At 43.0% G+C, this 144,179-nt stretch overlaps 1 protein-coding gene across 1 annotated transcript; it reads left to right on the top strand.

The window, feature by feature from the left end:
• The first annotated feature begins 35,974 nt into the window (after positions 1-35,974).
• On the top strand, positions 35,975-131,079 carry map3k9 (mitogen-activated protein kinase kinase kinase 9). Its single transcript, XM_055640826.1, has 11 exons — positions 35,975-36,320; positions 42,477-43,029; positions 94,826-95,006; positions 98,795-98,943; positions 105,574-105,749; positions 107,628-107,868; positions 108,164-108,286; positions 110,386-110,539; positions 120,014-120,126; positions 124,651-125,436; positions 129,087-131,079. The coding sequence occupies exons 1-11, from the start codon at positions 36,054-36,056 to the stop codon at positions 129,563-129,565; spliced, it is 3,222 nt and encodes a 1,073-aa protein (XP_055496801.1). The 5' UTR covers positions 35,975-36,053; the 3' UTR covers positions 129,566-131,079.
• Positions 131,080-144,179: the final 13,100 nt, after the last annotated feature.

The following is a 144,179-nucleotide window of genomic DNA, read 5'->3' as shown; positions in this document are numbered from 1 at the left end:
AACGGAAACCTGGCTTATGGAATGACCGGTAAGAAGCCTAATAATACAGGGGAAAAAGCTGTTCCCGAGTCTGGTGTGTGTGTGCGCTTTCAAGCTTCTGTACCTTCTTCTGCATGGGTACAGGAAGAAGAAGGAATGACTGGGGTAGGATAAGTCTTTGATTATGTTCCGTGCTTTTCTAAGGCAGGGTGAAGTGTAGATGGAGTCAATGGCGGGAGGTTTGGTCCATGTGATGGACTGGGCTCCATCTACAACTCTCAGTTCTTGGGCAGAGCTGTGATGCAACCCAGAAGTATGCTTTTCTTTGGTGCACCTTGTAGAAGTTTGCAAACGATTCACTGGAGACGTGCCAAATTTCCCCAGTCTCGCCATGAAATAGAGACATTGGTGATGGGATAGCCGCCAACATAATCAAGGACCCTTCTCACCCTGGTCATTCTTTCTACCCCTTGCTCCTATTGGGCAGAAAGCTCGTACCTTCAGACTCAGGAACAGCTTCTTGTCTTCTGTATTTATACTCTGCATGGTCCTTCAATCAGCTCGGGTACAGTTCCAATTCTCCAAGTTATCTCGTTGCGGACATTGCACGCTCTCTCTGGAAATGTTTTACTACAATGCTGAGAACTATATTCTGCACTCTGGTATCTTTCTCTTTGCTCTACCTTTAGCACGTATTTGGCTTGATTGCATCTGATTTGATTTTGATAGCAGGCAAACAAAACCTTTTCACGGTACCTTTAGTACACGCAACAATAATAAACCTAAACGTCATTGAAAATTCTATGTTTCTTTGAAACACGTTGTGAGTTCTCCTGACCAAAATAGAAACTTTTTCCAATTATATATCGGTGTGACAGCAATTGATCTGAGAAAGCTCTTCGGTCCAACATTGTACCACAGGTAGTATCATAGAGTGTATAGGAAAATACAAAGCTACCATCATTTATAACTAAAATAGCATGAACACCAAAAGATTACAACTAATAAAGTGCTTGGTTATTTCAAAGCATTATAATGTAAATGTTATGCGCACTGCTACCGACAAAGCCCAGTCATGCTCCCCGATGCTGTGTTGGCATAAAACAAGTGTGTTCTCACAAATTTTAAACATACTGATAACGTCCGAGTTGATCTTTGTGAAAACAAAAATTATGATTTGATAGTATCTTCACTTTGATAAAATATGGCAATTTGCTTCAATGAGGAATTATTTTAAATAATCCCTTTCAGAATGGCAGGCAGTGACTAGTAGGGTACCGCAAGGCTTCAATATACATCAATGATTTGGATGAAGGGATTCAAAGTAACATTAGCAAATTTGCAGACGACACAAAGCTGGGGGGGCAGTGTGAACTGTGAGGTGGATGCTATGAGAATGCAGGGTGACTTGGACAGGTTGGGAGAGTGGGCAGATATATGGCAGATGAAGTTTAATGTGGATAAATGTGAGGTCCACTTTGGTAGCAAAAACAGGAAGGCAGATTACTATCTAAATGGCCTCAACTTGGGAAAATGGGGAAGTACAACGGGATCTGGGGGTCCTTGTACAGTCTATGAAAGTAAGCATGCAGGTACAACAGGCAGTGAAGAAAGTGAATGGCATGTTGGCCTTTATAAGAAGAGGAATCGAATATAGGAGCAAAGAGGTCCTTCTGCAGTTGTACAGACCCCTAGTGAGACCACACCTGGAGTATTGTGTGCAGTTTTGGTCCCCTAATTTGAGGAAGGACATTCTTGCTATTGAGGGAGTGCAGCATAGGTTTACAAGGTTAATTCCCGGGATGGCGGGACTGTCATATGCTGAGAGTATGGAGCAGCTGGGGCTTATACCCTCTGGCGTTTAGAAGGATGAGAGGAGATCTCATTGAAGCATATAAGAGTGTTAAGGGCTTTGACACGCTAGAGGCAGGAAACATGTTGCCGATGTTGGGGGAGTCCAGAACCAGGCGCCACAGTTTAAGAATAAGGAGTAAGCCATTTAGAACGGAGACGAGGAAACACTTTTTCTCACACAGAGAGTGGTGAGTCTGCGGAATTCTCTGCCTCAGAGGGCAGTGGAGGCAGGTTCTCTGGATGATTTCAAGAGAGAGCTAGATAGGGCTCTTAAAAATAGCGGAGTCAGGGGATATGGGGAGAAGGCAAGAACGGGGTACTGATTGGGGATGATCAGCCATGATCACATTGAATGGCGGTGCTGGCTCGAAGGGCCGAATGGCCTACTCCTGCACCTATTGTCTATTGTCTATTTGAAGCCAAAAATGATGTTTTGGATGGGGTGGCTGTAAACATAGTCAGAATCACTGAAGTAATGCATTTAAAGAAGGAAAGGGGGAATCAGGGCTTTAAAGGAGGAACTCATGATATCCAATAAATTAGGCATATAGTATTCAGCCCACCCTGCCTGGTCTACATGTATTCAATTAGTACTGCATCCCTGCTTCTTCCCCATGGCTCTTCGCGTGTTTCTTAAGCAATTAATCACGAATGACAATTTTTATCCAGATAAGTACGAATACTTTGCATTTATATTATGATCCAAAAACAGGTATTCTATTCCTAGCTTTGTCATTTGAAAAAAAAAATACCTGGCAGAGAAAGGAAAGGAAAATATCCAAGAATGTCATTAATACTTACTTGAAAAAACCTCAGCTTCCCCATTGTCTGAAGAGAATTCCTGGCCATTGACTGGTCAAATTGGAGAAGGAATCTTGAGAATGTTATTAAGAACTTTCAAGTTTATGTATCGGGGCACACAAATGTCCTGTGTAACTGCAGAAGAAACATGCCACCCCCCCCCCAATCTAACTGATCAAGCACATCCCATTCCATCTGTGGGAGAGTCTGTGGTTCACTCATTGGCCTCATCAATCAGCTCAGACCTTTCAAACCAGTTCAAGCAGTATATCCTCAAACCTATGGGGCTGTGCTGGCTAAGAATTCAGAAAACATCACAGGGCATACTTCATCACGCACTGGAATCGAACCTTTGAAGAAGTGTACAAAGAGATGAGCAATACTTGATCAAAGAGGAAGACGTTTTGATGCAAAGAAAGCGAGAGGCAGAACATGAGGGATTAAAAGTAAGGAGTAAAAAGTGAGGGCACATTGCTAAGGTTAGAAAATGAGAGGTGAGAGTGAGGGTTGGAAAGTGAGGACCAGAAAATAGGGGATAGAAGGAAAGGTCAACCAACAGAGCGCAGAAAGTGTGAGGTAGAATGTGGCAGGTGGTAAGTGCGGAATAGACAGTGAGGGGCAGAAAATGAAGGGTGTAATATGTATGGTAGAAAAGGAGGTTTAGAATGTAAAATGTGTCAAAAGTGAGCAGCAGAAAGTGCAGTAGAAGTGCAGGTTAAAATGTGTGGGATGGAAATTAATGGACAGAAAGTGAGAGTCAGAAAGTATGGGGAGAAGGTGAGGGGTACAAATTGAGTTAAAGAAAGTGAGGGCATCAGGCTAAACAGTGATATTGAATAGCATTCTCTGAATGCATTGATTTACTCAGCATTCCTTAATATTTGATCTACAAAATCTTCTTTTGTTTTTGCTTCAGTCTTTTCATTTTTCAGGACGTTAATATCTTTGGCAAGATTAGCATTTATTGCCTAGAATGTTCATTGGTTCAATGGGGCTTTATTTGTCACATAAGCATCTGCACGATTAAATTCATTTTTGAATTTAAATGTCATGTTTTGGCGCTATTTCCAAGGTCCAGTCAGCCCGCACGCTCAATGTACTGGAGTAGTTCCCGCAAACCAACGTCCCTCTCCTCGTCCGACCATCTTTGTGTCCTAGGGGCTTCTCCTGCAGCCGAGCAGCTGGAGGCATTACCCTGGTTCACCTTGCTCCTTGCTTCCGATGTCTCCATCACCCTCCCGCTTCCGCTGTTCATCACGCCTTCGGGCAGAGTCTCGCTGACTGACAAGCCTTTGGACAGGGTCCCACCAACTGACTAGTCTTTGGGCGGGTCCGTTGTTTGGCTAATGTTTGGTTGGGTCTTCAATGAGTCCGATGATCCTTCGGGCGGGCTCCCCGAAGTACCACATGCACCACATAGAAAAATTAGTTCTCCCCAAATCTAGGCAGACCATTGAGTCACACAAAATACTGTTGCTATTTGCTTCTTTTGGTAAAATCTCTGTACAAAAGAAGCAAGTTTCAACGAATACATTGTCTTTTATTCTGATTAAATGCACCAATAGCCATATACGGCAGCATGAGCAGATGTGTGCAGCAGTCACTGTTCATTTAGGAGCAGATCTACAACAAAAGCCAATCATCATGGTCTTGTTCTTGTTCTTTGCATGCACCTCCAGCATTTACTGCCTCTACTCCATTCGTAAGCTTAGGAAGTTTGGCATGTCCCCTACAATTCTCACCAACTTTTACACATGCACCATAGAAAGCATTTGACAGGATGCATCACAGTTTGGTTTGGGAACAGCTCCATCCAAGACTGCAAGAAATTGTAGCGAATTGTAGACGCAGTCCAGACCATCACAGAAACCAACCTCCCTTCTATTGACTCCATTTATACCTCACACTGCCTCGGCAAGGCAAGCAGCATAATCAAGGACGAGTCACACCCTGGCCACTCCCTCTTCTCCCCGCTCCCATCAGCCAAAATATATGAAAACACACACCATCAGTTTCGGGGACAGTTCCTTCCCAGTTGTTTTCAGGCAACTGAATCATCCTACCACAATCAGAGAGCAGTGCTGAACTACTATCTACCTCTTTGATGACCCTCGGACGATCCTTGATCGGACTTTGCTGGCTTTACCTTGCATTAAAGGTTATTCCCTTCACATGTATCTGTACACTACAAATGGATCGATAGTAATCATGTATTGTCTTTCTGCTGACTGGTTAGATTGCAACAAAAGCTTTTCACTGTACCTTGGTACACGAGACAATAAAGTAAACTGAGCATTTGGTGAGTAAAGAAATAGAGCTGACTTTACAGGGACAAACATGGATCGATCTGTAATGTTGAGTCTGTCCAGCATTTTCTGTTTTTATTACCACTGTTAATCTTAAATTGTTGACTCTAAATTTGGATGAAAAGCATGGATCCTGAGCTTGCTTGAAGCTCATCACATGCAGAAAATCAGCAATCAATCCTCTAATTAAAGTTCCCTATCACTTATGTGAACATTTAAATTAATCCACACATCGCAAGTGCTTGGGCTTTTTGAAAAAGTAAGGTACCAAAATGCCAATGAAGTCAACACGAGTGCTTTCAATATCAGCACTTATATGCCCCAATTAACACTGTTGAGCTTTATACACTGGTAAGGTTCTTCCCTGGAGTAACATCGAGTGTCACCAGGGTAAACACAGGGTGCAAGGGCCAAGCCTACAAAGCTTTGAGCATTTCTGTCCTGCAAGATATAATCTGCCTCGGGTATCCTTTCCTTGTTAGAGTGTTCGTAAAGATGAAAGAATAAATTGTTATTCGGAGTATACTATACTAACATGCAGGCTAAATCGAAAGTGTGCACATTTATATTTGCAAAATGGTTTGTTTTAGCTCAGAGTTGCTACTCTTAAATTTATTCTAATGTGGCATCAGGTTGATGAGCGAGAGGAATAAATGACAGTACTGCTTGGCTGAACTGTGGAAGTCTGAATTTATGAGTCCAGAAAGGGCCCACCTACCAACTTTAACATCACCTCAAGCACAAGGGTTGCTTGGTCTTGTATCTTAATCCCCATGTGAACAAGCTTTTACAGTCTTCAAGCCTCTCATCTGACAAGTCACTGTGTTAGATTACATGGTTATTTTTTTCACACAATGAGGATTGAGTGAAGCCTTTGACTAATGGTAGCATTGCTAAATTGAATGAGAGAGGTTTTTTAAAAACATATGCCATCACAAATCATGCCACGTTTATTAACTGGATATCAATTTGGAAAGACAGGCAATATTAAAAGGAAGAATAGGAAACAAATTACTTTCATTTGTAAATGCTATTTTATTATCAGACCTGGTTGTGAACCATTACCTATCTTGACATCTTGCTGAGCAGTGCAGGGTCTATCCAGAGTGATTTACACAATGTCAGATTTTCTGAAGACCTGTGAGTTTCCTGAGTTTGCAACTCACAACGCTTTGGAAGTATTGTTTCTTCCAATTTGTTCCTGGCCACAAACTAGTGACATGTGACAAGCCCTCTGATGAGTCTTTTCAAGTGCGAGTGGTCATTGTACGCTGCAGAAAAAACTGCTGGAGGAACTCAGCAATATCTGTGGAGACAAAAGGGATGTGTTGATATTCAATTTGAGCCCTTAATCAGGACTTTGTATGGCAGTGCTTAGCTCGAATAGACGTATTACCTAATTTGGGAACAACTCATGCAACAGGAGGTGGAATCTTGATGATCATACAGGAAAGTTTAGTTTAGTTCAGTTTAGAGATACAGCACGGAAACAGGCCCTTTGGCCCACCGAGTCCGCACCGACCAGCAATCCCTGCACATTAACACGACCCCACACACACTAGTGATAATTTACAATTTTTACCTGGCCTATTAGCCTACAAATCTTTATGTCTTTGGAGTGTGGGAGGAAACTCCTGTAGAAAACACACACAGGTCACGGAGAGAATGTACAACCACCTGGAGTCAGGATCGAACCCGGCTCTCTGGCGCTGCAAGGCAGCAACTCTACCACTGCACCACCATGCCACCCTCCTATCCGACACACTAAGGACATTTTACTTCGGAGTCACGTGAGTGACTACGTGAAGAAGGCCCGTTCAGCCGCACGTGCGTCATTACATCAGACGCATTGGTGTAGGCGGCCGGTTGGGGCAGCAGCTCCCCAGCCCGGTAAGTTTAAACTTCAGGTCAGCTGATTTTCTTACCTGTTTTATTCCCTGCAGGAACCTCTTGTTCCAGAGGCTTCCTGCCGGAGGATTCGCGAAGCCCGACGAGGGAACCAGCTATGGGCTGTGGAGAAACCCCAGTCTTGCCGCAGGTGCGGGTAGCTGGAGAATGTCGCAAAGTGGGTCGCTGACGGGTGGTCAGTGGCTTCCAGGTGCTCCGGGTGCCGGGAGGGCTTTTCCCTCCGATAGGCACAGAGACGCTGGGGTTCCCAGGGAGGGGGTTAAACGGACCGGAACGGTCAGCCCTGGTGCCGGTAGGGGTTTCCCTCCGGAAATATATAAGGGTGCTGGGATTCCCAGGGGAGGGGAAATCTACCAGCTATGCGGTGCCCAGACCGCAGAGGTCCCCAAGATATGGGGTAAATCGACCCAAGTGGTCAGTCCTGGTGCCGGGAGGGTTCCCTTCCGGTAAAATTAATAATGTGGAAGTTGGTCAGGATGGAGCCTTATTGAGAGGAGGCTCAAGATAGATACACCCTAACATCAGGAGATATGGCAGTGTTGGGCAGATGGGAGAGCTCTTGCCAGCAGCGCCTTGTAACAGGGCTGCATAATGGGGATGCCGAATCTATGGCAGTGCCGGCCTATTGCTCTAGGCCGTGTCAGCAGCGCCTGGTATAGGGCTGCTTAAATGTACGGCAGCAGCACCTGTAGAAGGGCTGCAATGATGTCTCCCTCATGGAGGAGGTGAGCTTACCGGGACATTTTCTGACCCTGAAGGGTGGGCCTGTTGGAGAGGCCATGCCAGCAGCGCCTTGTAGTAGGGCTGCTTAATGTCTCCCTTATGGAAGAGGAGAATATGCTGGGTCAGTGTAAATCTGATGCCGAGGCTGAGGGTATAGCGTGGAGCATACATCAAGGGATGAAGGGCACATGTCAGAGGTACGATTCCTGTCAGCAAGTTTGCCATCCCAATACAATGCAGTGAACTCCACTATCAGGGGACATTAGAGCCACCCGCCGAATCTTCTATTCGGGTAAGACCTATTCAACAGGCAAAACCTGAAGGACGAAGCATAAACTGTTGGACCAATTAGGCCAACGAAGAGTAAGGATTTATAGTTTAGGGGAAAACGCACCCACGGCTTCATCGGCAGGAAGCGGTTCACTGAAGCTGGTAGCAGCATTAAAGCTGACCAGAGTTACTCTAGAACTAAGTGACCACGAACAAGTTGGTAAAATTTACAATTGGTTGTGCAATATACAAATGATTGAGACATTGTCTACTCAGAGGCATTTTAACCAGGTAAACTGGACAATACTAGTATTACAAAAAGGTTGGAATTTGGCCAGAAGAGTGTTGAGTCAGGTCCAGTATTTTAGCTAGGTTGCCTTCGAGACAGGCTCGGAGATATGGGGAATTGTCTTTCATGGCAAGGTCAGAATTATGGCAAGAGTTGTCTTAGGACATGTGAGAATTATCGGAACCGGGCCAGTGTTGCTGTTCAGGGCAGACTCGAAATGATGGCAGGTGTGGCCTGTTCATTATGAAGAAGGGTGATCAAACTGATTTCATAGGGGTTCCAAGCACAATGATCATCAGAGATATTTGAAGGCATTGCTATGATGAGGCAATTTTAACAGTATGATAATAATTAAGCATTCAAAGGACTACTCAGAGTTCAAAAACACTTGTGATGTATTGTCTGGATTATATTTTGATGCTGTGTTTGGCTAAAATCCACTCAGTCTCAAGCTACTTGAGAAATTGTTCTCTCCTATCCATTAAATTAGGTTGTTATCAAATGGATGGTTGGCCTTTGACTCCGCCCTGGGCAACAGATTGGAATCAATAGAAACCTGGAACAGTGTTGTGGTTATAAAGCAGTTTCTATTCTTTAGACTAACTGGCAATGTAATAGATGTGATGCAGCTGTGCAAGATTGAGAACTGACAGCATGCTTAATGACAAACAATAAGGGTCATGAAGGTCATTGATAATACAACTTGCTATTACCAGCTGAAGCTAATAAAGCCACTATGATGGACAAACAGTATTCAGCATTGCTCTAGTAGTTGATCAATAAATATGTCATTATATTGCAAAAAAAGATGCTATGGCTTAAGGTGAGAACATGCGAATGTCATCTCTAGTGGAGGTGCAGGAGATTTACATGAGTTATTAACTCTTCAGTATTGGTATCAACTATCTATAGACCATTAGTGCATTTATGGGTTAAAGAGTGATTGAGTGAATATGCATTGGTGCATGCTCAACTTCATGTTGATACACGAAGATGTGGCATATGATAAGCACAAGGGTGCAATCAGGGAAAGATCCTGTAAAAGGTACATAATCTCATTTGCCACTGGAATATCATTAAGTACAGATCAATGACAATACAGAATGAGTGTTGGACCACGCAGTATAAATGAAATTCTGATTCGATGCAAAACCGAATATAGATATGTTGTTTTCACGCTAATTTAAAGGTTGCAAAGATGTGTGGATAACAGTGGCGAAAGATACATTCTCGCTACAAGCATGAGGAATGGTCTTTTATGTCTTCCTCCAATTTGCTTTATCAGTCAGGTCTTGAAATAGAGTCATCAAGAGTCGCTTTAGGTTCCAGCTGTGGAATTCGCCTATGCAGTTTGATTCCTGATTAGTCGGGAATAATAATAATAATGCAACATTATATGGTTATTTAAACGTAACTTGCTGGTCCAGCCTGCGGCTTGAGAGATCAGCCGTTGCATGATGAAATCAATATGTTCTACAGATTCTCAGTAGACTGCTTACGGCTTGGGTTGTCATGCCTATTTTTGTATGTATTCACAGTGCTGGAATGGTACCAAAAAGCGGTACTTTGCTGCTTCAGGAGATGGGAAGCTTTTGTTTAATGCTCATGTTATATTTAAAATGGTACAGATTCTGAGTTATTGCAGTTCATTTAAATGGTCTTTGACAATATTGAATTATAGGGTCATTAACTGTGCCAAGGGGCTTTCCATCAGACTTACTGCAGCTAACGATGTCCAAGTTGTTGGGTTCACCTCGGATATCGAGTTAGTAACGGATATCTGTTACACAGGTTTCCCAGGACAAGTACAATGCAGTATGGGAGATTGACAATATGTAACACTATTTTAACCAGGGGATTCCAGCTACATTCTTAGCTTTGATCGGACCTCATTAGGTAGTTATCCTCCTGGCGTTGGTTAGCGCAACAGGTCACTCGCTACATTATTGTGACAGGAGAAGATGATTACATCTGCAAATATATGCATAGTATTTTATGCTATAATTAATTTAAGCAGAGCAGTAGGGGTGTCGGGTCTCAAAATAGCTCAAGACATGCCCAGGGACCTTTCGTTATGTGGGGACACACACATACAACAATACGTCATGGTCACCAAGAGCCTTTGAGACTCTGAGCTAACTACGATTGTTAGTTACAAAAGATGTTATAAGAACCTATCTGCTCAGATCTTGCCAGGTGTTAAAACTAAGTTGAGTTATGCAGGAGTAGATAGTGATCCGGATCTCACTCCACCAGGGCTGCTATACAGCAACAGCAAGGGTTAATTGCGTTCCGCTGGACCGCATCCTAACGGCTGTAGTGTGGTCAAACGAACAAAATTGCAAAAATTGCCCCACCCTCATCTGCAAGTGCCGGCACCTCCCTAGCTGATGACCTGAACATATTTTACGCTCGTTTCGAGATGGGCAACACCACCTCAGGTCTGCCGACTATCGACAATACCGCCAGCGGGCTGGCTACTGAAGCTGAAGGGAGGAATGTGCACACATTCTCACTGTCCGAGCACGACGTGAGGAGGGCTCTGACACGGGTGAACACGAGGAAAGCTGCTGGCCCCGATGGCATCTCGGGGCAAGTACTCAAGTCCTGTGCTACGCAGCTAGCTCCGGTGCTCACTACAATATTCAATCTCTCCCTGGACAAGTCCGTGGTCCCTGCCTGCTTCAAAAAATCCATCATTGTACCGGTACCAAAAAATGCCTCCCCAGCCTGTCTGAATGACTACCGCCCTCACCTCGGTAGTCATGAAATGCTTTGAGAGGCTGGTGAAGAAACACATCTGCGCCTTCCTCCCTCGCAACATGGACCCGTTGCAGTTCGCATACCGTCCGAACAGATCCACGGACGATGCGGTCTCCCAGGTTTTGCACACCGCTCTCTCTCATCTTGACAGCCAGAAGGGGGGCTACGTGAGGATGCTGTTCATAGACTTCAGTTCAGCCTTCAACACGATAGTCCCCACCAGACTGGCCGGGAAGCTACTGGAATTAGGGCTCAACACCCCCCTGTGTGCCTGGGCCCTGGACTTTCTCACCGCCAGGCCCCAGGTAGTCAAGATGGGAGGGAATACATCAAAGTCCCTCACCCTGAGCACAGGATCGCCCCAGGGTTGTGTCCTCAGCCCCCTATTGTACTCCCTGTACACACATGACTGTGTGGCTAGGTTCAGCTCCAACTCAATAATTAAGTTTGCTGATGACACTGTGGTGGTGGGCCTGATCTCAGACAACGATGAGAAGGCCTACCGGGAGGAGGTGGCTGATCTAGCACTCTGGTGCCAGGATAACAGCCTCCTCTTGAACATCAAAAAAACTAAGGAGCTGATCATGGACTTTAGGAGGGCACATCATCCGAGGACGTACACACCATTGAGGATAAATGGGGATACTGTGGATAGGGTGAGCTGTTTTAAATATCTGGGAGTCCACATCTCTGAGGATATGACATGGACATCACACGCCGCAGCACTCGTGAGTAAGGCAAGGCAGCGCCTTTACCACCTCAGGCAATTGAGGAAATTCAGAGTGTCTCCAAGGATCCTCGAGTGCTTCTACTCAGCGGCTGTGGAAAGCATCTTGTCCGGAAATATTACCATCTGGTTTGAGAATTGCTCTGCCCAGGACAAGAAGGCTCTGCAGAGAGTATGGTTCGGCCGAACGCACTATCTTCACTCGCCCCCCCTGCAGGAACTATACAACAGGAGGTGCAACTCCAGAGCAAATAAAATCATGGGAGACCCCTTCCACCCATGCAACGGACTGTTCCAGCTGCTACGGTCAGGCAAACGCCTCCGTTGCCATGCAGTGAGAACGGAGAGGTTGAGAATGAGTTTCTTCCCAGAGGCCATTTGGACTGTAAACTCCCATCTCACCAGGGACTAACTTTACTGAACGTTTTTCCTTCCAATATTTAATATGTAAAAGAATATGTGTATGTGTTTATGATTGTGTTTATAGTTTGTTTGTTTTTGTTTGTTTGTCCTTTTGCACAAAGTCCGCGAGCATTGCCACTTTCATTTCACTGCACATCTCGTATGTGATAAATAAACTTGAATTGACTTGATGTTATAATAACCGTTGCCAGACCAGAGGTATTTCTCAATTTATTTTATGTTCTGTTATAGGTTCCATCCGGATGAGAGATATAACTATTACATCAGTTATATAACATCAGCATGTTTAAATCTATGTCATGACTATGCATTATGAATGTTTTCCCTCATTTGTCAATGAGGCAGTTGTGGTTGTGTAGACTTGTTTCTCACGGCATGAAATCACAGAGCTTTGAAATCTTCACGTAGTCACTCACGTGACTCCGAAGTAAAATAGTAAGATTAAACGAGAACTTACCAGTTTGAAGTTTGATCTTTATTTTATGAGGAGTTACGATGAGGGATTACGTGCCCTCCACTCCCAGCCCTCATTAAGATCATCTGGTAGTTTTAGTCTTTTTTCATCTTACTATGATACTTCAGTTACTATTATTATCTGTGATTTCACACCGCTGCTTTGAAGATTGACGCACGTGTGGCTGAACAGGCCTTCTTCACGTAATCCCTCATCGTAACTCCTCATAAAATAGAGATCAAACTTCTTTTTTTTAACTTTTTTTATTTTTATTTTTTATTTATTTATTTTTTATTAGAAGTACAATAAGTTACAGTAATACACACCACATATATCTTATTACATTTGTTGTACCCCTTCATTTTTTGAACTTAAGAAAGATAGAAATAAAAGAAGTAAGGAAAGTGAGAAAGAGTCGTGATAGTGCAAGAAAGTGTTGGGGAAAGAAAGCCCATTAGAAAGAGAGTCAGAGAAGAAATAGACCCTAGAAAAGAAAGAAAGAAAGAGAAACAGTCCCTCTATTATAAAATAACTATGCAAAAAGGGATATACCAACCATATTTTTCATTTCCCGTTATCAGATCCTGGCACCATTTATTTTTTAAATTACTGTTGCACCTTATGCTTGTAGTTAGTCCATAAATGTAGACCACGTCTTTTGGAAGTGATCTGCTTTGCCTGTGAGGAGGAGTCTCATATCTTCCAGGTGTAATGTTTCGAACATGTTTTAAATCCACATTTTTATTGTTGGTGTTGGAGCGTTTTTCCAGAATTTGAGTATAAGCTTTTTTCCCGTTATTAGCCCTTAACTAAATAAATTATTTTGGAACACGTTTAGTTCAGGGCTACCTTCCATTATTCCAAAGATAATCCATTCTGCTTTTGGTATCGGTTTTATTTTAAATAATTTTGTGAAGATTTCAAATATTTCATTCCAGAATTTTTGGATTTTTATACAAAAAACAAAAGTACGCTATGGTAGCTTCTTGAGACTGACATTTATCGCAAATGGGTGAGACGTTAGGGAAAAGTGTATTTATTTTGGTTTTTGAATAGTACAGTCTATGTAATGTTTTGAATTGAATTAGAGTGTGTCTTACGTTAATCGATTTCTTGTTCCCAGTCTCTTCTAATACCGTCAGTTGTAGGTATTTCTAGATTTAAAATAGTGGTGTATGAGTATTGTAAAGATGTTAAGTCTGACACACTTGTAGCTTTACTTAACATTTAATGATCACACAGGTTAGACACATTCCAGTACTGACTGCATACAGTCTATCACCGTGCTGGAACCAGGGGAGAGAGAGAGAGAGAGAGTTATTATACTTGATAACTAAGGTGTGGTTAGTGGTACTGAGGTAGCTATATTATTGGTTGCATGCATGAACCATCTACATCCTTCCCCTAAGAAATCAAAACAGAATTGGAGCCGTGGCAGTGTGATTACACAAAGCATGCGAGTTTAAACAAAGTCGCCGTAGCGAACAGGCGGCTTAACAATGCGACCTGAACGCGTGCGTACAGCGCTTTACCCCCCTCCCCCCATCGGAAAGAAGAGAAGGCGTAGCGGAAGCAGGCGAGAATGTTAAAGCAGGAGGAGATGCAGTCGGAGCGGGAGAGGCAGGAGGAGAAGGCAAACGTGCAGGAGTGGAAGCAACCCGGCCAAAATCTGGCGGCAGCGGAGGAGGAGAACGCAATAGGCGAGGAGTCTGGGGCACGCAGGGAACAGCAGGGCAATCGGCAGTAGCAGGCTGGAGCAGCAACGGAGGAGCATAAGGACCCGCAGGTGCAGGCTTCGGCTCGTTCACAGCCAGCAGGTGTTGACGGCTCCGACGATAGACAGTCCCATCGTAGTCAACCAGGTAAGATCTGGGAGAGTCAGCCACACCAACCACGGTCGCGAGGTGGGAATAGCCGGTGATAGTCTGCATCCGAACGACCTGCCCGGGCAGTAGAGGCGACAGCAGTCGGAAGGACTTGTCGTGGGTACATCGTTGAACCTCATGCTTCTGTTTAATCCGCTGTTGGACAGTGGCAGGCTCGAGCACTTTGTGTAGCAGAGCCTGTTGGGCAATTGGCATAGGTGGTCTTGTCATCCTCGACATCAGACGCTGGGCAGGGGAACCCATGGTCGGGTCCCGGGAGATGTTACGTAGGTTAAGTAAGCCCAGGTAGAAATCGCAGTTGGACAGGCGGGACTGCTCCAGCAGACCCTTAGCACTCCGCACAGACCGCTCGGCCAGGCCGTTACTTTGTGGGTACTCAGGGCTGCTGGTGTAGTGATGGAAGTTCCACCTGGCAGCAAAAGCCTTGAATTCTGCGCTTGTGAATTGCCGGCCATTGTTGGTCTGCAAGCGGACAGGGCCACCGAAGGTGGCGAAGTGCCTGCGCAGTCTGCTGATGACCATCTCGGAGGTGATGGAAGGAAGTAGGTCCACCTCGAACCAGTTGGAGTACGAGTCAACCAGGACGAGAAACTGCTTGCCCCACCATTCGAATATGTCGACAGCCAGCGATGTCCAGGGCATGGTAGGCGCTGGCTGCTGCAAAAGGGGCTGACGCTGCTGGTGTGGGGCGAGGTTGTTGCAGGAGGAACAGGAGGGCACTCTGTGTGGTGCATGGACCACAGGCACCACCTTCGGGTTGGTGGCGATCTTGTAAACGAAAGGCAGCTTGCCCAGCTCATTATCAAACAGGTCCAGGTACTCAGATATCGGATCCAGCAGCACCTGCACTTCATGGACTGTACGGTCGAAGGACACTAGTCCCAGGTCCTGGCATGCCTGGTTGCCCAACAGTCACACAGTCATAGTCGAGAACATGAGAGAGCCCGCTATGATTTCTTCAGCACCCAATTAAAAGTGGCCTTTCCCACTGGTTTCAGCACCTCGCCCCCATAAGCATGTAAAGTCGAACGGTCTGCAGTCAATAGCTCATTATGTCTAATCTTTCTGAATAGGCTTGTTGACATAACATTGACCTTTGCCCCCATGTCGAGCTTAGCTGAGAAAGAATAATTGTTGACGGTAACGAGGACCGATGGATCAGGGAGTCGGGCAGGTGCATGTAGGAGTGTAAATACACTAGCATCTCCTTGAGAACTAATTGGCTCAGAGACGTGGGCAGTGTCGAGAGAGGACTGGGAACCAAACTCTTTATCGACTTGTACCAGGTTGTTTAATACTTGTCTAGAAGCTGGGGGGAAATTCCCACGGGAGCGGCAGACCGCCGAGAAATGATTCAATTTCTTGCAGAAATTGCAGGATTTTCCGTTACCCCATTACAATCCAGTCCACCTGCTGTGCAGAGTTGTCCAGCAGATTAATCATATTTTTAATATTTACTGCCCAATTATAGTACATAAAGTTAGGCAGTGCTAGACCACCCAGCTCTTTGGGTTTGCTCAGATGTGTTCTTTGTATTCTGTGGGATTTATAGTCCCATATAAAATTTGTGATGTCTGAGTCCAGTTTTTTGAAAAACATTTTTGGAAGGTATATAAGGATTGATTGAAATAGATATAGGATTTGTGGTAGAAAGATCATTTTTATAGCATTTATTCGACCTATTAAAGACATCGGGAGTGTTTTCCAGAATTTGATTAGAGTATTTAGTTTCTTAAGTAAGGGACTATAATTGGCAGTAAACATTGCTTGATAATTTCTAGTAATTTCAATTCCCAAATATTTAAATTTTTCTGTGGCTATTTTAAAAGGGAATTTTAAGAGATGTGTTGAGTCTTTCGGTTTTATCGACATAATTTCACTTTTGTTCCAATTTATTCTGTATCCTGAGAAAGATCCAAAGTCCTCAATTAGATTTAGTATGTTTGGTATACTAATTTGGGGTTTTGTGATGTACAGTAGTACATCGTCTGCGTATAAAGATATGTTATTTGAATATTTTGTATTATAACCGTAAATATCCGGGTGTGTTCTGATTCTTTCAGCTAGAGGTTCAATTACCAGAGCAAATAACAGCAGTGATAATGAACATCCTTGTCTATTGCCCCTTGATAATTGGAATTTCGTAGATAGTATATTATTAGTTAATATTCTAGCCGTAGGTTTGTTATATAATAATTTAATCCATGTGATGAAGTTCTCTCCCATTTGAAATTTTTGCAATACTTTAATCATGTAATCCCATTCTGCCAACCCTCACGGTCCCTCAGATCCACATCAGCCGGTCTCCTCTCCATCCACAAGTCCAACCTCCGCAGTTTTTGGGACAGAGCCTTCTCCAGGGCAGCTCCCAGGCTCTCTGATCCGCCATTCCGTGCCCCTCACCATCTTCCAGTCCCGCCTCACGACCCATCTCTTCACCTCTGCCTATCCTTAGCCCCACGTCCCCCTCCCTTTTCATCTGTGTTTGAATTGCCTCATATTGTGTTTTGAATTGAATTCTGTCTTTAATTTGTGTACTAGTCATGTCTCTACTATTTATTTCATTCCCCTTACATGTTTTTCCTCTACTTGCTAAATTTTTGTAAGGTGTCCTTGAGACTCTTGAAAGGTGCCCATAAATAAAATTTATTATTATTATTATTATTACTTGATCAAATGCTTTTTCTGCGTCCAATGAAATGATTGATAACTCTTGTTCTTCAGGTTTGTGTGAATGCATTATGTTAGGCAGACGTCTCAGGTTATTAAATGAGTGTCTCTTGGGTATGAATCCCGTTTGATCCGCGTTTATTAATTTACTAACATATTTACTTAGTCTTCTTAGTGTTTTCGCTAATATTTTTTGATCCATATTTAACAATGCAATAGCTCTGTATGATCCTGGTTCTTCTATGTCTTTATCTTTTTTAAGTATTAATGTAATTGTTGATTCTGCTAGTGTTTCAGGTAGGATTTGTTCTTTAAAAGCATATGTATACATTTTCTGTAAACGTGGTGTAACTATGTCGTAAAAACTTTTATAAAATTCATTACTAAATCCATCTGGTCCTGGTGTTTTTCCATTCTTTAATGTGTTTATTGTGTCTTCTATTTCCTCAAACTTCAAACTGGGCAAGTTCTCGTTTAATCTTAGTAATTTACAGAACAACCTACAAACCCGCACATCTTTGGAACGTGGGATGTAACTGGGGCACCCAGTCACAGGGAAAACGTACAAACTCTGTACAGACAGCACACACAGTCAGGATGAAACCCGGGTCTCATGACGCTGTAAGGCAGTAACTCCGCTGTTGTGCCACCATGCTGCCCGAAGGGCCCTGAGAGGCCCCCAGGTTCCCATGACATGATACATATGGATATCACACAATACCACATTCTCCCTCGTATCTGAATCTTGAAGAAGCAATGTTGATAGAGATGGACAATCTACTCATTTTGAAAATGTTCTCACAATGTTGTTTTGCTAATCTAAGATACCAAAACTAGATTTTTGTTGTTCCATTCATGTTCTGCAGTTGTCAATGCAGATACTGTGGTATCCTGAGGAGAGATAGAGGCATTCGTAGGTTTAATTGATATAGGAGACATGATTTGATAATTTTTTTTTTTTTCAGGCTTCAGGTTACAAGCCTCTCAGGAAGAAATTTAGAAATGGGTCTCCTGGCCAGAATCTGACAAAGATACAGAATGAGGGAAGATCGGAATCAACAAAGAATATAAGTAAAATTAAAAGGTAGTATACCCTCGGTAAAATATCAGATTACCGAGGGTATACATTGAGTACATTGACAAAATTAATCAAAGTTCTTCAACGGAATCATCTTTGAAACACATGCAGGAATTACTATGAGAGAATTCAAGACAGATTCAACAATGCAACCTTCAATTTGGCCATAAGATGGCAGACTTGGTACTACTGGTGCCCACATTTGTCTGACTTCGACCCTAAGGAATTCATTGTTGGGAATAGAGTGGGAAATGCAGACCTTGGAACAAAACCAAATGTTATTAGAAGGTTTTTCTCATCTCGGAGTATCAGCGTCTGGCAACTTGTGTTGAAATCATTAAGAAGGGCGAGGATTGGAAGCCACAATGGCATTGAAAGCTGTGTGTACAGAATACCTTAATATTGCTCCATCAACAAAAGATAAAAAGTGGTAGATAGACATAAAACGCTGGAGTCACTCAGCAGGACAGGCAGCATCTCTGGAGAGAAGGAATGGGTGAGGTTTTGGGTTGAGAGAAGAAGGGTCTCGACCTGAAACGTCACCCATTCCTAATCTCCAGAGATGCTGTCTGTCCCGCTGAGTTACTCCAGCTTTTTGTGTCTTTCTTCGGTTTAAACCAGCTTTCAACCTGCAGTTCCTTCTTACACGTAAAAAGTGGGAGGTTATTGCCAGCAGATCTGATCGTGATTTTAGTGAATCTAGATTCAAATCAAATGCTTTATTTAGAGGATTGGAGGGAAGCTTACATATTTTATAGAACAGAGATATTGAAATGCTGAGGTGGCAGTTGTTTAATTTTAGTAGCTGTAATTTTGACCTTAGCTATCAATTAAAGAAGTCCTAGATGTAATTTCAGACACTGACTTTGGCAGCATTAGAATGGGCATGTTCATTACCAGTCTGTGCCTTGCAAGTGATAGAGGGCTATGCAGTATAGAACTATTGTAAGGGAACTGAAGTGTGGTTTGGAAGACTTGACCAGGTGGAGCAATATTTTTTTTTATTGCGAAATGCACAAGTGTTGATACTAATGTTATTGTGAATACCATTCTTTAAATAGGAACATCCCATTCACGTTGATGATTTAGGGTCACAACTGGAGATTTGATATTCGGACAAGATACATTTGTTAGGATGTGTATTGGCGTGGGGTGAATCAACAGACTCAGGAGAAATTGGAAAATAGGTGGGAAGAATTGGTTTATATTTGAAGAATTAAAATAGAAATTGGAAAACCTTTTGGATGTTTTACTGGCATGTAAAAGAGAATGGTGCGTTCCTGACTTTTGCTCTTTGGTAGGATCTCCCTTCTTTCCCTTCCTTCTCTCAGATGATGGTGAACATAAAAAACATACAAAATGGGAGCAAGAATAGGATATCTGCCTCTTCTGGCAGGCTCTGCCTTTCAAAAGATGATGCCAAATCTTTTACCTCAACATCGTTCTTCTACTCTATTCCCATATCCCTTCACTCAATTAATATCCAGAAATCTATCACTCAGTTCTTAATGAACTTAGTGCCAGAACTTCCAAACATTCACCACTATTTAAGTAACGAAATGTCTCCCTATTACACTCCTAAATAGCCTACCCTATATTGTGACACTGTTACGCCTCAGATCTAGACTTCTCAATGATGAAACTCATACTCCCCACAACAATCCCGCTAAGCCTGCTACTGACTTTCATTGAGGTGTATCTAATTCTTTTAATCTCTGTAAGGCCCAGACACTAAACTAGTTCTCATATATGGTAGACATGCCATCCCAGAAACAGTCTAATGATTTTGTGCTCCATCTTCTCTGCAATAAGTACATCCTTTTTTATTGTAAGGGGCCCAAAATTGCAAACAGTACTCCAGCTATAGTCTCACCAAGCCCCTGTCCTTCTGCATTAAACTCCAAAATAGCATTTGCCTTGTCAACTACTTGCTGCACATGCACTTTATATTTCTATGGGGGGTTTTTAAAGAATACCCAGTCCTTTTGAACATTTCCATTTCCCAATCTCATGCCATTTCAAAAATACTCAGTATTTCTGTATTTCTACCAAAGTAGATTTCAATTCTTTGCACAATGTACAAAATCTGCCATGCAGCTTGTACCTCAGCTTTTTCATATTTTCATGAAACCTTACTACATCCTCATTATTATTCATATTTCCACTTAGATTTGTGCTAATAAACTTGGAAATATATTTGGTTCCCTCGGTAAAACTTGTTGATGTAGATTGTAAATAATTGTGGTTCAAGAACTAAACTAAGATATCCTCATTTATTCCTAAACTTTGATTTTCACCAATTAACCAACTATTAAAGTATGCTCTGAAAATCAGCTTATCTTCATAGTCACCTCAGTTTTACCCAATCATAGACATCATACTCTCTGCATCTTAACAAGTTCCTTTCCGGTTGTGACAAAGAGTCTTCAACCTGAAAGGTTAGTTCTATTTTTATTCTTACAGATGTTACCTGATTATCTAAGTTTTTTTTGTTTTACTTTACTGCCTTACCCTCCCCCCAATTCCAATGTACACTAATCTTGAAACCCTCTGTGAAACCCTCCGTGACTCCGTGGGTTTCCACCAGATGCTCCAGTTTCTTCCCACAGATGTGCAAGTTTGTTGGTTAATTGGCCTCTGCAAAAATTGTCCCTCATGTTTATGGAGTGGATGAGAAAGCGAGTTAAAGTAGAACTAGTGTGAATGTGAGATCGATAGCCAGCATGGACTTGGTGGGCCAAAGGGCCTGTTTCCACGCTGCATCTCAAAACTAAAATGAGACTGGTTTCCCTCATTTACTCTACCAAACAGATCCTCCAGTAAATTATGCAAACATGATTTCCTGTCCGAAATCCACCTTGACTGTTTAATCATTATTATTTCTTAAGTGTCTGGATATCATATTCTTTATTTTAGACTGCAGCATATTTCCAACAGCGAGTGGCTAACATGTTGTGGGTTTCTTTCTAGCGTCACTTTTGTTTCTTCGACCACTTCAGAATCTAAGGTATTGTGGAAAATTATAACCAGATAATCTACTTTATCCTCAGCCATCACTTTCAAATTACTGGAATATGATCATCCGATATTTGGGATTTATCAGTTTCACTGGAGCTTAATACGTATTATTTGGATTTGCAGGCAGCTTTTGACAAGGTCCAACACAGACTGGTAAACAAGATTAGAGCACATGGAATTGGGGTAATGCACTAGCATGGATTAAGATTTGGTGAACAGATAGAAAACAAAGCTTATTAACATAGTTCTCCAGTGTTTCTGGGAGGTGTAGAGTGTCTTCTTTGATGGTTAATTCCTCTGCCATTCCTTTATTCTGCATTATATACTTTTTTAATTCTGGCTGAAAGGCAGACGATTTGCCAATACATTTTCCTTTATATATGTACAGAATCTCTTATTTTTGTGTTTCTCACTAGTTCAGTTTCATATTCTGTTTTTCTATTCTTTAATAATTTGCTGATATACCTTAGTGCTTCCAACCCCCCCACCTCAGGTTTACTGCTTCTTTGGCAGCTGCTTCTTTCGATTTAATACCATCTGAAATTATCTATGTTCAAACCACTTTCCTGTTGTGGCTTTGTGTCACTATGGAATGTTTTTTTTTTTTGCAAATCATGTTTTATTTCATTTAAGCAAGCAGGAGATAGATGAACAGATATGTAGACAGAATACCAAAAGATGCCAAATCAACAGGAGATAGACACACAAAAAGGTGGAGTAGTTCAGCGGGTTAGGCAACATCTCTGGAGAAAAGGATTAGGTAACGTTTCGGGTTGAGATCCTTCGTCAAATCACCAGGGTTGGCTTAGGGGGTGACTTTAACTTTCCCAACATTGACTGGGACTTGCTCAGTGCCAAAGGCTTAGATGGGGCAGAATTTGTTATGTGTATCTAAAAGGATTTCTTGAAACAGTATCTGGATAATTCAACCTGAGAAACGAACATTGTGTTGGGAGAAGAGCCTGGCCAGGTGACTGGTTTCAATGGAAGAGCACTTTGGGAATAGATACAACTCCATATATATTAGGATTGTTTTGAATCAGGATAAATATGGACCTTGTGGGAAAGTACTAAATTGGAGCAAGGAAAATTACGACATTATTAGGGAGGAGCTTTGGAGGGTACAATGAGCGCAGTTGTTACTGTATAGGTCCACATGTGGGAGTCATTTAAAGGCCAGTTGTTCAAAGTTCAGGTCTGACATACATCGGAAAGGAGGAGGGATCAGGATGGCAAAGTTTGGGAACCTTGGATGACCAAAGAGGTTATAATTCAGTCAAAAAGAAAAAGGAAGTGAATGCAAGGTTTCAGAGGATGAAGTCAGACAGGGCCTTTGAGGTCCACTCCGCTCTGGACCACTTGGACAACAAAAACTCATGTGTCAGGCTATTATTCATTGATTACAGCTCGGCATTTAATACAATCTTCCCCTCCAAGCTGGTTACCAAACTCGCAGAACTGGGTCTCTGCGCATCTCTCTGCAATTGGATCCTCGACTTCCTCATTCACAGACCACAGACTGTTCGAATTGGTGGAAAGGTGTCAGCCTCGATAACAATCAGCACGGGAGCACCTCAAGCACCTCAAGGCTGCGTGCTCAGCCCCCTGCTGTACTCTGTATACTCATGACTGCGTAGCTGGTCATAGTGCGAACTCCATTATCAAGTTCGCTGACGACAATACTGTTGTGGGACATATCACTGATGGGGACGAGTCAGAGTATAGAAGAGAGATCGACCGACTGACCAAATGGTGCCAGCACAATAACCTGGCCCTCAACGCCAGCAAAACCAAGGAACTGAATGTGGACTTTGGAAGAGGTAGAATGGCGACCCACAGTCCCTATATCAATGGGTCGATGGTGGAAAGGGTCAAGAGCTTCAAATTCCTGGGTGTGCAGATCTCTGAAGATCTCACCTGGTCCGAGAACACTGATGCAATTATAAAGAAAGCACATCAGCGCCTCTACTTCCTGAGAAGATTACAGAGAGTCAGTATGTCAAGGAGGACTATCTCTAACTTCTACAGGTGCACAGTAGAGAGCATGCTGACCGGTTGCATCGTGGCTTGGTTCAGCAACTTGAGCGCCCAGGAGCGGAAAAGACTACAAAAAGTAGTAAACACTGCCCAGTCCATCATCGGCTCTGACCTCCCTACCATCGAGGGGATCTATCGCAGTCGCTACCTCAAAAAGGCTGGCAGCATCATCAAGGACCCACACCATCCTGGCCACACACTCATCTCCCCGCTACCTTCAGGTAGAAGGTACAGGAGCTTGAAGACTGTAACATCCACGTTCAGAAACAGCTTCTTCCCCACAGCCATCAGGCTATTAAACTCGGCTCAAACAAAACTCTGAACATTAATAGCCCATTATCTGTTTATTTGCACTTTATCTGTTTTATTTATTCATGTGTGTGTATATATTTATATAATGGTATATGGACACACTGATCTGTTCTGTATTCATGCCTTCTATATTCTGTTGTGCTGAAGCAAAGCAAGAATTTCATTGTCCTATCTGGGACACATGACAATAAACTCTCTTGAATCTTGAATTTAACGCAAGGAGGAAAGAACTCTAGGCAATTACAAAGGCCTAAAGGGGCCATGAAGTGGTTTTTGTGAATCAGATTAAAGAAAAGGCTTTTTATACCTACATTTAAAACAAAAGGGTAGCTAGGGAAAAGGTAAGGTCACTCAAGAAAAAAAAAAAAAGAAGTACTTTGTGCAGAGTCAGGGATTATTGGTGAGGTACTAAACAAGCACTCTGAATCTGTTTTTATCGAGGAGAAAGACATGGAGGATTTGATCTTTCTTCCAAGGACTCTGAGATGTCAATTGCTGGTCCACAGTATTTGCTTATATGTCCGCTGCCCATGGTGTTTCAATGGGAACTTCTAGTTGGTGCTTTTCATTGACTGTGATGTGACAACTCACCACATGAAGACATGGACCTGTTGGCCATTTTTACAATTCTCTTTCATTTTAAAATAGGTTTACTTTTCTCAATTTAATGGAGAAAAGTGATTTTTTAAAATAATTTTTGTTTCCGTCCGCTCAGCAGACTAGCCGACCAGATTATTACAAAAACAATATTTTTAAACAATCACTCTTCTGAGACATTCCATGCAAAGAGCTGGCCCACTCTGCCCGCCTGCACAGACATGCATGACTCATCAGATTCCCTTCAGTCCAATGAAATCCTTGAGCTTATCATTTCACAGTTGAACTTTATCGTATTTAAGGAGACAATCTGAAATTTTTGCAAACCCTATGTTGACCACAGAAGCCTTGCTTAGCCTCAGACTTTATCATTGTTCATATTCCTTCCTCCGTTATCTATTCATTATTATGTTAATTCCACTTAAGGCTCATTCATTTTATAATTTAACTCTGTTATGTCACAGAGTTATGCAGCTTGTAACCAAGCCCTTCAACCCAACTTGCCTACATCAAGAGTCAAGAGTCAATTTAATTGTCATTTGGACCCCTATTTTACAAACAAATAGACCCCAGACACAACACAATTTACATTTTACATAAACATCCATCACATTGCTGTGATGGAAGGCCAAAAAAAACTTATCTCTCCACTGCACTCTTCCCCCCCCCCTGATGTCAGAGTCAAAGTCAAAGCCCCCGGCTGGCGATGGCGATTGTCCCGCGGCCATTAAAGCCACGCCGGGTGGTGCGAGATCGCACACCGGGTCTTGATGTTGGAGCCCCCGGCGTGCGCTCGCAGAGTCCCGCGGCCATTCCAAGCCGCGCGGGGCGGTGATGTCAGGCCCCGCTCCAGGAGCTCTTCGACCCCGCAACTCGGGCGGGAGAAGTCGCCGTTGCAGGAGCCCTGAAAAGCGGTCTCCCTCCAGGGACCCGCGGGCTCCCGGTGCCGCCGTCCGCAGACCCGCAGTTGCAGCCTCCGAATCAGCAGCAGCAGCAGCAGCAGCAGCAGCAGCGCTCCACCACCGCTCCACCCGCTCCGGACTCGGCCAGCTCCGCGACGGTGAGGTGAGTCGGCACCAGAGTCCCCGGCTTCTTCTGTTGGAGGCCGCTCCTCATTGCAGCCCCAACGACAACGGAGACCCGCCAAGAAAAGGTCGGGTCTCCCGTGCAGGGAGAGATTTAAAAAGTTGCCCCCTCCCTCCCACCCCACCCCCACCCCCCCCCCCCCCCACCCCCCACACAAAATAACAAAAAACTACATATAAACATAGACAAAAAATAATAAAAACGCGGACGGGCTGCAGAGGCCGCTGCTGATGAGAGTCGCGCCGCCTACCGGAAACTGTGCAAATTTCTTATTTTTGTCAGGCCAGAGATTAAAATGTGGCCATAAAATCGAATAAAGCTTAGAGCACCAGTGGAGAGTGTGTCATGGAACAAAACAGCAGCAGCTTGCTCCCTTTTTTCTGCATAAATACGTATTCTTACTGCCACAGAAGGCTGTGGAGGCCAAGTTAATGGATATTTTTAAGGCAGAGATAGATAGATTCTTGATTAATACCAGTGTCAGAGGTTAATGGGAGAAGACAGGAGAATAAGGTTCCGAGGGACAGATGGATCAGCCATGATTGATTGGTGGAGTAGACGATGGGCCGAATGGCCTAATTCTCCTCCTATCACATGACCTTAAAGAAATACGGAGTGCTTAGGCTTAAACTTATCAAATGTTGTGTTGGACCTCCATTTGTTTCAGCCACCTTTTTGAAGGAAAATACAATGGATATGATTGGGAGAGTGATAAGCTCCTGTGCATACAGGGCTGGACATTGACCTCCTCTGCAAAGAGTCTCTACTGCATTGGCACAGTTGGGATACCATTCATTGAGTGGGTTGAAAACATGTAGAAAGGTGAATGTTGGCCCACAATTGGATCCAGGCTGAGGATACAACTTGGACAGCTGAATAAAAATGTATTTTGTCAAATGTTCAACCCTTTAGCCATCTTTACAGAGTGAATATGAAAATCATGGCCAGAATTCTATGGAAGAGGATGAACAATGCTGGACTTCAATCCCACCTTTTCAATGGCTATTTTAGGTTCTGGCAATATAGAATGGATGGATGGATGTTCATTGCGGCATATAAACTTGACTATCCTATATTGAAGGGTGGCTTTGTATGCAACTCATATGCTTAATTAGATCACACACCATCAACATTTAATCCTCATCATACATTTGTGTAGGATCTGAGATCCTGTCTGGACCTTCAATGCTCTCAAACACATTCTATTCCGTACCTATAATAATTAGATTTAAGACATTTCATACTTCACAAGTTACTCAACTTCATTGGCAATTATAAGAATGTACTGCACAAGGGAAATCATAACTGTCCTTCTGGTGTGCCCAAAATATAACCCCTAAGATAACCTCAGTCAATTTACCTGTCAAATTCATATCTAATTCTGACATGTATTCCCCCAAATTATAGGGTACATATTGTCTGATAACATAAAACAGCTGAGAGCAAAGTGGCAGTGGATTTTGTGTCTCCTAAATTGCATTTCTACTGTAATCAGAGAGAGATGCAAGGCGGGCAACCAAATTACTCGCATGTTTTAGTTTTAGTTTTCGAGATACAACGCGGAAACAGACCCTTCAGCCCAGAATCCACAGACTAGCGATTCCCACACACTAACAATATGCTACACACACAAGGGACAATTTCCAATTTTACCAGGCCAATTAACCTCCAAACCTGCACGTGTTTGGAGTGTGGGAGGAAACCGGCACTCCCAGAGAAAATCCACGCAGGTCACAGGGAGATTGTCCAAACTCCATACAGACAGCACCCGTAGTCAGGATTGAACCTGGTTCTCTGGCGCTGTAAGGCAGCAACTCTACTGCTGCGCCATAGAGCCATCCTCAACATATTATTTTAAATTGCATTATAATGGAATGCCACGATTTAGACCTGCATTTCTACAGATGCTTAAGTAGTCTGATCTAAATAATTTACAAATTTATTGCCCTCTTATCTTTAGAGGCTGAGATTGTAATCCTTGATTGGTGTGATTATGAGCACAAAACATATTTTAACAGTTCAGAATCGTGGTATCCAGTTAAAGAGTCTTCGCTGGGCTTGTAGGGGAGGCTTATGAAATACCTCAAGTGAGATCAAATCTTTTGTAATTTAACCTACACTCTATAGATCCATAGGTTTAATGAGGAGTGAATACCCCATTACCTGCCATCACAGCCTTCTGTAATGTCTGTGGAGCAACGCATTGCCAAAGACATTACAAGTGTTCCACAAGCATGGATGAACCGTTGGATCCAATCCCGGATGAAGTCCAAGTCTGCAGCATTCGTGTCAAACAGTCTCGAGCAGTGCATGAAATCTACATGTGACCTTTGCAAAGTTATCAAGGATGCCAAGAGAGAATTCTAGACCATGCTAGAATAAGAGTGTTTGAAGAAGAGAGGAGTGTTTAATGTACTGTATGCACTGACAACGGAACAATGAAATGTTTATGTAGCAGCACAACCGGCCTGTAAACACAATACACAAAGATAATATATAATAAACCAAAAAAATCAATCACTCAATAATGCTAATACAAAAAATAACCTAAACCTACATAGGTGGTCAGTGTTGTGTGGTGTTGGGGTTGTTGGGAAGAGGCTATTCCTGAACCTTGCAGTCATGGTTTTCAGACTCCTATATCTTCTTCCCAATGGTTGGAGCAAAAAGAGAGCCTGGCCAATGTGGTGTGGATCTTTGATGATGCTGAATAGCTTTTTTTGAGGCAGAACCTTCTGTTAGATCCCTTCAATAGTGAAGAGATGAATACCTGCGATGGACTGGGCAGTGTTTACCACTCTCAGGAAAATTCAGTTGCATTATCAAACATGGACCCCGCTCTCCATGTTTGATAACAAGTTTGGAGGGGATGATTGTGATGAACTCCAAGCTGTAGTCTATGAACAACAGCCTGACATATTTGTTCAAGAAGGAACTGCAGATGCTGGAAAATCGAAGGTACACAAAAATGCTGGAGAAACTCAGCGGGTGCAGCAGCATCTATGGAGCGAAGGAAATAAGTAACGTTTCGGCCGAAACCCTTCTTTAGACTCAGACTTCAGCCTAGCCTGACATATATGTTCATATTGTCCCGTGTAGAGTGGAGAGACAGCAAGATTGCATCCCCAATTATTCTATCGTGGTGGTGGGCAAATTGTAGAGGGCCCAGGTCCTTGCTAAGATTGGAGTTGATACGCTTCATAACCAAATAACTCTCAAAGCACTGCAGCATCATGGACATTCAGTTGTCATTGACGGATCGGAACACTCAGCGACATGGATCTCCCGAGTCGGCCGCTTCTTACCGGAGACCGCTGCATCACAGTGTTAGAGTCCACAGGCCCCTCGGAGCTCAGACACTGGTGATCCTCAGCAAAAGATCCCACGCTCTGCGATGGTAAGTCCGTGCTATACCTTCTCTGCCTTGAAGCTCCCGCGGCTAGAAGCTCCAGGCCGGTCTCCAGGAAAGGGCGCACCACTCCACGTTGTAGGCCGCAAAGGGGGGACAGAGATGCGACACGTAGAAAAATTGCATCTCCGTCGAGGTAAGTGGCTGAAATTATTGAACAATGTCATCCAATATCAGATCAATGGTTTCATTATTGTCATATGTGCCAGGTACAGTGAAATCCATTTCTTGTATACAGGTCAGCAAAACTATCCCCGTACATAAGCACAATTGCCCCGGTCAGTACAGTCGGCACTGAACAACCCATTGAGTCCATATGCAAGAGGCATAATTTTGGCGCCATTTTACAGTCCCAGCTGGTGCTGGCCACTAAGCCCATTGCAACCGTTGCCTCCATTTCTGTCGTCCCACAATCCGATGTCCCTCTGCATGCCTGGGCCTCTTCAGCCCTCGTTCCCCAGGGGGCGCCTCCCGCAGCCGACCTCAAGGGCGCGGAAGATATCACCCCCCGGTACTTCTCACCAGGCTCTTTGTCCAGCGTCCACCGCTGTCTCCTACCACCATCTTCCGATTCCCGATCCACGGGACGAGCAATCGACCTTCCTCAGGTTAACAGGTTGTAACCAGTGGAGTACGACAGGTGTTTGGGCCCCTGCATTTCAGATTAACAATTTGTTTGAGGAAACCAGATGTCATCTTTTCAAGAAAAGACATAAAGTGCTGGAGTAACTCAGCGGGTCAGGCAGTATCTCTGGAGAACATGGACAGGTCACGTTTCAAGTCGGGATCTCCATCGGGTGGCGCCACCGCAGTGGTTACCTCGCCAGCATCTTGTTAGTCCTTTCACCCTTTTTGTTATTTTTAGTGTGTCTAAATGTATGTTTTAATGTTTCTTAGTATGTCTTATGTGGGGGGTGGTGGGGGGGGGGAAATAGGGGGAAACCATTTATCAGTCACTTACCTGGAAGGAGATGCATCTTTTCTCCTTGTTGCATCTTCCCCCCCACCGGCCCATCAACTGGATTGGCGCGGCTTTTCCTACCGGAGATCGTCCCAGCGCTTCAGCAGCAGGCACAGCGCGGAATTACCATCGGAGAGCGGGGCGATCCCTTGCTGGTGATCGCCAGGGTTGGAGTTCCGGAGTGTAGAATCTGCTGACTTTAACACCGTGGAGCTGTGGACTGTGGAACTTCTACCCGCGGACGCGGTGCTGACTTTAACATCGTGGTGTGTGGCGATCCCTTGCCAAGTTCCGTCCAGCAGGGCCTGTGGTCTCGGAAGCCGCGGTCTCCGGTAAGAAGCAGCCGATTCGTAAACTCCAAGCTGTAGAGTGTGTTCCGATCCATTCCGACACCGGAGTTTCGATCATCCCGGCGAGAGGGCCTGTATATGGGGCCATCAGTAGCGGCAACTACGGAGGGTTCTAGGCCCCAACCACGGATGAACACAGAAGAAAATGACTGAACTTTATTGTCTTTCATCTATTGTGTATTGTGTTCTTTTTATTCGTATGGCTGTATGGTAACTCAAATTTCACTATTCCAATTGGTGCATGACAATAAATGTGAATTTGAAGTTGAACATTGCTCCAAGATGCAGACAACTAACCATTCATCTTGTCAAAAAGAGTTCAATCAAAAACATTGAGAGAACTGGTTAAACTAAGCAAACATTTTAATTGTGTGGTTAGGTTATGTCATTATTTTTGGATAATATTTTATTTATTTCACAATCACATTCCATTAAGCAAAGTTGCAGATAGACATTATCTAAAGTCAAAATGAATAATGCGTTCTACTTAAATTTACAAATTATTACAGAACCTCTCAAGCAGTTTTCCTAATTAGATAAAAGTATCGTTCAATATGGTGTAAATCTAGTGATTGATTAGCTTTCCACTGGCTGTATGGCTGGAAATATCAGCTTCTATTTCCAAACACATCGCTAATTTTTTTCTTCCAGTAGTTTTGTTCAGATATTTAATAATTTAGAACTTTTTACTGCACATACTGTAATTCTGCCATTAGGAATATGAATATTCTGCCATTAGGAATATTCTGATACAACACAATCATCTCTCCACAAGTACTGACCAAACTGTGGAGGTGTGCTGGGCATTAAGTAATCCAAACTCGTGACCACCTCTATTCTCATTTAGTGATCAAGAAAATAGGACAATTTGTACAACAATTTGCAAATCCTTCACCTCCTCATTGAGAAGGATAAGAGCTGCAGGCCGATAAGAAAAACGCAGGCAGATAAGAACTTCCTCTCCAAGTTACCCACTATCAGTCTTTAAAATATGTAGCCATTCTGTTGTCATTGGGTCCAAAATCCTGGCATTCCCAACGCAACAACTTTGTGAGAGTACCTTTGCCAAAAGGACTCCAGATGTTCAAGAAGGTGGCTCACCACCATCTTCTCAAAGCCAATTGAGGATGGGTAATAAACACTGTACTTTCCAGCTACACTCTCAATCTGTTAATCAACAAATCAAACTCGGACACTTACAGCAATGCAGTAACTATCTGGAAATAGACTTTCAGCCAACAGAGTTCTTACATATTTTCAAATATCATTTACTTCCATTCCCTTTCAAGTACCATCAATCAAATCATTTGGACATGTTAAGTTCAATAGAAATGCTTTATTTCAAGTACAATGGTGGCGTGAATGGAATTTACAAAATTCCCTCTCTGTAACTGTACAATCTTGATATGTTTCACATTATCCTGAGATTGTTGAATCATCTTATGGCTTTCCAGACACTGCATTTTTAGAATTTCAGAAAAGGTCTCAGAATTGTCTCGCAGTGGCATGAGTCATGGCACAACTATCTACTAAGCCTGTACTGACCTGGCAAAAACAAGCTAAAGCCATCCTGATCTGAATTAGTACACAAGAATTGCGGGACTTGCAGATGGGGATGAAGGCTGCCAAAGGATCCAGCAGGATATAGATTAGGTACAGATATGGGCGGAAAAGTGGCAAGTGAAGTGTAATCCATGCATGTATAAGGTTTGGGGAGAGTATACGCTTCATAGCAATATGCTTAACACAGATCTTGCGGTCCAAGTCCAGAGCTCCTTTAAAGTACCAACAAATGTGGATAGAGTGTATACATACCTTAATCAGTTGCTGCACTGAATATATGATTCAGGATGTCAAGATTTATAAAAAATTTGGTTAGACTGTGGTGCCACCCGGTGGTTAGGCCACTTACTATGTGAACCATCGGCAGTCGGGGGTAGGATCACGTGACTGGGAAATGGCGGGAAGGAGTTGTCACGAGGTTTAGGAGTGTTCCCTAGTATAAGTATTGAACCCCGGGGCAACCTTCCCCCATTCGCATGTGTGTTCTCTTTGCTTCAACAATAAATATCTCTTTGATTCACCACGCGTGTCTTGCTTATTCGCCCGCCATGTTGGTGACCCCGACGATCCAAAACGGTAATTTTGGATTTAAACGATGTTTGCAGCCAACAATCAACCTCAACAGCCCAAGGTCGCTGATAATCCAGCCCAGCAGAAAGCGGTCTCTCTAAAGCTGCCCGTGTTCTAGACATCGCAGCCCCAGGTGTGGTTCCAACAAGCCAAGGCCCAGTTTCATGTTCAACGCATCATGGCTGATGACACCAGGCACTATGTGGTCGACGTGTTGGATCAGGAGACGGCCGGTCGCCTGGTCCCTTACGAACGCGCGCCGCCTGATCAGGGCAAATACGAGGGCGTTAAAGCGCTGCTCTTGAGGATCTTTGGGCTCAGCCGCCAGGACCACATAGCATGGCTCATGCACATGGGCGGCCTCGCCGATGGTCCATGAGCGAGATACTCTCCCTCATGGACGGTCATCAGCCCTGCCTGCTCTTCGAACATGGCTTCTTGGAGCAGATGCCGGACGACATCCGCCTGCTGCTCTCCGGTGAAGATTTTGCAGACCCCCTGTGGCTCGCGGAGCGTGCGATCGAGCAGTGGCAAGCCAAGCAGCAGGGTGGTGGCTCGATCAATCGTGTATTGGCGGTGCCCAGAAACCAGGCCCTGCGTCCACCGGGAGGTCAGCTGCGCCGCCTGTCTCGAACGGCCCCGGTAAGGGGAAGTTGTGTTTCTACCACCAGTGCTGGGGTCCTGCAGCCCGTCAGTGCCACCTGCCCTGCTCGTATCTGGGAAATGCCTGGGCCGGCCGCCAGTAGTCGCTGCGGCGGTCGGCCTGAAACATCGCCTCTACGCTTGGGATCGACCCTCGGGACGACGGTTCCTGGTTGATACCGGCACGGATGTTGCCGTTTTACGCCCGTCGGTGGTCGACGCTCGTTCTGGCAAGTGGGGGCCTTCTCTGACTGCAGTCAAAAGCTGCCCCATACAGATGTATGGGGTTCACATGATCCCGCTCATCTTTGGCTCCTGCCATTTTACGTGGACCTTTACGGTGGTCGACGTTTCCCAGCCGTTGCTGGGAACAGATTTCCTCCGGGCCCAATCTCTGTTGGCGGATATGCGGGGGGCAATGCCTCGTTCGTCTACCCTTTTGGTTTTGTGCCTCCGGTTCTGGGGGGGGGGGGGGGGGGGGGGGGGGGGGGGGGGGGGGGGGTTCTGTGCCACTACTCGGTGGATAAGCCACTTACTATAAAAACCCTCGGCAGTCAGGGGTAGGGTCACGTGACTGGATAATGGCGGGAAGGAGTTGTCATGAGGTTTAGGGGTGTGCTCTAGTATAGGTATTGAGGTCAACCTTCCCCCATTCGCGTGTGTGTTCTCTGTGCTTCAACAACAAAGATCTCTTTGATTCACCATAAGACCACATTTAGAGAATTGTGTATAACCCTGGTCAGACATTACAGAAAGGCTTTAGAAAGGGTACAGAGAAATTTAGCAGGATACTGCCTGTATTAAGAGAGTATTAACTATAAGGAGATGTTGGACACTTGGATTATTTTCTCTGAAGCATTGGAGGTTGAAATAATGAAAGGCATAGATAGCATAGACTATTTGAAAGTGAGAGGAGGAAAGTTTAAAGATGATGTACGGGGCAATTATTTTTCACAGTGGCAGGTGTCTGGAGTGCACTGCCAATGATGGGAGTGGAAGTAGATATGACAGTGGTGTTTTTAGTTGGTAAAAGTAGACATCAATCAATGTGTAGGAAGGAACAGCAGATGCTGGTTTGAGTCTGAAGAAGGATCTTGACCTGAAACCTCACCCATTCCTTCTCTCCAGAGATGCTGCCTGTCCTGTTGAATTACTTCATCTTTTTGATATCTTTGATATCAATCAATGTCAGTGTCAATCAAACTGTCACATGGAAGATTGGTTAAAAGAGAAATGTCTGGCATCGTAACTGTGAATAATGTGAGGACAGGAAAGGGAAAATTACCCTCTCCTGAAAGTCACTTTCCCTCATGCAAAACATATAGAATTTCTGCAGATGTGTCAAGTCCAACACTGAATTACTGAGTTACCCCTCAGATGCTATCAGGGATCATTTTTAAATTAAGGCATTGTTACTGCTGCCACTGACTAACTTATATATTCAAGGGAATATCACTATGCCGTGCTTACGTTTTCAGTGTTTTACCTTTTGTCCTCAGTATCAGTGCAGCAGATCAAACCAGGCAAATCCAGCTGTGGTGCATAGAACATAATTTAATATACCAGATGGTGTCTGACTATCATCCTCTCCAACTGCAGCCCTTTGTCTTCCATCTATTTGAGATAAAAGCTAAAGTGCCATTTGTCTTTTTGATTCACATATTGACCTCTATATATGGATAGTTAAATCCCTTTGTTCTTCCACAGTTCCCAGTGCCCTTCCTATTAGAAAATAATCTGATTCAGCTTTGTTAAATACAGATCTTATATTTTCCCCACATTGAACTCCATCTGTCACATTTCAACCCCTTAACTTGATATTTATGTGTCATCTTGGAGTGTCCTATTCTGTCTTCCCCACACAAAAAAAATCATTTTAAAAAAAAAGCTTGTCAATACAGTACATGTTTATCCATTTGCCTGCCTAATTCTGGTATATCCATCACCGGTTTCTCTCAATTTCTAGCACTCATGTCAGTATAAAATCGCTTTCTCATTGTACGTCTAAACTCAAAGATATTTAGTATCAAAATTAAATTTCGACAGGGCAAACGTGACTAATTACTCATCAAAGCATGTGAGCTATAAACCAATCTGTAACAAACGTGTCATGTGGCTTTTTTCCATGAACTTTTCGCCTTCTTAGTTTATTTAAAATCTGCAAAATGACACGTTAAATATAGATTGATAATGCAGTCTTCTGCACTGCTTTTGGCCTTGGAGGTTTGTTCACTGAAATGCCATGGATAAAATCATTCCATTTACCACTTTCTCTTCGTACTAAAATAGTTAAATACTCTCAACAGCATTAAACGCACTGTGATATCCAAACCGTGCAGGAATGTAATCTAAGTTGATCTTTCAGCAAAAAAAGAGAAATTAACTTGTGTCAGCTATTATACTTTTTCTGTCGGGTGCAAGGCGTCTCTGCGCATTATTTACATTCTTTATTTCGAAAACCAGGCATGCAATCTTAATTTTACCTCAATTGACCTCAGATTGCCGGCTTTGTTGGGGCTTCGATCCGCTCCAACCACGGCCCAGGATGACATTCATTAGAGCACCTGACCGTCTGAACAATTTTCTAACGGGACGCACATGCCTTTGTTTACGATGTATCCACATATTTATTCATTTGCGTTATTTAATTCCACAAACGGGCGGAAGCACCAAACGCCAGTAAACTCAGATCCCTTGCCAAAAGCACGAACATTGACCAGGCTGCTCATTCTGATTTAACTGCACTGCACAAGTTGCTAAGCGTATTTTGAAGTCGTCCGGACAGGGTAAATGAAAGGACAGCACATCCGTTCGCTGCAATCATATGACACTCTGATCCAGTATCGGATCCCGAGCTCCCACACTTCATTCCCAAGGTACTCCGAGGTCCATTTGCGTTTCAGATCGAGATGACAGGAAGAATTGCCTGAGCATCGTTTATTTTAGAGCACAGCTAGTGGAACAATGGATAGGGGCGTGGGGGAATTTCCAGCTATTTGTCGAATTCAGTGCGGTTTCCAGTGAACTGCTAGAGCGCCAGGTTAGTCGGGTTACATCGCGAATCGATTGGCAACCTTTGCCGTGCCCAAATGCCCGGGACCCGGGACGTCCCGCCAGCTCCTGCCTGATCGACAGCAAAAGGCGGCCTATCTAACTGGGGACCGCTTTGGAGCGGCAGGGGAGGTGACGCCAATCGGCGGGCTGGCTGCAGGGAGGAGTGGGCGGGACAGCGGGATTTTGCCCTCCCTGCCACCCCCCCCCCCCCCCCCCCCCGCCCCCAATCCTCAGGTTGAGCCGAACCGCAGGTGGAAGTGGATGCGAGCAGAGGAGCGGCGCTGCCGCCGCCGCCGCTTCCTTTTTGCCCTTCCCTCCTCCCCATGGAGCAACTCAGATCCGTGTTCATCAGGTCACCCTCCTCTGCCGCAGCCCACTGTTCCTCCTCCTGCACAGCGGCGGGGAAAGAAGAGGGCGAGGATGGGGATAGGGCGTCGCAGGAAGCCTGGCAACAGAAGCAGGAGGAGGAGGAGGAAGAGCAGCAACAACCCACCGCTAACCTGTACTGGACGGCCGTCTTCGAATATGAGGCGAGCGCCGAGGACGAGCTCAGCCTGCGCAAGGGCGACGTGGTGGAGGTGCTCTCCAAGGTAGGTTGGCTTGGCGCACCCCGTTATCCAATGCGCCTCGGTGGTCGGAGCAAACACAAGGGTCCCTAATCGATGTGGCAGTTTCCACATCTAGCGTGGAAAGCGGAAAGAACATACGCGGCCACATCGAAAGTGTTCCAGCGATTGAAATCGATATATAGATAAGAGTTATTTGACCATTTCCATTTGACGGGGGTCGGAGCACGCATAAAGATGCGCTCTCCTCTCCCTGCATTTGCATCCGTTTATCCCGAGCTTTCATCCAATTTATTTTACTTGTTCCATTTGTTCCAGACAGTCCGCACTGATTTTCCAAGAATTTGTCAGGCATTATGAACCGGAAAGCATTTCGTATTTCCAAGGACAGGTAGTGGTAGGAAGAGACTGTGATAAAGTTGAAGCTCGGGGGAATAATTTATTGATCTGGTAAAGAATTGACTGACTGACTGATAGGAGACGCAGGTTAGGCATGTGCTGTCATTGTCACAATGTGCTCACAAAAGGATCTCGATGGGACTATATAGTCCATTCCACATATTCAAAACAGGTCATAGACAGAAAATACTGGTGTAACTCAGCGGGACAGGCAGCATCTCTGGATAGAAGGAATGGGTGACGTTTCGGGTGGAGACCCTTCTTCAGACTGAAAGTCAGGGGAGTGGGAGACACAGAGATATGGAAGGGTAAGGAGTGAAAACGATAGATCAAAGGGGACAATCAAGGAAAATGTAGAATCGATCATTGGTCGCTTGGGGAAGGTGACACGAGGATTAGAAAGATAAAATTTAATCAGGAGGACAGTCGGACTGGTTGGAGAACTAGGATGGGGGAGGGATGGAGAGAGAGGGAAAGCAAGGGTTACTTGAAGTTAGAAAAGTCAACATTCATGCTGCTGTGTTGTAAGCTGCCCAAGCAAAATATGATGTGCTGTTCCTCCAATTTGCGTTGGGCCTCACTCTGACAGCGGAGGAGGCCCAGGACAGAAAGTGTGGGTTACTGATTCTGGTGATCCTGCACTCAACCTGCCCCCAGAAGCCAGTTGCTACTTCCTGATCGTGATCCTTCTGTATGGCTGTGCAGGCACAAGGCAGGTGGGGATGCATGTCACCATTCAACAACACGCTTCTGGTAGAGGCTAATTGTGGCTCAAAGTGTTCAATTCGTTTGTAGAGCACTAACGCTATTCCCTGAGGAAAATGGCAACTGATAACCACAAACTTGACATGTACAACTTTGATCAGAGAACAAATATCCAGATTTTTATGACACAAAAATCGGTGGTATCAAAAGAATATTGATAGAACGATTAGGTTACAATGTTAATTGACAATGAATGGATAGAACTCTTATAAATTATTTTTTACTTTAGAGGTGATGCATTAGTTAAAGTCCAAAGACAGATAGCTGGTAGTGATTCTCTTAAATCACTAGAATTTGTCATGGGATGGTACAGAAAATAATGGAATGCTGGTAGAGATTTGGAATAAGAGGGTTAGAACCTATGTAAAGCTATCGACTGTTCTGTTCCAGGACAAGGGGTCACAGCTTAAGGATAAGGGGGAAATCCTTTAAAACCGAGATGAGGAGAACTTTTTTCACACAGAGAGTGGTGAATCTCTGGAACTCTCTGCCACAGAGGGTAGTTGAGGCCAGTTCATTGGCTATATTTAAGAGGGAGTTAGATGTGGCCAAGGGGATCAGAGGGTATGGAGAGAAGGCAGGTACGGGATACTGAGTTGGATGATCAGCCATGATCATATTGAATGGCGGTGCAGGCTCGAAGGGCCGAATGGCCTACTCCTGCACCCAATTTCTATGTTTCTATGTTCTGTGTAGGAAGGAACTGCAGATGCTGGTTTAAATCGAAGATTGACGCAAAAAGCTGGAGTAACTCAGCGGGACAGGCAGCATCACTGGAGAGAAGGAAACCCAATCAGATAAACCCGAAACATCACCCATTCCTTCTCTCCAGAGATGCTGCCTGTCCCGCTGAGTTATATCGACAGTTCTGATCAGACCACAGCGGGAATACTGCAGAACTTTCTGGAAGCTATATCTTGGGAAAGGCACATTGGGCTTGGAGGGAGTGGAGCATTATTTAACGGCCCTTGTCTGGATTTCAAGAAATGCTCGTTGAGATTTGTGAATTAGCGAATGGAGGTGTGAATGGAGGTGAAAACTGGGAGGAAGTGGAGAGCCGGCGAAGCTGCTACAAGCAGAGTCCCGGATACGCCACAGAGTCCTGGTGGGAGCAGTGACTCGGGGAAGAGCAGGCCTGGGAGTCTTCCCATCTCCCCAGTTTGACAAGGCCAAGGGGAAGGAGAGGCGCAGGCTGTTCCAGGAGGAAGTGTGGGCAGTGGTGGAGGAGGAGAGGTGTACCAGAGCAGTTGGATTGAGGCAGCAGGGAGCCTGGACAAGGTGGGAGCAGGCCATGGACCGAAAAGTCACATGGACTGAGCTCTGGCAGGCTGAACCACAGCGTATCAAGTTCCTGGTCCAGGCAGTGTATGATGTTCTGCCCAGCCCATCGAACCTCTTCATCTGGGTCAAAGCGGAATCTCCAGATTGCCCGCAATGCTCAGGCAAGGGGACGTTGGAACACATCCTGAGCTGCTGCCCAAAGGCTCTTGGGCAGGGCCGGTACACATGGCGTCACGATCAGGTTCTTAAACCCATTGCAGAAGCCATCAGCATGGGAATCAGCAGCTGCAGGCGAGCACGGCCCACCACCCAAATGATCACCTTCGTGAAGGCTGGAGTGCAGCTGTCAAGAACCACAGCAGCCAGTAATCCATCAGGAATCCTGGCGACTGCACAGGACTGGCAGCTTTCTGTAGACCTGGTGAAACAGCTGAAGTTCCCACAGCACATTGCCACGACCACCCTGAGGCCAGATAACCTCCTGGTATCAGAGGCAACCAAAAACATCGTCTTGTTGGAACTGGCAGTGCCGTGGGAGGACCATCTGGAGGAGGCCCACGAGAGGAAGATGGCCAAATATGAAGAGCTGGTCATAGACTGCCGCAAGCAGGGCTGGAAGGCAAGGTGTATGCCCATCGAGGTTGGCTGCAGAGGTTTTGCAGGGCAATCGCTCTACAAAGCCTTGAGTGCACTGGGCATCAACGGAGTGGCGAGGAGAAGGGCCATCAAGAACACCACAGAGGCAGTGGAGAAGGCCTCGAGTTGGCTCTGGATCAGGAGAGGAGGTCCATGGGGATAAACCACTGCTGGGTCGCCTGGGTGAGGGTGTCTGATGATGAAAGACCCGAAACACCCAATGACCCCAGGTTACATCACTGATGATGTGTTCAGGAGCATCTATCGATGTATTTGTATCAAAACGACCCTTGTCTGGATTTCAAGAAATGCTTGTTGAGATTTGTGAATTAGCATTGTTGTTTCTGGTATTTCAAAGATTAAGTGTTGATTTAATTTAAATGTTGAGGGAAAAATGATGTTGGCCATTAACACCACATATCGCTTCTTTCCTCCCTCCCCCCTACCCATCAGTCTGATGAAAGGCCTTAACCCGAAACATCCCCTATTTCTTTTCTCCAGATATGCTGCCTGACCTGCTGGGTTACTCCAGCATTTTGTGCCCATCTTTCCCATGGCAATGTTCCTCCGATAATCCATTTTTGCATGGTCAGAAACTCCTTACAGTTGGGAAAACGGGAGTAATTAGTAATGGTCCATGTCAGAATCTCCATATTCTAGTCACACATTATTACTCTTCTCTGAGGACTCCGCGTCACAATGTTCATAGGTGATGTACTGTTTGGTTCTGGACTGATCTGCAGCTCTTTGGCTTGTAGAATTCCAAGGATTTGCAACACTGAGCAAATAAATTCCTTCTGGTCACCGTTTAAAGGGCTATTGCTTATTCTAAAACAGTATCCTTGGTCTAGATTTCCTCATGAGGGGAAAAATATATCTCTGCATCAATCCTGACAATTCCTGTTTCCTTCAACATCTATTTTGTCTACAAATTTTATTGCTGTTTCTTCTGTTGGTCTTGCTACCAATGACCAATTATGTTATCCTTGTGCAGGTTAGGTTTGTCTCAAATCAATTTGATCTTTTTGTATGATTATTTTGAACTGAATGCCAATTATTTGTCAGTTTTATTTCTTTACATTCTGCGTATTGCCGATGTGCGCCTTTTTTCAGTTGTATATTCTCTGGAGCAAAATTTCAAGCAAAGAGTAATCTCTCAGAGAATCAGAAGTATTGAAATAAGAATGGATATTTGTCTTAAATTAATCCATTGTTTATAACAATGTGCAGCAGGCAATTAATTATCGAAACAATTATATTGGCAAACATTCCTGGTGCAAGAGAGATCATGGGGGTGCAGTTTGAATAACTGATCGCCTCGTTCACCCACCTATCCAAGGATGGTAATAAGAATGAACAATTTGTCTCATTGTGTGTGACCAATCTCAATTTGGCAGCTGTAAGATTATTGCATAAAGCCTCCGGGCTACCTAGGGATTATGTATTGACCAGGGTTATTGTTCCTGAACGTTTGTAAAAAATCAATTGCTCCTGTGTGGATTTCTGGAGGAGAACATGGCTGAGTTTGGCTATGATTTTACAATCAAAGCAAGCAACTGTTATTCATTCTTCAAGGTGGAGCCTTAATAATGGGCACTTGGTTAGTATATAGTTAAGAATGTTGAACTGTTCTCAAGGTTAAGCAGGATTTGAAAGACGGAATGCTTGTCCTGTTTTTTTAAAGGTGATGCTTCTCGTTACATTTATTGCCCTATCTTCTCCCATTAATTTCCCCCCTCTACTCTCAACATGAGTACAAAATATAATCAGTCCTGTAGTCATGTTTTCTCTGATCTAAATGTGACGATCACCAATTCCACAGATGTTACTAGATTCGCCACATCTTTGGCAAGTTATTTTGGCATGACTTGCAATGTTGTGGATCTCCTTTTTAAAATTCTAACATTCAGTAAAACAAGACGAGATAATGCTGCTCCAGAATCCTGGGTTCATCAATCCTCACCTCACTGCTTTGTGGAGGTTGCATGTTCACCCCATGACCATTTTGGTTTATTCCACCATCCCAAAGATGTTACTGGATTCATTGGTTGCAGTTTTGGTAACCTGTTATTTTCAACCAGTTAGGGTTGGCGATAACAAAAGAGTTAAGGGGAATTAATGGGCATGTGTAAACTACAGGAGTATAAATTGCAGGGTTACAGGGAATCAAGGGGATGGAAAACAGGATTGATAAATAGTGGTATTTGGAACTGGATGGACCAAATGGGCTGAATGACTTCTCTTTGTGCCGGGAAAGTATGAATATTGCCACTTTGCTTTTTCCTATTTTCCTACAATTAGTACATCTGTATTGTTTCAAAAAAGTGCCTCTGTTTGAGGTTACCTTCAGTTGTTGCAAAAGTTTAAACGTAGGCAATGCTGAAATATTTAATATAGTACTAAGTTGAATGAGATATTCTAATTCTTAATTCTACTATTCTAGTATCAATCCACTCTGTGAACCTTGTTAGAATAATTCAAAGAATAATTTAACAGAACATCAGCTGAAAATTGGCTTCTGGTGTCCATTCAGCTAATTCCTGGATTTGCTTCAGATAATTTCTATAGAGTAGGGGTGAACAGGTTAAGAATGGAAGAAAGCAACTAGCTGGAGTTTTAATAGCACACCAGGATCTTAAACATGGGTTGCACTAAATGTTTAAAAAGTGCATCATAAGTCAATGATCATCTGTAAACAAAAAAACTTGTTTGTCAGTCTGAGACCCTTAAGACCTTTAACCTTAATGGCAGATTGAACTCTGAAAAAGTTTTATAATGGAGAGTGCAAATTTTAAGGTCTGGAATGTGCACGCAGTTAACTTTATAGGGAACTTCTGTTGTGTGTTGATTAATTTATGTTTAAAATATTCCAATAATTATAGCTCAATTATGATCAGCAGGGCTGTTTATTATTCTTATTGAAATTGAAGATGGAACAAGTGGGTGGGGTGTGTGCAATGTGTATAAGACAGTGTAGGTCAAATAAAATGGAAAAAGTGTAACATGATCAGCTGAATATGAAGATATGTTGAGTGCTATCAGGGACAAAAAGTATATACATTGAGATGGAATAAATTGATTATTTTTTTGGTTGTTTAGGATTCCAAGGTTTCTGGAGATGAAGGCTGGTGGACGGGTAAAATCAATGACCAGGTTGGCATCTTTCCCAGCAACTATGTCACCAATGCCCCATGTTACAGCAAGTTGCAAGATACCAGCACAGATGTTTACCCTCATCCCTTGGAAACGGACTTCAATGAGCTGCAGCTGGAGGAGATTATTGGCATTGGTGGCTTTGGCAAAGTTTACAGGGGCATCTGGAGACTGGAGGAAGTCGCCGTTAAAGCAGCTCGGCAGGACCCAGATGAGGATATCAGCCAGACCATTGCGAATGTTAAGCAGGAAGCAAAACTGTTTGCCATGTTGAAGCATCCTAACATCATAGATTTGCAGGGCGTTTGTCTAAAGGAGCCCAATCTCTGCTTGATCATGGAATTTGCCCGCGGGGGCTCCTTAAATCGAGTGTTGGCAGGCAAGAAGATTCCACCTCATATACTTGTCAACTGGGCAGTTCAGATTGCACGGGGCATGAATTACTTGCATGAAGAAGCAATTGTTCCTATTATCCACCGGGACCTCAAATCCAGTAACAGTAAGTATATCAGAGAATGAATATCACTGGGCAAAGGTGTGCTTGACGGTGTGGTGGGAGGAATTCGGACAACTTTGGGGGCAGATATTGTTTGGCTGCCTACCTTGTGTTAGATAAATGAAATTAAAATTATAGCATTCAAATTTAATGTTCAAGAAATGTGCTTTGCATTTTGTTTAAATCTTTCCAAATTGTTTGCAGATTTTAATTTGATTGCATCATTATAATTGGATTGCATTATGCACCAATAAAGGCATCTCACAAGGCCAGTTTTGTGCAGAGTCTCAGAATAGAGAAAGACTCTTAAGAGGAGAATGATTTAACAAACAAAAATCAATACATTATCAAGCTGATGCAAATGTTCTAAGTTGGCTTGGATACTGCCATCTACAAAATGGTGGCGTGCTTTGTGCCAGAGCAACCATATTCATCATTCACTTATGCCATGTCACAATTGATTTGTGCATCTTTCTTTCAATGCCTACCCTACAAAAATCTGTTGACCCTGGATTTGAAACTTTCAATTGTCCCCAGCCTCCTTTTACTTTATTTGGAAATTATTCCAAGTTGCTTCTTCTGTGCTCCTTGACACGTTCTCTCCCCTTGGATGGGGCCTGACCTATTGACTATTTTGATTTTCTTTTTTGTAGTTCAAATTTGCAGCATTTATTTACTTTGTAACTTTTTAAATCTGAAGCCTTTCTGGTAATTTGAGAATATGTTAAAAAAAATAATAATTTGGTTGACAATGCTAAGAGAAAAATGTACTGTTTGCAAAAGGTACACAAAAATGCTGGAGAAACTCAGATGGTGCATCAGCATCTATGGAGCGAAGGAAATAGGCAAAGTTTCGGGCCGAAACCCTTCTTCAGAATGATGGGGGGTAGGAGGAGGCGGGGAGAAGAAAGGAAAAAAGTGAAGGAGGAGCCCGAGGGCTGAGGTAGAGTTAGGAAGGGGAGGAGACAGCAAGGGCTAACAGAATTGTGAGAATTCAATGTTTATGTCACCAGGATGCAGACTCCCCAAGCGGAATACGAGGTGCTGTTCCTCCAATTTCCGGTGTTGCTCACTCTGGCCGTGGAGGAGGCCCAGGACAGAGAGGTCGGATATGGAATGGGAGGGGGAGTTGAAGTACTGAGCCACTGGGAGGTCAGGTAGGTTAATGCGGACCGAGTGGAGGTGTTCGGCGCAAGCCTAAAATTGGAGGTACAGCACCTCATATTCCGCTTGGGGTGGCTGCATCTTGGTGGCATGAACATTGAATTCTGTTAGCCCTTGCTGTCTCCTCCCCTTCCTACCTCTCCCTCAGCCCTCAGGCTCCTCCTCCTCCTTTTTCCTTTCTTCTCCCCGCCTCCCCCTAACCCCCATCAGTCTGAAGAAGGGTTTTGGCCCGAAACGTTGCCTATTTCCTTCGCTCCATAGATGCTGCTGAACCCGCTGAGTTTCTCCAGCATTTTTGTGTACCTTCGATTTTCCAGCATCTGCTGTTCCTTCTTAAATACTGTTTGCAAAGCATCTTTTGTGTGAGGTGCTCTGGGCCAGTTCATGGGCTATGATTTACTGCTGGTCAATGTGCCTGTAGTGATACATCTTTAAATATAGGGCTAATTAAGTTCCTTTATTGATGGTGGTCAATGGATAAATATTCATCAATATTCCGCTAGAACTCTTCTACTTTTCCCAGAATATAGAATAGGTTTGCATACACCAGAATGCAAATGGTCTCTCAGTTAAGCTGCTTGAAAGGCCAACAATTCTGACTTTGCAACATTCCCTTAGTATTGCATATGACACCGAGCCTCCATTGTGGTGGGATTGGCAAATACAGCATTATAATTTGTTCTACTATATTACTGTAGTAATATAAAGCTACACCATGACTCCCTGATACTTGCATTTAATGCCCTGACCAATGAAGGCATACAGTGTGACCTCTTTACCTTTCTATCTACATGTGTTGTCATGAAAAAGATACTCGAAGAACTAGATGGGGCAATGGAATTTAATCTCTGGAATGTGAAGTCTGATTTTCTTTTCAAATTGATGAGGAAGCCAATGGCAATCCCAGTCATTTGTTCCAAATTACAGTAATTACAGATTGAGTGGTTACATGGTTTCATGTGAACATCCAAAAGCTGCTGTCCGCCTTGCACTACTGTGGTGCTGGTATGTACAAATGGTATTTCATTCACCACCTCACCTCAGATGCTTTGAATGTCATTCAATTACTGCATTATTATTGGAGGTATGAACTGAACCCTTTGTAGATATTTCGGGCTAGCAACTTGTCGCCCACATACCCTCTTAGCAACTAAAGTAAGTGTTAATTAATTTGTTGTGCATGAAAATGTGACAGTCTTGTGTGCATCTCATTACATTGCATTGTGGAATGTTTTGAGACCTATTTTTTGTCTTTATCTTTTGATTTCTCCTTTGCCTCTTTCATATCCTATATCTGATTTGACATGAAATTCACCCTTCCCTTTGATTTTTTTATTTCAATCATAAAGCTCACTAATTATGAAAATACATAGTGAGTTGTTTCCTCCAACCACCCTTTAGATTTGTTGAATCTTTATCAGTTTGAGCTTTCAGCAACTTTCTGTGCAAAATAAAACTGGATATTGTGTTGGGAGCGCTGTTGCGTTAATGACAGTGGCCATGTAGAATTTCACCCTGGTATCAAACAAGAGTCACATGACGGCTATCAGTCCCCCTCCATTTACACTAACTTCTGCCTGGCAGGACCAGTTTTTACCTTTAGCAACTTCTCTTTTCACTCCTCCCAATATTTATAAATCAAGGGTGTAATCATGGGCACGAGTACGGGCTCCAGCTACACTTCTTCACTGGTTAAGTGGAGTATCCCTTATTCCAAACCCTCTGGCACCACTCCCCAACTCTTCCTCCATAGAAACATAGAAATTAGGTGCAGGAGTAGGCCATTCGGCCCTTCGAGCCTGCACCGCCATTCAATATGATCATGGCTGATCATCCAACTCAGTATCCCGTACCTGCCTTCTCACCATACCCCCTGATCCCCTTTAGCCACAAGGGCCACATCTAACTCCCTCTTAAATATAGCCAATGAACTGGCCTCAACTACCCTCTGTGGCAGAGAGTTCCAGAGATTCACCACTCTCCGTGTAAAAAAGTTCTTCTCATCTCGGTTTGTAAAGGATTTCCCCTCTATTTTTCCTTAAGCTGTGACCCCTTGTCTTGAGACTTTCCTAACTCCGGATATCAATCTTCCTGCATTTTAGCCTGTCCAACCCCTTAAGAATTTTGTAAGTTTCTATTAGATCCCCTCTCAATCTCCTAAATTCTAGAGAGTATAAACCAAGTCTATCCAGTCTTTCTTCATAAGACAGTCCTGACATCCCAGGAATCAGTCTGGTGATCCGTCTCTGCACTCCCTCTATGGCAATAATATCCTTCCTCAGATTTGGAGACCAAAACTGTACACAATACTCCAGGTGTGGTCTCACCAAGTTGCCTGTACAACTGAGTAGAACTCCCTGCTTTATACTCAATCCTTTTGCATCCAAAGCTAACATACATTCGCTTTCTTTCTGCCTGCTGCACCTGCAATCCTACCTTCAATGACTGGTGTACCATGACACCCAGGTCTCGCTGCCATCTCCCCCCTTTCCCAATCGGCCACCATTTAGATAATAGTCTGCTTTCCCCCTTTTTGCCACCTTGGATAAAAGCACATTTAAACACAGGATACTGCATCAACATCTGCATTGGTGCCACTTCCTGCATTGGGGCAGGTTTCATCATCAACATTAACTCTACTAAAATTTCCACCCTGCCACCAAATTCACTTGGACAATTTCTGACACCCCTCTCCCCATTCTTATCTCTCCATTCCTGTTTCAGGAGACAAACCATCCCTGACATTTTCTGGTAGCCCCCCCACCCCGGGTACCTAGACTACAAGTCCCATCCTGTCTCTTGTAAAGGTGACATTCCATTCTCTGTTTTTCCAATTCAGCATCATCTGCTCTTGAGACCTTCTACTCCAGGATATCAGATTAATACTTTTTGTAAGAAATGGTTTATCTTTCTGTCCCTCAGCTGTGATTTAATGGTGCCCTTTTCCAGATCTCCTCCAATTTCTGCATCTCACCCCCTCCCCCCCAACAGAATAAAGAGAGGTTCGTCTTGTCTTTCACTCCACCCTTGCATATCTGAAGAAGGGTTACTGCCCGAAATGTTGCCTATTCTTTTCTTCCAGAGATGTTGCCTGACCCGCTGAGTTACTCCAGTATTTTGTGTCTATCTTTGCATCCAACACATCATTCTTTGAAATTTCTGCCAGCGTAATGCAATCTCGCCACCTGCCACATCGTTCCATCCCCACCCCTTTCTGCCTTCAGCTTCCTTCCATCGACTCCACTTTTGCCCTGCATTGCCTTGGGAAAGCAGCCAAACAAGGACATCTCACACTCTGGTTATTCTCTCTCCTCCCATTGGATAAAAAATGCAAAAACCTGAAAGCACATGCCACCTGACTCAAGAACAGCTTTTTAAAATGTGGACAAAGATTTATGATGAATCCGAAGGGTTGCATTTTTGCACAAAGGGTGGTGAGTGTATGGAACGAGCTGCCAGAGGAGGTTGTTGAGGCGGGTTCAATCGTGACATTTAAGAAACATTTAGACAGGTATGTAGATAGGATAGGTTTAGAGGAATATAGGCCAAACGCAGGCAGGTAGGACTAATACAAATGGGATGTAATGGTCGGTGGAGGCAAATTGAGCCGAAGGGCCTGTTTCCACGCTGTATAACTCTATGACTCTTTAACAGTCCCCTCATAAGCTAAGGATGTATTCCTGATCTCCCAAATTATATCATTGCGGATCTTGCATTTTTGTAGTCTATTGATTCACAGTAGCTGTAACACTATATTCTGCACTGTGTTTCCTTTTCTCCTTCTGCTCCACCCGTGTATGGTTTGATTGTACTCGTCTGTGGTATGATTTGCCTGGATTACACCCAAAACAAAGATTTGCCACTGCATCTCTGTATACGTCACAATAATAAACCAACCAACATTTCCATCCTGACTAGGGTACTTGCTGAGTAAGCTGGGTGGAGTGCCTTTCTATAAAATATCAAAGTATGTTTTCTCTTGAAGGTTTGTTCCCGTGAGAATTTATAGTAAGTGAGGGTCAAGTATCCATTTGAGTTGTTTTATTTATAACGAGCCTTGATAGGTATCGCTGACCATTCCTTTTACTAATGTTTAGCTTGGCTGTTGAAATGATTTTAAACTTCCTGGTTGAAACCAAGTGACTTTTATAGCAGTTTGTTAATTAGATTCTATTGCCACTTGCAGTGAAGGAACCAAGAGGGAAAATAAATGTCTAGGTTGACTGATGATTACATTTATTTGTTTTCACAAAGCACTTAAAATGCAATGAATGCTATAGGTTTCCTTAAACCACCATAGGGCCATTCTTTGGAAAGTGAACCAAACTGCCACACACGTGACCAGATGGCATCGAAGTAATGCATCAAAACATTATTGTAAGATTGATCTTATTCCATGATATTTTCCTACCTACATAACTATAATGCATATCTGCAAAAAATATGAACATTATAGCTTTTTAAAATTCACAGTTTGTAAGATAAAACTGAGTTATGAAAAAAATGCTTCAGTGAGGTCACACATGTGACCAGTCATATTTGACCTCTGACCCGAAACAAACATTGTCAGCATAACATAAAAATTTCACTTGATAAACTTTGGAAAAAAACATGAATGTTTTTATATATTAATGATTTGGACGAGGGAATTGAATGCAACATCTCCAAGTTTGCGAATGACACGAAGCTGGGGGGCAATGTTAGCTGTGAGGAGGATGCTAGGAGGCTGCAAGGTGACTTGGATAGGCTGGGTGAGTGGGCAAATGCATGGCAGGTGCAGTATAATGTGGATAAATGTGAGGTTATCCACTTTGGTGGCAAAAACAGGAAAGTAGACTTTTATCTGAATGGTAGCCGATTAGGAAAGGGGGTGATGCAACGAAACCTGGGTGTCATGGTACACCAGTCATTAAAAGTAGGTATGCAGGTGCAGCAGGCAGTGAAGAAGGCGAATGGTATGTTAGCATTCATAGCAAAAGGATTTGAGTATAGGAGCAGGGAGGTTCTACTGCAGTTGTACAGGGTCTTGGTGAGACCACACCTGGAGTATTGTGTACAGTTTTGGTCTCCTAATCTGAGGAAAGACATTCTTGCCATAGAGGGAGTACAGAGTGATTCCTGGGATGTCAGGACTTTCATATGAAGAAAGACTGGATAGACTCGGCTTGTACTCGCTAGAATTTAGAAGATTGAGGGGGGATCTTATAGAAACTTACAAAGTTCTTAAGGGGTTGGACAGGCTAGATGCAGGAAGATTGTTCCCGATGTTGGGGAAGTCCAGAACAAGGGGTCATAGTTTAAGGATAAGGGGGAAATCTTTTAGGACCGAGATGAGGAAAACTTTTTTCACACAGAGAGTGATGAATCTCTGGAATTCTCTCCCGCAGAAGGTAGTTGAGGCCAGTTCATTGGCTATATTTAAGAGGGAGTTAGATGTGGCCCTTGTGGCTAAAGGGATCAGGGGTATGGAGAGAAGGCAGGAACAGGATACTGAGTTGGATGATCAGCCATGATCATATTGAATGGCGGTGCAGGCTTGAAGGGCTGAATGGCCTACTCCTGCGCCTATTTTCTATGTTTCTATGAATCATATATACAGTACAAAACAATACACCTGCAATGTTTTCAGAATTAGAAGAGATGTATTCCACAACTTTCCATATTTTTGGTCACACACGTGACTAAGAATGGGAGGGGGGCCATTGAATGTCACATATTTTCTTATGATTATAGAGGCCATCAAACCCATGCTAGCTCCCAGCAGAGCAATTGCATTTCCCTGGAACCTTGCAGTGTTTTCTCACGTGTATATCTATAAATTCGTCTTTTGATCCTATTTGCCAAAAGGGTAACTTAAAGGGTTATTATCCAGTAGATTAAATGCAGCACAACCTTGGTCTGTGTTGCTGAATACACAAGCTTCATTTGTACTTTAGCAGAAAATTGATCATTTTCAGTAAATGTTTGGAACAATTCCAAAACTTTCATAGTGATATGCGACCTAATTGTTGATGTCACTTTGTAGCTTACTTTATTGTCGATTGCTTAATGCATTAAATTTAGAAAAATTGATATTCACCACGAAACTAAATATTACATGAAGATTAAAAGATATTTGGAAAGCTAGAGAAATGATGTCTTTATACCGTATGGCACATATGTGCCTAACTACCATTCTCTATCATACCTTGTTTTCATTTTCAATATTTTCATTATTTGTTTACGCAGAACTCCCATTCTACCTGACCATTCCTTTTGACCCTGTACAAATTGCCATTTGCTAACAAATTGGGGCAAATACTCCACCATGCTTCCTGAAGTCAATAACTAGCGTCAAAGATGCAGCACAGTTCCACGAAGATGCAGCACTGTTCCACGAAGATGCAGCACAGAATGCCAGAGGAGATTATTTTTCCCTGTGGCTATCAAACTGTACAACTCCTCCCCCCCCTTCTGTCGTGGGGTAGACTGACTCCCCTTCCCAATCCTGAACTTTCCACGTCACCTTAAATTCATGTTTTGAGTATCTTGTTGTGTTTTATGACGGTTGGGAGACCAATTTCCATCCTGGGATACATAAAGTTCTATCATATCATCATATCAAATTGTTTTGCCAAAGGTTTTGTAGCTCTTTTGTGATAAATATCAAAAATGCCATATTCTAGCCTTTACTGTTGAGACACGAGACTGCAGATACTGCAATTTGAGGCAAAAAACAAATTGCTTGAGGAACTCAGCGGGTCAGACGACATCAATGGAGGCAAAGGGATGGTCACTTTGAGTTGAGATCCTGCATTAGTACTCTGATGTTGATGCGTCATTGTATGTTTGTTGCCCCTTTTTGATTTTATGTTGTTTAGTTTACTGTTGATTTTATTTTTGGATACATTTAGTCCTCATGTTATTAGAAGCATAAACTCATCCTGTATCACTTTTTAACCTCATTTTATATGAACATTCTTCCTTGATTTTCTGTTGCTTTATTGCCCACTTGCTGTGGAAGCTTTCTAATTCACTGCACTGAAATCGGCTTTATTGAACGATTATGATATGATTGCTTTTAGATAAACTGCTGCCTAATTGAACCTGGCGCATTACTAAATCTAATATGACCTGATTTATTGGTGGTTATGTGGGGTTTTCTTGAATATACTCAAATAAAATAACTTTCTGACAAAATCCTTCATTAAAACCATTCTTCCTTTGCGACATGCTTGTCTGATCTCAGGATTTGTGTACTTCCAACACTTCCATCATTTCTGGGACTGATGCGCAATTCCACTGGAGAAGTCAAATCTTTCCGATTTTAATTTGACCCACAAATCCTCTTCCCTCATGCATTGCTTTATCATTGAATTCCTGTCAACCATAATATCACCTTCACCATTTTTGTAATCATTTCTGTATTTATCCAATCTGTTGGCCGTGAACTTGGCTATGAAAAATTGGATTTTATGTATGAATTTTAAGTATCTACACAATTGTATTTGTGGAACTGAGACTCATAGCACCCATATTATGAATCGAAAAAAACACAAACACTGAATTCTTATTCTTGTGCTGTCAGCGTAACCAATTGCCGACACAGGCAATATTCTTAGTAAGTGCTTTTTCTAACGAAAACTAAGCACAACATTTGCATTAATGTTAAAGGACTATTTAGACTGTGGGTGCAGTGGGGCATGTGAATTATGTTCCTTCTACATGATTCTGTCTGCGCATGAACAGACTGAACACATGCAGGTCCATTGTTATATTCCCCTTCAGAGATTGCATGGGAGAAGCATTTCACATGTCATGCAATGGGCAGGTACCTAGGTTTGTGAATTTTTAAAGTATGTTTTCTTAATTTAAGATGTGTTAATAAGCCTTTCTTCATTGAACAGTCTTAACCCAAACGTAAGGAATTGATTCTATCATTGGACAAAACAAGGTTAGGGAGATTACAAGAAAAATCTAATAAAATATGAAGGATTGTCTTTTAATTTGTGTATGAAAGTCTGTTTTTGTACTTTAGGTTACACTTTGAACAAGATACTTCTCAGATAAAGTTTTGATGTTGCTTAACATGTTACCATGATAACATTACCATGTTGCAGTATCTGAGACTGTCTGTAATCTAGGTGCAAGAAAGAATTGCAGATGCTGGTTTAAATCAAAGGTAGACATAAATTGCTGGTGTATCTCAGCGGGACAGGCAGCATCTCTGGAGAGAAAGAATGGGTGACGTTTCGGGTTGAGATCCTTCGCTCCAGAGATGCTGCCTGTCCCGCTGAGTTACTCCTATATTTTATGCCTATCTGTAATCGAGGGTTAGGGTTGGGGAAAATCTGGAATTTAAATGCACCTCCACTCCCATTAATTTGTCTCCATTTGTTGTGGGCGTGTCCTTCTTGCACCAGAATGTAATGGACTTTGACCATTCTCAACCAGCAAACTGTCCTAGCCGCCATCCAACCAAAGTTTCGACAGCTTGGTTTACTTGGTTAACCCTGGCTGTAAAACCCAGCAGTAACTTTCTACAGTTTCAAAAGAAATATAGCTGCTTGGTCAATGAAGGACATTGAGTTGGAAAGTGCTTTATTTGAATTGTTTAGGAGCCACCAAGTTCATTTGAGCTCAGTTGAAGGGTTGGAGATGGAAGCATGAGGGTTTTGAGAATTTTGGAAGAAATTGATTTTATGGTTTTGCTCGACTGACACTGTCTGTGTCAGATTGGTTCAATTTGAAACACCTTTGTTTCATAATCATAATCATACTTTATTAGCCAGGTATGTTTTGCAACTTACGGGGAATTTGATTTGCCATACAGTCATACCAATAAAAAGCAACAGAATGCACAAAATACATTTTAACATGAACATCCACCACAGTGACTCCTGCATTCCTCACAGTGATGGAAGGGGCAAAAAAGTTCAATCTCCCCCTTCTTTGTCCTCCAGCGGTCGGGGGCCTCTAACTTTCCGTTGAAGGGACGATCTTACTCCCATAGCCGGCGGCGGGCCTCCTTGTCGGGGCTATCAAGCTCTTGCATCGGAGGAGAATCTCGGCTCCCCACGCCGGGCGATCTACCCAGGGTCGGGGCTAGTCGAACGTCGTGCGGCATTTGGACCTTCCCAACGTTAGTCTCAACCCGAGACTGCGAGTCCTTGATGTTACAGTCCGCAGGCCGCGGTTGGAGCGTCCATCTCACGCAAGGAATCGACTCCAATGGTAAGTCCACGCCCTACGGTGAGGTTCAAAGCAATACTGAGCTAAGGTCCCCAGCTCCCTGATGTTAGGCTGCAGAGCGACCGGTGATACGATCCGGAAAACAATCGCATCTCCGGAAAAAAAGTTTCCCCCGACCCCTTTCCCCACCTCCCACATAAAACAAACCAGAGAACATTAACACATACTTTTAAAACACACTAAAAAATAACAAAAAAAAGACGAAAAGACAGACTCTTTTGAGGCTGCCATCCTGCGGCGCCCCTGGTGGAAATTAAATGAGTCTCAGTTGCATTCAAATGAGGAGAGTTGCATTCCCTGAGGTGATAACATTGAATGAAATCCACAAGTTTATCTGTATCTATCAATCCTATGAGGGTATTTAAATATTAATCGAAGAGTTTTCCCCCTATCAACGGTAACTAACAAATGTAACTATTGTCATTTTCCATTTTTCCAATTGGTTCACCGACTCCATTAGATTTACGAGGAAAGTCACAAAATAAACCCAATGAAAGTCTTCGTTGGTCAAAGTTCAACTTTGATTTTTTTAAATTCTTTACTTTCCAAGTACAAATGGCCCACATATTGGTACTATAAACAAGCTACCACACAACTATAAACATGTAGTTTTAAAGTTTGTATCAGTATTATCACATTGTAACAATGATTGTGTTTGTCTGTTTTGAACAATCATATTGATAGTTGGTGCAAATGACAACATTCTCTGATGTAACCTTTCGCGTTACCTTTGCTATGTTCGCCCAATTTCCCATCATCCTTTTCCAGTGAACCACCTAGTTTGACCATACTAGAAACTTTCCCTACTTTCTTATGATTTCCAGAAATTCCTTTGCCATACACTTTTGAGGTTGGTCTGGTGGTAGTCCCCAGCTATGATGAACAAATCCCCAGGGTATTTTGTTTCAAGGTTATTATTTGTTGTGGCCTATGAAGATAGCTGTTCCATTCTCCCTTGCTCCTGATGTTGGGGGAGTCCAGAACCAGGAGCCACAGTTTAAGAATAAGCGGTAGGCCATTCAGAACTGAACTGAGAGAGTTGTGAATTTGTGGAATTCTCTGCCTCAGAAGGCAATGGAGGCTGATTCACTGGATGCATTCAAAAGAGTGTTAGATACAGCTCTTAGGGCTAGCAGAATCAAGGAGTATGGGGAGAAGGCAGGAACGGGGTACTGATTGTGGATGATCAGCAATGATCACATCGAATGGCGGTGCTTGCTCGAAGGGCTGAATGGCCTACTTCTGCACCTATTGTCTATGTATCCACCTGTATGTACCTTAGTCATCCTGACACTAAATATCTAATTGTTAAGTGCTTAATAAAGCAAAAATAAAATCAACAAAAGCATGTATTTTAAAATAGCTATTTTGATTAACAAATTATAGAAGCCTCACCAAGTGGAGAGAACAGCTTTGTGTCAGAAATGAAAGCCAGTTTTTCCTGTGTAACTATCTTCTTCTTCTTGCGTTTGAGGCAGCAGTAGTCTGCGGCAGGGTGATGCCATCCGGTTCGACATTCATAGGTGCCTGCCCTAAAAAAGGCGCATGCGCCAGGTTTAAATGAATAATTGACTATGAATGCCACAACCTGCTAGTGAGGAATGGGTAGTCCACTGATGGTGGAAGATATTGAATTATGACCAATTATTTTTCCCACAGCTGATCACTCTGAAATATACCAGTGTTAATGAAGCAGTTAATCCTTGTATGCTAGCTAGCCTATTTATTTGCCTCTGTACTCCACAATTTGAGATTTGTAATAGAAAAAAAATTACATGTGGTTAAAGTGCACATTGTCAGATTTAATTAAGGCCATTTTTACACATTTTGGTTTCACCATTTAGAAATTGCAGCAGTGTTTATACATAGTCCCCCCCCCCCCCCCCCCCCCCCCCCCCCCCCCCCCCCCCCCCCCCACCCCCCCCCCCCCCCCCACCCCCAGGGCACCATAATGTTTGGGACTCATGGCGTCACAGGTCTTTGTAATTGCTCAGGTGTGTTTAATTGCCTCCTTAAGATAGCTCTCAGCACCCAGTCTTTCCATCACCTTTGGAAACTTTTAGTGCTGCTTATCAACATGAGGACCAAAGTCGTGCGAATGAAAGTCAAAGAAGCCATTATGAGGCTGAGAAACAAGAATAAAACTGTCAGAGATATCAGCCAAACCCGAGGCTTACATAAATCAACATGTTTAGAACATCATTAAGAAGAAAGAGTACTGGTGAGCTTACTAATCGCAAAGGAACTGGCAGGCCAAGGAAGAGCCTCCACTGCTGATGACATAAGAATTCTCTCTATAATAAAGAAAAAATCCCCAAAACACCTGTCCGGTAGATCAGAAACACTCTTCAGGTGTGGATTTGTCAATGACCACTGCCCGCAGAAGACTTCATGAACAGAAATACAGAGGCTACACTGCAAGATGCAAACCACTGGTTAGCCCCCAAAATAGGATGGCCAGGTTACAGTTTGCCAAGAAGTACTTAAAAGAGCAACCATAGTTCTGGAAAAAGGTCTTGTGGACAGATGAGATGAAGATTAACATATCAGTGATGGCAAGAGCAAAGTATGGAGGAGAGAAGGAACTGCCCAAGATCCAAAGCATACCATCTCATCTGTGAAACACGGTGGTGGAGGTGTTATGGCCTGGGCATGTATGACTGCTGAAGGTACTGGCTCACTTATCTTCGTTGATGATACAACTGCTGATGATAGTAGCATAATGAATTCTGAAGTGTGTAGACACATCCTATCTGCTCGTTCAAACAAATGCCTCAAAACTCATTGGCCGGCAGTTCATTTTACAGCAAGACAATGATCCCAAACATACTGCTAAAGCAACAAAGGAGTTTTTCAAAGCTAAAAAATGGCCAATTCATGTGGCCAAGTCAATCACCTGATCTGAACCCAATTGAGCATGCGCTTTATATGCTGAAGAGAAAAATGAAGGGGACTAGCCCCCAAAACAAGCATAAGCTAAAGATGGCTGCAATACAGGCCTGGCAGAGCATCACCAGAGAAGACATCCAGCAACTGGTGATGTCCATGAATCGCAGACTTCAAGCAGTCATTGCATGCAAAGGATATGCAGCAAAATACTAAACATGACTACTTTCATTTACATGACATTGCAGTGTCCCAAACATTATGGTGCCCTGAAATGGGGGCACTATGTATAAACACTGTTGTAATTTCTGCATGGTGAAGCAAAAATATATAAAAATAGCCTTTCTTAAAATCTGACAATGTGCACTTTAACCACATGTGATTAAAGTGCACATGTGATTTTTTTTTTCTATTACAAATCTCAAATTGTGGGGTACATAAATTGTGGTGTAAATAAATTATGGGTCTTTATCCCAAACATTATGGAGGGCACTGTATGAAAGAAAGTGAACCTAATTGTGCACAATGCTGTGATTTTGGTTGAACTCGCATCACCTTGGGCTGATGAGTGTTAAAAAGTTACCTTATGTAACAATTGTATTTGGGTACATTATTCCTTTTTTTTCCACCCCTTTATTTCTCTTCTATGTTCTGGTGTATTTCTTGGGCAGAGGTCATCTTAAATATGTCACCACAATAGACATTTACAATCGTCAGCACAAGAGGTGAGGAAAAAAATACTCATTTACAAATATTGCTGAGACTTTGAACTGACGGGTACTCTCAAATACACTTGTACTTTGTAGGTAGACAAAAATGCTGGAGAAACTCAGTGGGTGAGGCATCATCTATGGAGAGAAGGAATAGGCAACTTTTTGGGTCAAGACCCTTCTTCAGACTTTGTGGTTGCCCTTCCTGCTCCTTTAGGCAAGATGTAAACTGGTGAGGTTATGATGTGAAATAGAAGTGTGTCAAACTTGAAAACCAGCATGTGGGCTGGTTTTAACCCAAGACATCCCAAACTACTTTTGAGGTGCAGCTTCTATTATAATTGTATTAACCTCATCTGCTTTTTATTCAAGTTTCCTAATTCAGCATGTCTATTTTTTCAGATCTTGGTGTCAAAGTTTTTCTGAAAATTTTTATAGACGGTTTTGACTCTGTTTCCGTCATCTACATTGTTGTACCTTATTAAAAAAAAAAAGCAGTATTTGTCAAGGTAAATTATCCCATTTACATTTCACGGCAATCTTCCAGTTTTGTTTTCCTTGCCTACGCCATGTCGTTTAATTTGATCCTTGTGAAAGTATGCATTGGTGAAAATCTATTGTTGATTTCTACCACTAGCTTCTGGGATAAAGAGGAAGATGGACACAAAATGCTGGAGTAACTCAGCGGGATAGGCAGCATCTCTGGAGAGAAGGAATGGGTGACGTTTTGGGTTGAGACCCTTCTTCAGAGCCTAAACGTCATCCATTCCTTCTCTCCCAAGATACTGCCTGTCCCACACTTTGTGTCTCTTTGGTTTAAACTAGCATCTGCAGTTCCTTCATATACAGCATGAATCCGCTGCGGTTGATGTTTATGTTAACTTTTATGTAGTTGTGTCTTGGTGCTTTTTTTGTATGACAATTCAAATTTCACTGTACCTTAATTGGTACATGTGACAATAAACTGACCTTGAAACCTTGAAGGAAGAATTTGTTTCGAAATTTGACTTTTTGAGATTGAGCTTCAAGTCCAGCAAACAATCTATTTATAAACTATTTACAAATCAGTCCATTTCGTGACTGGTGAATTAGTAAATTCAGTTTTAAGTCTGGGATATTTATTGTTGTAGGAAGCAGTAATGGGATTGTAAATTTTGGAGCTATTTTGCTGATTACTTTTGTGCAATAAACTACAGTGAAAGCAGCAGCCAATTTGTATTGAGAGCATTAATCCAGTGAATTTGTTTTGAAACATTATAATAGGAATGGTCTTAGAGAATTGGATTATAGAAGTCTGAGACAAATTTTGAAAAGTACGATGTGAATCATGGTAAATAGTGTTATGGTGCTTCATTAAGTTGTTGATTTTTGCAGTGCTCTGATTTGTGAATAGATACTCCTTTGTGCAAATATTGTCAAGGGATGGGTCACATTGTGACATGTTGGCTTGAATGCAAGGTGTGCAAAAGCTGAAAGCAGGCTACAGTTCTACAAGGATTCTCTAAATGTTTGAAGCAGCAGGGTCTTTGTATACAGCAGTGATAGAGCAATTATCTAGATTCCCTTATGCTGAATGAATGAATGAATGAATGAATGAATAACCTTTAATAATCCTTTACAGGAAATTACAGTGCCACACAGCTTCAAGACAGACATAACACCACACATTTCAACAGATATCTTCAATACATAATAAGTTAAAATTTTTGTGCATTATAAAACCTTATAGCAGCTGGTATACAAGACTTCCTATGTCTCTCCGTTTTGCACATTGGTGCAATCAGTCTCTGACTGAAGATGCTGCACTTGATCACCTTCAGGGCGTGGAGTGGGTGAGTGGGGTTGGTCATTATTGAGCCTAGTTTTTTCAGAGTTCTGGCCTCTGCCACCTGCTTGACCGTTAGTTGCTCTGCCCCAACCACTCCGCTGTGACTCGGAGTAGAGTGTGCTCGGTCTTGCGGTGTCAGGAAGGACATTTCTTCTGGATGAGGAAGTATGATAGTTAAACCAAACCAACCAATGTTAGTGGGTGAACTTTTTAGTGATGGCTATGCCCCTCCAATTAGTCCCAGGTGGTGGTAGCAGTTAAACATCTGTACCACAGATGCTGCAAGTGTGAAAGGATTAACAACGAATGCTGGAAATAGTCGGCATTTACGGAGGGAGAAGCAGTCAACATTTTGTGTGGGAAGGAAATGCAGATGCTGGTTTACACCAAAGATAGACACAAAATGCTGGAGTAACTCAGTGGGACTGACAGCATCCCTGGAGAGAAGGAATGGCTGAGGTTTCAGGTCTAAAGAAGGGTCTCAACCTGAAACGCGACCCATCCTTTCTCTCCAGAGATGCTGACTGCCCTGTTGAGTTACTCCAGCATTTTGTGTCTGTCTTCAACATTTTAAGTTGGTGATTTTTCATCACAAACGGGGGACGAGTCAAGGCTTAAGATGATGGTTAAGAAGATGGTCTGGGGTGAAGAGGATCAGATCAAAACGAAGGTCAATGACACAGTGATGAGCAAGAGAGATTAAACAAGGATGATGTGTACAGCAGAAAGGATGATCAAGTGATGGTAGAAATAGCAGAGTGATTATATGAAGTTGATGTTGGGTCTGGAAATTTTTTAATTTCATGGTTGGAACATGAGATGTTTCTTGAACTTTTGAGGAGTTTTGATGGATTGAATCATATGACTGAACCTGCAGAAGCTGGAGTGGGAATGGAATAGAATGGACTGGAGGGTAAACATGAGAGGTGATCACAAACTCTAGGCCACACTTGTGGGTGGAACGGGAAGAACTAAAACTGTTCTTTTGCTTGAAAGAGTGTTTGGGGCTCTGGACAGTAGAAAGGGAGGAGATAAAGCAGAGGTTGTGTCTCTTGTGGTTGCATGGGAACATGTGAAGGAAGGGAAGAGGGTAATGGCTCGGGTGATAATTGTTGGGGAGTTGATCTGGATGCCAGGGAGAGAACTCTCTCTTCAGAATGTTGTAAGGTGAGATGAGGGAGAGGCTGTGTTAGTTGATGTTGACCATGCTAGTAGTATGACATTGGAGGATCCAATAAATATTGAGGCGTGGAAGGTGAGTTCACGGGATTTCTTATTGTGATCTCAGAGGAGAACTGGTGAGAGTAGGTGCAGGAATTAGAAAACCATGATTTAGTGCCCATAAGAAAATTATTTAATTGAGGAGGTAGACAAAAGTCTGAAGAACGGTTTCGGACGAAACGTTCCCTATTTCCTTCACTCCATAGATGCTGCCGCACCCGCTGAGTTTCTCCAGCATTTTTGTCTACCTTCGATTTTCCAGCATCTGCAGTTCTTTCATTCATTGAGGAGCTTTCTGTGGGGAATTATTTCAGAAATAGATGCTTTTAAAGGAATAGAGGAAATGGAAACCTCTAGGAAGCAGTGGAATGAAAAATTTACATCTTCAATGGAGATGATTTACAGATTCAATGGTGACTGAAGAACTTGGAGTAAGGTCATATGTGATTGGTGCAGAATTAGGCCGTTCGGTCCATCAAATCTACTCTGCCATTCAATCATGGCTGATTTATCTCCCCCTCATAACCCCATTCTCCTGCCTTCTCCCCATAACCCCTGACACCCGTACTAATCACGGAATAGAATCCCTTCAGGAATGTTGGGAACCTTTCCGAAATTTAAAAAACAAAACAAAATGCTGAGGAAAAACTCAGCAGGTCAGGTTACATTTATGGCAAGAAACATTTCATGTTTTGGGGTCGCAGAAATGAAACACTAATGGGCCTGTCCCACTTAGGCGACTGCAGGAGACAATGCAGTTGCCACATGGTCGTGGGTGGTTGCTGGGGAGTCGCCTTCATGGTCGTGAGGAGTTGCTGCATTCTGGGAACTAGTCGCTGTGTCATTATGGTCCCGTGAATTTTTCAACATGTTGAAAAATTAGCGGTGACTAGAATGAAGCTGCCATGGAGAGTAGCGAGAATTCTTGAGCTGTGGGTGGGTCGCCAGGAGGTCGAAGGTTCTCTGAGGTTCTCCTAGGTTGTAACCGGTGTTGACTGGTGAATTTCATTGGCTCATTGGGGGTAAAAAAAAAAGGTGAGCAGTAGTTTTCAGAACCAAGGATAACCGACCGGTAATGTTAAATGTCCGCCGAGATTCACAGCCATGTATCTCTGGCTTCTTAAAAGTTTCCACGCCTTCTCCACCCCTCTCCTCCCTTTCTGCCCCCCTCTCCACCTTCTCCTCCCCTCTTTTAAAGGACTTACCGTACACTGAGCTTTAGCCGTCTTTTTACAGCGCCAACCTTCCTGTTCATCGCGGTGTGTGTGTCTGTTTCACCTTGGCTTTGCACCGTGTAAATTTTTTGGACCGCGCTCTCCCTGTTTGCCCTGTCCTCCGCCTGCATAATGGACTGTGTGTGCGTGTGCGTGCGTGCGTGTATGTGTGTGTGTGTGTTCCACTCTGACAGTCGCCGTCCAGTTGCCGGTTTTTCAAGCGACTGCAGGCAACTTGACAGGCCGGCAGTCCGCTGAAAAATTGCCTAAGCGGGACAGGCCCATGACTGTTTCTCTTTTCACAGGTGATGTCTAATCAGCATTTTCCAACATTTGTCATTTCTAGCATTGGAGCAGTGTTCTGCAAGTTCGAAACAAAAAGGCTAGCGTAACTAGGACACTGACAAGTTTTCCTCCTATTTTGATGAATTGATTAAAGTCAAAGGAGAAGTTATACAGTGCAATATGTTCTGCACGGCAGGAAAGGATGATGGAATTAAGACCCGTTTAGCTTCTGTTGAAGAAATACATGCGGGCTTGGTATCCAGGGCAAAACTGAGTTGGTTATGAATAGGATGCATTTGTGCACATAACAATGAAAGGATAACATGTAAGGTGTAGAATAAAATAAAAGGTGGAAATAGTGTTGGCCATTGTGGGCAAGTTGGCCCAAAGGGCCTGTTTCCACTGTGTCTAACACTGACTCTTCTTCTTCTTCTTGTGTATGGGGTGCACAGCCTAAAGTTGTAGGACAACTTGTTCTTAGTCTGAAGAAGGGTTTCGGCCCGAAACGTTGCCTATCTCCTTCGCTCCATCGATACTGCTGCGCCCCGCTGTGTTTCTCCAGCATTTGTGTATACCGACATCTTGTTCTATTTGATCGTGCACACCAGGTTGATTGCATTCGTTGAAACAGGGCGGACCGCGTGAAGGTTACAATCTCCCACCCCACTGTGACTCTAAAATGAGATAAAGCTGAGATAAAAAGTAATGTTCCACAAGAAATTACAGGTTGAAGTAATGTTTTGCATGGGTAGCCCTGCTTGAAGACCTTAAATAAAGGTGTCATTTATGATTAAATCAAATGCATCTAGTTTCCTTTCCATGATCGGACACATTCAAAACACACTAGGTCATAATGCACCAACACATACATTAATTTATTGTACTTCTTCCTTAACTTTTGCAAAGCTTCCAAGGTTGGACTGCAGTCCAATGAGGAGTCGTCTGCTACCTTGCTCAAACCTTCCTTGTATGTTGAGCAAGTGTGCAGGTTTTGCAAACACTTCCTACTGGATGCCAAGGATTCCTTTTGAACAGATGCCTGAGGACACCAATATTGAAAAAGAGGAGGTCTATGCCACAAATTGGTCCTTTGAGGGTATTATTCAGACTGCTACCTTGATACTGAGTGCAAACGCAGGATAATTGTGTGTCTTAAAGTGTCAATCTTGTGTTGATGGGAAGTTTTGAGTTGCAAGATTGTAAAGACATGCTGTTTTATAACTATGATTAAATATGTACAAACAATGAGTTGTGGTTTTGAGAGATAAATAAGCCTGTGTCTAAGCCCAATACTCTGCTCTGTCATGCTGGAGTCAATCCTGTTAATCAGGGGTGGATTACAAACTGCTTTAGACTTGCCTGGAAACCAGGTTTATCAAGAGCCTTGCTTGGCTGTACATTGAACAGTGCCTCCAGAGTGAGCTCTGCTGATATCATATAGCTCCAAGACTGAAGAACATCAAGCAATGCTTTGACATGAATTTCTCACAATAAAAACCCATGCACATTAACTAATGGCTGCTTTCAGAGTTTGCAAAGCTGACAATGGGAGATACTTTCCAACAATCTATGGCAATAACCACTCCCATTTCAAGGCTTGGACCAAGCTGCCAGAAGCAGATACAATTACAACATTTAAAATGGCAGATACACCATCCTTTGTGTGAAACATTTACCCCTCAGATTGACTTTTCATTTACTTCTTGTATGCAAAGGATGTCTTCCCAATCTTCAAATTTACCTCACTGCAGTCCTTGTACTTTCTCTATAGCTGGAACACTATATTCTGCACTCTGTTTATTTTCTGTCTTGCACTATCTGTTGTATTTGTGTGTGGTATGATTGCACGAGTTTGATTTGATTTGCCTGGATTGCATGCAGGACAGAGTTTTACATTATATCTTTATGCATGGGAAAATAATTTTAAAACATTCTCCCCTCACAACCTAAACCCGAGTACTCTAATTATAGACTCACCAGGGGGGAGAAAGACTCTAGCTATTCTATCAAAGCCCCATAATTTTATTAAATTATAATGTCACCCCTCAATCTCCCGCATTCCACTGAGAATAAACCAGCAAGCCAATTTCCACATAACTACAGCCCTCCATACTACAACCGTTGAGCAAAGGATTTGTCTTCCTACCTACACAAAAGCTGGGGAAGCAGATGGTTGGGCAGCAGCAGCCTGCTGTGAGAGGCAGCAAATGTGGAAATGTCTGGCACAGGATGGCACAGGCCTTTTGCGTGTAGTAAAAATACTAATTATAAAACTGCTAGAATGGCAAATCATACCGTGCGCTGAAGAAGAACTGTCATCTGTGTGGAGGAAATGGGCTTGTTAAACATCTGCCAGCCTCTTTGTGCTGTTATCTTGCTGCAGGATGTCAGTCTGCAAGAACACAAAGATAGACCAGTGGAAGTCAGATCCTTTACTGGAAGGCAGCTTTGCTAGCTCTTGTGGTGCTGAGCTCATTAAATTTTCAACATCCAGTTTGCTTTAGTGGTTGAACTGCATTTCACAGTGGCATTGTGGGTAATAGGTGTTAATAAGTCAGACTAAACATGCCTGGCAAATATACTCGTCAACTTTTGGGCTTTGAATCGTTGGCGCAATCTACAAAATGATAACATGACTTGAATATGATTTTGCAGCTATGATAAGTTCACACTTGTTGGTGTCATCTTATAAATATTTTTTACTCTGCTTTATTTTGGGAAATAATGAAATCTGCTTTGTTGGAGCTGCCATTACAATTCAGGTTGTGCTGAATCAAAATGGTTTAAGATTACTTCAGCCAGTGGCGACTAAGCTGGAAAAAACAATGTATTACTCATCCATGTCTTGATAGCATATAGGAAGGGTGTAATTCAATAATGCTTGGCCGATTATGAGTCTGTTGCTAGCACTTGGGCACTGTCATGTGATAACTGACATTGTTGTGATCTTGGTTCTGGAGTGGTGATGTGGAAGTATGGATGGTTTCCTGCAGATTCCCACCAGTCTGATGGGAGGCTTGGAGCTGAGATACAATATTGTGGTGTGGAAGAATGAAGTGTTGCTACGATATCATAGCCATGCTTGTATCTTACCTCATCTCAGATTGGGTTAGGATGATGGCTGGCATGTTATCACCAACATTAAATTGCGCCAAAATTCTGAGGGCAGCCAATTTTAAGGAGAATTCCCCATAATCAATTTGCTCAATCGTCAAGAAAGATCATGTATAGGGGTTTGTGCTGTTTCTTATGTTTTTCTTGAATTTATCATGTGAAGAAGACCAAGTTTGTGGATGACACGAAGCTGGGGGATAGTGTTAGCTGTGAGGAGGATGCTAGGAGGCTGCAAGGTGACTTGGATAGGTTGGGTGAGTGGGCAAAATGCATGGCAGATGCAGTATAATGTGGATAAATGTGAGGTTATCCACATGGGTGGCAAGAACAGGAAAGTAGACTATTATCTGAATGGTGGCCTATTAGGAAAAGGGGAGATGCAACAAGACCTGGGTGTCATGGTACACCTGTCATTGAAAGTAGGCATGCAGGTGCAGCAGGCAGTGAAGAAAGCGAATGGTATGTTAGCATTCATAGCAAAAGGATTTGAGTGTAGGAACAGGGAGGTTCTACTGCAGTTGCACAGGGTCTTGGTGAGACCACACCTGGAGTATTGTGTACAGTTTTGGTCTCTTAATCTGAGGAAAGACATTCTTGCCATAGAGGGAGTACAGAGAAGGTTCACCAGACTGATTCCTGGGATGGCAGAACTTTCATATGAAGAAAGGCTGGATAGACTCGGCTTGTACTCGCTTGAATTTAGAAGATTGAGGGGGGATCTTATAGAAACTTACAAAATTCTTAAGGGGTTGGACAGGCTAGATGCAGGAAGATTATTCCCGATGTTGGGGAAGTCCAGAACAAGGGGTCACAGTTTAAGGATAAGGGGAAAGTCTTTTAGGACCGAGATGAGAAAATAAAAATTTCACACAGAGAGTGGTGAATCTGTGGAAATCTCTGTCACAGAAGGTAGTTGAGGCCAGTTCATTGGCTATATTTAAGAGGGTGTTAGATGTGGCCCTTGTGGCTAAAGGGATCAGGGGGTATGGAGAGAAGGCAGGTACGGGATACTGAGTTGGATGATCAGCTATGATCATATTGAATGGCGGTGCAGGCTCGATGGGCCAAATGGCCTACTCCTGCACCTAATTTCTATGTTTCTATGTTTCTAAGTACCTCCTGATGATTAAGTCCATATTATAACCTCATTATTATTCTCCGGCTACTGAGGAGATTGTTAAGCATTCTTGTGAAGACTTTTCCTGTGGCAGACATTTGGGAGATTCATCTCTAATGATCACAATTGGACTTGCCTCCAGTCTTTGAAGATGATCCCAATTATGAGGTCTCTTGAGATTCCCCACCAGGGTCACATCTTTCCAGATGAGGGAGGCAAATTCATACATTTGTGTTGCAAGTTGGTATATTTTGGTATTTCAGCCATGATTTTTTTTTCCCTGACCCCTAGTCCTTTTTCAGCTGCCTGACAACATTTAAAATTTCTAGCTGTAGTAGGCTAGATTGTCATAAATAGTGGACGATGGGATGGAGACAAGAACACAATCAAGTCAAGAATGTGAAAGACATTCTCAGTTAAGGACAGCTTTGAGCTGGTTCTTCTAGCGCGTGCTGTTGCCGCTCTTGTTAAACTCTCTTGATGACTCCTTGGGTGTTTGAGCTTTGATGGTGCTGAAGAATCCATGCATATCATGGTTATCGTTTCGTTGCGGAGTCTTCTGAGATCTAATTCGCCATTTATTCTTTGGGATGTGAGACTTGTTTTAGAGGATCAGAAATTTCAACTGCTTGCAGTACTAGCGATTTTCTGTTGAGAGTGGCTTGAATTCACTGATAACCAGTTTCTAGATCTCATGGACCATTTCATCAACAGTATTGGTGCTTTTTGAATTTCCGGGAAGACCAGGCACTCTAAATCCTATCATTTGAAGCTAGTTGAAAAGGTTTCTTTGTTGGACCATTGATTCACTGGACATTGGTTTTCTTGTGGCAGCACTTCAGTTCTCCATCTCTATTTAGGTGCCAGACTAATGATGACAAACCAGAATAGGATTATCGTATGAAGCAATTGTTGACAATTTTCATTCACAGAACCATGCAATTGTCACTAAAGCTATGACACAATGTGACAATTCCCAATGCTAGTTCTGAGTGTGCTGCCGGATGGAAGCACACTTATCTATGATTAAATGGGGTGTAGTCTTTTGATATAGCTGTGTTCCCAAGCATTTCATTGGGAGGATGATTATGTTGAAATTAGCTTTCCCTTTCTCTTGTTCTTGCCAATGTTTTCATAAATTTGGGCCTTTCGAACTATGACATCAAGTTCCTGAGGAAGTCTCCCGTCTCTCACCATAATATAATGCACCATTGCTAATGAAAACAATTGGACAACAAATTCAGGGCATTGTGAAATGCTGCAAGTTGTGAATCTCCAGAAACATGCTACGTCATATAAAGGACATCATATGTCATACAGTGTGGAAACGGGCCCTTCAGCCCAACTCGCCCACACCGGCCAACATGTCCCAGCTACACTAGTCCCACCTGCCTGCGCTTGCTCCATATCCCTCCAAACTTGTTCTATCCATGTACCTGTCTAACTGTTTCTTAAACGTTGGGATTGTCCCAGCCTCAAGTACCTCCTGTGGCAGCTTGTTCCATACACCCATCACCCTTTGAGTGAAAAAGTTACCTCTCAGATTCCTGTTAAATCTTTTCCCCTTCACGTTGAACCTATGTCCTCTGGTCCTCGATTCCCCTATTCTGGACAAGAGATTTAACCCGATCTATTCTACTCAGGAGGATGACCCCTCATCCTCCTGGTTCCAAGGTATAGAGACCCAGCATACTCAACCGCTCCCTATAACTCAGACCATCTAGTCCTGGCAACATCCTCGTAAATATTCTGTGAACCCTTTCAAGCTTGACAATATATTTTCTATAACATGGTGCCCGGTACTGAACACAATACTCTAAATGCGGTCTCACCAACGTCTGATACAACTGCAACATGACCTCCCAACTTCTATACTTGTGCTTGGTCTTCTCATTACTTCTGACAACTTGGTGAATTTGAATTTATTCCAATGATAGAGCAGGTTGAAGGAAGTTGGAGCTGCTTTTTTTTTAACAAGCTAATGCATTAACATATTGACAATTGTTAATTGCTAACAAGTTCTATTGGCCCGGAATACAAACTATTTGGCTAATCCACATTATCACTGTTCATTGTAAAGGATTGAAAATTTATGAAAATACAAACGAGAGGACATTCTATATATTTTTTGTTTTTCCTTTCACTTTTTCATCATCTTTCCTTCTCCTCAGTATTTAATTCAGTTTGGTTTACATTCCTTCTCTGTAGTTCCATTTTTCTCACCATGCCTCGTATCCCATTGATTATGGAGTAATTGTGCTGGGCCCATCAATCACTCAGATCCCAGTTGCCCTGGCATCACTGTTCTCAACACATACTTCCAAGTTTGGACACAGAAGAAGTTGGAGCTGAAGTCGAAGGAAAAGGTCTAGCAGCATGTACCATAGAGTGTCTTGGTTCAGTGTGATCTTGTCTAGTGTCTTTTCTGCTTTTCCTTCATTAATGTTGTTTTGCTGTATCAGATTCATATATGTTCACGTTGATAGACACAAAGTGTTTAAGTAACTCATCGGGTCAGGCATCATCTCTGGAGAAAAAGGATGGGTGACATTTCGGGATGGGACCCTTCTTCAGACCCATTCCTTTTCTCCAGAGATGGTGCCTGATCCGCTGAGTTAGGATTAATGAAGTTGGTGTCCATTGCAGGTCTGGGTGAATGAAGGAGGGTCCCAAGTCAAATGTCACCCATCCCATTACTCCAAAGATGTTGCCTGACCAACACAGTTACTCTGGTACTTTGCGTCTCTCTTTGGTACAAACCAGCATCTGCAGTACATTCTGTGTTCACATTGAGATGGCTTCAGAAATAGCTGCCTTCAATAGACAATAGGGGCAGTAGGCCATTCAGCCCTTCGAGCCAGCACCACCATCCAATGTGATCATGGCTGATCATCCACAATCAGTACCCCGTTCCTGCCTTCTTCCCATATCCCCTGACTCCGCTATCTTTAAGAGCCCTATCAATCTCTCTCTTGAAAGTATCCAGAGAACTGGCCTCCATCGCACTCTGAGGCAGAGAATTCCACGGACTCACAACTCTGTGTGAAAAAGTGTATCCTCATCTCCGTTCTAAATGACATGCCCCTTATTCCTAGACTGTAGTCCCTGGTTCTGGACTCGCCCAACATCGGGAACATGGAAAAACTGCACAAAATACTCCAGGTGTGGTCTCATTAGGGCCCTGTAAAACTGCAGAAGGGCCTCTTTGCTCCTGTACTCAATTACTTTTGTTATGAAGGCCAACATTCACTTTCTTCACTGCCTGCTGTACCTGCATGCTTACTTTCATTGACTGATGAAAAAGGACCCCCAGATCCTGTTGTACTTCCCCTTTTCCTAATTTGACACCATTTAGATAATAATCTGCCATCCAGTTTTTGTTACCAAAGTGGATAACCTCACACTTATCCACGTTAAACTGCATCTGCCGTGCATCTGCCCACTCATCCAGCCTGTCCAAGTCATCCTCCTCACAATTCACACTACCACCCAGCTTTGTGTCATCTGCAAATTTGCTAATTTTACTTTGAATCCCTTCATCGAAATCATTGATGTATATTGTAAATAGCAGCGATCCCAGCACCGAGCCTTGCGGTACCCCACTAGTCACTGCCTGCCATTCTGACAGGGACTTGTTAATCCCTACTCTTTGTTTCCTGTCTGCCAACCAATTTTCTATCCATGTCAGCACTCTACCCCTAATACCATGTGCCCTAATTTTGCCCACTAATCCCCTATGTGGGACCTTATCAAATGCTTTCTGAAAGTCCAGGAACACTACATCCACTGGCTCTCCCTTGTCCATTTTCCTACTTACGTCCTCAAAAAGTTCCAGAAGATTAGTCAAGCATGATTTCCCTTTCTTAAATCCATGCTGACTTGGACTATCCAAATGTGCTGCTATTTCATCTTTTATGATTGACTCCAGCATCTTCCCCACCACCGATGTCAGGCTAACTGGTCTATAATTCCCTGTTTTCTCTCTCCCGCCTTTCTTAAAAAGTGGGATAACATTGGTTACCCTCCAATCCACAGGGACAACCTGAATCTATAGAACATTCGAAAATGAACACCAAAGAATCCACAATTTCTTGAGCCATTTCCTTAAGTACCCTGGGATGCAGACCGTCAGGCCCTGGGGATTTATCAGCCTTCAGTCCCATTAGTGTACCCAACACAATTTCCTGCCTATTGTGAATTACCTTCAGTTTCTCTGGCCACTACTATATCAGGAGGATTGTTTGTGTTCTCCTTAGTGAAGATGGATCCAAAGTATCTGTTCAACTCATCTGCCATTTCCTTGTTCCCCAAAATAAATTCACCTTTTTCAGTCTTCAAGGGTCCAACTTTGGTCTTAACTATTTTTTTTCCTCTTCACATACCTAAAGAAGCTTTTACTATCCTCCTTTATATTCTTGGCTAGCTTACCTTCATACCTCATCTTTTTCTCCCTGCCTTTTTAGTTATCTTCTCTTGCTCTTTAAATGTTACACAATGGCTTCCCACTCATGTTTGCTATGTACTTCTCTTTTATTTTTATACTGTCCCTGACTTCCCTTATCAACCACAGTCGCCCCTTACTCCCCATGGAATCTTTCTTCCTCTTTGGAATGAACTGATCCTGCACCTTCTGTATTATTCCCAGAAATACTTGCCATTGTTGGTCCACTGTCATCCCTGCTAGGGTATATTTCCAAACAACTTTGGCCAGCTCCTCCCTCATGGCTCCATAGTCCCCCCTTGTTCAACTGTAACACCGACTGCTCCAATTTCCCCTTCTCCCTCTCAAACTGTAGATTAAAACTTATCATATTATGGTCACTACCTCCTAATGGCTCCTTAACCTCAAGTTCCCTTATCAAATCCGGTTCATTACACAACACTAAATCCAGAAATGCCTTCTCCCTGGCAGGCTCCAGTATGAGCTGTTCTAAGAATCCATCATGGAGTCACTCCACAAACTCCCTTTCTTGGGGTCCTGTACCAACCTGATTTTCCCAGTCGACCTGCATGTTGAAATCTCCCATAACAACCACAGCATTACTTTTACTACATGTCAATTTGAACTCTTGATTCAATTTGTCCCCATATCAAAGCTACTGTTTGGGGAACTGTAGATAAGTCCCATTAGTTTATTTTTACCCTTACAATTCCTTAGTTCTATCCATACTGACTCCACATCTCCTGTTTCAATGTCACTCCTTGCAAAGGACTGAATTTCATTCCTCACCAACAGAGCTACGCCCCTCTCTGCCCACCTGTCTGTCTTTTCAATAGGAGGTTTATCCTTGAATATTCAGTTCCCAGCCCTGGCCCTCTTGCAGCCATGTCTCTGTAATTCCCACAATATCACATTTGCCAATTTTTAACTGAGCCTCAAGCTCATCCACTTTATTTCTTATATTCTTATATCTGAATGTGCTGTCTTCAGTGTTTTGTGGAGCGTAAAATGCTTTGATATGCTGATTCAACATCTTTAAGATGCACTGTTGGAAAGCCCAGGCTCAGAGAAAAATGGTAAAAGGTTCCTTTTGAAAATTTCTTGGCTGCATTTTACTAATAAACTCAAAAGTGTAGCCAACACACGGTTCTGACATTGTTTTTAGAATCTGTTTTGAAAGCCTGCCTGTGGCTGACACTCACTCTCACCCCTGCCGTGCATGATTCCTGTGGGCATGTTTGAAAGCTGAACCAGGAATGCTTCCCAACATGGAATCAAATCCCTTAAGAATACTGTCCTCAATCTGAATTGTGGCCAGCTGGATAGATGACATTTCGAGTTGGTACCCTTCTTCAGAAGAGGAGGTCTGAAGAAGAGTCCTGATGTGAAACATTATCTATTCTTCTTCTCCAGGGATGCTGCCTGACCCACCGGGTTACTCCAGCACTTTGTGTCTAATGGTGGTGATTTCCATCCCATGAATGATTGGGGGAAAAAAAGTTATTTTGGTTTACTTTTCAACATGGTTTGCAAAGAGACAGTTGACATGTTTTTTGTGTTAATTTAATTAAATTGGCAGGTGAAGCTCACAGTGAGATCATTGTGACAAGTCAGCAATAGAAAGGGTAGCATTATTTAACGCTAAAAAAAAAAAAAGTGTTGGCAATTAAACTGTAGTCATTTTCTGGTTATCTGGGCCAACGATGTCAGCTGACTTGGATCATTTAAGCAGCCTCTGAGCTTGTTAACAACGTGGGTTGTTCTCCTGCCTTTGGACATCCATATGCGAGCTGGTCTAGCACAGACTGCCTGCTGCAAAGCATAAAGGCTAAAAACCCTCAGTTCCAGGAGTTAGTGACCCAAACAGGTGCTGTGAGAGAAGACTAGGCCTTGAATGACTATGAAACCCTCGCGCAGTGCCCATGCCTGCTTGGCTGTGACCCAGGCATTGAAACCAGTGTCCTTGATGGCTCCAATTAACATTGTTCAGATAGTGCCCTCTTGTGCTTTATTCTATCTTTTGCTGAAAGCAGTTCCTTTGCAAGCTGAGGGGTTGCTGAGTACATTATTGTTCTTTGTTAACTTCCTACCCAACCTGAGACGTCCGAATGCCCAACATGTCAGATTACTGTGAGCTGTATCTGAGATTGTTTATTGACGGTTATGGAGGCTTGTTTGTATTCTCCTTCCATCCCTGCTTCAATGCTGAATATTTCATACGTTATAATATCATTATCTTTTATTAATGATCACAGTATGATGTCAACAACAAAACATCACAGATGCAGTAAAATAAGCTTCAGAAATAATTTTGCTTTTTTTTTGTGAAGCAAGATAGCTTTCAAAGGTTCACTTGGCAAGGCCTCAAAACTAGCACCTTTTTGGTCTGTTGAAATTGGATCATTGCTGGTTTGCCAGCTTGAATTTTCATCCCACGCAGAAAAACCTTCAGATGTTCTCCAGTCACTGCGCATGCTCTTTCAAACCCATTCCAAAATTTCAACGTGCTTCAGGTTAGTTTCACCATCCTGTCTTTAATATACTTGAGATTTCGTCTACTGTTATCTGCACAGACCAATTAACTAGTTTTTAGTCCTAATCATACCATTTAGCATCTAGTAACATCTCTGTGCAGTCTCCTGGCATGGACTTTTAGGAAAGTTTCTTTTGGCAACCAACCACGACTTTTAGGTGATTCATAAGGGCGGTAGAGTTGATGCCTTATAGCAGCAGAGACCTGACTACAAATGATGTCTGTACGGAGTTTGTACATTTTCCCCGTGACCTACCTGGGTTTCCCCCCACTCTCCAAAGACATAGGTTAATTGGCTTGGTTTAATTTATAAATTGTCCCCAGTGTGTGTAGGATAGTATTAGTATGCGGGGATCGCTGGTCAGCATGGACTTGGTGGGCCGAAGGGCCTGTTTCCACATTGTATTTCTAAACTATACATTTCACAGTATGGCCTCCGAAAATAGAGTGGAAAAATCTGTGATTGTCAGAAGATGTTAGTGATCTGTTCTACTTTGCAAAGGGCCCAACTCAATCTATGAGAACCCTATGAAACAGCCCAAAAGGTGCGGGTATTCAAAATATCAAATGAAGCTATTTAGTTTTAATGGAGCAGGTGTGATCAAAAATAGGTGTTACGCTATCATTTGGGATCCTAGAGGCTTTACAAAGCGCCTCCATGTTTGTATGTTATCTTGGTCAATAAAAATGCAGCATTATCCTGACCCGAGCCCATGGGAAATGCAGATTGAAAATTGTCAAGGGCAATTCTCAAAATCCCATTTGCAACAAGGAGGAAGGGCAGAAATTTGATGGACACAATCTAGTCCTGATCAGTTGATCACTGAGACCGTCTCTACTTCCCCATCAGCTTGTCTTGTGATGGTCTTTGTTTTCATATTTAAAGTGCTCTTCCTAACCTACAGACATTGATATTGGCACATTATATGAATTTCCCTTCAAGTAATTAAATAAACAGAGATGCAATAATTGAAGTTGTTGGTGGGAATCCCTTCCTCATTCCACTCTGTGTGTTGATTTGGATGGTGAACTGGCCACCGGTCCTGATACAATTGACACTGTTCTTCATTTGTCTATTGTCATTTGTGTTTTCCTAAGAAATTACAACTAGAGCTGAGGTAATGGTGTTTTTAGAAAGTTAATTCAAAATTATCCATCAATGTTGTAACCCTTTTTTTCCCCACAAATTCTATACCACTCCAAATGTGCACAGAAACAGACCATTTGGCCCAACTCATCTAACTTTGTTTCCAAAGAAATTCTCTTCGACTTTGAAAAATGTCTGTTGTTTTCAGTCTACACTATATTCCACGACAAACTGGTGTGGCTGTGTTTTTTGTTTCAAAGTTCTATCTTCTGTTGATTAGTTTTGGCACCATTTTATATGGATTAAAAATTCCCTTACTGCAGTATAGGCCCACGATTGCTGTTCTGAAGGAGAATACCTTGAACAAAAGCACTCAGAAGAAGCATTGTCTGGCCGATTCAAACTTTTCAATCAATGCAGAGTATTGCCCCTGTTGCTAAATTTTAGCCCCTTTTGCTAAATTTTGGTGAAAGATGAATTATCTTAACCAAAACACAACCAAAAAGAGTTTTAGAGCCAGCAACAAATTTGGTATCTTCAACTCTTTTGAATCAATGCTCAAAATGTCATGTTTTCTCATATAATTTTTTTTCACCACAACAGAAACCATTGCTTCCTTCTTGAGCTTAATGTGGCCAGCTAGATTGTTTTTTGCTTGTTCTTTTTACTGACCACTACATACTCTGTGGTATTATCAAGTCAACTTTTCAAGTTTTCAAGAGAGAAAGTTAGATTTAGCTCTTAGTGCTGGGAATCAAGGGATAGTGGAGAAAAAGCCAGAATGGGATACTGATTTTGGATGATCAGCTATGATCATATTGAATGGTGGTGCTGGCTCAAAGGGTGGAATGGCCTACTCCTGCACCTATTTTCTATGTTTCTATGTTTTCTCAGTTCCCATAGTGCATTCGGCCGAACGCATTACTCTCTGCAGAGCCTTCTTGTCCTGGGCAGAGCAATTGCCAAACCAGATGGTAATATTTCCAGACAAGACGCTTTCCACAGCCGCTGAGTAGAAGCACTGGAGGATCCTCGGAGACACTCTGAATTTCCTCAATTGCCTGAGGTGGTAAAGGCGCTGCCTTGCCTTACTCACGAGTGCTGCGGCGTGTGATGTCCATGTCATATCCTCAGAGATGTGGACTCCCAGATATTTAAAACAGCTCACTCTATCCACAGTATTCCCATTTATCCTCAATGGAGTGTACGTCCTCGGATGATGTGCCCTCCTAAAGTCCATGATCAGCTCCTTCGTTTTTTTTTGATGTTCAAGAGGAGGCTGTTGTCGTGGCACCAGAGTGCTAGATCAGCCACCTCCTCCCGGTAGGCCTTTTCATCGTTGTCTGAGATCAGGCCCACCACCACAGTGTCATCAGCAAACTTAATTATTGAGTTGGAGCTGAACCTAGCCACACAGTCATGTGTGTACAGGGAGTACAATAGGGGGCTGAGGACGCAACCCTGGGGCGATCCTGTGCTCAGGGTGAGGGACTTCGATTTATTCCGTCCCATCTTGACTACTTGGGGCCTGGCGGTGAGAAAGTCCAGGACCCAGGCACACAGGGAGGTGTTGAGCCCAAATTCCAGTAGCTTCCCGGCCAGTCTGGTGGGGACTATCGTGTTGAAGGCTGAACTGGTCTATGAACAGCATCCTCACGTAGCCCCCACTTCTGGCTGTCAAGATGAGAGAGAGCGGTGTGCAAAACCTGAGAGACCGCATCGTCCGTGGATCTGTTCGGACGGTATGCGAACTGCAACGGGTCCATGTTGCGAGGGAGGAAGGCGCAGATGTGTTTCTTCACCAGCCTCTCAAAGCATTTCATGACTACCGAGGTAAGGGCCACCGGACGGTAGTCATTCAGACAGGCTGGGGAGGCATTTTTTGGTACTGGTACAATGATGGATTTTTTGAAGCAGGCGGGGACCACGGACTTGTTTTGAAGCAGGTCAGTGCCCACGATGGACTGGGCAGTGTTCACCACTTTTTGTGACCTCCATTGTTCCTGGGCATTTGAGATGCCGATTCAGGCCTGATTGCAACCTTTTTGGGCATTGCCATGTCTATTACAAATGGCACGAGGAATGCCGTAAGAACTGAGGTGAGGTGGTGTGTTCAATTTATGGAAGGTTCCAGTTAACTGCTTTACTTTTAATTATGACTAACTATCAAAAGTTGATTTGTATCCCAGATAAGCCCCCAATCCATTGGAATCAGTGTTACGTCAACAGCCAAATCCTAATGACTGGGATAACGCCATATAATGATACGGTCTGGAAACAGGCCCGTCGGCTCAACTTGCCCATAGTGGCAAACAGTGTTCCAGCTCCACTAGTTCCACTTGCCTGTGCTTGGTCCATATCCCCCCAAACCTGTCCTATCCATGTACCTGTCTAACTGTTTCTTAAAAATGATGGGATAGTCCCAACCTCAACTACCTCCTCTGGCAGCTTGTTCCATACACCCACCACCCTTTGTGTGAAAAATTCACCCCTCGGATTCCTATTAAATCTTTTCCCCTTCACCTTGAACCTATGCTCTCTGGTCCTTGATTCCCCTACTCTGGGTAAGAGACTCTGTGCAACTACCCGATCTATTCCTGTCATGATTTTGTACACCTCTATAAGATCATCCCTCATCCTCCTGTGCTCCATGGAATATAGACCCAGCCAACTCCACCTCTCCCTATAGCTCACACCCTCTAGTGCTAGCAACAACCTCATAAATATTTTCTGAACTCTTTCAAGATTGACAAAATATTTCCTATAACATGGTGCCCAGACCTAAACACAATATTCTAAATGTGGTCTCACCAACGTCTCATACAACTGCAACGTGACCTCCCAACTTCTATACTCAATACTCTGACTGATTAAGGCCAAAGTGCCAAAAATCTTTTTGACCACCTTATCCACCTGCCACTCGACCTTCAAGGAACCATGCACCTGTACTCCTGGATCCTTCTGCTCTACAACACTAGCTAGAGGCCTATCATTTACTGTGTAGGTCCTGCCCTTGTTCGGCATCCCAAAATGCAACACCTCATACATCTCTGTATTAAATTCCATCAACCATTCCTCCACCCACCTGGCCAATCGATCCAGATCCTGCTGCAATCTTTCACAACTATCTTCACTATCTGCAAAACCATTCGCTTTGATATCATCAGCACTTGCTAATCTTGCCCTGTATTTTCTCACCCTAATAATTGATGTAGATGACAAACAGTAACTGGCCCAGCACCAAACCGTAAGTAAGTAAGTAAGTAAGTTTTATTTATATAGCACGTTTTAAGTCAACTTGCATTCACACCAAAGTGCTTTACATAAATTAAATAATAAGTTTCCATACAAACCATAGAAAAAGGTTAAAAAAAAATAAATAAAATGGACACAACACATTAGAGTTCAACACAAACGTCCCTCCACAGCAGAATCAAAAATTTCCACTGTGGGGAAAGGCACCAGAAAGTTAAGTCCTCTTCCTCTGAAACACCCGAGGTCGGGGACCATTTGTGGCCTTGCTGCCAGTCCGATAATTTTCAGGGCCCTCTTGCCGTGAAGATGGAACTCCAGCGTCGGGTGAAACAATTCCTCAAGCGGCTGGGAAAGTCTGGAGTGGCTGCCTCCTCCCCGGAGACCGGAGTCCAGGGCACTCGTAGCCCTCAGGCCGCACCGGTTGGATCTCTGACTCCGGCGAACTCGATCCCAGGCTCCGCGGCGCTCCAAATTCAGCGCCGCCCGCGGCCGGACGCCCGCAGCCACAGCTCCGCGATGTTGGGAGTTGGCGGCCACAGCGGTCCGGAGCTTACCGCATTACCCGGTAAGACATCGCCCGCTCCGTAGCTCCGCTCCGTGATGATGTCCTTGCGCTGTGCCGCCACCGAAGCTGTAGTCTGGCCGGTCCCGACAGGAAACGCCACTCCATTCTCGATGGTAGGCCACGAGGACGGGGCGAAGAAGCAGCTCGGAGGGATGCTGCCTCTCCGACCAGGTAGGTGACTAAGAAATAAAGTTTCCCCCTTCCCCACCCCCACCCACCACATAAAAGACCTCCACTAACATTTTGGACAGGACTTAAAATTAAAAAAAGGTGAAGAAACGGACTGCAGGCAGGCTGCCATACACAGACGGCGACCACTCCTGAACCGTGAGGCACACCACTAGTCACAAGCCTCCGGTCCGAGAAGTAACCTCTGTAAACTCCGAAATGGAGCAGTCTGTCGGCCCAGGTTGGGTTTACTGGCAGCATGGGCTGCCTAGTAGTTTCAATGTCTCTGGGATAGATCAGGTTGATGTAGAGACATTGGCAGAGTGACTTGCATAGTACCCTTTGTAAGTTCCAAGTAGGAACGGTTTGGCTACACTGCTCGGGGTAGACCATCATGGAACTGGCTGGCCATGGGGAAGCACTGCATCATCATCTGTGATTGAGGTTATCAGACTGCTCAGTAGAATGAAGTAGTTGTAGTCTTCCTCAACATATGGTTTATTTCTCCTCAGTTAGTAGAGTTTCTGGTTCATTTTGAATCATCATTGCCATCCTTTCTGGGATAGGTAGTTACCAGCAGGAAGCTGGTCTGGCATATAATATAATTTTATCTGACCTGTAGGTTCATGTTGTGAATCAACAATGTATTGATAATAATCCATCGGCACTCAATACCAGTATTCCTGATTGAGTGGCGGGTCGAAGAGATTGTATTGTGCACTCTGGTGACTTAGACATGTGGTTTCAGTCAAAGGACTGCAAGGTAATTCCTGATTCAGCCTTGCATTATACCTTTTTCCACTTTGAGGAAAAATGCTGAGTATTCGTGGTGACTCTTAATCAAGAGTTGACAGGAAACTCGTATTCCCACATCAAAGGGAGACTGTGGTTTCAGCTCTAGTCATTAGGTTCTGATTATATGTTATCAGCAAAATGCACAAATAACTAGATAATGCATCTTCCGCGGGTAGAAAAGCTAAAACATTTCCGTCCATAGGATCAATAGCGGAACTGGGGTTCCGAGTGCAATCAGTGACAGCTCATCCGAGGACGAGTGGTCTGACCAAGGACTAGAAGGGTATATTTCAGATACTTTCAAAAATTACAGAAATATGGTGCAGGCCGAATCGGGTTAGCATTTGGCTAATCGGATTATGGGTTTACTTACCCAGTTTAAGATGGATGATTGGGTTTCTGCAATTTAACTGATTCAGAGAATCGATCTTGTAGTTGCATACTCTGCCATATCTATACACACGAGGCACAGATTCTGCTGTTTTGATAACAACGCTAGTGGTGAAGCTGATGCTGCCCTAATCAGATTAAAGGGCATTGTGTATTCAAATTTTAGGTAATTTGCAAAATCGTAGCTGATAAAACTTGTGGGTTATCGGTAGATACCTTTTGTGATATTACAATTGAGGCAACATGAAATTTAACAGTGACAATTTGCCTATTCATTCGCCATGGTAGGCAGCTGAAGCAACTCTTATTTACTCAGTCCCGGGCAGCTAGCTCGGCACGATTGTATGAGAAGCTTGTGAACAACATATGTGAGTTAATTTTAAACCGAAGTAACAGTAGTTTTGTGTGGCTTCCAGTTTGAGCCCAGAGAAGCGTTTATGTGATAGCACAATTGACATTGCTTGTGCTGCTTTGTCATTTTCTGTTGTACCATAAGTTGGACAATAAATGTTTGGTTATTCATCCACTGTTCACTAACGTTATGCAGGGTGTCTTTTATTTGACCACTCTAATAGCCTACACTCATTGTAGTGTGCAATGTATATCAGTACATTATTATGCAAAATTTCGTCCATTTTCTTCCTAATGGGACCAGTTTTAAGATAATTATGCTTTCAGCAACCAAACTCAGCATAAAGAACACAGCCTTTACTCAATCTCTGGCTTAGAAACATAGAAACATAGAAAATAGGTGCAGGAGTAGGCCATTCGGCCCTTCGAGCCTGCACCGCCATTCAATATGATAATGGCTGATCATCCAACTCAGTATCCCATCCCTGCCTTCTCTCCATACCCCCTGATCTCTTTAGCCATAAGGGCCACATCTAACTCCCTCCTAAATATAGCCAATGAACTGGCCTCAACTACCTTCTGTGGCAGAGAATTCCACAGATTCACCACTCTGTGTAAAAAATGATTTTCTCATCTCGGTCCTAAAAGACTCCCCTTTTATCCTTAAACTGTGACCCCTAGTTCTGGACTTCCCCAACATCGGGAATAATCTTCCTGCATCTAACCTGTCCAACCCCTTAAGAATTTTGTAAGTTTCTATAAGATCACCCCTCAATCTTCTAAATTCTAGCGTGTACAAGCCGAGTCTATCCAGTCTTTCTTCATATGAAAGTCCTGCCATCCCAGGAATCAGTCTGGTGAACCATCTCTGTACTCCCTCTATGGCAAGAATGTCTTTCATCAGATTAGGAGACCAAAACTGTACGCAATACTCCAGGCGTGGTCTCACCAAGACACCTATACAACTGCAGTAGAACCTCCCTGCTCTTATACTCAAATCCTTTTGCTATGAATGCTAACATACCATTTGCTTTCTTCACTGCCTGCTGCACCTGCATGCCTACTTTCAATGATTGGTGTACCATGACACCCAGGTCTCGTTGCATCTCCCCTTTTTCTAATCGGCCACCATTCAGATAAGTCTACTTTCCTGTTTTTGCCACCAAAGTGGATAACCTCACATTTATCCACATTATACGGCATCTGCCATGCATTTGCCCACTCACCCAACCTATCCAAGTCACCTTGCAGCCTCCTAGCATCCTCCTCACAGCTAACACTGCCCTCCGCAAACTTGGAGATGATGCATTCAATTCCCTCATCCAGATCATTAATATATATTGTAAATAGCTGGGTTCCCAACACTGAGCCTTGCGGTACCCCACTAGTCACTGCCTGCTATTCTGAAAAGGACCCGTTTACTCCTACTCTTTGCTTCCTGTCTGCCAGCCAGTTCTCTATCCACATCAATACTGAACCCCCAATACCGTGTGCTTTAGGTTTGTATACTAATCTCTTATGTGGGACCTTGTTGAAAGCCTTCTGAAAGTCCAGATATAACACATACACTGGTTCTCCCTTATCCACTCTACTAGTTACATCCTCGAAAAATTCTATAAGATTCGTCAGACATGATTTACCTTTCATAAATCCATGCTGACTTTGTCCAATGAATTCACCACTTTCCAAATGTGCTGCTATCCCATCTTTAATAACTGACTCCAGAATTTTCCCCACCACTGATGTTAGACTAACTGGTCTGTAATTCCCCGTTTTCCCTCTCACACCCTTTTTAAAAAGTGGGGTTACATTAGCTACCTTCCAGTCCTCAGGAACTACTTCAGAATCTAAAGAGTTTTGAAAAATTATCACTAATGCATCCACTATTTCTGCGGATACTTCCTTAAGTACTCTGGGATGCAACTTATCTGGCCCTGGGGATTTATCGGCCTTTAATCCATTCAATTTACCTAACACCACTTCCCGGCTAACCTGGATTTCACTCAGTTCCTCCATCTCATTTAACCCCTGGTCCCTTGCTATTTCCAGCAGATTATTTATGTCTTCCTTAGTGAAGACAGAACCAAAGTAGTTATTCAATTGGTCTGCCATGTCCTTGTTCCCCATGATCAATTCGCCTGTTTCTGATTGCAAGGGACCTACATTTGTTTTAACTAATCTTTTTGCCAGTTTTCTTTCATAATCTATTTTCCCTTTCCTAATTAAGCCTTTTGTCCTCCTCTGCTGGACTCTGAATTTCTCCCAGTCCTCTGTTAGGCTGCTTTTTCTGGCTAATTTGTACGCTTCATCTTTTGTTTTGATACTATGCCTGATTTCCTTTGTTATCCACGAATGCACTACCTTCCCTGATTTATTCTTTTGCCAAACGGATGAACAATTGTTATAGTTCATCCATGCAGTTTTTAAATGCCTTCCATTGCATATCCACCGTCAACCCTTTAAGAATCAATTGCCAGTCTATCTTGGCCAATTCACATCTCATACCCTCAAAGTTACCTTTCTTTAAGTTCAGGACCCTTGTTTCTGAATTAACAATGTCACTCTCCATCCTAATGAAGAACTCAACCATATTATGGTCACTCTTGCCCAAGTGGCCACGCACAACAAGACTGCTAACTAACCCTTCCTCATTACTCAATACCCAGTCTAGAATAGCCTGCTCTCTCTACGGCTTGGTCTCTACGTCTTAACTGACATTAGGGTAGCTTGTTATAGGGAATGAACTCACAAGCAAATGAGCAGGATTGCGTACATTTGAATTTGACAACATACCCACCAGAGCAGAGATCGGGGATGTCATTAGGTATACGTGCACTCAGTTTGCTAGTAATGTGAAATTGAAGATAGTTCTTTTGATGTTCAATAGTCTCAAGATATTGCTGATGGCTCATTAGCAGCCAATAGAATGGATTTTCCCTTTCATCATACAGCATGAAGTTTACATAGTGCGAGTTAATAAATTATAAAATTTGGTTAAATATGTCTGGGTATTTGCAGATAGAATTTTGCACAGTGTTGCATGAGTTATTGTCTAAACTCAACAGTCTATTGGGACTAGGGTCTGGTTAAGAACAATGGTCATGTATGCAAGTTAAGCATCATGATATTAATAACTCATGTTTTTTCTGACCATTAAGGGTTTATCTGCTTAAGTGTTCCCACACAGATTGGGTCACTGCATGAAACCACAGAGCTTTGATGTCTTCACGTAGTCACTCATGTGACTTTGATATAAAATAGAAAGATTAAACTAGAATTTACCATTTGAAGTTTGATCTTTATTTTATGAGAAGTTGAAGTGGGGGATTACGTGCCCTCCACTCCCAACCCTACTTCTCACAAAGATCATTCGGTAGTTCTAATCTCGTTAATCTTCCTTTAGCTTAGGTCAGCAACTATTCTGTGGTTTCATACAGCTGCTTTGAAGAGTGATGCGCATGCGGGCTGGCGGGCTTCTTCATGTAATCCCTCACTTTAACTTCTCATAAAATAAAGATCAAACTTCAAACCGTAAGTTCTTGTTTAATCTTTCTATTTTATTGCCATTGGCAACTTGTTAGAACTTCAACAGCCCCTCCCAAGTTGCAAATCTTACTACCTAAAGAATCAAGGATTATAGATACCTGGGAACACCACCATCTGTGGGATCTCCTCCACGTCGCACATTATCGTGGAAATGTACCATTGTTCTTGTCCTTCTACACGGTAAAACCTTGCAATCATCTGCAGTTCGGGTGGAAGAGCCATTAGAGTATTGAATCCATAGATTTGACTAGATGGTACCTTGCAACCTTCAGTGATACAAGACAAGCAATGAATGCTGATATTGCCTTTGCACCCAAAAATCCAGTTTTGTTATGTATACATGATCCTTGTTATCTACTGATTTGCTGTATGCCTACTCAAAAAGTCAAATTTAGACGCCTTCTCAAATATTTGTTTTAAAGAAGCATACCCATGTACATGTTGAAGAACCAATTATTGTATAAGAGATGATCAGCTTTGTAGTTCACTTCTATCAAGTGGCTTTCTAATGGGCATTGTTCTGATGCATGGTAGACTTTGTTGTTGCTGCAGCACCTTATGATTTCAAAACCAGTCACAGGTGCAAAGGTTCAGTAGTTTACTGATTAAAATAATTATTTAAATATTTTAATGTGTTTATCAATATATGCTGATGCTTCTAGAAGGCAGAGATGGATATATTCTTGATTAGTACGGGTGTCAGAAGGCAGGAGAATGGGGTTAAGAAGGAAAGATAGATCAGCTGTGATTGAATGGCAGAGTAGACTTGATGGGCCGAATTGCCTAATTCTGCTCCTATCACTTATGAACTTATGAAGTTACTAACTTAATTTCAAGTAAAATCTAGCAGCTGGATGAAGGTGACCAGGGCTATTTTCAAACCAGATGTTTCAGTCATAGAAAATTAAAGATTAGAATATAAAAGAAGCAAATAATCAATGATGCCCTTCCCAAAACAATTTTGACTTGTTTTGAAAATTTAACCATGTGACATGTTCAGAAGTCATGTGACTCATGACACTGTTGCACTTGACATTTGATAGAATGACATTTAGCCACTGCTTCCAAATGTTATTGCATTTATCTTGGCCATGTGCCTGTTAGGTTCATAATGTTATCATCTAATTTTATGGTGAGGTGAATAACAATACTTCGACTGTCCACTACAGTGAGAAACAAAACATCTTTGTGATTTTGTATATTTTTACAATATCGGACAAGCTATGAAACAAACTGACCAAACCTGATTCAGTTCATTGATCTTGATGCCCGAAGGACAAAGTTTTTCACAATCTCTGTAGCCATGGCAATAACAAATAAATACCAGGATCCCCTACAGCAACATTAATGCTGTCAGACTTTTAGAATAAAATGCTGTATATATAATGGCAGAGGTTATAGTTTTTGCCTTTAAAAATAGTGCACATTCAATGTTTCCCCTTTGTTGTGTGTGTGTGTGTGTGGGGCCACTGGTGCACGTCTACATGTGACCAAGCTCCCTCCTCCAGAACTTTTCAGATTATTTTTCACAGTCTGACACTGTTATTCCATAAATGTCATTGAATGTGCGGAAATCAGTAAGTTTGAGGCTAAGCAGTGAGATCACATGTTGCTTCAGCCAATGTGCAATGTCTTGCAGGGATCTATTTGCTTGTACTGTGTCACCAGTCTTAAAATCTGGGAAATGTTTGTATTAAAGATCCTCGCAACAACCTCAGGTGGTTTCAGTGAGCTGTTTGGAGCCTGTACCTCTTTTTATTTATCTATACCTCTTAATATTTAAAGCAGTCCACCATATGAAAACCCTATAACAATGGATAGCATTTCCTTTAATTCATTCAAAAATGCAGGCTTTGCAAGCTGAACCAAAATTTTAATTATCCATCCTAAGTTGAGAAGATGGTGAGCTGCAGCCTTAAACCACTGCAACCCTTGAGGTTTGGATATATATCGCAGTTCTATGATTTTGACCCAGCGACAGTGAAGCACTGGTAATGTATTTCCAAGTCAGGTTGATGTCGGCCCGGAGGGCAACTTCCAAGTGGTAGTATTTCCATACTTTTTATTGACTTTGTTCTTCCAGCTGATAGGGATTGTGGATTTGGAAGTTGCTGTCTGAGGAGTCCTGTGATCCGTATTTGTATCCTGTAGATGATACAAACTATTGCTACTTTGCATCAGTGATGGAGTGAGTGAATGGTTGTGGATGCTATGTAGATTGCTATGTACTGTACGGTGTCGAGCTACTTTAGTATTGTGAAAGCTGCACTCATGCAGGGTAGTGGACGGTATTCCATTGCACTCCTGGCTTGAGCTTTGCAGATAATGGACTGCTTTGGGGAGATAAGAGACAAATTACTCTCAGCAGGATCCCTCATCTCTGACCTGCTCTTGTGGCCACATTGTGTACATGGCTACTCCAGTTCAGTCACTAGTCAATGGTAACCCCCAGGATGTTGATAGTGGGAGATTTGATGATGGCAATGTCATTGAATGTCTTGGGTCGTAACTGGATTGTTGGATATTGTCACTGCCTTGCACTTGTGTGTCATGAATGTTACTTGTCACCGGTTCACCCAGGCTGGGACATTGTCCAATTCTTGCAGCATAAGGTGTGGAGTCATGGTGCTGACCATTGTGCAATCACTGTGAACATGCCTACTTCTGAAATATTATTTGTACCCGTCATCAAGCACCCGTTTTATATCAGCCCTATTGTAAACACTAAGTGCTGGAGTAACTCAGCGGGTCAGGCAGCATCTGTGGAGAGAATGGACAGACAGCATTTCTGGTTGGAATTAGTCTTCCTGAAATGTCGTTTATCCATTCTCAGATGCTGCCTGACCTGATGAGTTACTCCATTACAGTGTTTAGGACTGATTTAAGATGGTTGCTTGATGATTGGTAGAGATGTACCAAAGGGCCTGATTTTGTCCTGTTTCTCGCCATAACCGGTTTGAATCCCCTGGTTTGTTACTTTGAAGGGATATGAATCTAATTCTCTGTTGCATATGGTGAGACCGGATCAATGGCAAACACGATCCTGACTTTCCCACATGTGGCCAGTTGTCTATGGCCTGTGTGTGTGTGTGTTCACTGCTTCTGGGCCTGACAGTGAGGCCATAGGGGCTTAGTGGAATACCCCTGAATGAAGACAATGCTGAATTAAAAAACTACAAAAACAATTAACAAAAGATTTTAAGTAACTTTATCTTTTTTAAATAATGTATAAAAGAGCACAAATAAGGAATATTAATATTAACTAGAGCAAAATAATTTAAGAAAATGTACTTGTCCTTTTTTGACCTGATCTGTGAGTTCAGAATCCCAACTAATGTCAATGTGTTGGATCCAAGAGACAATTTTATCTGCCTCTCTGCCTCCCTGCTTCTCTGTACAGCTGTGTTCCACATCTGAACAGTGCAGCGTGGTGATGCAGAGTCCCTGAGAATCGGAATAAATCCAATGGGGCCTAATTACCTCTTGTATCATTCTCACCACCGAGGCAATCTACGGGAAGTGCTGCATCAAGAAGGCAGCTAATCCCATCAAAGATCCACACCACCCTGGTCATGTTCTCAACTCGCCACTGCCATCGGGGAACATTTATTCAGGAGCCTGAGAACCATTACTCTGGGTTTAAGAAAAGCTTCTTCCCATCAATGATCAGGATCTTGAAATACCTTGCTCAACCCTAACCACAATCCCACCTCAGCACCAAACCACGATGAACTTTGCACTAAGAAGGTTGCGCAATGCCCTATGGCTGCACTATCTTGGTTTTGTTTACATAGAATAACTGATCATTTATTTAGTTGGTTTAGTTTATTGTCACATATACAGAGGTACAGTGAAATGCTTTTGTTGTGCTCTAAGCTGTCATCAGAAAGACTATACATGATTCAGTTGAGCCATCCATAGTGTACATGATAAATGGTATAACATTTAATACAAGATAAAGACATGAATTTAATAAGCCTGCCAACTTGCAGCAAGTAAGAACATTCATTATTCCAGTCCTGTAATAACATGACACGTTTGAAGAAAACTTTTTTGAGATAACTCTGCAGTCCCTCTGTCCTGTTCTGCTACTCCCTCTCTCAGTGCTTCTTTTTTTTATTAATGACTTTCCTTCATTCTCACCTAATCTCTTCTGCCACACAGTGAGTTGTGAATTTGTGGAATTCTCTGCCACAGAAATCAGTGCAGGCCAATTTACTGGATGAATTTAAAAGAGTTAGATAGAGCACTTGGGGCTAGCGGAATCAAGGGATATGGGGAGAAGGCAGGCAAGGGTTACTGATTGTGGATGATCAGCCATGATCACAATGAATGGCGGCGCTGGTTCGAAGGGCCAAATAGCTGCCTTCTGCACCTATTTTCTACGTTACTTCTCATCCTCCGGACTTTTAGTTTTACTTTTAGAGATAAAGCACGGAAACAGGCCCACCGAGTCCGCGCCGACCAGCAATCCCCACACATTAATACTATCCTACACACACTATGAACAATTTACACTTATTCAAAGCCAATTAACCTACAAAGCTGAACGTAGTTGGAGTGTGGGAAGAAACCGAAGATCTCAGAGGAAACCCACGCTGGTCATGGGAGAACGTACAAACTCGGTACAGTCAGTACACAGAGTCAGGATCGAACTCGGGTCTCCAGTGCTGCAAGCGTTTTAAGGCAGTTACTTTACCGCTGTGCCACTGTGCCACCCTTGTGTGCCAGATATCTGAACACAATGTATTTTAAAAAAAAAAGCATCTTCCTCCACAACCCGCTGTGCAAAGAAGTCCGTGCATCTTAAACGACTGCATAAAACCTAAATATTTCAACATGCCCGAGCCATTTGGTGTTGGGCCAGCAGATTTTCTGGAGTGCTGGGTGTTATCGCACTTAACGCAAACCAACTACTTAATCCATGTGTTGGAAGGAACTACAGATGCTGATTTAAACCAAAGATGGACGCAAAATGTTGGAGGAACTTAACGGGTCAGGCAGCGTGGTTGGAGAGAAGGAATAAATGACGTTTCGGGTCGAGACCAAGTCTGAAGAAGGGTCTCGACCCAAAATGTTACCTAACCATTTAATCCATGTGTTTTTGGATGTTAACAAGTGCAGTGTATTTTCCAGGAACTCGGACAGTGATGGAACTCGGGCTGGGGGATGAGTGGGAAACAGCCCTCATTGAGCCAGACATCAAGCTATCAGAATTTACAAACAATCCGATGGGGAATTATTGGAGTTTGACTCTACTTTTTTTTTTTCTTGAAACTATTTCTATCATACTTCTATTTAATGCAATTTGTTACCATTCTAAAATTTGGACCTGGATAAATGAGAATACTGCTACCTATTCTCCAATTTCAGGTAGTCCCTGCTTCTCTCCCCCCCCCCCCCCCCCCCCCCCCCCCCCCCTCCCCCCCTCTCCCACAGCCCAGTGTCTCTGCCTCTTCCTGCTCCCCCCCCCCCCCCCATCAGTCTGAAGAAGGGTCTCGACCCGAAACGTCGCTTATTCCCCTCGCTCCATAGATGCTGCCTCACCCGCTGAGTTTCTCCAACATTTTTATCTACCTTCGATGTTCCAACATACTGCTACCTAAGTTGTTTATGGCCATTAAACTATATAATGCAGAAAAATAAGCGTTTGTGCAATTGGAGAAGGAAAATGATGGATAAGGATTGGGCAGACAGTCTAATTTTTTTTACCCCCTGAGTGTAAATTTCAAATGCTATGGGGCATAGCTTTAAGGTTAGAGGGAGAAAATGTAAAGGAGTTGTTGGAGCGGCAAGTTTTGTTTAGAAAAGAGAATAGAAAACATAGACAAGTATGTTTCTGTAACACTCTTGGGGCTAGCGGAAAAAATGCCAGTGGCATTTAAGAGTTTTTAGATAAGTACATGGCTAAGCTGGGAATGGAGGGCTATGTGGACAGAAATAATTAATTTCATTTGGCATCATGTTCAACACAGACATCATGGGCTGAAGGGCCTGTCCCTGTGCTGAACTGTTATGTTTATGAAATGTTAAGCTGGAGTATTTATTTTAAATTGTATAGACGTATAGAGGGACCTGGATGACCTTGTACATAAATTGCTGAAAGATAACGAGCAAGTGCAGCAAGCAATTAGAATGATATGGAGACACGGAACTGCTGATGCTGTCCGCCTTTATTTATCATCCATCTGCCTTATTTTCCCAAATTCACCCCTCCCCCACCTGGCTCCATCTTCTCTTAATCATCATCTCTGGCTCTTGTTTCACCACTTCCCCCACTCTATTTCTGGTTATCTCCACTCCCCATACTCAGTCCTGACACAGCGCTTTGACTCCAAATGTCAACTATTCCACCGCCCTCTGCACAGAGGCTGCTCGACCCACTGAGTTCCTCCAGTAGATTGAAGATAGACACAAAATGCTGGAGTAAACACAGCGGGACAGGCAGCATCTCTGGACAGAAGGAATGGGTGACATTTTGGGTCGAGACCCTTCTTCAGACCCTTTGGGCCTCGACTCGATGTCACCCATTCCCTCTCCCCAGAGATGCTGCCTGTCCCGCTGAGTTACTCCAGCATTTGGTGTCTATCTTCGGTTTAAACTAGCATCTGCAATGCCTTTCTACACATTTCCTCCAGTAGATTGTTGAGCCTAATGATATGTTGGCCTGGAAAGCAAATGGATTTGAGTGTGACTAGTCACAAAATGGTGGAGTAACTCAGCGGGACAGGCAGCATCTCTGGAGAGAAGACCAATTTTCAGGGAAGAGGGTGGGACAAAGATAGAAAGCTAGAGTATGAGTAGTACCTGTGTGTGATTGTCAGGAATATTGTGTACAGGCCTGGCCTTCTCTGAAGTTGGGATACGCTGGCGATGGAGGGAGTGCGTGACGCATCACCAGATTGACTCTGAGGGCTGTGACTTTGTTGCACGAGGAGAGATTTAGCAGTCTGGATCTGTACTCACTCGAGTTCAGAACATTGAGAAGTGATTTATTTGAAATGTACAAAATTCTTTTGAATCTTGGCAGGGTAGATACAGATATTAGGTTTATTCTGGTGCCAGGGAGCATGATCTCAGAATAATTGGTCAGGTAGTATCAAAGAAATGTCGTCGCTTCAATGGGGAGAGATCTGCAGAGACTTGGTCATATTCGTACATTTTTACATACAGCCAGACATTGGCTTCATTTTCATGTGTTGTATCATGCCACCAAAAATTGACACCTCCAACAGTGCGGTACTATCCAATTATTAATCAGTGTGGAACTGTATGCTCGAGTCTCTGGAATGGGGTTTGAGAATACAATTAACCTGACTCTGACATGAATGGTAAGAATTAAAGTTAGCACTTTCCCATTTGGAGAAGCATAAGTGTGCTTTTACTTCCACCTGGTGGAATTCTACCAAACTGCAGCAAAACCAACAGTGGAGTTTGGGCCTTGAACAGCACCACATATTGCGTAGGCCAGAGGTCGGCAACCTTGTTCTGCATAAGGGCCGGGATGTATGTCTGTGAGCGGATGGCGGGCCACATCACTCACATGTACCTGCCCCCATCCTGCCCCGGATGGCAGGCATCAAATCACATGTTCACAGAAGGTAGACAAAAATGCTGAAACTCAGCAGGTGAATCCTTGCATGTCTCACCCGCTGAGTGTCTCCAGCATTTTTGTCTACCTTTGATTTTTCCAGCATCTGCAGTTCTTTCTTAAATGTGTTCACAGTAGGTGCGCGGCTGTGCGGGCGGCTTTGTGCAGCATACGGTACATCCAGAGCTCGGCCGTGCTCGGGGCGGGCGCTCAGCGGGCTGGATGAATACGGGAACAAAACCCGCCTGCAGGCCGGATGATTTTGGGTTATGGGTGCATTCGGCCCGGGGGCCATAGGTTGCCGACCCCTGGTGTAGGCAGTGGTTCCGTACAGTGCCAGAGACCCAGGTTCAGTCCTGACTACGGGCGCTGTCTGTATGGAGTTGGTATGTTCTCCCCGTAACCGCGTAGGTTTTCTCTGGGTGCTCTGGTTTCCTCCAACGCTCCAAAGACATGCAGGTTTGTAGGTTAATTGGCTTCGGTAAAAATGTAAATTGTCCCCAGTATGTGCTAGTGTACGGAGTGATCTCAGGTCGGCCTGGTGAGGTGAAGGGTCTGTTTCATGCCGTATCTCTAAAGTCTAAAGTTAATTTAGCTCATGATTATGGGAAAAGGTGGATTTTGTCGTTTTAAGTCTGCATCTTTCAGCCTCCACAGCAGATGGAGCTTCTGGTACTGTTGTTGTCTTTTACTTTCCGACACTGCGCTCAGCCAGGCACTTGGCCTTGCTGGAGGGGACTGGTTATTGATGATCTCCCACGGCTTGTCAGTGCTGATTTCAGGTTCTGTGTGCTCCCGCTTGATCAGCCTGCTCTGACCGGCTTTTGGAGCCTCTGAGCACCAGGCAGTGGCTGGAAGGTTGCACAACTGCACAGCGGTGAGCCAGACTCCAGCTAACTGGAAACGCTGCAGACTAATGTGGCATGAAAGGTCCTGGAGTGCTGAGAATAACGCTTGTTATAATGCGTTTAGGAGGAATGGATTGCTTTGAATTTCATGTATTTTCTTTGGCAGGTCTCCTGTATCCTGAAGGACCGGGAGTCGAGAAACAATTTTCTGGTTGTTAACTGCCTTTCTCCAATAAACAATAGTTTTATCTGCAGTGTATTCATCTATGAGAGGCATCACAGTCAAGTCTGCTCTCATTCTGACCCAATGGACTTGCTATGTAGCAGTGATTTATGGCTAGATCGTAATCATGTACTGACTTTCCACTGACTGGTACATAACTGGCATTCTCTTCCTCCTCATGTCATTTCCAATTCACTAACTCACTGGCAGGTATGGAAGTATATAGATTATAAAGTGAAAGGTGAGCAGGGGAGGGAGTTTGTAAACACAACATTCTGAAGGGAGCATGTGTGCATCTTTGTCCATAATTGGCTTTATTGGCTGTATTGGATCACAAAATAGCCAACATTGCTGCATTGAGATGGAACATGTCATATACGGAGGGGTCAGTGATATCTGTATATTTGCCAATGAGAGTGTGTTGGAAGGAACTGCAGACGCTGATTTATATCAAATTTATCCTCAGGATGCTTGATTAACTCAGCGGGTCAGGCAGCATCTCTAGAGAAAAGGAATAGATGTCGCTTTGGGTTGGAACTCTTCTTCAGATCATCAGAACAAGTTTTGGAAGCACCCTTGGGCTAAGGTTGAAGAAGGGTTCCAACCCGAAAGGTCATCTATTCCTTTATTCCAGAGATGCTGTCTGACGTGCTGAGTTACTCCAGCGTTTTGTGTTTATCTTCTGCACATCTGAGGGGGTCGATTGACTTCAACATATGGTCTCCTGGGCACTTGCCAAGAACCATCCTATGTATGCGAGACGGAGTACTGAGGTTTTGGGGAAAGTGATTCTCTCCTGCCTTAAGGGTTTCACATATGGTTGGTAATCTGAGTACAGGTGCACAACCTTTTATCCGGTGTTCCAGAAACCGAAAAGCTCCGAAAACCGGCCATTTTTTCCAGATGTCGTCTGCGCACCAAAGCTCGCGTTTGGCGCCAAACCTGACCCAAAACGACCCACGGTCAACCCAGGTCTGTACTACTGTAGCGGCTGCCTCCTCCCTGGAGACCGGGAGACGCTTAAACATCTGTAAATCATTGCTTAAATGTTAGTCAGTTAGTTTGGAGGGCTTTTATGTGAAGGGGGGTGAAGGGGTAAAGTGCTAATTCTTAGTCCCCTACCTGGTCGGAGAAGGTGAGCGGTGTCAATGCCTTACCGGGTCGCTGTGTGCAGTAAGCTCCGCAGCGCTGTGGCCGGTGGGGCCGCAATTGGTAATTTCGGTTGTAGCTCCGACCCCGGCAACTCTACCCCTGGCAATATTTGATCCAAATCCAGCGCGGGCCCGCGGTTTGGACGCCCATTCTCCGCGAATGTCGGGAGTCCCGGCGGCGTCCTAGCGCTGGGATACCTGCGGGGTGCGGGCAATGCCTTACCGGGTCGCCGTGATCAAGAAGCTCCGGAGCGCTGTGGCCGCCGACACACAACATCGCGGAGCGTCGCTGGATTTGGAGCCGCGCAGCCAGGGGTAGAGTTTGCCGGGGGTCGGAGCTCCAACGGATTCGCCCGCGGCCGGACGGAGCCCCCAGCTCCGCGGCTCCAAATCCAGCGACGCTAATCCGCGAATGTTGGAAGAAAGAAGGCGGCCACAGCGCTCCGGAGCTTGCCGCACGGCTCGACCCGGTAAGGCATTGCTCTCTCCCCGCTGGTATCCCAGCGCTGCGACGCTATTCGCCGACTCCCATGAGGTCTCGGAGCTGGGGACGTCCGGCCGCGGGCCGCGCTGGATTTGGAGCGCCTCGCAGCCAGGGGTAGAGTTGCCGGGGTCGGAGCTACAACCTGCGCCGCCCGCGGCCGGACGAAGCCCCCAGCTCCGCGAGGTTGGGAGTCGCCGACCAGGTAGGTAGGGGACTAAGAATTAAAGTTTCCCCCTTCACCCCTACACCACCACCACCACATAAAATCCCTCCAAACTAACTGACTAACATTTATGCAATGATTCTCCCGGTCTCCGGGGAGGAGGCAGCTGCTCCAGACTTTTCAAGCCGCCCGCGCTACCTACCTAATCTACGCTAAAAATCTTCCATTCTGAAATCCGAAAATGTCCGAAATCCGACAAGTGTCTGGTCCCAAGGCTTTCGGATAAAAGGTTGTGCACCTGTACTAACACTGCAGCTAATAGTAGTACCTGTTAAAAATTACGTGCTGTAGGTTTAGTGGTTGCAGTCTCTGATACTTTGTCTCTTGTAGCAGTTTCTGAAGAAGACCAGGTGTCTGCAGCATTACCAGCCCCTCAAAAGTTCTCTTCACTTCCCATTAATTTAATTAATGTAAGTAAGAATAAGTCATGTCATAAGTGACAGAAGGACTGCACTGGTCAAGTACTAAGGGTATGGAGCAGATAACCAGCCTTTTTTTGTGAATGTGCATTATATAATGTGCATTATATTCAATTGGTAATTTCTGTTTAGTCATAAATGACCTATTCTGAAAATTAGCAATATTTGATCCAATTCGGCCCACAAGTTTACTCTGCCATTCAGTCATGGCTGATCTATCTCTCCCTCCTAACCCTATTCTCCTGCCTTCTCCCCATAACGTCTGACACCCATACTGATCAAGAATCTATCTATCTCTGCCTTAAATATATCCATTGACTTGGCTTCCACAGCCTTCTTTGGCAAATAATTCCACAGATTCACCACCCTCTGACTATATAAATTCTGCATCATCTCCTTCCTAAAGGAACGTCCTTTAATTCTGACGCTATGACCTCTAGTCTGGACTCTGCTACTCGTGGAAATGTCCTCTCCACATTCACTCTATCCAAGCATGTCACTATTCGGTAAGTTTCAATGAGGTCCCCCTCATTCTTGTAAACTCCAGTGACTGCAGGCCCAGTGCCATCAAACATCAAAGTAAGGATTTCGTTGTTCTGCTTTTGCTACAAATGGCAATTAAACACTCTGGACTCTATTTCATTGAATCACAGTAATTGTTGTTTGGCTGGCTGGGGCCTCACTACGTCACACACAGCAAGTTCCCACAAAAATCAAAGCAGAGTCAGGTTAACCTTTAACATATGATGGCTGGGTAGTGGATTGTGCGTAAGTAAAATTCCCCTGCGTTTCATTAAGTGTGATGGCACCTTGAGTGGGCGGAATGGTTTGTCCACTTTTGCAGCCACGTTCTGCATTGATTCACCATGCACGAGCATCCATTTGGTTTTGAAGAGGTGAGCAATGAGGATGGTTGCGTTTAGACTAACTATTTTTGCTCCATTTCATTCCCCTCATAGTTTTGATAAGCGAGAAGGTGGAGAACGACGGACTGAATAACAAAACACTGAAGATCACGGACTTTGGCCTGGCACGTGAGTGGCACAAGACCACCAAGATGAGTGCCGCGGGCACCTATGCCTGGATGGCACCAGAGGTTATCCGGTCTTCAATGTTCTCCAAAGGAAGTGATGTCTGGAGGTAAGAGGATGTCCATCACTGGTGTTTATCCGCCCCTTGGCCAACAGATTCTCTAACATTGAGAAGGGGGAGCGTGTGGGAGTATCTCTTTGTTTGCTCCAATGTTCATGAATGGAATGATGTAAATGCATGAAACGGGTATGAATTTCTTAACTTCCACATATGAAAGCAAATTGATATGAGGGCAGGAATGGGCCGAAGCCAGGGCTTTTGTGGGTTCTTTTAGCAGAGCTGAAACCATCAGAAATGTTCACAATTTTGATGTAATTGTTTACTGAAATTTCACAGATTTCCCACGTCATCTCTTGGTGTCGTTAGGTTTAATTCAGTTTCAAGATTCAGTGCAGAAGCAGGCCCTTCGGCCCACTGAATCTGCGCCAACTTGCCATTCCCCACACACTAATGCTATCCTACACACACTAGGGACAATTTACAATTTTATCAAGCCAATTAAACCACAAACCTGGATGTCTTTGGAGAGTGGGAGGAAACCGGAGATCCGGTAGGAAACCCACGCAAGTCACGGGGAGACCGTACAAACACCATACAGACAGCACCCGTAGTCAGGATTGAACCCGGGTCCCTGGCGCCATAAGGTAGCAACTCTACCACTATGCAAACGCCCCTAAGACAGTGAAAAAAATAAGAATAGGAATAGGGCACTCCACTCCTCAAGCCTGCCCTGCCATTCGATGCAATCACTGGTAATCCACCCCAAACTTCATCTCCTCTGTGGCAGGCCCCCATCGCTCTCAATTCCATGACCTTTCAAAAATATTTCTACATCATATCTAAACACCTCCCAATGGCAAGTATTTCTGGGAATAATACAGAAGGTGCAGGATCAGTTCATTCCAAAGAGGAATAAAGATTCCAAGGGGAGTAAGGGGCGACTGTGGCTGACAGGGGACGTCAGGGACAGTTTAAAAATAAAAGAGAAGTACAACGTAGCAAAGATGAGCAGGAAGCAAGAGGATTGGGTAAAGTTTAAGACCAGCAGAAGATAACTACAAAGGCAATACGGGGAGGAAAAAATGAGATATGAAGGTTAGCCAAGGAGGATAGTAAAAGCTTCCTTAGGTATGTGAAGTGGAAAAAAATAGTTAAGACCAAAGTTGGACCCTTAAAGACTGAAAAAGGTGAATTTATTATGGGGAACAAGGAAATGGCAGATGAGTTGAACAGGTACTTTGGATCCATCTTCACTAAGGAAGACACAAACAATCTTCCTGATAAACTGGTGGCCAGAGGATCTGGGATGACGGAGGAATTGAAGGAAATCGACATTAGGCAAGAAATGGTGTTGGGTAGACTGATAGGACTGAAGGCTGATAAATCCCCAGGGCCTGATGGTCAGCATCCCAGGGTACTTAAGGAAGTGGCTCTAGAAATTGTTGATGCATTAGTGATAATTTTCCAATGTTCAACAGATACAGGATCAGTTCCTGTGGATTGGTGGGTAGCTAATGATATCTCACTTTTTAAGAAAGGCGGGAGAGAGAAAACAGGGAATTATAGACCAGTTACCCTGACATCGGTGGTGGGGAAGATGCTGGAGTCAATTATAAAAGATGAAATAGCGGCACATTTAGATAGCAGTAACAGGATCGGTCTGAGTCAGCATGGATTTACAAAGGGGAAATCCTGCTTGACTAATCTTCTGGAACTTTTTGAGGATGTAACTAGGAAAATAGACAAGGGAGAGCCAGTGGATGTAGTGTACCTGGACTTTCAGAAAGCATTTGATAAGGTCCCACATAGGAGATTAGTGGGCAAAATTAGGGCACATGGTATTGGGGGTAGAGTGCTGACATGGATAGAAAATTGGTTGGCAGACAGGAAACAAAGAGTAGGGATTAACAGGTCCCTTTCAGAATGGCAGGCAGTGACTAGTGGGGTACCGCAAGGCTCAGTGCTGGGATCGTAGCTATTTATAATATACATCAATGATTTAGATGAAGGGATTCAAAGTACAAAAATGGGTGAACTGTGAGGAGGATGCTATGAGAATGCAGGGTGACTGGGACAGGTTGGGGGAGTAGGCAGATGCATGGCAGATGCAGTTTATTGTGGATAAATGTGAGATCATCCACTTTGATAGCAAAAACAGGAAGGCAGATTACTATCTAAATGGTGTCAAGTTGGGAAAAGGGGAAGTACAACGGGATCTGGGGGTCCTTGTTCATCAGTCAATGAAAGTAAGCATGCAGGTACAGCAGGCAGTGAAAAAAGTGAATGGCATGTTGGCCTTTATAGCAAGAGGAGTTGAGTATAGGAGCAAAGAGGCCCTTTTGTAGTTGTATAGGGCCCCAGTGAGACCACACCTGGAGTATTGTGTGAAGTTTTGGTCCCCTAATTTGAGGAAGAACATTCTTGCTATTGAGGGAGTCATATGCTGAGTGAATGGAGCGGCTGGGCATGTATACTCTGGAGTTTAGAAGGATGAGTGGGAATCTTATTGAAACATATAAGATTATTAAGGGTTTGGACATGCTAGAGGCAGGAAATATGTTCCCAATGATGGGGGAACCAGGGGCCACAGTTTAAGAATAAGGGGTAAGAGAGTTGTGAGTCTGTGGCATTCTCTGCCTCAGAGGGCGGTGGAGGCCGGTTCGCTGGATACTTTCAGGAGAGAGCTAGATAGGGCTCTTAAAGATAGCTGAGTCAGGGGATATGGGGAGAAGGCAGGAACGGGTTACTGATTGTGGATGATCAGCCATGATCATATTGAATGGTGGTGGCTCGAAGGGCCGAATGGCCTACTCCTGCACCTATTGTTTATTGATCTGGCCTCCACAACTCTCTAAGACAGAGACTTCCAGGTGATAACATCCCTGCGAAAAGATGTACACATGCAGTGCATTCAGAAAGTATTCAGACCCCTTCACTTTTTCCACATTTTGTTATGTTACAGCCTTATTCTAAAATTGATTAAATTCATTGTTTCTATCATCAATCTACACACAATACCCCATGATAAAAAAGTGAAAAACAGGTGTTTTGAAAGTTTTGCAAAGTAATTAAAAAGAAATAACTGTTTGGTCGTGAGTAGTTGCCCAAAGATTTTGCTGGTCGCCATTGGATTTTCAACATGTTGACAATTTTTGCCGACCTGCTGCGACTATGGCGGGTGCTGGCCGTAAGTCACCGTAAAAATCACGTAAGTGGGACAGGCCCTTTAGTTGTTCTTGGAAGTTGTTCTTGGCAAAGCATTGAGAAGATATCTAAAATGTTACTTCCTCTTTAACTTCTTATTCTCTCTCCACCCTGTGCGTCTGCATCACTTCCCCTCCCCTTTGGTTCAATGGTTCTCTCATATCCACTGGACACCTTGCGCATTGCATCCAATGACCGTTTTACATGTTTTATCTTCATTTTGGTTCTTCCCTTCCTTTCAGATATCTTGCATGACTGCCTTATACTGTGCATCATCTCGACAATCATCATCACTTCAAGTATCTTTTTTCCCTTATGTTAAACCCGTCTGAAGAAGGATTCTGGCCTGACCCGTGATGTATGATCCTATCGTTCAAAATGATCTGTTCTAAATGGAAGAAACCAACAATCATTACATTTTATTTTAAAATAAAATGCAGTAAAATCCTTGTCACCCATACTTGGGAGAAAAGCCCAATTAAAGAAGTTTTGTACTGAAACTACTTATTTCCCTCATTGACCTATGATCATGTTTTTATTTTTAAAGTGGTGTTTGATTGCATTCCTGAGATTGAGACCACAGCTCTAAATGTTACAATATATTGTATAATCAATCGTCTTCTTGTTCCCAGCTATGGAGTGTTATTGTGGGAGCTGCTGACGGGAGAGGTTCCGTTCAGAGGGATTGATGGGCTGGCTGTGGCTTATGGTGTAGCTATGAACAAATTGGCCCTTCCTATCCCTTCCACCTGTCCAGAACTTTTCAGCAAACTAATGGAAGGTAAGGTGTTCACTTTCACCAGGACGGAAGCATTTTCTGTCAACTGTAAATGAAAAAAAAAAACATTCAAAAACAAGATGAAGTTGTTTCAACATTCTGTGACTTTTTACAAAAGTTATTGTCAAGGACCACACAAAGCTTTTCTTTTACAAAATGTAACGTCATCACTTTAGCTCTCTGTTCGTTAATTTCTTCCTGCAATTTAAAGGTCAATTTTGCGGGCTTTCCGTGTTGCCCCAAGGATTTAAATTACCGTCCCCTCTTCCCAAAGCACAGGTCCATTTGAGGGGTCCATCGAGCTATTTTATATTTAGACAATACAGTGACAATCTTAAAGCTTGGAATTGGGTTGTAGCTAAACATTCAGCTTTTAAAGTGGCACAGAAATGACACAGAAGAGCATCTCTGCATGCAGATTGTTCTTCCATTGTAACTTGGTGCTTGTGAAGAAGAATGGTAAAATGATTTGAGAAATTAATGCTCAGAACTGATTATCTCACTGATGATCACGACAAGAGCCTTCATGCCCATTCATTCTTTGGTTCAAGGTGGTTCACATTAATAAAGCGCGATGCCCAGATACATATACGTGATAATTGTAATGGATTGGAAAGAATTGGATTGGGATTTGCGCGGCAGGTGATGGAAGGGCGAGTGGAAATATCCCCATTCATGCTTTTTCATTGTTCCACACTCAAATAGGTAAATGCTGAAAATATCTTGAAGATTTCACCATGGTTTTAAAGTAAGCCCAGTTATTTATTTATTTTGTTCCTTTTTTTGACTTTCATAACCAAACTGCCTCTGGACAAAGTGATGATGTGCAGATAAACTTGCAGCCTTTGATTTGGCATCAAATCCTTGAGAGAGAAAGATTCAAGCTTAGGGAATGCTCATCACATTTACTTGGCTTTAGCATTTCCTTGCTTCTTCTCCACTTCATTCAGTTTGGCCCTTGAGGGCACCGTCTCTTAGGCACAGTTCCAAGGGCTTATCGGTGAGTTGGTAACCCATCAATATGCACACAAACAAGGTTTGAAGAAATGTTACGACCCGAAACGTCACCTATTCCTTTTCTGCAGGGCTGCTGCCTGGCCCGCTGAGTTCCTCCAGCATTTTGTGTCTCTTTTCGGTATAGACCAGCATCTGCAATTCCTTCCTACACAAACAATAAAGTCATCTGTTTGGAGGGCAGGTTGGGGGATAAATGATGGTCGGGACTCCTGGAGAACTCCCCAACCATTTTTTGCTAGTATTTCCCTGCGAGGCCAAGCCACAGTATAGCAGCTTGACTGAAAACTCCTTCTCTACCGCCTTGCGGTCCCTCCTCATGTGTTGGAGCTGGAGATGAACATTTCTTGAGCTGGAGATGAACATCATGGAGTGTGTTTACCACTGAGTAGGGGTACCCACCATTCAGATACAGGCCTCCTGCATGCACAATTGATTGCAACATCTATCTAATTTTCCTCAGAGTACAGATTGATGGTGCTTTTGTTGTGTAATAGTTAAGGGTGTCATGGAGTCATAGAGAGATACAATGTAATTGGCACCGGCTCACCTAGACAGTACCAATCATCAATCACCCATCTGTACTCATCCTATATTAATCCCATTTTATTCTCCCCACATTCGCAACAACTCACATATTCTACCACTCATCTACACACGAGGGAAATGTTATAGTAGACCATTAATTTAACTAACTATATGTCATTGGGATGTGAGAGGAAACCAGAACACTCAGAGGAAACCAACAGTCACTGAGATCACTCGCCCTCCAACCAAACGTGATTGAACCTGCGACTCTGAAGCTGTGAGGCAGCAGTTCTCCCAATTGTGTCATTGCGTCTTTTATTTAATACTGGCCTCATAGCAGAAGCGTCCACATCGTGGGACAGGAAACTGGAAGTATCCCGAGGTAATTCTACTACCACCGTCATCTATTGCAACAAGTGACGGCTCCCACTGAGCGTGAAGCTGAGGGAATAAATAATAAATACCCCATAAGTGCTGCAATAAATACAATGACGAGTGTGAAACAGCAGAGTGGTCCAAACTTTGAAGTGCAATCTGAAGTGGTACAAATAAAGGTTAAGTGCAATTGCAGAATAAGCAAATATGGGTAGCGTTAAGAGAATAGAAACATAGAAAATAGGTGCAGGAGTAGGCCATTCGGCCCTTCGAGCCTGCACTGCCATTCAATATGATCATGGCTGATCATCCAACTCGGTATCCTGTACCTGCCTTCTCTCCATACCCCCTGATCCCTTTAGCCACAATGTCCATATATAACTCCCTCTTAAATATAGGCAATGAACTGGCCTCAACTACCTTCTGTGGGAGACAATTCCACAGATTCACCACTCTCTGTGTAAAAAATAATTTTCTCATCTCGATCCTAAAAGACTTCCCTCTTATCCTTAAACTGTGACCCCCCTAGTTCTGGACTTCCCCAACATTGGGAATAATCTTCCTGCATCTAGCCTGTCCAACCCCTTAAGAATTTTGTAAGTTTCTATAAGATCCCCCCTCAATCTTCTAAATTCTAGCGTGTACAAGCCGAGTCTCTCCAGTCTTTCTTCATATGAAAGTCCTGCCATCCCAGGAATCAGTCTGGTGAACCTTCTCTGTACTCCCTCTATGGCAAGAATGTCTTTTCTCAGATTAGGAGACCAAAACTGTACGCAATACTCCAGGTGTGCTCTCACCAAGACCCTGTACAACAGTATGTGACAGTACCTCCAGGAAGGGGGTGTGAAAGAGGTAATTGGTTTAGGAATCTGATAGTCAGAAGGTAAAAGCTGTTCCTGTCTAGACAGGCTGTTCCTGTCTTTGAAGTTCCTATAATCTATATCTCCAGTGGCTTGCAAATGTTTTCATACCCCTTGAACTTTTCCACATTTTGTCATGTTACAACCACAAACGTAAATGTATTTTATTGGGATTTTATGTGATAGACCAACACAAAGTGGTGCATAATTGTGAAGTGGAAAGAAAATGATACATGGTTTTCAAATTTTTTTACAAATAAAAAACTGAAAAGTGTGGCGGCAAAAGTATTCAGCCCCCTTTACTCTGATACCCCTAAATAAAATCCAGTGCAACCAATTGCCTTCAGAAGTCACCTAATTACTAAATATAGTCCATGTGTGTAATCTAATCTCAGTAGAAATACAGCTGTTCTGTGAAGGCCTCAGAGGTTTGTTCGAGAACATTAGTGAACAAACAGCATCATGAAGCCCATGGAACACACCAGACAGGTCAGGGTTAAAGTTGTGGAGAAGTTTAAAGCAGGGTTAGGTTATAAAAAAAACCTAATAAATAAAATACATTTACGTTTGTGGTTGTAACGTGACAAAATGTGGAAAAGTTCAAGGGGTATGAATACTTTTCCAAGCCACTGTATTTCTCCCTCTCCCTCCCAGAGATAGAAGAGTTAAAAGGGAATGGTTAGGGGCCAGGCATCCATGATGGTACTTCCAACCTTCACAGAGTGAAGATGGATTAGACAGAATGAATTGATGAGCCATTGATGGTCTGGGCTGAGTTCACTACTCTCTGCAGATTCAGGCAGTCAAGAGCAGAGCAATTGCATTCCAGTAAAAACACTTCGAAGTTCAGGGTTTCCAAACTGTTTTGCTTTGCCTTTAATACTGATGCTAGGACTGAGACCAATTAATCCTGGCAGATAGGATTGAGCTGGGACCTTCTAGGCTGTATCCATGTTTCATACATTTTCCATAAGAAGCATCTGAGGATTCCACTGTTAATCAGTTTTGTTTCTTACAGAAAAATAAATTGTACCACACTTGACAAATGTACAAAACTGAATTCGAAAATAATCTAATGAAGATGCAGAGACCACATTTTTTAAAGCTTATTTTGTACCCCTTCTGCACATTATCTTTCAATAGCCACTTACAAATAATTGCAATAAATGTATAAATAGCTCTGAAATGTGTTCTTATCCCTTTCAAATGTGCTGCCCTGCAGGTTGAGTTACTCTAAGCAAGTATCTCACAATTTGAGTGTGTTCATTAGCACGGTAATGAGTTGTGTGCAAAGGCATGTCATTGTAACATGCGTGCTAAATGCCTAAACCATTTCAAGAATAAGTAAAGGGCCTGTCGCACTTGGCGATTTTTTTTTTTTTCGGCGACTGCCGGCATCATTGACTGACGTATCAGGTCACCGAAAAATTTGTAGCGTAATGCGCCGGTGAGCGGTGTTTTTTCAAGTGGCGCAACATTATTTTTTTCGCCGTTGGATTTTTTTTTTTTAATTTTTTTTAAATATTTTATTTTATTAGAAGTAAGTACAATCATATGGCACCAAAGTGCCTAATATATATTGCATAATACATTTTATGTCCAGCTTCTTATTTTTTTTTGTTATATTGAAGAAAGATTAGAATAAGAAAAAGAAATTAGATAGTAAAGGATAGAAAAGCGTGAGATATCTAGTGTGTGAAGAAAAAGAAGAAAGACAAATGAGTGAAGAAAGTTGAGGAAAAGAAATAGAAAAAAGAGAATAAGACATAAAGAAAGGAAAAAAAAAGGAGATCATTGTTTATAATCTTGACCAGCCCTCGTCCAGTCCTGAAACAGTTAGTTTTTACAATTGTGTTGCACCAATCACCGCTGGATTTTGGAATGTTCTAAATCTTTTGGCGACACTGATATGATGCCGGCAGTCGCCGAAAAAATCGCCAGGTGGGACAGGCCCTTAAATGTTCTCTTATTTTCATTATGGTTCACAAGCGAAATGTCAGAGGTTGTGATTTTTTGGGGACTTGGGGAAAAATGACAGGGTCCCTCATTATTCCTACTTCAGGAAGTCTTGAGTTTAGCTTAGTTCTGAGTTACAGTGCTGAAACAGGCAATTAGGCCCTCCGAGTCTGCGCCGACCAACGATTTTCCCCATACTCTTTCACTAACCTGCACTCTAGGGACAATTTACAATCTTTACCAAAGCCAATTAACCTACAAACCTGTACACCTGTGGAGTGTGGGATGAAACCGGAGAACCTGGGGAAAATCCACGTGGTCACATGGAGAATGTGCAAACACCGTACAGACAGCGCCTGTGGTCAGGATCAAACCCAGGTCTCTGGTGCTGCAAGGCAGCAGCTCTACCACTGCGCCACCATTCCACCCCCACAGTTGAATCCACAACACGATCAGGAGAAATTATTATTTACTGTGGATGGCACAGTGGGGCTGCTATTTCTCTAAGCTCCAGTGATCCAGGATCAATTCTGACCTCTGAATAGAATAGACGAATAGAATAGAATACAATGCCTTTTATTGTCATTCAAACAGCTTGGTTTAAACAAAATTGCATTTTCTACAGTCTTAACAATTACAAAAAAAACCAAGACCCACACTTAACACAGTTTACACAAACATCCATCACAGTGAATCTCCAACACCTCCTCACTGTGATGGAAGGCAAAAGTCTTATCTCTTCCCTTGTTCTTCTCCCGCGGTCCAGCAGTCCAACTGCAGCGTCGAGGCGAATTGGGGCTCTTGATGTTAAAGCCCCCGGCGGGCAATGGTAAGTCCCGCGGCCGTTAAGCCGTGCCAGGCGATGTTAGGCCCCGCTCCAAGTCATTTCACCCCGCGATTCCGGCGGGAGAAGTTGCCGTTGCGGGAGCTCCGAAAGGCGGTCTCCCACCAGGGACCTGCAAGCTCCCGATGTTACCGTCCACAGCTCTCCCCGTTCCTGCGGCCGGAGCCTCTCTGAAGCTCCGAAGTCGGGTCGCAGCCGAGCGCCACCACAGCTCTCCCCGTTCCGAAGTCGGCCAGCTCCGCGATGTCGGGTCTGCAGGTTCCGCGACTGGAGCCCTCGGGTAGGTTCCGCCGCCGGCTCCACGATGTTAGGCCCAACGACACCGGAGACCCGACAGAGAAAAAGTCAGGTCCCCGAACGGGGAAGAGATTAACGGTTTCTCCCACCCCCCACATATACACAGCTTAAAAAATAATAAAAACCAGTCAAAACATACATTTAATGAGACAAAATTAAAAAAAAATAGACATATGGACTGCAGTCGAGCCACTGCCGTAAGGCACCGCCACACCACACCACACTCTGGCGATGGTCTGTGGATTTTCCCCAAGGTTCTCTGGTTTCCTTCCACCTCCCAAAGACATGATAGTTGGTAGTTTAATTGTCTGTTGTAAATTGCCCCAAGTGTGGTAGAATCTGAGGGAGTTGATCGGCAAGTGGGAAGCAAAGATAAAATTAATTAGGGAAAATTATTAGGGAGAATGAAACATTTTGGTGAGATGGTGTAATCTTGATGTCCTCCTTTTATGTCTCAAGGAAATATGAAAATACAGAATATTAAATAATTTGTGTTTAGTTTATTGTCACGTGTACCGAGGTACAGTGAGAAGATTTATTTGTTGCGTGCTATCCAGTCAGCAGAATGATAATATATGATTACAAGAGAGCCATTTCCAGTGTTTAGATACATCATAAGGTTTAATGCAAGGTAAAGCCAGCAAAGTCAGATCAAAGATAGTCTGAGGGTCACCAAAGAGGTAGATAGAAGTTCAGCATTGCTCTCTGGTTGTGGTAGGATGATTCGATAATGGAATACATTTGATGGTTTTGCTTCAGATTGCTGGAACACCGATCCTCACTCTCGCCCATCATTCGTCTGCATCTTGGAGAAGCTCACTGCTATTGAAGAATCCGGCTACTTTGAAATGCCTCAGGAATCTTTCCACTCCCTGCAGGAAGAGTGGAAGCTGGAAATCCAGGAAATGTTTGAGGAACTCCGGGAAAAGGAGAAGGTAGGACATTTCAATGCTGCCTCTTGCTCCCAGTCAATTTAATCTCACCTGCCTCGTGTGAAAGCGGATCTGTGCCATCATATTGCCCTTGAACTTGCTCCAGCATTCAGTAAGATCATGGCTGATTATGACTCCCCACCCATTTGCTCTTTTAATCACTTATCATGATCGACCTAGCTCTGTATCTGTGTACGGGATAGCACACAGCAAATGCTTTTCACTGTACCTCGGTATACGTGACAATAAACTGAACTAACTTGTTTTCCTCAAAATCCATGTGAATGCCAATACTTGCCAACATTTCATATCTAATAAAATACACTCTTCCACACTTCCTATCAAGACAGGTGACATTATGTTTCCTTTCAGTAATTTCTGCCCACCACCTTGTTACATAAACATTTATCTGTATTTTTAGAGTCTGTGTTCATCCAATTTACTAGCTCATGTACCTTTCTATTGTAAGAAAGGTTGAATATATGGTTCCTATGCTTGGGGAACCATACCTGGTTCCCTACCAAATCATACTTGGTCCTCAATCTGGGCTGTGGAATGTGGAGTAATACCATATAGAACTGGGCCCTTTGGCCCATGAGTCTGTGCTCACCATCAAGCATCAATTTACACTAATCTAATCTTATTCTCCTAAAATTTCCATCAATAGCCCCCATATTCACCACTCACCTACGCACCTGGCGATAATTTACGGTCGCCAATTGCAGATGTGCACCTGTTTGGGATGTGGGAGGAAAGGGAAGCATGCAGAAAGAACGTGTAAACTCCACATTGAGAGCGCTGGAGGACTGCATTATTTCTAGTTCTTTTGGGTGGAAAAAGAACTGCAGATGCTCGTTTATACCAAAGATAGACAAAGTGCTGGAGTAATTCAGTAGGTCAGGCAGCTTCTCCGGAGAAAAAGGATGGGTGACATTTTGGATCAGGAATCATCTTCAGACTCCGAAGAAGCTACACTAGTCCCATCTGCCAGCATTTGGTCCATATCCCTCCTCGTCTGTCCAAAACTTCATCCATCCTTTTACTCCTGAGATGCTGCGTGACTCGCTGAGTTGCTCCAGCACTTTGTCTATCTTTGGTATAAACGAGCATCTGCAGTTTTTCTATCCAAACAGTAATCCTTGCAGCACGTGAAGCTCTATGTGACCTATTTTTCTGATGTAGGTGCCTCTCAGCATTTGCTTTCATTCATGTATGATTTGTTTGCATCATTTGCACTGAGCATCCTAAACAGGCTGGAAGAACGTTCAGCCGCAAGGGTAACACAGGGGTTAATGCTGTACAGAGCTCTGTTGAGCGCTGCAGTGTTTCAAGCTTAAGGGCTTGCCATCGGTCTCCATTGGAGCAGTGATGAAGAGAATCCACATTACTTCAATGACCACCTCCCAAGTTCCACACCATTCTTTTAAAATACAGTAAACCCTCATTATAACGGACCTTGGAGGGGGGGGGGAAAGGTGAACATTATTGCCGATTATCTGCTATAACCAAGCAAGGGTTTCTCCCCCATTGATATCAGTGCCCCGTGTTGGGTCAGAATCCTGGAGCCCAGTGGGACTTCCCTCACCACATGGAGCACAGTGGCCCCATGATTTTAAACCATTGGACATTATCTTTAATTAACAAGAAGTGGAAGTACCTAGATACTTCATTGTTGGACACGTTTGTAGTGTACATGGAAAATGGTATTCAGATTATACTGAATAAACACACACTAGACTTCACAGTTCCTTGATAAGCCCTGACAGCGGATGTAGTAAAGCATGTGTTACTTGTGCACCTGCAGAGTCAAAAGTATTTCTTATCAAGCTATCCAGTTGTTCTTTTGGCATCGGTCACTCAAATAGCCCTTGCATTAACCAGGAACTGCGGAGCTGGGAGGAAGAGCTGTCCCGTGCAGCCTTGCAGCAGAAGAACCAGGAGGAGGTGCTGCGGCGTCGGGAGCAGGAGCTGGCCGAGCGGGAGATAGACATCCTGGAGCGGGAGCTCAACATCATCTTCCAACAGCTACACCAGGAGAAACCCAAGGTGAAGAAGCGCAAAGGCAACTTCAAAAAGAGCCGGCTCAAACTCAAAGATGGCAACCGGATCAGCCTTCCCTCTGGTACGTTGTGCTGCCTGAACGTCCTCCCTTCCCTGCACCCTGAAGAACATTAGGTGCATTATGTGTGCACTACAGAGAAGTGTTAAGCAACATGGCCAATGTATAGGGGTCATTGCATTCCTTTCATTCTCCATCCTCTCTTTTTTTCTACCTCCTCCCCATTAGCCCTACTCATCCTTGACTTCCTTCTGCCTGTTTATTCCCTGTCGTTGCTCACCTGCCCCCCTCCCTCCTCCTCCTTCCCCACCTTTCTCCAATTCCTTCTGAATTCTTGTGATCTTGAAATATTCTGCAGATTTCCAGCATAAAATCACCGTGCAGGCCTCTCCCACCCTGGACAAGAGGAAGAGTCTGATCAGTAACAGCTCGAGCCCCCCAGCAAGTCCTACCATCATCCCACGTCTCAGGGCTTTTCAATGTGAGTATTGCCTTAGTGCACGGATTGTAGATAAGTCATTTCTACTGAAGCCAACGGTGCACATTCTTTCCTTCCAGTTTGATCCTAGATACAGTGAGTAATAATCACCTGTTGAGTCACAGAGTGATACAGGCCCTTCGGCCCAGCTTGCCCACACCCGCCAACATGTCCCAGCTACACCAGTCCCATCTTCCAGCATTTGGTCCATATCCCTCCTCGTCTGTCCTATCCATGTACCTGTCTTAACTGCTTCTTAAATGTTGGGATAGTCCCTGCCTCAACTACCTCCTCTGGAAGTTTGTTCCATACGCCCATTACCCTTTGTGTGAAAAAGATACCCTTCAGATTCCTATCAAATCCTATTAATTGATACATTAACATTCCTTAGACCATTGGCCACCTGTAGCTCTCTGGATGTGATGTTTACACATGAATATCAAACTGACAAACACACAGTATCACTGATACCAAAGACCTTCCTCAATTTCTTTTTGCCAGCTGTATACTCGCCTTTTACCAACACGTTACACAATTGTTGAAAGTTTTTTTTAAAAAGTAATCCTCAGATAACCAAGAATGCAGTTCTTCTCTGGAATCAAATGATGTTCTTTGGTATTTGCCTTTATTAGGTCACTATTAACTCTTGTCGGTTGCAACACATGCATGCGTCTCACTGAGACTGCTGATGTGGTCATTTCTAACACAGCTATTTGAGCTGTCGTGAGTCGTCATTGGTCCTATGGGTCCTCTGTCACTTGTCTTCAGGTAGACCCCTGATTGCCTAGACTTCATTTTTCCCTCCCCCAAGGGCTTCTACCTGTTGGTAGCAAATGTTTCACAGGGGTCTGTAGGATGGGTGTGGTGGGTTGGGGGTGGGGTCTATGATTGCATGTGAGTGGTCGCTGGAGGCTTGCAACAGGCTTTGATTTGCAGTCCCCCGTTAGGACACCAGATGGCAGGCTTTACAGCACACAGACATTCACTGCCATGGGGCCAACCTGCTCTTGTTATATACGGTAGAAGCAATATTTTGGCTATTTAATGAAGGTGATTTGATGGAGAAATCTGCCTCAAACACAAATGCAGACTGAGTATGTGTGTGGAGTGATGGGAGGGTGGTGGGGAGGGAAGCACGAGGGCTAAATTGGATGGGGGGGATGCACCCAAAAACTAGCTTCTAATTTTAGATAATTGTCAAATCGATCACACTTGCAGGAGGCTGCTCCTAAATGTCTCAATAATCTTGGTGTTCATATAAAATATTTAAATGCATTGTTAATTTCAAATTCATTTAAATTGTTTTACATAAATCATGCTTTTAGACTCATTAAGTCATACAGCGTGGAAGCAAACCTTTCAGCCCAACTTTCCCACACCAACCAACATGTCCTTCTATATTAGTCCCACCTGCATGTGTTTGGCTCATATCCCTCTGAACCTGTTCTATCCATGTACCTGTCTAAATGGTTCTCAAAAGTTGCGATAGAACCTGCTTCAACTATCTCCTCCGGCAGCTCATTCCATACACCAACCACCCTTTGTATGGAAAAAGTTACTCCTCGGGTTTCCATTAACTCTTAATCTTAAACCTATGTCCTCTAGTTCTCAATTCCCCTACTCTGTGCGTCTACGATCTATTCCTTAACTTGCAAAATAAAACAGACGTAGCTCATGGTCTGATCTGTCTAGAGCAAATCTGATTATAACACAAGGTGTTTCTCTTCAAGACCACCTGTTAATTCCCTATTTGCAGCTAAACTTCCTGCTCCTTAAATATAGCAAATGGTGCGAAGTGAGATGTGAAGTTCCATCACTTTCCTGTGATTAAATGGGTTGTGGATCATTCCCAGGATTGCCATGAGAAGCGCAACCATGTGGATGAAGGCAAGGAGACCGATGGAGAGTTGGGACATTGGGCATCGGGGCTCCATACATAATGAATTGATTCCAAGCCATATGTAGTCGGCTTTAGTAAATATATAAATCATTGCTAGGCAAGCCTTATCAAAGTCCTACATATTCAATAATCTTAAATTATTTTGCCAGTGACTGATATGAAACTACTGGGATAAACGGCCATCTTTTTAACCTCTTCATAGTAACACCAGGTGAAAGCAATAAGACCTGGGGCCGCAGTTCAGTGTTTCAGCGAGAAGAGAGTGATGAGGAAGAGAAAAAAGGGCATAGAAAGAAAAGTCGAACCAGGGGCCCCAGCTCTTTGCACCAGAAGGACCTTGGTGGTGTGGAAGAGAGGTAAGAGAAGAACCTCCCATTCCTGTTGCTGTTCAACTGTGCTGCTATGTTAAATTATTTTTTTCCCATACATTTTCATAGTATACAGGTATTTTCAGATGAAATGGGTAGAGAAACTCCTCAGGGATAATGCTCTGAATCTCGTGGCATCCACCATCCATACAGATGGCCATGTGTCCACAGGATGGCCCGCACTTCTCTCCACTTTAACTCCATCTCTTCTTGCCGCATAGTTTGGGGTAGCTGAGTCTTGAAAGGTGAGGAGAGGTTCGGGGTGGCTGGACCTGATTTTGGGGGAAATCCCTTTGCTCTAATGTTATGACTAATGTGCTGTTGAAGCTGCAGCAAGGAAGAGTTTATTTGTTCCAGTTTGTATCCGGTGCAAATGAGAAATAAGCACACTTGACATTCCCAGTATTAGTGGAGTAATTTAAAGTGCGGAATCTGGCTATCTTCTGGTGCATGACATTTGGCTGTGGAGGTTTTCACATTGGTCCCCTTTGGGAACCTGCAATCTTGATGAAGCTCCACAACTAGGAACCTTTGGGCTGTGGCCAACTTTTAAATTAAGTGCTGGCTCAGTTGTCACTGGAATTGAATCTATCCACTTGGGGTGAATTCATGATGAGTTATTTCCATTTGGAAAGTTCCTTTGATTGATTAGAGATTTAAAAAAAAATATGTTGATAATGTGAGATGAAGTATATGTTTCAATAATAATTTGATATGAGTAGGTAATTATGCTCAAGTACCTGCAATGAATATTTTTAAGGCAGAGGTGGATAGATTCTTGATTAGTACAGGTTTCAGTGGTTGTGGGGAGAATAGGTTTAGGAGGGAGACATAGATCAGCTATGATTGAATGGCAGAGCAGATTTGTTGAGCCAAATGGCCAAATTCTGTTCTTATCATTTATGACCTTGTATTAATCTAACAATCACATGGCAACAAGATCAATAACTCCCTCTTGCAAGTTCCGGAAGGATTAATCCAGAAATGTTAGTCGTTTTATAAATCTTTCTGATCCATATTAGAGCTGAGACCAACATATTTTTCTGCCATACACTATTAGCATGCCACTCTCAAATCAACTGATCTATGTTTAATAGTCTGGCTAATCTGCATTTTAATCCTTATTAACCTGCATCACTAGCTCTATTATTTATGTATCTGAATTGCTGAATCCTGCTGTTCCTGTCCCTAGATTCACTATTCCCACAGAGTGTGACCTTCTTCCAATAAAGCACACCACTCAAACTAAACTTAACTATTCACCACCCTGTTGCAAACTTCAGGTGTTATATTGCATTACTAGATTGTTCATCAGCAGACTGGGGTATCCTTCTAAATATGTCCCTCATGATTTACACCCATCCTGTAACTGGGCAGCAAGATAGTCTACACAAGAAAATTATTCAAGTCTAGTATTCCACTGGCCTACACGTTTGTTTCAGTCCTGATAAATTCTTTAGGACTTTTGGATCAAACTGAGATTCTGTTTCTTTGAATTGTTAATAAGTAGCATTGAAAACTGGAGATAACAGCTAGATTTCTAAACACATTGATACATTTTAAGAAATTGCTTTTTCATTTTGAAAGTCACTCATTTGCCTTCAGTCAAGAGACATAACAGCTAATAAACCAACCTCAAGTTAGCTGATTGTACAGGTTATCCCTCTGGGCTTTCTTGCAAAGGAAATTGCCAGGGGGTTGGTTGACACATTGCTTTCGTATTTTTCGGCAACATAGTGACCTAACCTGAAATACTTAAAAAAAAAATGTTATCCACAAAATGTTGGTATTCTGTTCTTAACTGGAGCTTAACTGGACGGGAGGGCTGGTGGGTGACCTGGTACAGGTCTATAATATTATCTTGGGATTGCTCAAGAAGATTTTTTTTTTTAATGTGTTCACTACTCAGAGCAACCTAAAACCAGAGCCACAACTGTAAAATGATCAACAGTGAAGAATTTGAGTGAAAATTTGTATGCTTAAATGTAGGGTGAGATTGAGCGTAATTGTTCAATTTAAAGTTAATCGGGTTCTATCCTAACCTTGGTTGCTTTTCTGTGTGATGTTTGCACATTCTCTCTGTCAGCACAGGGGCGGAAATCGCTATCAAAACATGGGGGGGGGGGGGGGGGGGGGGGGGGGGGGGACAATTCCTTTGCGACGGGCACGCATGCGCACACACGCACATGAGGCTTTGGAGGCTTCAGCCGTGGACCCTGTGGACGATAACATCGGGAGCTGACCTGGTTGGTGACCGACTCCAAACTCCAGCAACAGCAGCTTCGTCCGCCCGAATCGTGGGGCTTCAATCGGCCCATTTGCGGGGCCATTCATCCCCGGCAGGGGCTTCAACATCGGGAGCCTCGATCGCCTCAATGCAGCAATTTGACCGCGGGGCGGTGAAAGATCCCGCGGCTGATTTTTAAGACACGCCGGGCTGGGCAATGAAAGGGCTGATTCAAGCTCCGATCTGTGATCTTTGCTCCACCAGGACGTCTCCCACCTCCAATCACCGCGCTCTATCCTCAGTCCCACCCCCTACTTCCGCCTCTGAACCACACCTCCCTCCTCCAATCATCACGCTGAATCATCATGGTCCCCCCACTGCCTGCTGACTGATGTCTCTCTCGTCCAATCGCCGCTCTCGATCATCAGTCCCACCCCCACTGTCTCGCGGAAAGCGGAGTTTTTTAATAGATTTTTTTTCACCGTGTTTTAAAATCCGGATTACAAAATATGGGGGGGGGGGGATTGTCCCCCACCTGTCAAATCTTTGGGGGGTGGGGGACGGGGGACGTATGTGAGTCCGTGGGTTTCCTCTGGGTTCTCCGGTTTCCTCCCATATCCTAAAGATGCAGGGGATTGTAGGCTGATTGGCCCTCTGTAAATCGGTGAATTGCCCCTCGTGTGTGGATGCAATAGTGGGATAACATAGAACTAGAGTGGACACAGGATCTGTTTTCATGCTGTATTTCTCAATTAAATTAACCTAAAGTGGAATTTGCCATCACATGGAGCAGTTGCTCTGGATAAACGACATTAATTTAAGGGGAACTGCTTAAAACGTGAAAGGGAAAAGAAAATGAGGGAATTTGTTTAATTTGAGGTTGGTGAATCTGATAATTCTTTGGCACAGAGGGCTGTGGAGGCAAAGTCAGTGGAGATATTTAAGGCAGAGATAAATAGATTCTTGATTGGTATGGGTGTCAGAGGTCATGGGGAGAAGGCAGGAGAATGGGGTTAGGAGGGAGAGATAGATCAGCCATGATTGAATAGCGGAGTAAACTTGATGGGCTGAATGGTCTAATTCTACTCCTATCACTTATGATCTTATGAATACTTGTAGGATTAGATGAAAGTGAGTGGGTAGAAGAGATTTGTGTGGATTACAAACGGGTATGAATCAATTGTAGAAAAAGCCGGAAGCAGTCAGCACTTTGAGCTGCACCTGTGGAGTCGACGTTTTGTGTCGAGGACCTTCCATCAGAGCTGGAAAAGTGGGGGAACAAACACTTTAAATTGTTTGGAGGAGGAGGAATGGAAAAATAGAGGGAGGTGTCTGTGGTAGGGTGCAGATAAAGTTGCCAAAGTAGCATGCACTATAAAAAACTGACGGATGAGATGAAAATCATTGAAATAGAGAGAAAATAAGAATCAACACTTTTATCTTGTCTTTTTCTCCCACAAAAATGCCTCTGTTTCACTTGGGTTCTTTTTTCTCTCCGTTTGTAACTGCAGGTTTTTGGAATTAAAATTGAATGGGAGTCATAGATTGCGATCCGGTATCTCTATGTTGTTTCTGTAAATTTATTGGAAAACTTTTTATTATTTGAGTCTTTATTTTACAAAATGTCTAGGAAGGAACTGTAGATGCATGTTTTTATGAAGATAGACACAAAATCTGGAGTAACTCAGCATAGTCAGGCGGCGTCTCTGGAGAAAAAGAATTAGGTGACATTTCGAGTTGGAACCTTTCTTCAGTCTGCTGAAGGGTTCCGACCCGAAACGTCCCATGTTCTTTTTCTCCAGGGATGCTGCCTGACCCACTGAGTAACTTCAACAGTTTGTGTGTATCTTTTACAAAATGGAGTTGTGCAAAATATAGAACCAATTGAAATTATAAATGCCCAATGTGCATCTCTGAGAACCCTAATCCACTTCCGTACAGTTAAAAAATAGTCAAAGCAAATGATGGATTTCCTTTTCCACAAGCCACAGAACAGCCAGAGATTTTATCAAACAACTGGTTCAATGTGACGTGCAATTTTTTTTTGTATGGTTGATGGGAGAGAGAGGGAAAAATGATGCAGGCAGGGTTGTTGATTATTCTAATATTGCACATTATAGCTTTTTTTATTTTCTCAAACTCCAGTTTTTGCATTTTTGAGCAGCACATTTTAAAATCGATTTTCATTTATTTTCACTGATCAAGCTAAATTGTAATGGATGCTGTTTTTCTGCGTGAGTGGACTAACCTATTTCAAATACCTTTTTAGTTTGCTTGAAGGTGAAAGGGTTTGTTCCTTGGATTCAGAGTTTGAACATGAAGGAAATCATGTTCATTTTTTTTGTCAGAGGAAATTCTGTATTTCTCCCACACAGAGTTTTTTAGGATAATAAATGGGATTTAAAATTAGGCAACTTGCCGAGTTATGATTCCGTGGATAGATTATTGCCTCTGAGAATGCCATCACTGCGCATACAGTAGATTGAGAATTTGTCATACGGAAATCTAGCTGATACTTCAGCTCTGCGATTATATTCTGATATTACAGCTCTGCTGGAAATGCTATCTTTCGGATGGAATGTTAAGCAGATCTCATAGGCAGGAGAATGGGGTTAGAAGGGAGAGATAGACCAGCCATGATTGAATGGCAGTGGTCGATGGGCCGAATGCCTAATTCTGCACCTATCACTTATGATCTTTTCTCACAGATGGATTCAAAGGATTCCATCGCGCTCTTTCAAAGAGCATTGGTGTTCCAGCTGACACGAATTCCTCAGAAAGCTAAACTAAGAGGCTATTTGATTGATATAATTAAGTTGTTTTGGAGACCTGCAATGAACAGGTTGGCTGCCGTGTATCCTGCATGAAAGCTGTAACTACCCTGAAAAGTACTTCATTGGTTGTAAAGCCATTTGGGATATCCAGAGGTTACAAATGGTCCTTCAGAAATTTGGCTTTGTTAAAAAAAAAAAGGGCATCGCAGCACTGCAAGAAAGACCAGAGATTTATTAATTGCAATGAATGTTCATCAAAATAAGAGATTTTCCTTTGGGGTCTTTGTTCTATTCCAAGTTAGTGTTGGAGAGAGCAGATGGTATAAATTGATTTGAAAATAAAACGGGCATAAACTTTGTTAGGAAAACCCATTCTAATCCCTCAAAATTCCCCCTGGGAGAGTATTTAGAATGGGCAACAGATCAACTCAGGCAGAATTGCTGCAGATATTATCAATGCCTGCTATTTGGAGGTCCCTGAGTCACAAGGAGTGTTGCAAGATTAGAAAATGACTGTGTTCTCTAAAATGAAAATAGTAATCTTTCTGGAATTTTGTGGTGTTGGATGGTGTAGGCCTGCCATATGTGATTGTGCACTTTGCAGTAAACTGGAGACGACATGATCAAAATATTGAAGTGTGCTTATGAATCTATATGATAATATATTGAAATATTTGTGAATACAGAAGGGAACTGTCAGCACGTTGATTAGAAAAGAAGCATTCAAAATTATAATTGACTTTGTGATTGATCCTCGTACATCTAACTTTAAATAATATTTTCCCACAAATGTTCCACATGATTGGAATTTCTCAGTATTAAAGCTAGCTGTGTGTATCTATTTTTATATGTTGGGTCGTAATGGTGAATTCCCATTTTTTTCCTTTAAAGGGATCTATCCTGTCTTGGGAATACAATTTGCCTTTGTATTGAATGTTCCATGAAATCTGAGCAACGCAATGCATTGCAGTCAATGGAGTGGAATTGCTGTTGAAAAGGAGGAAATGTGACGGCCAATTTGTGCAATGTACACTCTCAGAACAGTAGAATAATAAGAGCCAAATATTGTTTTATTTATCCACCTCGAGCAGTAGTGCACTGGAGGAGCAGCTTGGATCTGTTACATAGATACATCGATACATAAAAAATAGGTGGAGGAGTAGGCCATTCGGCCCTTCGAGCCTGCACCGCCATTCAATATGATCATGGCTGATCATCCAACTCAGTATCCTGTACCTGCCTTCTCACCATACCCCCTGATCACTTTAGCCACAAGGGTCACATCTAACTCCCTCTTAAATATAGCCAATGAACTGGCCTCAATTACCTTCTGTGGCAGAGAGTTCCAGAGATTTGCCACTCTCTGTGTGAAAAATGTTTTTCTCATCTCTGTCTTAAAGGATTTCCCCCTATCCTTAAGCTGTGGCCCCTTGTCCTGGACTTCCCCAACATCGGGAACAACATCTTCCTGCATCTAGCCTGTCCAACCCCTTAAGAATTTTGTAAGTTTCTATAAGATCCCCCCTCAATTTCCTAAATTCTAGCGAGTACAAGCCGAGTCTATCCAGTCTTTCTTCATATGAAAGTCCTGACATCCCAGGAATCAGTCTGGTGAACCTTCTCTGCACTCCCTCTATGGCAATGTCCTTCCTCAGATTTGGAGACTTGATCTGTGGGATGGGATTTGAACTGAATATACTGACTGGTTCAGAATAGAGCTTTACGCACTGTGCAACAAGTCATCCCAAATTCTAGAATTTCTAAATCTCTGACTATTCCATTCAATTACTGAATTGCTGTTGGATCCACCGATTTACTAAAGATTATATGGGGTTCTGCTTGGGGTTAGAATTCAGATTAGATGGGTAGATCTAATAATTGGGCAAGCAAGGAAAAACAGTGTTGCCCACAAGAATTGGTGTTGAAATGTTTTTCAAGAAATGTTTTTAAAGTTTACACGGGAGTGTTCAGGAAGGATTAATGATTTCCATATAGGAGTCTTGTTCAAAGGGTTAATAAGATTAGTTGGACACTCCCTGTGTGTCTGTGTTCTGGACTTTCTCACCGCCAGGCCCCAGGTGATCAAGATGGGGAGACATACATCCAACCCCCTCACCCGGAAATCAGGAACCCCCAGGGTTGCGTCCTTAGCCCCCTCCTATACACCCTGTACACACATGACTGTGTGTCCAGCTTCACTCCAACTCCATCAACAAGTTTGCTGATGACACAGTGGTGGTGGGCCTGATCTTCGATAACAATGACAAGGCCTACCGGGAGGAGGTGGCTGATCTGACACTCTGGTGTCAGGACAACAGCCTCCTCTTGAATGTCACAAAAACTAAGGAGCTGATTGTGGACTTTAGAAGGGCACAACATCCGAGGACGTACACGCCACTGGAGATAAATGCGACTGCTGTGGACAGGGTGAGCAGCTTTAAATACATGGGAGGCCACATCACAGAGGATCTGACATGGACAACACACACTGCCACACTGGTGAGTAAGGCAAGGCAGCGCCTTTACCACCTCAGGCAGCTCAGGAAATTCAGAGTCTCTTTGAGGATCCTTCAGTGCTTCTACTCTGGGGTTGTAGAAAGCATCTTGTCCGGCAACATCACAAACTGGTTTGGGAACAGCTCTGCCCAGGACAGGTAGGCTCTGCAGAGTAGTGCATTCAGCTGAAAGCACCATGGGAACTACACTTGCCCCCCCCCCCCCCCCCCCCCCTGCAGGACCTATACACCAGGGGGTGCAGGTCCAGAGCCAGCAACATTATGGGCAACCCCTACAACCCCAACAACAAACTGTTTCAGCTGCTACGGCCAGGCAAATGCCTCCGCTGTTATGCTGTGAAAACAGAGAGAATGAGACATAGTTTCTTCCCACAGGCCATCAGGACTGTAAACTCTTATTTCACCAGGGACTAATTGACTGTACTAATTTATTGTTGTGTTGTCTTTTGTAAAAAAAAATATTTTCTAACATGTAAATACTTGTTCTGTTCTGTAGTTTTTGCACAATCCGCAGGCATTGCCACTTACATTTCACTGCACATCTTGTATGTGTATGTGACAAATAAAGTTGACTTGACTTGACGGAAGGGCATCTGGCCAGGGTGATTACCTCAGCAGAGAGACAGCTTGAAGTTATAATGGCTAATGCTTTGGAAATAATGTTAAATGCAACGTAGATCTGGTTTCATTTCATCTAAGCTTATGTAATATGTTTGTGGAATGATTGTTGCTTTTTAGTTATAACATTTGGCAATCACACTTTGTGTTGTTGATTTACCTAGCAAGTGCTTACATTTACATTGGCAACAATGTTAACCCTAAGCCAGTTAAGATCATAACAAATTTGAGCAATTCTAATGGGTGACTTTTATCCTGAATATATGTGTTAGTTCTGGGTTATTTCACGACAAGAACATTCTTTCAATATCTACCCCATCAAGCCCCTTAGAAAAGTGGCATCGTTCTAGATGTTCGCCTATCATTTTCCTAAAATCCAATGAATGTAGACACTATCTATCTGTCTTTGTAGAATATCTATTTTATTCTGGAAATCACCCCAAATATGTCACTTAATAAATGATGGGTTCCAAACTTTTCTCAGATGTTAAATTGACAATCCTTCAGTTTCCTGCTTTCTGTTTTCTGGTCTTTCTAGATTAGGGATAATGCTTTGGCAGTTTTCCGTTCCGCTGAAACCTTTCCAATATTTGGGAAACTCGCAACCAATGCATTCACTATCTATAGCACATCAAATATTAATTTCTAACTAGTAACAATGAGCAATTAATAGTTTGAAGCTTGTTTTGCTTAGCTCCCGGTTCTTTTTGTATCATTTACGATGCAGAACGTGAACCTGCTTCATTGGTTGGGAAAAAGTATCTATAAATTGAAATTGTTTAGTTTAATTTAGAGATACAGAGCAGAAACAGAAAGTGGTCTATATTTAATATGTAGATTGTTTTTTAGATGGCGCTTGTCACTTAATGGCTTATTATTCTTTTTTAAAAGATAGATATTTAATAACAATGTTTCCTTTGATAATTTTCAGTTAATTGCTATAAATTCCTAGTTTGTATGACCATGTTTGTGGATATGCAGTATGTAATGGACATAGGCTTAAGCCTATGGTTTTCATATTTTTTATCACTGATCTTGGCTGTACAGCTCACTGTGGAGCTACAAGAAGAGAGAAATCGTCAAGGAGGTTTGGGATCAAGCAACTCCCACCATGCCTAATGCAGTAATAGTGATAAACTACTGGGCAGCATTCAACAGGATTCACATGTGACTTCCAAAAGCTGAGGGAAATTGGAGAATGTCAAGGAAAGGATGGCTACCTGCCTTTGTAACAAAGTAAATGCTTGATTGAGTGCTTATAAACATGCTCAACTGACTAAATATTCTGACAATTACTCCGTTCTTTTCCCTTCTTTCCCAACACAAGCCTTAAGCATCTGGTCAACGGAAGCAAAGACTGGCCATCCAGTGCCTCCAATCCAGGGAAAATTCATCGGACAGCTGCCATAGTTCCCAGGTTTACTAGCCTCGATGAAATAGGTACAAGCAACGTGCACCATTTTACACATGTTATAATACTGAACTTTGCTTTATTTATCTGAGATATTAACTGTGAGAGATGTTTGAAAGGTAAACACTTACCCACATCCAATATCTCCCTCTCTCCTTTAGTGGAAAGGTTACTCTCCAATAATGCTGACTGGTTAACTAATAGAAAATGTTGTTTTATTTTAAACAGGCTGTTAGTCGGGCAGGTAAAACCCAACCCCATATATTTAGGCCACCTTTGGCTCAAAGCATTGCCATTGTGGCGGCAGATTTTTATATCGTTCAAGAGATTACTCCCTCTAGCCGCTCTCTGTCAGAGACCTTCAGAGCTTCTTCACAGATAAATCTTCATAACACAGTCTTTTGATTAAAATATTCTTTATTGTTGATGAAAAACAATAAGGTACATCCAAACTTCTTCCGACATACACTATAATCTTCATCGAAATCCAGCTTATCGCTTTAAAGGTTAGAAAACTCCTCGTGTCTCCGTTACGCTTCGCATGGTCAAAGGGTATGCCTTCCCCATGCTGTTTCCAAACTACACTAAAAAGTAGTGTGTGACTCAAATTGGCTTGCTCGAGCCTGTGCATCAGGCCATGGAAAAGCGTGGTCCGCTAATGGTTTGTCTCGAGCATCCACAGACGCTCCATTACTAGTTTGTTTTGATCTAGCACTCCTTTGCTGAGATGAACTTTTGCCCATCTTACTCTTTTCCAATGGGTTTCCAAACCCATGAAATCCGGTGGACCTCGATTGTGGAATTGATCCAACTGCTGACTCACTTGGAACAGTTTTTCCTCTTGGTCCAGAGCTCATCGATGGTCTTCGATGATCTGGAGCTACATCTTGAACCATTACATTCCAGTATCTCCTTCTTCGATTTGGCCACCACCATCTTTGTGTCTAGTTCCAGTTGTTCCTTTCGTCACCTTAGCTGTTCCTGTTGTCGCCTCATCTGTTTTGTCGCGTCATCTCTTCCTTCATCTGTTCTTCTTGTCGTCGCCTCATCTCCTCTTTATTTTGCTCAATCTCATGTTTCATCTTCAAGCCATCCGCTTCTATTGAGAGAGCGGCTAGATCAGCTTCAACCTCCCATCGAGCAGAAACCCTTGGCTGTAGAACTAGATTTATGTCTTGATCTTTGTGTAGATACTTTCAAGATATTATCTTGTGATGTAATTTCATCTTCCCTTCTGGCACCTTGTTGCATCACTAAGATCTTAAGTTATGGTATAATTTCAGATAACCACTCCTCTGCCTTATCCATGAAACCATTGAATATCTTCACCTTGTCTTCCCACCACTGGGTGTGTCTTATGTGTTCTTCCCGGGATGGCTGTGAACAGAGCAGCACATTTTGTATTTTTCCAACCTCTTGGCAGAGGTTCCATTGTTGGCTCATATTAGATTTCATTTTGATCGCATTCTGTACTGATTCCATTAATTTCTTCTGTTTCTCAATCGGGTAACCTGTTTCCATAATTTGTTTCTCTCCTTCTCGGTTTCTTTCAAGTAGGCAGCTTGTGTATTATCTGTTTCTTCGCAATACATGAGTTTCTGTAGCTTTCAATTGACTCGTTCCCATATCGAGTTTTCCTCCTTCTTAGTTTCTCTCAGGCAGGCAGGTTGTCCTTGACTAAGCTTGACTTTGTCAGCTTGTGGTTCCTCAGGCATGGCTCGTCCTTCATCTTGTGGCTCCATGATTTTAAAGAGGTCTTGGCAGATTGCCAAGTCTTTAAATTTAAAGAACAAAGTCTTCTCTCAATTCTGAATTCGGAGGTATCCTTTGACTTAATGTAACAGCAGATTTTTATAACGTTCAAGAGATTACTCCCTCTAGCCGCTAAGTGTACTACATGTTTAAGGAGGATGTCGTTATACGCATACGAGCTCTCCATCGGGGACCTTCAGAGCTTCTTCACAGATAAATCTTCATAACACAGTCTTTTGATTAATATATTCTTTATTGTTGATGAAAAACAATAAGGTACATCCGAACTTCTTCCGACTCATACACTATAATCTTCATCGAACTCCAGCTTATCGCTTTAAAGGTTAGAAAACTCCTCGTGTCTCCGTTACACTTCACATGGTCAAAGGGTTTGCTTTCCCAATGCTGTTCCCAAACTACACTAAAAACTAAGCTTCTGCGCAAGAAACGTAGCTCATAAACACGCCCTAAAATACGTCATAAATTCCACCAACAATATAACGGGCAGTCTAAAATTTAAAGACACATGCCATAATCAATGACACACAAAAAAGCCAAATGATCACTACAGCCATTGATGCCAATGTGAACAGATCTACCAGGAGTTAAGTTGTGATTGACTAATTCAATGCATATCAGAGTTTGGTTCTAAAACTAGACTACAATCAGACAGAGCAGGATACGTTTAGTTTAGTTTAGAGATACAGTGCAGAAATAAGCCCTTCAGCCCACAAAGTCCATGGCAACCAGCGATCCCTGCAAATTAACACTATCCCACACACATTCGGGACAAATTTACAATTTTACCAAGCCAATTAGCCTGCAGACCTGTACGTCTGGAGTGTGGGAGGAAACTGGAGCTCCCGGACAAAAGCCATGCAGGTCACGGGAAGAACGTACTAACTCCATTCAGACATGCACACGGGAGTCAAGATCGAACACGGGTCTCTGGCGCTGTAAGGCAGCAACTCTTCAGTTGCACCACCATGCTGCCCTAAGAGACAGGGTTTCTATTGACAGGGTTTTGATGTTTCTCCTCAGTTCTGTGTGCTCAGTGATTAATGAGTCAAAGCACTGCATTGTTGGCATGACATAGATCTTGGCAAAGTTCTTTTTTTTATTATTAGCTTATTTCAGTGCTATTCACAAAGGCAACATTTTTAAAAACGGATCAATATCTCAGCTCTACAAAATATTCCAGCTTGTGTGTGCTGGATTTCCTTGTGGAAGTTGCTTTGTGCGGAATCTGCACTTACCAGTTCTAGTCATACAGCATAGAAACAGGCCCTATGACCTAATTTGCCCATGCTGACCAATATGGCCCTTCTACACTAGTCCAACCTGCCTGCATTTGCTCAATATCCCTCTAAACCTTTCCCATCCACGTACCTGTCTGCGGCTTCAAAGATTTAAAGGTTTTTTGAAGTCTAAACTCAGATTAATATTGGAGAATGGAAAAACTTGGACAAATAGTTTCTTCAAATTTTGGAACCAACGCTGCTTTCTCTTGATTCCACTGCTTCACTAATCTTACCTCACTCGCTCCTTACCTTTCTCACTGTGTAAAAGCATAGGACCTATTTCACACCATACTCCCGACTTTAAAATGAGTGACATTTTATTTGAGCATTCCCACAGTAAAGACTTTGTAACAGTCAATTTTCTCTTCCTCTTTCCCTTAATTAAATAAAAATGTGATCCTAAATTGACCCTTGATCACCTGTTCTGAATGTAAAGGGTGTAGATCGGCATGCCCCGCAGAGCTTTAATTGAGGGGATAGATGATTTAGCAAAACAAGTTCCTTGCTTTGGTTTTGAAACCTCTTCAGAAATCAAAGCAGAAAAATAAATCCTAAAGTATAAGGTTATCGTGAATTTTATATCGAAAACACATAATTGAAGAATTTATATCTCACATAAGTTTAGAGATACAGCGTGGTAAGGGGCCCTTCGGTCCACAGAGTCTGCACTGACCAGCGATCCCCGCACATCAACGCTATCTTACACACCAGGGACAATATACAATTTTACCAAAGCCAATGAACCTACAAACCTGCATGTCTTTGGAGTGTGGGGGGAAACTGGAGCACTCGGAGAAAACCCACAGGTCACGGAGAGAACGTACAAACTCCGTACAGGCAGCAAGGAGTAGTCAGGATCAAACCCGGGCCTATGGTGTTGTAAGGCAGCAACTCTACCACTGCACCCACCATGCAGAGAACTTACCAGAATCCAAACGGAAAACAATTTTTAGTTTTGGCATTATATCTCTGGAAAGTTGCATTGTTTTTGGACTGCATATAGATTTACCACAATGGTACTGAGACAAAATTATCAAAATTATGACTAAACCTGACATTTTCCCTTGAGTTCAGGCAGTTAAACGGGGTGGGGCTGAACGGTAATTCAATTGAAGTATTTTTAAATGGCTTAAGTTATTATTGTGCTACCTCAAGAGAAACATTTTTCCCTCGTGAGGAAATATTGAGTAAGAAAACATGATCTTAAAACCAGGTGTTTTAGCAGAGAATCAGGAAGCACTTTGTTTTTCCCTGGAGAGTAATGGAAATCTGGTGTTCTCTCATTGAAAACATTGTGGGTGAGTGGTAGGTTTTAAGATATCCTTTATGTGTAAGAATATTGCAAATGTGAAAATAGAGTAGCATGGTAAATGGAGCTTCGATGCCAGCTGTGATGTAAGCTGATTGGAATCAAAAGTTAACCGATGGTGTTACCCGTGGGAATGAGAGAATTTACTATGACGCAATGCAGATTCATAGATTTTTCTCTTTTTCTTGCAGAACATGATGGGAATGCCATTAAAGATTGCGATCCTAGATTGCAACAATCTGCGTTCCCCACCCAGTCCTACCTCACTTTACCTTTCTACTGTAATGATGAAGTGGAGGGTGATGTTGGTGACAATAATGAGGAGCCGACTCCAGCGAACTCCACCACCAGCACCCCCCAGCACACCCCCACTAATAGCTGTAAACGTGGCTCACAAAGGAAGAAGTGCGACTTTGTCCTCCTGGGATGTGGGGCCGTCCTGGCAGGGGTGGCTTTGGGGTTTGACTTGCTGGAGCTGGGAAAATGCCAGATTTTACAAGAAATTATTGAACCCAAGGAGGAGAAAAAAAAGGAGGGCATTTTCCAGCGCACCAGCCGACTGCGAAGGAGCATCAGCCCTCCTTCCCGGAATATCTTCAAGAAGGAAGAATTCATCATTCCCTCCTTCGATCCATCTTCCACATTGACACTGCTGTCGTTGTCTTCCATTTCTGAATGCAACTCTACGAAGTCTTTGCTACGTTCAGACAGTGACGAAATGGTGGTGTACGAAATGGCCTCAACACCAAGTTCAATGGACGAGGGCTCAGTGTTCATTACAAATCATCCTTTGGTAGACATAACCATCGAACGTTTCAAACGGGACCCTAACCAATCATTGACCCCAACTCATGTGACGACAAGCAGCACCACCAGACACCAGAGTCACAGAAGGACTCCTTCCGATGGGGCCATTAAACAGATTCCCCAGACTCTGAATACGCCATCTAATGGCACCTTGGGCTCTGTTGCTGCAGGTAGGTGCTCAATGTCATGTTATTGCTAACTCCAGGACAATAATGTGTTGATTGAACTGGGTGCATAATCGAAATGGACCAATATGGTTTCCATACGCATTCTTCCATTAAATTTCTTCCATTCACATTTTCCTATTTTTTTTTAAGCCAATCCATTGCCATCTTGCACTTGTGGTTCTTGTACTTAGAAACAACCAATTTCCTATGCTTTTATTTTTTCATGACCTGCCCTCCCACTTTGCATCTCTTGGCAATAGGAGAGAACTATATGATGCCTTTGAGCTCACATCTGTTATTACATGCATTAGGAAAATTGATGTCCATCCAGTTGGTGCACAAATGTTCCATGATTGTGGCATTCCTCCTTGCCAGGTGGTGGCATTGCCCGTGTGAACCATACAACATAAAAACTCCAGCAATTAAAACACTTGGAAATGTTATTTAGTTTAGAGATACAGTGTGGAAATAGGCCCTTGACCCACAGAGTCCATGGCAACCAATCATCACACTGCACATTAGTTCTATGTCATCCCAGTTTTGTATCCTATACACTAGGGGCAATTTACAGAAGCCAATTCAGCTATAAGCCCGTACATCTTTGGAATGTGGGAGGAAATTGGAGCGCCAGAAAAAACCCCACGCTATCACAGGGAAAACTTGCAAGCAGACAGCACCTGTAGTCAGGATTGAACCTGGGCCTCTGGTGCTGTGAGGCAGCAACTCTATCGCTGCGCCACTGTGCCTCCCTTGTCAAACTTGTGGAGTTTCTGGACTCTTAAATATTATTTCTATTAATGTTCCTTTGTTAATTAGTTTTATTAGTTAACAGACAATATTATCACAAATTCCTCAGTGAATGTGATAAGTTTCAAAGGAGCAAGGGAGCTGGGCACCTTGGCAAGTATGGGGGAGCATGGGGACTGGGCAACTGGGCACCTGGCAAGTATGGGGGAGCATGGGGACTGGGCACCTGGCAAGTATGGGGGAGCATGGGGACTGGGCACCTTGGCAAGTATTGGGGAGCATGGGGACTGGGTCCCCAATGTGTCTCAGGGGAATACAAGAAACATCACCCAATAAGACTGAATATTTCTGAACAGTTGAACAGTAGATTATTGGAGATTTACGACAGTGTCCACTCTACCAAATATATAAAACATTCAACAAGTCCAGGGTTAAGATATGTAGGAACGATCTGCAGATGCTGGCTTAAACTGACGATAGACACAAAATGCTGGAGTAAATCAACGGTTCAGGCAGTAGCTCGAGATAAAAGGAATCGGTGACATTTCGGGTCAGAACCTAAAAGGTCACCTCTCCCTTTTCTCCAGAGATGCTAACTGACCTGCTGAGTTACTCCAGCTTTTTGTACAGTATCAATCCAAGGTTAAGTCATATGACCAGCAGCATTATTCTGCACCAATGGTCCAGAGGGTTGGATTTGAAACTCACTGGGCAGTTGGGGAATCTTAAACAGTTGGCTTCAAGTTTAAGAAATTGTGTAATTTAAATAAAAAAGCAAGTCTCAGTAATGGTAACCATAAAAATACCTGATTGGTGTACACTCCCATCACAGTCACCAATGTCCTTCAGGGACCATAAGACATAGGAGCAAAATTAGGTAATTTGGCCATTGAGTCTGCTCTGCCATTCAATCATGGCTGAACTACCTTTCCCTCTCAACACCATCCTTCTATCTTCTCCCTGCAACCTTTGACATCCAAACTAATCAGGAACCTAAACATCTTCACTTTAAAAATACCCAATGACCAAGAATTCCACAGATTCACCACCCTCTGATTAAATAAATTCCTTCTCATCTCCATTCGAAAGGTACGTCCATTGATTCTGAGGCTTTGTCCTCTGGTCCTAGACTCTCCCACGACTGGACACAAGGATGTAATGCCAAACAAGCAGTATGAATGGAACTAAACTGCTTCCTCAGATCGGGTTCAATGGAGATCAGTGATAAATACCTGCATTGCCAGTGGTATACTCATCCTGTGATTGACTCCAACATTTGCTATTGGCATTGATTTATTATTGTCACGTACTGAGATACAGTGGAAAAACTTTGTTGAATTGGAATTATACCATAACATGATCACAATCAAACCATGCACAAAACACAACAGGTAGTGCTGAAAGAGAAAGGAAAGGGGGAGCAGAGTACGGTGATGCAGCAGCAGAGAAACAGCAGAAATAACATTAGAGCAAGGGTCACAGAGAGATAGATTGGGAATTCTGGTCTACAACCTTAGATTATAAAAGGTCCATTCAACAGTCTTATAGCAGTGGGGAAGAAGATGTTCTGGAATCTGGTGGGACATGCTTTCAAGCTTTTATATCTTCTGATCAAAGGGAGAGGGGAGGAAAGGGAATGACTGAGGTGGAAGTGGTTGCTAACCCAAGGCAGCGTGATGAATATGGAGTTGATTGGAAGGAGGCGTGTTTGTGTGATGGGCTGGGCTGTACCCACAGCTCCCTGTAATTTCTTGCCATCTTGGACAGCCGTCGTCAAACCAAGTTGTGATGCATCCTGATGGGATGCCTTCCATGGAACATTCCCGTCGTCCCAATACAGGAAGTTTGTGCAGGGTTTGGAGAGAGTGCTGAAGAGGTTTACCAGACTGTTGCCTAGATTAGAGGATATTAGCTATCAGGAGAAGTTGAAGAATCATGGATTGTCTTCTGTGGAGGTTGAGAGAAGAGCTGATAGAAGTATATAAAATTATAGATAGGGTAGACAGGCAGAACTGGGATGGAAATGTCATAGATTAGAGGGCATAGGTTTAAGGTCAGAGGGGGAAAGATTAATAGAGATGAGTAGGGCGAGTTTTCTTTTACACTGAGTGCTGGGTGCCTGGAGCACAATGCCAGTGGTGATGATGGCAGCATTTACAACAGTGCAATTATGGAGGCTTTTGAAGATGCTCATTAATATCAAGTGTACACAAAGGAGATTAAGAATTATGTTTGACACTGACTTTGTGGGTCAAAGTTTCTGTCCCTGTGCTGTACTGTTCGAATGTTCAATGATTTCTTCTTGGTGCTCCTGTTTCATTCCATTGTCCCAAAGAAATGCCAGTTGTCTGCTCCTAGTGTAGTTTGGTTGGTGATAGGAGAAGCAGGGTGGAGTTGCTGGGCATGTGAGAGAGATTGGACAACAGGGAAACGTGGAGGGATGGAACTTCTCTGAGAGCTAGCATAGACTCAGTGGGCTGAAGGGCAAACTTCTTTGTTGTCGCGCGACACACAAAATAAAAATTCAATGTCCTCAGCGTAAAATACCAGATTAAAATTCTAACACATCAGCTGGAGGTTCACTTTCCCTGCTAGTTAATAAGTCACTTCATTAATCTTTAATGTTAAGTATCTTTTTATCATTAGATCTCATGGTAAAGCAGCCGGAAGCATGGACGAAGAAATAAAATATTAAATCTTTCTCCATTCCAGGCTGTTGTAGGGCAACGTCATGAGAGGCTCCAATCACATGGTCATTGTAAGAAAACCCATTTAATGACATTTTTAATCCAGTTAATTATTTCCTTCGTTCGTGGCTGTAATAATGGGAATAAGGAATAAACTGTTAACCAAAACAATGCTTAGTGGGAGCACTGGAAAGATTAACATGACTATTTTTTTTTAAGGTATAGGTAAAACCCCAAGCCCTAACAGGGATCCAACAGAAGTCCCTCGTCTGCCTGATCCCAACCTGGTCTTTCCTCCCACTCCGAGACGAAGAAACATGAAGCAAGATTTCACCCTGGAAAGGCCCAAGACTTTGGAATTTGTGCCTAGGCCACGTCCTTCTGCAAATCGTCCACGGCTAGATCCGTGGTGGATCGTTTCGCCCACTAAAATGTACAGCAACTCCCCTGTTAATAGTTCCAGTACTGAGACGCCATCCAACCTGGATTCCTGCCTCAGCAGCAGTGGCACAGTGGAGGAAAGGCCAGGGCTCCCACCCTTTCTGCCCCACAGGCAAGGACATGCTGGCTGCGAGCGGACATTGTTAGACACAGATGTGGAAGGTCAGAGTCGTGATGGAACACTTCCCCTCTGCAGAGCAGAAATGAACCTGCGCAGGATAGCAACCCACGATCAGGAGCAAAATATCTGGTCATAGCAGCATGCTTAATTTCACAGGAATCTATGAAAGGAATTTGCACTGGGAATGCACTTTTACATAAGGACTGGTTTGAACTGAGTGCCATCTAATACCGTCCAAGGAACTTGACGAACTTCAAATTTGGAATCAAGATCCACAAATTCATTCTCTCAACATAAAAAACGCTGTTCGAATCTATTCAATGGAGTTCCACTCATGTTGCTCCAAAACCTCGCCTTTAAATGTACGTAATTGAAATATTTTTTATGTATTCCCATTCTTGTTCACTTTGACATTGTTTAGAACCATGTCACAGTAAATAGAGGCTGTTCAAGTAGGATCCATTACTACGAAAAAAACTTGTCTGTATTCTCCTGTGTTGTAATCTATTTAGTCAGTTTCAAGGTAAGCATGTCGGCAGAGTCTAAAAGCATGACCAGATTTATGCATATCCCAATAACCTATCAATAATCCCAGATAACCGTATGTCTGAGACCCTGCAGACCTGGTACCAATTTGTTTTTTACTTCTTGCAGAAGGATGGCAAAAACAGCAAAATGGGGAAAGTTTAGGACTGAGAGCAAAAGTGTAGAAGTAATCTATTATTCCACAACCTGAGATCAGTAATGATTTTAAAACCAACATTTGGGTCTAACGAGAGGCTCAGTGAATGGACACCACCGTTTGAAGTGAATGTACAAACCTTCTTATCACCCTCACAACTGTTACAAAGATTCCATCACACTGGGAGACTACAAAGTATTTGTATTGTGTGTTTTCTCCATCCTGGTTTGGCCACCTTTTTGTGATCTGTGTTCCAAACCATCTCATCTGTCTTGATGGTTTCCCTGTATAAACCTTCACAAGCTTTTAGCATGGTTTACGGGTGGGGAGGAATTGAATAGACATATCGGTCACAAGATTAAACTTGGGTAGCCTCCCTGAAATGGTTTTGAATTTTTATTTTAAAATTGGGATTGAGGACATCAGCTATTGAGGAACGCTTCATTACAGTCTTAGAATTAACAATAATTCTCCCAACTGTTCAGTCAGCTATGGTATATAATTGTACTTGCTAAATCTAAGGATCGGGATCTAATATTCCAGAGTTCATCTCAAGCCCCTATATGTCTGATCACTAGTATTTAATGCTTTTTGGGGGGAGTTTATTGCACTGATTTTTTGAAAGTCAAAGATGACTGTATTTTAATAATGTATAATAAGAAATTGGAAAAAGATGTACTGTTGTTTCTGAGAGGGGGTGGCGTCAACTTTTGTTGAGCTGGAGTACAGGGTCTTTACAGTATTTGGAAATGGCCACTGCCTATAAATGTTTGCTCTATGCCTTATGATTGTAAATTAGTGGCACATGCTTGAAATAATTTTCCAACAAAATGACAGCACAGATTGGTGAAACATGGTTTGCATGCAGAAAGGAGAGTTTTCTGTTGATTCTGTTGATGTTTCATTTGATGTGATTGCTGTAATAACCTTGTACCTCAATTGGTTATTTTCTTGCCACTGAGTGAGAAAGGGAAGAAGCGGGGTGGGGTGGGGTGGGGTGGGGTAGACTAGACTGCTGGAAATAGCCAGTGGGTTCAATAAAATGTGTGGCGAGAAACAGTTAATCGTCTAAATCAAATTGCCTGACAACTTGTGGTATGCTGCTGAATCACATTAACAATCATTTATCCACACATGACCAAATGCAGAAGCCCAGGAAGAGCTAGAAGTTAGATGTTGGCCCATCTGGCCTCCTGCTCCACCACTGGAGCTGACAGGAGTTGGTGCACTTCACATCAGGCCCTTCGGCTTAACTCCTGGGTGTCCTGGCATACCAACGACAATTCTGTTTATTTGAATGGGATCACCAACCTTGTGGAAAAATAACTTATTTTACTTTAATGTTCTTAAATATTTATTCACTTCAGTGCTCTTAATATTTTTATTTTAATAATTTAATTATATAGTATTTTAATTTAAGTTATTTGAATGGCTTTTGACTATTCAAAGGCTTGTGACAGCTGATGCGCTGTCAAAGGCTGTCAACCTGATCTAAGGCTGGGGCCTCGGAACTTGTTCTATCTCGATGGACACCCATTTGATGCAGATCATCTGCTGAAATGTTGTTCTGCATCAGGTAACAATGAGATCAGGTGGGCACAGTAGATGCTAAATCAATGTAGTGGCCTGAGCCCAGATGATTTGGACTAGCATTCTGGATCAATAACTTTTTGTCACTTTAGTTTGGTTTTAGTTTAGAGATACAGCATGGAAATAGGCCCTTTAGCCCACCGAGTCCACACTGAACATTCATTATGTTATCCCACTTTCTCATCCACTCCCGACACACTGTGGGTAGTTAATGGCCAATTGACCTACAAACCCACACATCTGTGGGATTTGGGAGGAAACCGGAGGAAACTCATTTGGCCACAGGGAGAACGTGCAAACTCCACACAGATAGCATCCGAGGTCAGGATCGAGCCCGGGATTCTGGTGCCACGAGGCAGCGGCTTCACCAGATGGACCACTGTGCTCCCATTTTGCAGAGTATTTCTAGAATCTTTTTGTTTTATTTCAGACTTCTATCATCTACATTGCTTTTCTTATGCGGCAACATCTTGTCCCAGCTAAGCCAACATTCTGTAGATGGCTGGCCCCTTTAAATCATGGGCTAGAAATGGGCGGGAGGGTGAGACTCCTGGAGGTCACAGTGAAAATGGGGAACAAAATGGCTGCTAATCCCATGAACCAGTGTTTGTTGTGGGAAAGCTCAAAGGGGGGTATTGGAACAACCCAACAGCAGTGGGCATCACCCAGTACAACTCAGAGAACACATACCACAAATAGAAATAATTGTCATGCATTAAAATTACCATTCTTGTCTTAGCCGCTGTTTGAGTTGACAATGTTGTGAGTACATTTTATAGTTCAAAAAACCTGTTCAAATACTTTGTATTTTTACCAGATCTAAGATGTGGGAAGTATATGAAGGATAATTAGTTTGTTTTGCATGGTGCTGAGGCAAAATGCTTGAGATTCAAGCTGTTTGGTTTTTAAATGTGGCACGCCATGAGAGTCACCTTCGGGTGAAACTGCCTTCAGCTAATCTCTACCCTGTGCCTTTCTTGTTGGTCAATGGAAGGAACTGTTACAAGCTGTATACACATTATTGACACTCTCTCGCCCCGCGCACACAACTTTGTACTAAAGCTGGAGAGGAAGAAGAATTAGGGAATCGCGTTTCATGAGGTTCTGAAAATGCTTCCGTTTGTCCATGTAGAGAACTTTCCCATAGTTCTTACTTAAAAAAAATGTCTCCACTGATGAAACAGCAGCGTTTGCACCAAACCCAGGGTTGGATAAGAACCTGGTTTGGTCATTACATTTTTTCAAGCATTGTAATTCTATTAACAACAAAAACAGAAACTGCTGTAAGAACTTGATTGCATCCAAGGCAAACAAAACAAGGGCCATAGATTCAGGTCAATGGTCTTTCACCAGAACTGAAAGTGGGGGAGGGGAGGGGAATGCATGGAGTTGTGTATTCCTGACATATCCTACAATCACAGAACAGTTTGACAAATAAGGCTGCTATTTGGCCTGTTGTACCATGCTAGCAATATGGCTGTCAATTTATATGTAGGATGGAACTACAGATGCTGGTTTACACTGATGGCAGCCACAACATGTTGGAGTCACTTAACAGGGCAGCTAGCATCTCTGCAGAAAAAGAGTAGGTGATGTTTCGGGTCCGACCCCTTCTTCAATCTGAAAGTGGAGGTGGTTGTGAGGTAATCAACTGGAGGCAAGTTAAGGCCAGAACAAATCAGGGCCAGCAACAGATGACCTCTGGGAGGATGCAGTCTTGTTGGCTGGGGAAGAAGTGATAACAAGAGGGATGCAAGGATGCGAACAGTGAGATCTGTAGGACGACTCGGGGGGGGGGGGGGGGGGGGGGGGGGGGGGCAATAGAAAGAGAGGAGAGTAAATTCCCATGTCACCAACTGAGTGGGTTACATTACGAGAGGATATTCAATGGTTCTACCTGCTCAGCAATGGAATGCATATTTTCGGTTGCCATAGTTCTTGCCAATCCTGACCTTTTTAAAGAGAAACAGACACTTACACTTTGGCACAGAATTTCTTCAGTGAGTCTCCCTGTGACAGCTAGTTAATTGAGAATATTCAGTTTGTAAGGTGTCAGCGTAAAGTTGCACTCTAATATATGGAATTTTAAACTTGAGTTAATACCCAAAATATGGATTAATTTTCTTGAGAGCTGTCATTTTTGATCCCTAGGACTAACAAATAGTGGATCTGAGTGGAATGGGCACTGAATGTTGTGATACGATTTTCTTCCAATTCCTGACCTTGTTAACTAAATGTACGAGAGACTACAGATGCAGCAAGCATGAGCAAAAAATAAAGGAAAAAAGCTGGAGGAAGTCAGTGGGTCAGCAAGAATCTGTGGAGGAAAATGGACAATCAATGTTTCGGGTCGAGTCCCTTCATTTGGACTATTTTCCACCACCGATGTTACCCGACCTGCTGAGTTCCTCCAACTGCTCTTCTTATTGAGTGAAGTTTTTCTTGGATGGTCCCACGAGATTGGGAATAACTTGCTTCCACTGTTTTGTGAGCTCCAAGGTGGCTAATGTGGGGACCATAGACTCTTCCATAGATAGAGCAAGCAGTGGCAAGAAGGGTCATGCCACATTATCTTAAGTTCAAAAGGCACAGGAACAGAATTAGGCCATTCGGCCCATTGAGGCTGCCACACCATTTGATCAAGTGTCAATCGTTCAATTTTGGCAGCCCGTGTATCATAATTGGCTGGTGATAGTAACATCAGAGATCACCCAAGCACTGCGGAGGCATAATTTTTAATCTTTCCACCATCATGAAGAGTGAGGGCCATCTGTGCCAAGTACAAGATTCAAGAATGTTTAATTGTGATATGTACATGCAACAGAACAATGACATTGTTACTTGCTGTTGCCAGCCATCTTTTTAATCGGTTTCACTAAAGACTGCTCCACGTTGACCACGTGCGATATCAGTGCAATAGAGTTAGTCAAACATAGATTGTCACCAATCTAAAATGCAGAGACTGTAACTTTGTTCTCCTCAGTGTTGGAGGTTAGCTGCTTTCATAATAGAGTTCATCAACTGTAGACATGGAAACTCGTCCTGTAAATCATTTTCAGTATGCGGCTACAGTTGAAGTTATAGACTGGTACTTATTTCCTGCTGTGAATGTAAATATTATTTTAAAAAAGGGCTTTGAAACAGCCTGAGATTTGTAAAATGAGCTATATAAATGCACATTTTTCTTTCCAAATTTTTGCTGAAATGGAATTGTATTGTATTTTGAAGTAATAATTGTTGACAGGTTTAAAAGGTGTGTACAGTCCATTTAACGATGGGATTTCAGATTTATAGCAAGAATGCCATGTTGCTCATTGTAGTCATAAACTCATTATGAGCAGCACAGTGGCACAGCGGTCGAGCTGCTGCCCTACAGCACCAGAGATCCGGGTTTGATCCTGACTTCAGTTTGCATGTTCTCCATGTGACCATGTAGGTTTTCTCCAGGTGCTCGGGTTTCCTCCCACATTCCAAAGACATGCAGGTTGTAAGTTAATTGGCTTCTGTAAATTGTCCCTAGTGTGTAGGATAGAACTAGTGTATCATTGGTCGGCGTAGACTTGGTGGGCTGAAGGGCCTGTTACCACGCTGTATCTCTAAACTAAACGAAACTGAAAGACTACTATTTTGTTATTGTTACTGTGCGTATTTGATGGAGTTGTAAGAATGTAACTTGGGAATTTCTGCCACCTTGTATTCTGAGGTATTGGTTTGGGAAAGAGTAAACCTCTCGGTGAACTCGACTAGTAATTAGCTGGCATTGTAACAGCACATTAAGCCATGGTGGCGAATGTAGAATTTGCTTGTGGGCATTTGCTAGGAAATTGTCAGCCCTCCTCAGGAGTGGGATAGGTCATGGAGAGATGACTGGGGACTGAAAAAAAAAAAATGAAATGAAATGATTCAATTTATTGTCATTGTCAGTGTACAGTACAGAGACAACGAAATGCATTTTTAGCATCTCCCTTGAAAGGGAGACACAGGGCGTCGCGGTGTGCCCGCGCCTGCCGCCGTAACATTCCATTACAGGCAAAGGTGGGTGAAGTGTCTTGCCCAAGGACACAACGACAGTATGCACTCCAAGCGGGATTTGAACCGGCTACCTTCCGGTTGCCAGCCAAACTCTTAGCCCATTGTGCTATCTGTGGGGTGGGGAGGAACGGGGCCATGGGAGGATCACGAACGGGAGGGAAGGAGAATGGCATTGCATGGTCATTTGAGGGGTCATGCCGAAGATGGGATGGGATGGAATGAGAGGCGATTACTGGGGTTCTGAGGGGGAGTGGAGGTGACACTGGTCTGGTGATGCAATCAGTAATGGGAGTGCTCCTCAGGGGAGGTTGGAGGGTGGAAGCAAATTGAGCACCAAATTGATAGGTGGGTGTTGTATTGGAGTTGGGCTCGGATTGTGAACCTTATGAGAGGATGGAACTCGTAACCAAGCTGGGGGAGATTGGGTATGGCACTGGTGCATGAGAGAGCTGTGTAAGTCAATTACTTGAAGGAGACGCATCAAAATTGGTTTTCCAGCACCATCCAGGGACATACTCAGCAGATGGTCCTCAATATGTGCAGACGAAACACTTGCATGCATATTACTGCATGTTACTGCATGAGTGGCCCGCACAGAGTAAGGACAATTTGGACACAATTGTACCAGTCTAGGTTTCTAAGCGTGGGGTGGGCACAAAGAAGACCTAGGATGAAAATCAAGGATTTTGCAGTCCATAGATAGATAATTTTCTTTTTTTTTCTCTCACTGGTATTGAATCACAGGGTGCATACAAACGGGGTGGGTGGGAGGGGAGTGGAATATTTGAATATTGAGAGCTACGATATTCTCCTGGCTTTTCAATATACAGTTACAATTGAAAAGGCCTCAATGGACTGAGATGTTAGGTAAACATTAAAATACTCAACACAAAAGTATGCTTGAGGTTAACAATTATTATACATTAAATGAGTTTTACTTTAAAAGGTAGACAAATGATACCAGATGCACCAGATTATTTTACATTGCGAGTTTAACAATGCAAAGAACAAAATAACTGGTTGAAAACTTGGACTGCTGTTCTTTCATTATTTTTAAAATAAATTATTCCATTCCAAGTTGTAGGGGTACAAGATGGATTATTTATTTATTTATTTATTTTTTGTTGCATTATTCACTTTACAGACAAGGTGGTTTTGGCCACTTTCACAGTGGCAGCGTAAGGCTTCAAAGCAGAATAGCTATTGGCACTAATGAATTGCAGGTGAGGCTGGACATCGAGCTAATTAAACGTCCCTTGGCTCAGCAAGTTATCTAGTTAAAATGTCCTTATAAAATTCTCGACCAAAGCTACAGCAGCCTCTGCTGGTGAAAGCAGAGATAATTTTTCTGGCAAAATTAATGAACAGGATGTTTTATGTAATCTGATTTCTCTCACGGGACCATAGGAGTGAAAATGCACATCTGTAACCTAGGAATATGCAATTGCTTTAATTTATTGTTGACAAATCTGTCAACGTATTTCCCTCGACCACCAACTTCCATCTGCCTCCAGCTCTCCATCGTTCGACGATCTGTGTCAAGGTCCTGCTTTCTTTCCCAGTTGTGCTTATTTATATTTCTACAGCACCGCATTCTGTTGTGGAACAATGCACTACATTTTATTTCTTCATTAATTTATTTTTTTAAAGTTTTTTTTAGGGGTTATTTTTTGGTCAAATTTTTATTACGTTGAGATGATTTATCATTCAGCACTGTGAATGAAACCTTCTGCCACTCATTTCTCCCTTTGATTTCAGTGGTTAATGAAAATAATTGATGTAAACTTATTTTTGCTAATTTATATGGCAAGGGTCACCAAATGATGTACTTTATAATCATAAAACAACAATGTCTCCACTTTCCTAATTAATATAAGTTAATTTGTGTATGTTGGATTTTTTTGTATGTTATTATTGATTTAAGGTGACCAGAACAAATATTTAAGTTTTTTTATAAAATATATCAAATGTGGTCATTTGTTGGAACCTTTTTTTAAAATAAAACTAAACCAGGTAGCCAAGCGGGCTTGGTTCAGTCACCAAATCTACTGTTATTCAGCAGTTATCCTCTCATCACATCAATGAATATATAGACGAATAAAATTTCCTGTATGATTAAAACTCTGCTGTGTCTATTCATTTTAAAAATGCATTTCATCTCTTTATTCACCAGGCTTGGGTAATATTCAACCGTTTATCATATTGAAGATGGTCACAACATGCTGGAGTAACTCAGCGGGTCAGGCAGCGTCTCTGAAGAAAAGGAATAGGTGACATTTCAGGTTGAGACCCTTCTTCAGACTGAGATTCAGGGGACAGGGAAACGAGGTATTGCCCTCAATTTCCTGGTCAATGAAAAATAGTATTTACTTCCTTGTTAAATACCACCAATGATCTCACCTCCACAACCCTCCATGGTCGAGAATGCTAGTGATTTACCACTCTCTGTATATACTTTGAAACATAAGATTTATTGGAGTCATATATTTCTGATCGAAACATAGTTTCAATCTACAATGAACAAGGCAATAATGTTGAAACAAGGAACTGGAGATGCAGGTTTACAAAAATAACACAAAGCGCTAGAATAACTCAGTGAGTGAGGCAGCATCTCTCAAGATCATTGACAGGTGATGTTTTGAGTCGGGACCCTTCAGACTGATTGTAGGGAGAGGCAGGGGAAAAAAGCTGGAAGAGAGGAGCGTTGTAGATATCTAAAATTGGAGAATTCAATAATACCATTGCGTTGTAAGCTACCCAAGCAGAATATGAGGTGCTGTTCATCCAGTTGCCGTGTGGCTTTGCCCTGACAATGGGGGAGGCCCAGGACAAAAAGGATCAGAATGGGAAGAGGAGTTAAGATGGTTAGCAACCGAGGAATCCAGTAGGCCTTGGTAGATCGAGCGCAGGTGTTTGGCCAAATGGTCACCGCATCTATGCTTGGTCAATGACTGTTTTGCCAAACATCTGTGCTCAGATCACATGATTGCTAACCATTTTAACTCCTCTTCCCATTCCCATTCTGATCTTTGTCCTGGGCCGCCTCCATTGCCCAGGTGAGGCCACACACAAACTGGTGAATGCTGGTGGTCATTGGCAATGGTTTGTCTTTTATTTCCATTCACAGAGTTTAACTGGGATTGGTAGGAGGGTGAGAAGGAGCAACTTCTAGACTTTCTTTAGTCTTAAAGGATCACAGTTCTATTTGTAGTGGCAGATTATTATTTAGTTCAAGAGATGGTTCTTTTATCTCTCTAGCCACTCTGGACAAAACATGGTATTTGGAGAATGTAATTTTGTTATGCATGGGAGCTCTCCACGTCCTTCGAACTCGAAGCTTCTCGAAAGATAAATCTTCATCACAGTCTTTTGATTAATAGTTTCTTTATTGTTGAAGAAAAACAGTAAGGTATCCAACCAACCTTCTTCTTTTACGTGCATTTTTTAACTTTGTCAAACTTCATCTTGTTGCTTAAACATTAGAAAAATTCCCGTGGTCAAAAGCTAAACTCTCAGCCATCGTCCTCCGAACTAAACTAACTAGATAATAGCTTCTGCACAAGAAGCCCAGCAATAAACACGCCACCGAGTACGTAATAAATCCCACCCACATCATGACGGGCAGACTAAAATTTAAAGGCAAATGCCATAATTAATGTCACAAAAAATCAAGCGAAATGGCCACTACACTATTTTCAGAGGTAAGTATGGCAGATTCTTCATGGACATCTACCAATAATAACTTGGCTTCAATATGGCGATATTGGCAGTGTTCTACTTATGTAGTTGACATTTGTTGAGAATTCCATGAGAGGAAGCAAGTTCGCCCAGAAATCAGTTTGTGCCATTCATCCATAAGGGAAATAACATCAAAAATGGATAGGACAGGTTTAAAAGGATATGGGCCAAATGCAGGCAGGTAGGACTAGTGTAGGTGGTTCATGTTCATGTTCATAGAAACATCAGGGATAGTATCAAAGCGAAGGATGATGCGTACAAATTAGCCAGAAAAAGCAGCATACCGGAGGACTGGGAGAAATTCAAAGACCAGCAGAGGAGGACAAAGGGCTTAATTAGGAAAGGAAAAATAGATTATGAAAGAAAACTGGCAGGGAACATAAAAACTGACTGCAAAAGTTTTTATAGATATGTGAAAAGAAAGAGATTAGTTAAAACAAATGTAGGTCCCTTGCAGTCAGAAACAGGGGAGTTGATCATGGGGAACAAGGATATGGCGGACCAATTGAATAACTACTTTGGTTCCGTCTTCACTAAGGAAGACATAAATAATTTGCCGGAAATAGCAGGGGACCGCGGGTCAAAGGAGTTGGAGGAATTGAGTGAAATCCAGGTTAGCCGGGAAGTGGTGTTGGGTAAATTGAATGGATTAAAGGCCGATAAATCCCCAGGGCCAGATAGGCTGCATCCCAGAGTACTTAAGGAAGTAGCTCCAGAAATAGTGGATGCATTAGTAATAATCTTTCAAAACTCTTTAGATTCTGGAGTAGTTCCTGAAGATTGGCGGGTAGCAAACGTAACCCCACTTTTTAAGAAGGGAGGGAGAGAGAAAATGGGGAATTACAGACCAGTTAGTCTAACATCGGTAGTGGGGAAACTGCTAGAAGTCAGTTATTAAAGATGGGATAGCAGCACATTTGGAAAGTGGTGAAATCATTGGACAAAGTCAGCATGGATTTACGGAAGGTAAATCATGTCTGACGAATCTTATAGAATTTTTCGAGGATGTAACTAGTAGCGTGGATAGGGGAGAACCAGTGGATGTGGTGTATCTGGACTTCCAGAAGGCTTTCGACAAGGTCCCACATAAGAAATTAGTCTTAAAGCACAAGGCATTGGGGGTTCAGTATTGATGTGGATAGAGAACTGGCTGGCAAACAGGAAGCAAAGAGTAGGAGTAAACGGGTCCTTTTCACAATGGCAGGCAGTGACTAGTGGGGTACCCCAAGGCTCAGTACTGGGACCCCAGCTATTTACAATATATATTAATGATCTGGATGAGGGAATTGAAGGCAATATCTCCAAGTTTGCGGATGACACTAAGCTGGGGGGCAGTGTTAGCTGTGAGGAGGATGCTAGGAGACTGCAAGGTGACTTGGATAGGCTGGGTGAGTGGGCAAATGTTTGGCAGATGCAGTATAATGTGGATAAATGTGAGGTTATCCATTTTGGTGGCAAAAACAGGAAAGCAGACTATTATCTAAATGGTGGCCGATTGGGAAAGGGGGAGATGCAGCGAGACCTGGGTGTCATGGTACACCAGTCATTGAAGGTAGGCATGCAGGTGCAGCAGGCAGTAAAGAAAGCGAATGGTATGTTAGCTTTCATTGCAAAAGGATTTGAGTATAGGAGCAGAGAGGTTCTACTGCAGTTGTACAGGGTCTTGGTGAGACCACACCTGGAGTATTGTGTACAGTTTTGGATTCCAAATCTGAGGAAGGACATTATTGCCATAGAGGGAGTGCAGAGACGGTTCACCAGACTGATTCCTGGGATGTCAGGACTGTCTTATGAAGAAAGACTGGATAGACTTGGTTTATACTCTCTAGAATTTAGAAGATTGAGAGGGGATCTTATAGAAACTTACAAAATTCTTAAGGGGTTGGACAGGCTAGATGCAGGAAGATTGTTCCCGATGTTCGGGAAGTCCAGGACAAGGGGTCACAGCTTAAGGATAAAGGGGAAATCCTTTAAAACCGAGATGAGAAGAACTTTTTTCACGCAGAGAGTGGTGAATCTCTGGAACTCTCTGCCACAGAGGGTAGTAGAGGCCAGTTCATTGGCTATATTTAAGAGGGAGTTAGATGTGGCCCTTGTGGCTAAGGGGATCAGGGGGTATGGAGAGAAGGCAGGTACGGGATACTGAGTTGGATGATCAGCCATGATCATATTGAATGGCGGTGCAGGCTCGAAGGGCCGAATGGCCTACTCCTGCACCTAATTTCTATGTTTCTATGTTTCTATGTTGGTTGGTGTGGGCAAGTTGGGCCAAAGGGCCTAAAAATAAGTAAAATCCAACTCTGGCAATAGATTCTGCAGTCCTAAAGACATCAAACGTTACCTCGCGGCCTGAGGATTACGATTGCCCCGGTCTCCGGGGAGGATGCAGCCGCTCCAGACTTTCCAAGCCACTGAGGAATGTTTCACCCGATGCCGGAGTTCCATCTTCACGGCAAGAGGGCCCTGAAAATTTACGGACTGGCTGAAATCCTCGGGTGTTTCACAGAGGAAGAGGACTTAACTTTCTGGTGCCTTTCCCCACAGTGGAAATTTTTGATTCTGCTGAGGGGGGACGTTTGTGTTGAACTCTATAATGTGTGTCCATTTTCTTTATTATTTTAACCTTTTTCTATGGTTCGTATGGAAACTTATTTAATTTATGTAAAGCACTTTGGTGTCAATGCAAGTTGACTTAAAACGTGCTATATAAATAAAACTTACTTACCTCTTCACTTAATTTCTCCACTGAACAGCTAACACACTTTTGCTACACATAACTTGTTATCTTAGCATTAAATAAATGGAAATTTCAAACTGTTAAATTTCAGTAAAAGCATAGCTAGGTAAAAGTGGTAACTTAAGGTGGGCTAGAAATACTGCTGTGTTTTTCTTAGTGTTTTGCATGTTGAAAAGATTGCAAAGAGTGCAGCTGTTTTTTGACCTACTTTCACAGGCTGCGTGCATTGACCAGCCCAGCAAATGGGCAGTGGACCGTGTGGGTTGCGAGATGGTTTGACTCGTGTCAAAAATTTCGCAAAACCACAAAGCTCTTCGGAAATTACAACGGAAAGAAAATCATTTCAATGGTTTTCACACTTTGCTTAGCAACCTGATTGAATTTTTGATTAGGACATAGAAATATTCAAAGTATATTCATGAAATGCAGAGGAAGGAAATCTGTCTGTCAAAGTACATGCCATCTGCTACCTATCCTCTTACCCACTGAGCAAAATGCATCTACTTGGAAATTCTTGACACTGCATATTATTAGTAATGCCATGCAATTGGCATTATTGAATCTCTGCTCCCTTCTATGTCTCTTCAAGGATTTGATTGTTAAGTGCATCCTGCGAGGAAACAAACTATTAAAGTGAACATAAATCTATTTCAGGTCCTTTTCAATCTCTTATCTCAAATTCTCTCTCCCTTACCAGCTGATTATTGATTGGTTTGATCTGCTTCAGGGGTATAGATGATAGTCCTGACAAACGTTTCTGATTATCAACAAATTAATACATTGCTTCAAAGCCCTTTTAGGCTTACAGAGATTTACTTTCTTAACTCTAGGAAACTATGTATTCGAGGAGGATTGGATTGAAGTATTTTTCATTATTACAGGGACTAGATTGTGTATTTTGTAGGTCGACAGTTTGGAATAGATGCAGCTTGAAGAACCATGATTTGAGCATGAAATTAAATAAATTTGGTTTGATGACCAGGGTTTATCTTTTGGCAAAAGGATTGAAAATTGGATTAAGCTGCCAGCAGCCAATGTAGCAAGTGAAGATTTGTTTTCAGTCACTGAATCATACAGCATGGAAATGGGCCCTTTGGCAAACCAAATCTATTTTAGTTTAAGAGATACAACGTGGAAATAGACCCTGCGGTCCACTGGGTCTGTGCTGACCAGCAATCACCCGTGCACTAGTTCTACAGTACACACCCGGGACATAGAAACATAGAAACATAGAAATTAGGTGCAGGAGTAGGCCATTCGGCCCTTCGAGCCTGCACCGCCATTCAATATGATCATGGCTGATCATCCAACTCAGTATCCCGTACCTGCCTTCTCTCCATACCCCCTGATCCCCTTAGCCACAAGGGCCACATCTAACTCCCTCTTAAATATAGCCAATGAACTGGCCTCAACTACCATCTGTGGCAGAGAGTTCCAGAGATTCACCACTCTCTGTGTGAAAAAAGTTCTCCTCATCTCGGTTTTAAAGGATTTCCCCCTTATCCTTAAGCTGTGACCCCTTGTCCTGGACTTCCCTAACATCGGGAACAATCTTCCTGCATCTAGCCTGTCCAACCCCTTAAGAATTTTGTAAGTTTCTATAAGATCCCCTCTCAATCTTCTAAATTCTAGAGAGTATAAACCAAGTCTATCCAGTCTTTCTTCATGACAGTCCTGACATCCCAGGAATCAGTCTGGTGAACCGTCTCTGCACTCCCTCTATGGCAATAATGTCCTTCCTCAGATTTGGAGACCAAAACTGTACGCAATACTCCAGGTGTGGTCTCACCAAGACCCTGTACAACTGCAGTAGAACCTCCCTGCTCCTATACTCAAATCCTTTTGCAATGAAAGCTAACATACCATTCGCTTTCATTACTGCCTGCTGCACCTGCATGCCTACCTTCAATGACTGATGTACCATGACACCCAGGTCTCGCTGCATCTCCCCCTTTCCCAATCGGCCACCAT

The sequence above is a fragment of the Leucoraja erinacea genome, chromosome 9 (genome assembly GCF_028641065.1).
Source record: "Leucoraja erinacea ecotype New England chromosome 9, Leri_hhj_1, whole genome shotgun sequence".
NCBI lineage: Eukaryota > Metazoa > Chordata > Chondrichthyes > Rajiformes > Rajidae > Leucoraja > Leucoraja erinaceus.
This window is presented reverse-complemented; position numbering and strand designations above follow the sequence as displayed.

Excerpts from the sequence above, each read along its gene's own strand:
- map3k9 (XM_055640826.1), top strand. The coding sequence starts at position 36,054 with ATGGAGCAACTCAGATCCGTGTTCATCAGGTCACCCTCCTCTGCCGCA. Across the intron at positions 43,030-94,825 it reads GGACCTCAAATCCAGTAACA|TTTTGATAAGCGAGAAGGTG; the intron begins GTAAGTATATCA and ends TTCCCCTCATAG. Across the intron at positions 125,437-129,086 it reads CTTGGGCTCTGTTGCTGCAG|GTATAGGTAAAACCCCAAGC; the intron begins GTAGGTGCTCAA and ends TTTTTTTTTAAG.